Genomic DNA, 144,179 nt, shown 5'->3' with positions numbered 1-144,179 from the left:
GTGCACCCTGTTATATTTTGGGGTACTTCGTTGCACCTTTTTTTTTTCTTTTAAAATCTGTAAAACACACAGATCTACAAGAAAGAAAACCTTTCATGTCCTCCATGCAAATGAAGTTCAGAAAGCTTGCTCTTTCATCTCAGAGCTCAAAACAGATTTCTCAAAACTAACCATTCCCTTCAAGGCTCAACCATTTTATTCTTCCTTTGGCCACATAAGAAAATCCCAGATATCACCAACCCTTCATAATACCAAGATGGCAAGAAGATTTAAGGAATGGAAAAACTGCACTGAGGTTTTGAATTTATATCAGAACAATGCATTGACCAAAAGATCTCCCATTTCATTTTCTGTAGTGTGATGCATTCTTTCACTTTTGGAAAAACAAACAAACAAACAAAAATGCAAAAACCCCTTTGATATAAACTAGTTCCAGTCATCATTTATTCAAGCCAAGGAACAGAATTATATCAACTCCTTCCTAAATATAAAACACATCTTTTAAAATATATGTAGACTTATATATAACCAGTTAACAGCTTTGAATTCTCTTTCGGGAGTCTTTGGGGAGTTTTTGTTTCATAGAACAGGAAGCTGATGCCATCTTCAAAGGGAAGCTGGTTTTGCCCTTTACACAAGCAAATGCTATTTAGATAAGCTAATTATAAAGTCTGACCTTTGTACTTTTACTTTTCTGTAGTATTCACTATGCAATGCTATCTGTACATAAAAGTGGAGCAGAAGACACAGGCAACGTTATAAACACCCTTGCTAATGTATAACTAGTTAGGAACACTAAGATAGGCTGGAAATTTTATTGGAGTTAAACAGAGCTAAGGGAAAGGGCGCTTTTTTGCTATCTTGCACTATCAGTCTAATTCCTTACTGAACTTGAAAAGCATTACCATACATTTATTGCAAAACTGGAAATAAAAATACCAGTAGTTCTGGTACAACAGACTGACCAACATGGCCATCAATAATGCACAACCCTTACAGGGTCCACAGGGCTTTGGGTGAGCAGAGGGCTTGACTGAACCACTTGCAGAGGAAGACTGTATGTGTACACTATGCACCCGTAATTATAGTTTGAGGTTAAGGATGACTTGCCTTCTCATGTTCCCATCCTAACAAGTCTGTAATATATACAACAGCTGACATGCCCCTTAGCAAAATAAAGCTAACTCAGTGGCAAAAGCAGGACAGAACATTACAACATGGCTTACTGTATTTCAGTACTAGCTACATTTTTAAAAATTGTATAATTTATTACGGAGAAAAGAAAATGAAACACAGTATTGAAAAACCACAGAGAAAACAAAAAAACTCACCACTAAATTCTTTCTTATAAGAAATGAAGAATTTGATCAAAACCTGGAAGGTGATACTATCCTTAAAGCTTTTCTACCTGCCCCGTCTCCCTCCTGCTGACTGATAGTGCTTCCAGCAGCGCATTAACATAACATGGAGTTAATCAATGCTGCCTCAGAAGGAAAATGCCACCTAATGAATCCCTGGTGGCACTTGCCTTTACACCAAGTGCTTTTGCTGCAGGTGTACCAGCCTGGAACAGATCAAGAGTACCTGTTTAAGTTATGAAGTTCGACATACCCTAAGCTGTGCAGCATTAGGGACAATGAATTCAGATGCAGTAATGATCCGTGTGCTCTCCTTCTTTGAACACCCTTTGATGCCAAGTTAGACTCTAAGATTAGTGGGATGTAAATGGCACTGCAAATAGTTCCACTTCTCAATATGTTTCTACAGGAATCAAATAAACTTGAGCGGCTATTTTTATATGAACTCAGATGATTATTAAATGCTTATAAAACTGCAGTTAACATACATCTGTCTCCTTGTGTAGGATTATGGTATGGACATTCACATAGCTGAAGGAGTTATTTGTGAACCAATATTCCTGCCTTACTTTATGGAGCAAGATTCACAAGTATATCTTAGTCAAAGCACAACAGATTTGTAGAAGAAATCAGTTTCAATTACAGCAGGAAAAACAAACAAACAGACAAACAAACAAAAAACCAAAAAACCACTACCAACCAAAAAACCCCCAAAACCAAAACAGACAACAAACCTTGCAAAATCCCTATGGAACTTCACATATTTTCCTTCCAACCTCCCCCCCAATTTTAATGTCAATGCCTTTCTAAACATTTAAGCCTTCCTGAAATCAAGGGACTTAAATTGATCGTTATGTCTCTTGCTGGAACAATAGCTATGAACAACTAATATAACATATGGTTACTTACGTGTAATGCTAGGCACACCTGAATGATGGAGAAAGTTGTGCTATACATCAATGGCACATGACTTGTATCTTCAATTATGCTGACCAAATTCTCTGCTAATGCAAAGTGATCTAGCTGTAGTGAAGTCTACAGAAAATGTATGTCACTAATTCGAAGGGTTTTTTTAAAAAAATAAAATTTATAAGTCAATGTAGCAGGATCTTGTTGTAGGTTGCAATTTCTAAGTGATACCTGAATCTCCCTGGTATTTCACTGTATCATGAACAACAAACTGCGTAGCTCCCTTACCCCATACAGAGCGGGTTGTGTTAAAAGGAAAAAACCTTCAGAAAGGGTCCATTAAACGGCTTTTTTTCAAAAGTGGAAAACACTAACTTCCACAAATTTATTTCTCTCTCTGCCTAGAGATAGAAGCACTGTAAAGAGAGGGTAGGCTGCCTGCTCGGGACCTGAGCCATCCTGGGAAAGCAATGCACACAACCGGTCAGGATGCAAAGCAACAAAGGTACTTTATCCTCGTTTTTGGGCACATTCATCAGCCAATAAGTAAATGGCCTTTTCAAAACAGCCTTTTTAATTTTCAAAATATCTCTCGAATTCACCTTGTACTCTTGATATTTTAGAACTATGCTTACTTGCTAAGAGCACAGAGTATACAAAGAGGGAAAATGAAAGAAAGTCTATACATTTTCAAAATAAAAATGATTAAGTCATTTCCAGCCACAAACAATAAACATGACTGCCTGTCATTTTTAAGACTTAATCTGTCTGATGACCTCTTTAGAGAGATGACAGTCTATAATAAATGAAGATCTGCATCTTAACCTTTTAGGTTTTTATTTAAAAGGATTAGTTTATGGCTTTGAAAGCTTAAAACATAATCTTTTAAAATAAAAATGTTAAGGTCAGAAGCAGCTGTTTTTCACAATATTGAACTACAAGATCAGCACTACTTCACTAAAACTTTGCAGGAACAGAGTGGTAAGGCATATTTTAGCATTTTTTTAACAAGAAATTCTCTCCTGTTTTCACTGACACTCAAACGTAGCATCTCTAGTGAATTAGGAGGCAGAACATCAACTCTATAACAGTATACTTATAATACATGATAATAACACTAGCTTGTGTTATTGCTTATCTTAAGCAGTTTAAGGAACAAATCCATTATTAAACAAGTTTTACTGTGATAATTATGTTTCCTCAACATAAATAAGTTCTGCTTAAAATTCAAGGTCATATTTCAATTCCCTATTTGGGAGGCTTCAGAAACCTATTTTAAAGGTCATAGAGACAATCACACTGTTTGTAGGTTCTTAGTATTTTGTTCCTTTTAGCCTTTCTCATTTTCTATTCCTTCTGTAGGAGGCTACATACTGATTTGTTTCTTTTACCTTATTGTGGAGCTTTCCCTCTTCCCTTCTGGGATCTCTCTCAATAGAGAAATCAGCATGTTTTAGAAATTTTTGCTGAAGTTTCTTCTAGTCTCATTTTCTATTTAACATAACAAGGCAACTTTTGGCAGAAAACAAGTAACTGAGCCCCCAGTTTAAGAAGTAGTACTGCAATAGTTCATGAATCAATTACATCTATTGCTATAAATTCAATATATTTTTATGCTTGAGACAGGACTTTCCCCCTGAAGTAAATGCTACTATGGTCTGAATGAAACTGGAAAAACAATTTTCACAAAAGATATCTGAAAATAGTCCATGAATAGACAAGAAAACCTTATGAAGAAGTTCTAGGCACCTTACATTCTCTTTGCCACACTGGGTGGTAAAAAATAAAAAAAAAGAGAGAGTGAAAATCTTTCCATAAAGATAGATGACATCAGGAGGAAAACTGATATTAGGTATATGCCATAGAGAGATTTTCTTAAATCAGAAGAGCTTAATGATATCAATAGCAAAAAGAATGCCACAATGCATTACAGGAAGGAAATGGTAGAACCATTTGAAGAAAATGTAGATTTTTTTTCTATCTCACATGGGTAAAACAAAACAAAACAAAACAAAACAAAGTTTATTAAAAAGTTACCATGGGAAGTTACTAGCGAAAAGTTAAGGTCAAGAAATTTCACATCCCTGGACCTGAGTATCTTGGCATTCAGCCAGAATTTCAGACAACAAAAAGGAGGCTACTGTTTTGTTAATATTTTAATGGTAAACAGGGTGATCCAAATAACTGGAAAACTTGGCAGCCTGGTATAAACCACAGACAAATCCAACACAGGAGGAATACAGATATAAGAAATTAACAAATAATTAAAGAGTGATGTTATAATTAATGCCAATCAGCATGAATAAGTGGAGTACAGGGTCTAAGAAAGGAAAATGTGATCGTTTTTGATGAGATTTTTGTTTACGGAAAATTGATACAATGCATCTAGACTTCAAGGCATTTAACTTGCCACTTCATGTCTTTAATAGCACAATAGATTATTGGAACTGTTTCACGAGTTAAGTAGATCAAAAGCAGGCAACATACAAGTTTCATACATAATTAGAAAGAGGAACTTTCTTAATCTAGCCATGTTTCTAGAGAGGTTGCTTCATGGATTTGTTCTATCCCTTCTTTAAACATTTTTGCACATAACTTGAAAGGAGGAGATGTCTAAGCCAAAACACTTCTCAAATGATATAAAGACTGAGACAGACGAATCAAGGATGTTATAGTGTAATTACAGTGTACGCTGATAAACCTCCTTACAAAGCCCTTTAAGCTCTGAAACCAGATAATTGCTCAACTTAAAAGAGGGGTTTATTCAACAGGACTTGCACCACATGTGAGTGGCTAGGAGACAATGTGTCAGAGTTTCCCTCCTCTGTCTCTGGGGGAACTGAAAAGATGGGACATCTTCTTGTAGTTCAAGGAACTCAAGAGTGGTTAGCTTGTGTACCTATTAGTAGTTTTTATTACATTAATGGATTTATTCAGACCTCTTCTAGGTTGCACTGATTTTCCTGAACCAAAAATCATATATATTAAAAGATATATTGTACTAGATCTGGCTGGTCTGAAGCTATTACGTTAACTTTATTCATAGCAGCCTGTGTGGTGCTGTGCTTTACATTTGTGGCTAGACCAGTATTCTTCTCATGGGCTGCAGTCCTTCAGGAAACACCTGCTCCACCATGGTCCTCTCCAGGGGCTGCAGGGGAATCCCTGCTTTGGTGCCTGGAGCACCTCCTCCTTCTCTAACCTTGGTGTTGCAGGGCTGTTCCTCACACTTTTCCCCTCACCTCCAGGCAATGTTTTGCCCTTCCTTGCACAGACTGTTCCCGAGGTACCACCATGGTGGCTGCGGGGCTCAGCCGTGCCCTGCGGTGGGTGGGTTGGAGCCGCTAGAACCAGCTGTGTCCGGCACGGGGCAGCCGCGGCCCCTCCTCACACAGAGGCCCCTGCAGCCCCCTACTGCCACGGGCAACCAATACATACATAAAAATCTTATATAGTCAAAATTTGTAACAGCATGAACAGTGTGAGCCAGCAAAACAAGAAAAAAATGTTATCCTATTTCACAGTAATAAGTAAGAACATCGTTTAGGCCATACGCATTCCAGTAGCTGACACAAGCATATGCACCACTGAGATCAAGTCTGGGCCCTATGAATTCACAAGAACCTAAAAATCAGGAAACTACAGCTAGAGCTGTTTCCTTTGAAACATTTCCCCTCAGTTGCATTTGATTCCAGCTAAATTTTTAATTTGAAGACACCGAACATTTTATACCCTCTTTGCTTTCTCTGTATCAGTTACAATTAAAAAAAAAAAAAAAAAATTCCTTTCAGTTCTCCAAGCTAAAGAGTCCTTGTGTATTTGATCATGTTTCAAGTGTAAGTCACAATTTCTGTATCTTCGGTCACCCTTCCTGCCTTGTCTGAATTATTATTATTTTTTTTACCCTACTGTACCTTTTTTCTTTTTTCAAAGTTTCTACACAGAAATAGAAGTTGATTTTAATAGACGTGACTGAGAAAATTACAAAAACAATTTGCTAGAAATCGAAACTAAAAAAGAGACTTGAATTCATTCTCATATATTGACATCAACTAAACAACCATAATGGCTGTTTACTATGGAAATTTTAAAAAATGGAATGTAGGTTTCTTTTAAATATGCACATTACTTCGAAAGTTCTCAGTAGACATGAATCAGACATGCACGGAACACCTCCGGTATTTCTTACATGGGTGGCCACAGGAAAACCTCGAAAGTTTTTGAAAGGTAATTTAGAGGGGGGAAAAAAAAAAAGAATTTATTATGAAGGAAATGGGGAGGGAAGAGAAGAGAGTTATTCAAGATTCAGATTTGTGAGAGGTTGGACACTGCCAGAATGGAGAGCAGCTCTGCAGAAAAGGACACTGGGGTCTTTGTAGGTAGGAAGCTGAGCTTGCAGCCTCCCTGACAGCAAAGGCAACCAGCTGCATCCAGGACTGTAAGAACAGGAGCACAACCGGTAGACTGAGTGAATGAATTATCTCCCCCACACTTGTGGTCTTTAGACCATGTCTAGACACAGCATTCTAGTATAAGACAGACATCAAACTGAAGGAAGATCAGGGGAGGGCCACCAGGACAGTTGGTGCTGGGGGATTTGCTCTGTGATGGGAGGCTGAGTGACATGGGCTTGTTCAGTCAGGGAAGAGGTGGCTACAGGGGGCCTTACAGCAGCCCCCTAATGCCTGTGGGGTGGTTATTGGGGAGATTGAGCCATGCTCTTACTGTGGTGCACAGTGGGAACATCAGACACAAGGGGCAGATGCTGAAACAAGAGAGGTTCAAACTAGATAAGGAGAATTTTTTTCCCCCATAAGGACAGGTAGGCAGTGGCACAAGTTGCCCGGAGAAGCTGTGTAATCTCAGTCCTTGGAGGTTTAAGACTCAGAGAGAAAAATCCTGAACCACCCTGTCTGACCCTGTAGCTGTCTCTGTTATGAGCAAGCATTTGGTCTAAAAACTTCCCACGGTCCCTTCCAATCTAAGTTGTCCTATAATTCAATGCATACATGGTAAGCAATTTAGAAACAAGCCCCTGATGCTCTATTTATCAGTTTTCTGTAAAAAGTGAAAATCCAATCAGAAAGAATGTTCATTTACATTTAGCCACTGATGAAAATGATCAAGTTAGCAAGGAGAATATTTTGCTTGCATAACCTAGAAGGCTTAAAATTGTCATAGTTCAGTGATAACCAAGAAATGTTTTTTTAGTTCTACAGGAACAGATGAATATTGAGAACAGTCTGTTTCGAAAGCAGAACAACAAAACAGCCCTTCCCCAACATTCCCCATGAAGTGAATTTTAAAGAAAAGGGTGAATAACAGATGATCAGAAAGTGTTCTTCACATACTTTTCATTTTGACATATATGCATATTTAATATAATACAGAAACCTGACTGTGATGCTTGATTTTTAAAATGTCATTGAAAGTGACATGAGGCTTATTTTGTCCTCTTTTCCACAGAGAAATTCTTGATATGATGAAAAGATTCACACTGAACAAATGCGGACCATGCCCCAGAGAGCTCTGCAAACTCTGTAGCAGCTGCAGTGGGAGGTAGGCACTCAAAGGTAGGTACCCCATGTAAGCAAGCAGAGTGGAAAACAACACATGCTCAGTAACTCAGTAGCAGAAATAGTAAAGAAATACTAACAAAAATCACAATTCCATTTTCCCGCAAGTTTCAGTGGAGCATCTGAGATGAACATTAGTGTAGTGGGCTAGCAGACTATATGATTCCAACCCCCTTGATGTTACTGATACAACCTATAACGAACACAATATTCATGCTGTGCTGCTACTGGAGTATGACAGTGACTAGCTGAAGGGCTACACAGTACATAAGGGATATGTCACTGCTATTTATGTCCAAATACAACTTACAAGTATCACTGGGATGGCAATAGTGTAACATGTTGATGTAACACAGACTCCTCTAGAATTGAGAGGCTTGAACATTGTTATCCTAGGTTTTTCTTTTTTTAGTAGCATTTTTTCCTGTTCTTTCTAAGGCCCACCCTTGTTCTTCTGAGAACTTTGAAGTTTTTCCCTTCCACTTCTATTCAAATTAAATTCAGTGCCAATATATTCCTAAATTGTTCCAGTAAGCCATTTAAAAAGGACAACTTTGATGGAATCTTTCTCTACTTTGGCGCTCCGTTACCATCTTTTCTTCCCTCTTTACCTTCATAGATGCCAAATGAGATTGGCTTGGGGAAACTAAAATCAGGATAAAGGATGATTATTTTCTTTTAAAGTTGTAAAGAGGACAAGATAAGTTACTAAGTCAGTATTTATCACCAAGAAAAAGAGTCAGTTTATCAACAGTCCAAATAAGCCATACTCTAGAATATAACAATGGAATACATGGAGCACTCAGAAAAGTAAGCCTGGAATCCTGGTGCTGGGCAGGAATGAAAAACAAAACTTAAAATGATGAATGTCTAGACAATAATTTAGACAGCAACAAGTAAGAGCTGCTAAGCAGAATTATGTCCCAAGTGGCTCAAAGACCCAACAGGAGACCTTGTTATAAAGTTCATTGTCACACAACTCCAATCTGGTGTATTTCTAGTTTTTGTATGTCTAAGAAGTACTGAATAGAAGAAATACCTTGTTAAAAAAGTTTCCTCTATTTTCAGATCAATGGCAGAAACTTCTGAACATGTGTAATTCTCAAAATTCCCATTTTCAACCAGAATATGTTCTCAAATCATAATAAAAGGAACAAGGAAAAATGAAAAAAGGACTAGTCTCTGCTAGAAACAATAACATTTTAAAAAATTAGTTTTGAATTACTCTAGTTATAGAGTTTCTTGTAACAATTTAAGCATGGAACAAAAGATTTTTGTTAACATCTTCACCACTTGTAATAAGAAACAGAAAACAGATGACTGAGAAGTCAGCAATGGTCTGATTCCTCCTTTAAACTTGGTTTCCTTATAACTTAAAATCAGATTGTTTTTATCACTTTAATTTTTATCACTAATTCAAGTGGAAGCAGAAGTTCAAACATCAGTTTTGAAAGTCTTGTTTATAGTTGAAGAAAACTTAGGATACAAAGTTTAGTAGAAAAGTTTCCAATGTAAGGAGATTTCAGTAGTAACAGAATAATGTTTCACTAGTAATGACCAAAAGTCTGTCAGATCTTTGGACACCTAATACCTTACTTTTTATTGTTTTGTTTTGGTTCTTTTAAGCCTAAAAGTAGAAGTTACTCATCAAGAAGCCATATCAAGGAGAACATTTCAGTCACAATTGAAATTAATTATGCAGCACTGCTGGTAGAACAAGGCTCCATTTAAAGTAATTATCAACCCAACTAGAAACCAAAGAGAATCAGTATCAGGACTTCATTTGCATCAGTTAAAGTTTGTAAAGCTGCCCAGATCCTATTATGTTTTAGTTTATAAAGCAACATTTCTGCCCATTTGTACAATATTTATATATTAGAAGAAAAAAACAAACCAAAACAAACACACCACACCTACAGAATCTAAATGTAAAGGTCATAATTTGTGATTACTCCTCACCTCCTACAGTGCCCAGTATAAAATGCACTAGGAGATGTATCGAGACCTATGAGGTTCCTGTATCACCTCAACCTCTGAAAGATTCACTGACCTAATTTAGTCAGTCAAGGTGATTATTACAATCCTTCTGTGTCCTACTGAAGCAACTACTGCAATGCAAGGATTTTGACAACCCTGCAGATGCAGAAGTCTTAAACAGCAATACTCATTTCTGCCAAGCTAACCTTTCTTCCGATGAATCATCTTCAAACTTTTTCCTACTCTGGAATTTTGCTACCTGTAATGACCTGTTTAATCATTATAGTAGCTGGCAGTTTTTAATGTCTTGACAAAATATTACTTTCATGCACAAATCACCAGCCAAATTCAACCAGAATACTTACTCACCTTGAAGAACTGCCAGGTATTGCCTAAACTCACCTTATTACTTGCATTTTTTTCTATCTGTAATAAAGTTCTCCTTGTCAGAGAAAGAGCAGGGCACTCAGGTAATGAATGTGCCTTTAATTGATAAGATTAGTTGTTACAATACTGCACAATCTGCTTTCAAAGTACCTCCTTCCAGTATTTAATATAGAAAGAATCATGAGCTAAAAGATAGTGCCTCTCCTATGTTAACAGAGATAATTGTTAACTGCATTTTGGTTGTGTGCCTCAGTTTTTTCAGTTATGCTAAAAGATGTGAAGGGATATTTGCTGCTGTGCATTTGATTCCTCAGTAATGCTTTTTTAATTATGATTTCTTCCAGAAATATGTACCAGACATTCTCTCTCCAAAATCCTGTTTTAATCTGGATCATTTCTCAGTAAAAATTAAAGTGTTTTTGTAATGCTACCATCAGAATAAGCAATTTTGGTTTCATATTTTCTATCTCTGTATATCTAGCAGCAAGCTAACGTAAATATAAAAAAATAGGCCTAAAAGGTATGGCTACAACTAAAGTTTAGCTAGCCCTTCCCATCCTAGTTTTAAGCTGTTTATAATTTTGCCAATACTTGAAAATAGAAATCTGGTTTAGTGGATGCATTATAATTTCTTTTACTGGAGAAGTTCTGAGAGTAACAATAGAAAACAAAGTTGCATGTATTTTGGAGGTCAAATATGCAAATCCGTTGCTTCCTATATCCCTCAGAATTTTCAATTTAGCATAGTAACCAATTTGGAAAAAAAGAACTTTACTTCTTTCCCAAGCACAACAAAAATAAGTCAATGGGAATTTGCACATGTTAAAGAGGGCTTCTTCATGCTTCTACACAGATTAACTCAACTTTAAGACCTTTAAATAGTAAGTAAAACATATAGCAGCAATCTTCAGAAGATGTTAAAGTTTTGACTCTTTGATTCTTTTCATATAATATTCATCTAGATACACAGTACTAGGAAATTCTAATTTTAAAGTGAAATATGCAAAGTGCTGTTTTCTATAAAATTTAAAAAAAAAAAATGGCTTAGTCAAAACTGACAATGCTCCAGTGCAGTTTAAGCATTGTTGGCACCAAATGAAGTTGCATTTGGAGTTATTTACAGCTCATTATTTGTTTATATTGGGTAACCTGTGTATTTTGACATGTATTACACTTCGACATCCTCAAATGAAATAGCTCCACTGACAGTATCTATTCCAGGCACTATGAGAATCTCAAAAGGGAAGTGAAAAAGCAACTATAACATTCTGTGGAGAGGAGGTATGTTAGAACTTCAGTATCTTTGGCAGATACTTCAAAGGATACTGCATATTTCTGCAGAGTAATACAGAGCTGGTTTTCTCATACTGTAGGAATACAGAAATAATTTATTCTGAAAGTTTGATGCATTTTTAATTTAACCCAAGAAACCAGAGATAGAAGATCCTGACATTTCTATTTTAGTATTTAAAAAAAAATCTCATTCATACTTAAAATCATATTCACCAACTGACACAATAATTTGGCATTGTTTTAAAAAACATGTCTTCTTCCTTTTCTTGAATCTGCTGCCTGTATTCTTCACAGATTCTTTTTAGTCTAATACAATATGTTTATTTCCTCTTCAGGAACAAATGTATTGCTAAACACAATATAAAAATTACACCGAGTCACAACAGGCTGTACAAATATGTGACATTTACATTCACATAAAGCTCTTTCAAAACTGGGATGGGGTGTTTGGGGATTTTTTGGTTTGGTTTGGTTTGGTTTTTTTTAAGAAACAGAGGTATCTGGTTTCCACAGGTAAAAAACTGTACTTGTACTAATTGTGAGAATGATCCTTAAGTTCACAAAGAAATGAAAAGCTGCAATTTCACATGGACAACAAAGTTTCAATATTGTACTGAATGATTCTTTTAACAGTATCTCTCAAGAAGAATGGGACATGTTGCATTACTCTTTACCCCACTTATTATTTTCCACAGTTAGTAAGCAACCAATCAATACTAAAATTCAGTGCTATATATAGTACCAAAGACTGACAGAATAATGTCTTAAACTAAAATGCTCACACAAAAAACAGCCTTAGAATTGTATTAAGAAGAGAGTTATAGCAAACCCTTGTTTGTAAAGTAAAATTCAAGGTCATATTCTACTTCTTCTGATAATTATCTAGAATATTCAAAATGACTGTGCTCGTTTTCCTTGTCATCACACTGATGTTAAGATCCTATATTGTGGAACATATAAAACAAATGCCATTCTGTTGAACATGTTCATAAAGTGAAACCTATATAAACTGTATGAAACTGTAATAATTAGAATATCAGAATAAAATTACTAGAATTCAGTTTGAAATACAAGTTCCTTTACTGCTATTGCAATCTCTGTGCACTGGGATAGACACCATTTCCTTAAAGCTAATATTCCTAACTATCGTTTTTCAGATAATAGGAAATACAAGAAAGGGTTTAAATTTCAGTATGAATTTGACTAATATGGGAATTTGTTCCTTACATACTGTTATTGTTCAGAAATATGTTCAGCATCAGGCATTGATGATACAGGATCCTGCTAACTCAACAGTATGGCCCCAGGAGTGGGAAGCCAAACAACACAATACCAGTGGTAGCACAAACTTTCTCCTTTTGCCCACCAAAGGACTGTCCTGTTGTGAGAAAGTGAACAAGTGACAAACAGTTAAAAAATAACCCAAACTTCTCAAAATCCTATGCTACGCAAAGATAAAGCACATTTTAAAGTGACTGGCAGTTATTACATACTGCAGTGGATAATCACCTTGTAACCTTTAGCCATCCTTTAAGAGTGTGTGTTCTGCTCAGCTTTAAATACTGCACTTCCTTTTTTGCCTGTCTTTGTATAAGTTTAATTTTCCCCTTTAATATTTGTCTTGTTTTGATGTCTGCCGCTCAATGGCTCCAGAGCCCTATTTATTCTGCTAGTAAGATACAAGACCAGTATAAGGCTCAGTTCCTTCCAGCCAATTTTATTTTGGCAAAATTCAGAGAAGCAGCCCTTTCAATGACTGAGGATTATCAGAGAGGAGTATAGGTGCTGCAGTTTCTCTAAATATTGATCTATGGCTCCATTGTTTTAAACTGATTTAATACAGATGCTTTTAACTTCATGGTTGTGATGCTTTGACTTACTCAGTTTGCTTTTTGAGCAACCTAGAAATGGTTTTGTAACACTTTCTAGATATGAAAAATTAAATAAATATTATTGATTCAAACAGATATTTGAATAGCCAACAAAAAAAAAATCCATTCCTGTCTAAACCAGAACAGTTGGCACTCTCTTACAGAACAAATAAGCACTGAACAGAATACAGGAGTGAATTGAGTCCCTTAACTTTCCAGGCATAATAGTTATCTGTTGAATATTTATTTGCATGCATTGACATTTTCTACAATATATACAAGAAAAAAAGTTGTTCGTAAGACAGAGAGAGACAGAAAGGGTCAAATCACATACATGTTTCCTGTTTTTTCTTGGAAAAATATTTTGAACCAGTGTTGAGGAATTTTTTTTAGGTTTTTTTTCCTCAGTTCATCAACTCAGTCAAGATAATAAATTATTTACACAGCCTTAGGAAGATATCCTGATTCAATTGCACCAATAATATATGACATATCAACATTAAAAGCTTTAAATTAAAATAATCCTTTAAACCAAAACTTATTTACTGTTGAGGAATAGTATAGGTGAGCACACCTGTGTTCTACAGCTTCTCAGTACTCACCATAGAGTCATACCGAATTATCTAGAAAGATTAAAAATGGGAGACTGCTCTTAAGAGTGTAAGGTTAAACATGGAAATATGTATTAAAAGCATGATCTTTTAGAATTTGGAAATAGGTCCCAGCTACTCTTGTTTATGTCAATTAACAATTTAGATGATCATACCTATGAGAGTCTAACAAGGTGGATTTGATATTTCTGGAAGAACTACATCTAGCCATATCAAATCAGAAAATAAGAACATGGAAAACACACAACAGATGAATTCACTTTGAAGCTAAATTGCACTTTCAGAGATGTCACTTTATAGATACATAGCAAGATGCTGAAACATTGTGGAAAAGGTGCTATGCTTTTAAGTCTTAGTTTTTCTATGTATTTTCAGTACCTAAGCTAAGTCATATTTGAGAACAGTTACTGGGAATCAGCAAGATGCTGCTTTTAGTGAGTTATTTCAGGTTCTTAAGGATGTAGCAGTAGATATTGAGAGCTAGGAAATTTTCTTGATCTAAATGAATGTATGTCTAGATGTACTGGTAGACAGTATGTCTAGATGTACTGATAGACAGAAGATACTTTTTTTACTAGCAAGTTTGTGGAGTGAAACAGTTGATGATAACACTCACAGTAAACAAGTTTTAGGGAGTCTTATTTCAAACTACCTCTTACCTGGTCCCATTGCCTGAGCATGTGTCAGTAGTCAGAGCTGCATTAGGTGCATACCTGGAGCTCATCATCTGCTGCACATCAGAAGAAGTGACAACAAGGGAGTGATTTGCTTTAAAAGCACATGGCTGATGTGTACAAACAGGCACACTAGAGACAGATGTGGTTAAAGTGACTTACAAGGACTGACTTCCTAGACCCAGGAGGCCTCAACTGAAATTGGTAGTTGCAGATTCAAGATAAAAGTAAATAGAAGAGGTACCTCATGTCAAAGTGCACTTAAGCTCTAGAACTCCTCACTGCAGATACCATGAGTCCTACAAATTTGTATGCATTCAAGGAGACACTGGACTAGTTCCTGAGAAATCCACTCTATTTATAAGTACAGAGAAGCATCCAGATCAAGTAGTACTCCGTAAGCTGGGAACAGCAGGGCTGGAGAGACAGAGCAGATCAATCTTTGGCTGGACCCAGTAAAACCACTCATATTCTGTGTTCCCATTTTCATCATAGATCGTTTCCAGTGAACCAGGAAGTATCAGGCTAAAAATACAGCTAAAACCCTTAAAAAACAAACAAACAAACAAACAAAAACCCCAACACCCACTGCTATACATATAATGAAAATTATTTGTGCAGCCAATATGAACAAATACTTTCAGACACGAACATGCTTAACAGGTGCTTCTGAATCCAAATGCATGGACTACAATAGAAAGTATCAGAAGTTGATGAGTCTCTTGTGGTTTTTCCACAAAAAACAGGCCACTTTCTTTGGTGGAAAGAAGTAGATGTCTATGTTTGCTTTAACAAGAAGGAACACTAATCCTAATTAATTTATTGCTCTGGCAAACCTATTTGACTTTCTCTCATTAATTTAATATGACTGCCCAAGAGATCTGCACAGCAAAAGAACAGGTAACTAATCTCAGTGTCTGGCAGATAAGGTAGTTCAGAAGTGAAACAGTTATACATGTGGACCTTCAGAGCTACAAGAAAGACAACATTTTTAATGAGGCCAACTGATACATATGGAAAAAACAGGTGAGCTTTCCAATGTGGGAGCTCTTTTTTGGGTAAAAAAGAAACTCATTACTTGAAGAAAGTCTTATATGCTGAGAAATATTTCTGAGAAATATACTGAGAAAATTTTTTTTGCTAGTCATACATATTAGTCTTTTCACTAATACAGGGTTTTGTTTTTTCTCCAAGATATATGTGGTAGACTAACAGTGGCACTTCTGAAAACTCTCTTCCTCTACAGTTATAATTGGGTAAATGCAGGTAATTTTTAACTAAACTTGTCAATATTTGATAAATAAAAATCAGTTATGTTAGTTATGTTTAGAAGTTGGGTATGGAGGCTAGATTGAGAATTCTGCAGAATATTTTTTTTAACTGAACAACAATGCCCAAGTACTGGAAATAATAAAAACAGTGACACTGAGTACAGACAGACTCATTGCAAACTTTGAAGACAGACTTCACCACTCTGACTTACCAAATTCGGTGCTGGAAGTCACTAGTACTATAAGTCACTGCAAGTTCTAGTAAAGTTTTAAAGCAACACCAGCTATCTAAAATTTCACTCAGTCTACAATTTTTTCTCCCATATTGCAATTAGCGTGAAAATAATAAGCATTTTTTCTTGGTACTTGCTGGTTAAGCCATCGAGAAAAGTCATTTACAATACTTAGAAAAGTAAACTTACTCTCAGTAACCTACTCTCAGAAAGTTTGCAGGCAACACCAAGTTGCGTGGGAGTGTTGATCTACTGGAGGGTAGGAAGACCATACAGAGGGATCTGAACTGGCTGAATCGATGGGCTGAGGCCAATTGTATAAAGTTCAACAAGGCCAAGTGGTGGATCCTGCACAACAACCCCATGCAGCACTACAGGCTTGGGGAAGAGTGGCTGGAAAGCTGCCCGCTGGAAAAGAACCTGGGGGTGTTGGTCAATAGCCAGCTGAACATGAGCCAGCAGTGTACCCAGGTGGCCAAAAACACCAAGAGCATCCTAGCTTGTATCAGAAATAGTGTGGCCAGCAGGACCAGGGAAGTGATTGTCCTCCTGTAGTCAGCACTGGTGAAGCCTCACCTTGAATCCTATGTTCAGTTTTAGGCCCCTCACCACAAGAAAGACATTGAGGTGCTGGAGAGAGTTCAGAGAAGGGCAATGAAGCTGGTGAGGGGTCTGGAGCACAAGTCTGATGAGGAGCGGCTGAGGGAACTGGGGCTGTTTAGCCTGATGAAAAGGAGGCTGAGGGGAGACCTTATTGCTGTCTATAACTACCGGAAATGAGGTTGTAGCATGGAGGGTGTTGGTCTCCTCTCCCAAGCAGAAAGTGATAGGACAAGAGAAAATGGCCTCAAGTTGCACCAGGGCAGGTTGAGATTGAGTATTAGGAAAAACTTCTTCACAGAAAGTGTTGTCAGGCATTGGAAGAGGCTGCCCAGGGAAGTGGTGGAGTTGCCATCCCTGGAGGTGTTTAAAAGATTCATAGATGAGGTTCTTAGGGACATGGTTTAGTGCCAGTGTTAGGTTAACAGTTGGGAAAAAAAGGGAAAACTACTGAATGGTTTTATTCCAACAAGTTTAGCTTGGAAAGGAGGCCTAAATCATGTAATTATTCAGGGTTTAAAAATCAGTATATCAGCAGCTTCCTCTTTAATCTAGGCAAAGTGGAAATTCTGTAGATCTATTCACACAACCAGTCCCCAAATATTCACTGGTACTATTTATGCAGCTAGGGTTTTGACCATGTGGGTATTAAGCAGCACAATATCATTCAGTGGAGACAGTAAAACATTTACTAAGAAACATCTCAAAGACATTCGTAACAAGAAGCACTTGACTTGTTTACCTCAAAGGTAAAAACTACCAACATTAAAGAGGGAAGGAACAAGGATCAGTCATAAGAGACACTGAAAGAGGAATGTATTATCATGGAGACCAAAAATATGACAGCTAAGCCTTTGCTTTACACTACAGTGTTACCCACTTTTGCTACAATAAGCTTAGAAATATTAATAGTAATGATCCTTTTAAATGAAATACACATGTGACAATCTCTGCTTGTGTATCTATAAAAATAATATATAAGAATATAAACTGCTTCTCTCAAACATGATTAATGATTTCATCCATACACAGGGTTCATTCTCTGTAGTCCACTAAATTTCCCTACTATCACCTTTTTTTGGCCATTTGTTCTATATGTCTTCCAGGAGATAGTTAGCAAGCTACAGCTGTCAGTTTAGTGATACTGTGACCAGTTAGTTCTGCTTTGAAGCTTTTTTCTAGATTAGAGCTTTTTTGGGGGCACGTAATTTGGAGGACAAAATAATGGCAGAGATTGAATCACACCTCATATTGCTTGTGACATTCTTCATGGGACATATTTTTTATTAGAACAAATTGATATTTCTTTGAATTTTAATATCAGTATACGTGAAGACCTACTGCACATCCCATTTAGGTGTTTCCATAGACCCCTTCTGACATAAGTGTTCCTACAACTAACTGAAAGTGAAAAACTCTGTAATTTCTGCCTGAATAATTGCTGGTGCAAAAAGAAGTCCTGTTTGAGTGCAGATGTTAAATAAAGCTCTAAATTACTGATATTAGATGGCCAAGAAGAAAGATTGTGTTTATGAGTATGATCAAAATTCAACTCAAGTCTTTCCTTTGAACTCTTGATTTTACTTTAAGGTACTTGAAGCAAGGTTGGATCTGACTAATTCAAGCATATCTTATTTTATATAGAAAAATCTATGTATGATCTCTATTCCTTGATAAACACATAACGGTAAGCTTTTTTTTATGCCTTTTTCATAAAGCTTAATTTTACTTGTATTTATACAGAGAAACATAGAAGAGTAAAAGTCAGATTTTTAAAATATGTGGAATTTAGCAGTAGAAATCTGCTGGAAATTCCTGATTTTTTAAAAATTTGAATTTGGAATGAAAACTCCCCCAAAACTTCAAAGGTCTCAGAAGAGGAACACGGGTCTGATTATGGGGCCATGTATCCAAGAAGACCTTGTGTCCAGAGCTGGAAATGCACGAAGTTCAGCCTATGCTCTTACATTTTGAAGTACTTTCTAAATCTCTACCATGAGTGTATATGGAAAAATAAAATATTAAATCCGAATCAAAGTGTCTTTATTACACATGCTATGATACACAGGTCTTTGCCTTGCACTTCCCTTTCTGTGTCCTTCTAGGTCTTCAGTAAGATATGTAACGTTGGGATGCCTGCGCGCTATCTGTATGGGAATATACTGGAAGAATGGCGAGTTAAATGTAAACACGCTCAAGTGACTTGCAGCTGGGGTGTAGAAAAAACACATACATCACACTAATTGTTTTACTGACCTTGTGTGCTTGACAAGTAGAACCTCTGTGTTACATAGCATAGGCCTGTGAGAAAATTCAAAGCACCTTACCTGAGATTCCTGCTGTGTTGTGAAAAAGCGGAAGGCTGCACCTGCTTGAAGCCTTGAAATACAGGCGAATACAGCAGGCCCAGTGGTTTCCTACCAGGGCTGAATTCTGCAGTGCCTGCGTCTCCATTTGTGTCACCTCTGCCCAGGAGCTTAGGTGCTGTTTCGGAGATCCCCTGGTAGCGAGGTAACTAAAATAAATTTGCTCTTTGCAATTGCATTCGTGGCCTCTGGCTCTTCTTGCAACCTGTCTGCATTGGCTCACACGCTATTAGAAAGCTGTCATTTACTGTACATTTTCTAGCTTTTCAAAGATTATCTGGGAGCTTGTAAACGGCAGGAAGCAAGGTTAATAACGCCATGAAAGCAATGCATACAGGACATGAGCAGCTGTGCTTTCCACAGAACTGAAAATCTCACTGTGGAAGTCTTTAAAACACATCTTGACATAGGGAAAAAGGTATATTCATTTTGTTAGGGGACATCATTGTATCTATACGTGTATGTGTGTATATACATATACAGCCTTGTAGGAAAAGCAATAGAACGCTTCTTACTTCTGATAAACTGTTCCCAACTAGTCATCAAGGAAAAAAAACTCATCCAAGCAACAGACACACCCCCAAACTCAAACCCCGGGGAATAAAAAAAAATCTTTTACTGAACTAATCACAAAGGAAACTGAGATGCACATATAGTTCACACAACAGTTGAAGCGGTAGGAAGGAAGCTTTAATGACTGGAATCACAGAGATTGAATCCAGAAATTGTGAATGAGCACTTGCAATTATGTGCTTGATATTTCCTCCAATTTCTCTCAAAATAAAAAGCAAAAAGATAACCAAAGCATTAATCTTAAGGCAGCAAGGTGCTTATTAAGATTACAGGATTACCACGTACTCTTTAGCTCTCAATGATGATTCAATCAGAGGAGCACAGTCTTCTCCTGTATTTCCATCTTCTAAAATCACTGCATCTAGCTCTTCTCCCTGTCTCTGCCCTACAGGATACCCCCCATCAAATCTACATCAAGCTCTTCTCTTTTAGTCATTTTGTAGTCTAGTTCAGCATGGTGGCTTACTTCCATTTCTTTTCACAAAATTTCATAGCCTCCTTCTTGCCATCATATTAAACTAATTCTTTCCATCTGTTACATGCTAACTGCTTGACTTCTGCTTCTCTTGTTCAAATTTGGTATCTTTGGTCCTTTTATTATCATTCATCCAATGCTTTATTACCTTATTTTAGCTTCCTTACATATAGCTTTATTTCAACTACTTAACTGGTAACATCTCCCTCCTGCCAATAAATCTCAGTTTTCTCAATTTCAGACTGACTTTTAACTATTCTGGCAAGTTCCATTTTCTCCTTTCAAAGCAGACATGCAAAAATATGAAGACACAGGGGCAAAAAGATAAATTAGGATGGATAAAAATAAATAGCAGTTAGAAATACTCCCCATTTTCTTCAGCAAGCCCAAAAAAGTCTTGTTAGGACATTTAAAACTTTTTTTTTTTCCACTTCATCTTGTGGTGCAAATTTGTGCTGATTCAGAACCCCTGGCAAGTGGATGAGACCCAAGGAGAACAGCAGTCCCAAGGGAATGGATGAAGACCACCACTGTTGAACAGGAGCCTCATGTGAGTGCTCTATATTTGCAGGCAGCAAACACTTTAGCCATTACAGAGTCTGCAATGCTCCTCAGCATACGAAATCTGCTGTTTTTCTTCAAGGAGTTCCTTTCCACAGTACATTTTTGTTGGCCAGGGAACCCCATAGCAGTTCACAGATTTATGTTCTCCTTTACCTTTGAGCTCTATTGCTACTTGCTCAAAACCAGAAACCCTTATACAAGCCATCAGGTTACATTCACCCACATGCCTACTGAGAAGAAAATAACATTTTTTCCTCTTATATTTGTTTGCTGTATAAGGACTTAATGATCATTCAGGTACTCACCATCTGTGTCCCATGCTCAGCATCTATGAGTCAGCCTTTGCCAATAATGCATCCACAGCTACATAGGAACAGCAAATTAGGACTTCAGGTGCTATCAGAGTCAGCACAGCTTTCAAGAAGACAGCCAAAGCTATGACACTTTACAAAGTATTTTTAAAGTTAAGTGATCTTAGAAACAAAATTATTCTCTGGTAAAAGGTATGGAAGAGGGGACAGAAGTTTCTTCCATGGCAGCTAGACAAACTTTTTTTTCCCTTAGAGAATGTTTGGTTAAAGGTTGATGCTGGAAACAACCAAATATCCACCAGTTTCTGAGGAACCCAACCAAACAAGCCATTATCACAGTCACTGTAAGAAAAGAACACTTATGTAATTTGTCTGCCAGCCTCAAGCACAGCACAGAGTTACCACATTGCCCTCCTGCAAATACAAAAAAATACCAATGACAAGTGTTCTTTTTTTTTTTACTTGAAAACACCGTTTAAGATGATGTAAAGAGCATATACCACATCACTACACATTCTTATTAAATATAATTAGTCCCAGACTAGTGCAAGTGTGTGTGCATACTCTCACATGCACATGTGCACTCTGTTTCCTATGTCTGCAACCTTGAAGAAATATTCTTAGATTTAGTTTTCCCTAGACAATATTCTACAACTTTTCCAGGCTCTGGATAGCTGATCCCATTAAAACTTCAGTACAATCACTGAAACCTAGTGTTGCTCTCAATATTCTTCCCAAATTTGCCAAATAATGAAAGCCATAGTAGTTATCCAAGGGATTATTCAGAACCTCAATTATGTAATTCAGTAGTATAACTTCATTTATTCAAAAAGTTTCCTTTAATTTTAATAGCTACATTATAAAACAAAAAGACTAGTTTTAAATGTTTTAGAATTTGATTTATTAGCGTACTACTTAAAATGAATTATCTCTCCTTTATCCTAAAGGAAAGCATTGGACCAAAATACAGGGGAAAAAAATTATTTTTGTTACCATCTCCCCATAAATCACTTTAAGCATAATTCAACTGCCTTACCATAGAAAAAACAAACAAAGAAGCAAAAGTTTAAAATAGCTTCATAATTATTTCTTACCTAATTCTTTCAAGAAGGATCACACAATTAAAAAAGAAGAAAACAAATACCAAGTTAATGTATAAAAAAGTGAACAAGACCTCTAACATTAACTAGTTTTAGTTATCTTTCAGAATTCTTGCATTTTTCATTTCCAAATTACTTTGGAATAATAAATTAGACATTTGGAAGCTGAATGAAGGTAAATATCTTTTAGTTCTTCAGTTAGCTTAGTCTACCTCCTTTACCTACTTAGATTTCAGCTACTCTTTCAGTGGGAAGAGTAAGTATATTTTTATGGAGGTTTGAAAGGAGTTTTTTTTAGTTTGTGGAACTTTGAAGGAAAGGGGTATGTATTGATGATGAAGGAGATGAGGAAGAATCTGTTAACTGGGAAGCTTGTTAGGGCACATCTCTGAGTAGACTTTAGCCCAATACATTTAGCAGCTCTTCAGATTTCAATTGAAAGCTGTTTGCCCAGCATGGTGCAAGGTAAGATTTGATCTAAGAAAAACTGCAAGCCCAGCAAGGCTTCCTGACTACTGAGACAGGTGATTATGGTGTGTAACCAATAGGTGAAAAAAAACACACACACACAAAAATCGATTGATATTCGCGCTACAATTTGCAAACAGGCTGTTCATAGGGCTCCTGAGTTTGCTTGTTTAAAGACAGAAATGATCCAGATCAGAAAAGTGTCACAGAAAAAAGTGTTTAAGATCACTATTTGCTTTCAGACCTTCTTCAGTTCTGTTTTGTAATAATTAGTTAAATATGTACAATGAAATAGGTCCTAATCTTCAGGTCCGTGCTTTGAAAAAGATGCCACCATTCAGCTTGCTCTGTGGATCAACTCAACAACCATTTATTAAGCAAAAGAAATGCAGTCTTTCCAGTTCATTTACCTTTTTATGATACACTTGCAATGAAGAAAACACACAGGAAAAAAATGTAGAAAAATAAGTTACTCTCAGCAGCCTTTCAACATAATTTAGGTTCTAGAAGGAGGAAAGGCAGTGCCATACAACTGAATCTTTGTAACACACCAATTGTTTCCACACAGAACAGAATTACCTACATAAGTCAATTTTTAAAGAATATTATATATCAGATTAGGCACATTAACGTAAAAGGCACTAGAGGTCAGTTTATATCTATATTCTTCTACCAAACCTGCTGAAGTCCTGAACTATCTCTCAACCATTTCAAAATAACAACCCAGAACAAGGAAGATCTGCCTATTTTGGCTGTAATATTCGTTTATCACAATGCCCTTTTTACTTAGAAAATTTCTTCACAAATATGTTGAAAATACCAGAAAAAACCCATTTACTAACATTAGTGGTGATACTCTAGATATTATTATATAAAATTCTATGCTAGAAGTACTTGATACTGTGTGAGTCTAGCAAATAGCAAAGGCTATTCTGAGGGGAAAAATAAAAAAAGGCATGTTTTAAACTCCTTAACTCTCCTTCCACTAGGGAAGAAAATGCAAGCATATCAATTAGGTGCATCATTATTTCCATTCATTCCCTTTCAAAAATGAATGCAGTTTTATCAGACTTTACTCTACAACTTTTGAAAAATAATTGACTAACATTTTTTTGGGGGTTTAACCATGATATTCAAGCAATGCTTTGTCTCACCTAAAAGTCATCATTACTTTGCAAAATCTTCATCTTCAGTATAATTATAGAAACTTTGAGTGGCTTAAAAGACACTACTCATAAACTATTGCTCAAGAGTTATATTCGTTATTGAGATTGTACTGCAATTTTTGCAGTTTCATCATTCAAAGATGAACATTAATATTTTTACATAAAATCTGAGCAACTCTTTTAATAGCATCCTAAGTGTGCCTTGGATGGCACATTTAGGTTCACAGTGCTAGCTATACCAGATGTAAAAACACGATTTTATTTTCAATCTCTCTTACTAAGGTGACCTGTCAAAAAGCAATAGTTTCTTAAAAAAAATAGACATACAAAAACTGAGCTCACTCACTGCTCCCATATTCTGCATTTCTGGTCTTCTGCTTTGAAAGACTACAATCTTCCAAGAGACATGCTTCCCTCCCTAGTCACCAGGAGTGGAGGTATGTTGACATAGGAACATGATCAGATATATAATTGAGGTTGCTCATGATCCAGCATGCACAAACAATTTGTCCTAAATCAGTTTGACAAAAATCATGCCTCAAAATTCATCTCCCTGAGAAAACCTTTTAGTCTGAAGCATATCCAACTAGTTGTAATATGATTATTCTGCTCCGTGTTTATCTTTAGGTCTCCAGCTGGAAGACCAGACCTGTAGTTGCCACAACCAACATCAGGCTGCAGACAGCTGATTAAGCATCCTCTGTGCTTGCTGGCAGATGAGGAAAAGCAAATTGTGCTTTTATAATTGGATGAATTAAACAATACCTCTTATTTAGACTAATCTAAGTTCTCAGAGACCAGAATTGCCCTGAAACTGTATGTAAAGGTAAAAAACATTTTAAGTTTAAATTAAATCTAAATTTTATCCCTGTTGTTAGGGATTAATAGTTTATGATGGTTCCTGACTGTCGTGGTTTAACCTGAGCAAGCAATTCAAAACCATGATAGATGCTCACTCACTCCCAGCCCCCATGGCCCCAAACAGGGGAATCAAAAGGGAAGGGAGCAATCTGTGGATTGAGATAAACACAGTTTAACTAAATAATGAAATAATACTAATAAACTACTACCAATTACCATACATATAAAATGAAAAATAGAATATAAAATAAAAGAGACTCAATGCATTTCCTCATGACCTCCACTCGCACCAAGCAGCTAGTTCCAGGAGCAGCATTCTGGTCCTGAACAGCCAGTCCCAGAGAGAGAAGAGAGAAAGGCCCAGAGACCGTGCTACAAAATGGCAAGACAGCAAAAGGCCAAACTAAAAGAACTCCCAAACAAAACTCCACCGAAACAGAGCAGAAACCAGAATGGGTCTCTGTCTCCCTAGCTGGAAACCTGACTCTCCTTAAATATGAAGCATGACGCTAGTGGCATACAATATTCTTATTGATCATTCTGCATATCAGTCAAAGTCTCTGCCATCCATGGGCCCCATCCTAGCTGCTGGTCCAACTCAAAGACACTAGAAAGTTACTTAAAAAAAAAACCAAAAAGACAACGTATTAACTCTATCATGGGGTATTATCTTCTTGTTTTCAAACTAAATCTAAACAGCAACCATACTAGCTACCAAAAAGCAAGGTTTTTAACTGCATGAAGAAAATTAAATTGCTTTCAGTGAAATAAGCACACTAACCTATGTTACTGGACAAACATTTCCTGTCAGGTTCTCTGGGGAGAGAGAAGTTGTCCTTATCCAAGAGATCATCTTCATGACAATCTAACAGAGACAGGATGTAGCAGATTAAAGAAACACCATTCGATTTTGTGAAAGTTGTCAATAACTTGGCTTCCAACCTCTACTTAATAAAGCAAAAAAAAAAATATTGCAGTTATGAGAATTGGGTTACTTCTGTGGTAGTTTTATTTCTTGTTAAAGCCTGGAAGCTGTTTAGTTTTGAATACTGTTAAAGAGCCTTTAGAAATAAGGGAATATCTGTGTGGCACAATGTATTGGGGTGCAGAAAGGGCTGTACCACTTGATTATTCAGTAGCAACATATCTGCCTTAGCATGGTACCTTGCCAGGAGCAGTTGTGCAGCTTTATTTGCATAGCCTAAGTTTCTGTGTACTGCTGACCGCAGTGCACTAAGACCTGTAAGTAGGCGAGCATAAAAATGAACCATAATATTCAATTAGACAGAATACTTCTTTGCACCACAGGAATTGAGGTTCCCCCAGGAAGCCACCCTAAGACAGAATAAGAAAAGAGTCAGATTCTGCAGAGCAGTGCATCATAAAGAGTACAGTACTTGAATATCAAATTATTGCTGAAATAAGATGTTTTCCTTGCATTTCCTCAGAGGTAAGATTGAACTGGCAAGCCAACTAGCAGAACTCAGATCTCATAGGCAGCTTCTGTTGAGCAGAAACACCATGATTCCACTGATAAATATAACAGTAACCACTTTCAGACAATAGGAAGAGGACCAAGAAAACTGGCTGCAAACTTACCTATTCAGGCTACCTCACCCTTTGAGTGCTGTAATACTTAGTTATTAAAAACTATTTGTTGGTGCCTACATTTTACATTCAACAAGAAGTTTCATAAGTTAAGCAAATAGATGTAAGTAGAGAGTGTACGTTTATTTTATCATCTCAACTAGATTCAGCAATCTGCCACCAGTTGTTTTGTGTGTGTGTGTGTGTGCATGCATCCAGGTAGACCACTGAAACTGAGTCATTTTATTACAAGACTACACAAGCTTAGTTTGTTACACAACTGCAGTGAGAAACACAAAACATTTCAAAACAGATTATGATCAGCTGAAATAAGAAAGAGATCTACATATATTAGAGGCTGAAAAAAAAAAAGAGGAAACTGCAGGACAAAATAGTAGAATTCTTTTTACTATTTTTTAGCTCATTTTTCTTTAACTTGCTGCTTGATTAAAATTGCTAGGCAATATATTTTATTGTAGAATATTCCCTCATGAAAACAGCCTGATAAAAATGTGGTGCCAGCTATATGCATTGACCTTCTTCCTACAAATTTTTCCTCCCCCAGAAAATTCGACTTTTTGCAAAAGCCAATGCAATCAGAAATTGACATCTGTGCTTCCAACCCATAGTCCTAGCATGATTAGAAAAATTTAATTGAAAATTGTTTATTATAGCAGAGCAATTAATAGTAAAGGCTGTTCTCCATCTAGTTCATTTTATAGTGAAGATGAACATAGAAGAACTAAGTCACTCAACTGTTCTTATTTTGTGTACATCACAAAAAACATACAGTGGAACTATTTTCACCTCCCTATGACTGGAAGCAAGGATGAAAGATGAGAGAAATGTCCTGTTAAACTTCTATGAAATCAATTTCAACTCCCTGTAAAACAGGAGTACCAGTGCTTTTGTCTGTGTTCTAGAAGTATATAAGGAAAGTGTTGCAAGCTACCTTTACTTCTGTGTGGTTTTTGTTTGGTTTGTTTGTTTGTTTTCTGCTGGCTTCCAACTCTAAAGTTTTATTCGTTCTTCACTTCTGGAATTTAACCTCAGAGCTCCTTAGAAGAAAAAATTTGCATCTCCCTTTTAGGTCTCATGTTTCTGTCTCAACTGGGAGACCCAACAGATGTAGAATTTTACTTTTTAATGCATTCTCTAATGACTCATTTTTAAAGTGACTGAAACAGTATCTCTAATTATAGCTGCAATATGTTCCTCAGTGAATTTCACATCCTGTCTAAGCATCACATTATGTTCTTCCAATAATTATAGCCTTTCTTCCATCTTTTTTGCTTTTATTTCAAGCCAGTCAAAACTTAAATTAGTCTTTAACTTCATTACATAAAGTTTCTCCCCCATAGTGGATGGTCTTTGGATGTTCAAAAGTAGTTGCTTTTTAAGACCACCTTATAAACATTTCAACACATTGATTCTTTCCCTGGTGGATACATCATGAATTTCAGTCTGAACTTCCAAAACTGAAGTATAAGCTTGATTCTGGAGCCTGTCCTCACAAGTTATTATTAATAGTAGATAACTTTTCACACTGCATTCATTTGCTTGATCCCTCATACACACATAATCTGTGTTATCCTGTTGGAGCAACAGTTGGAAGGGCAACTCCAGCTATTTATTCAGAGGTAGCACATCATATGGATGCATGACAGACTTTTAGGTCAGAAAATCCCTCAAGGTTTGGTGTTTTCTGCCCCCCACCGCGCTCTCCAACAGATGTGTAACAAATCCCATTGACTTTGTCCACATATAACAGCCACTGTCTTCTTGGATGTGCTCAGAATTGTAGAGCCTGTCATGATGCTAATATGTGCCAGTGGCCTTGCACATTTTTAGATGATTCTGTGTCCTAGGTTTATTGGTTCTTGCAGATCCAATAGAGTCACTAGTCTCCAGAGGGATTCTTGGGAGCCTCTCACATATTATCTCTCAGCACCTAAAACTTTCTTCTCTTTGGCCTTCTGTTTCCTGGCCGAAGTTTCTCTTTTCAAATAAATAGGTACCAATAAAAGATATTGACATGAACTGGCACAGGGGGATTTTACCACATTTTCTTCTCAAAGCTATTAGGTTTGATTTTAAATTAGCTTGCACAGAAAGAGTACAAATATTAAAGTGGGCATAGTTTGGGGATGATACATTGATTATCTCCAAAGCATTCTATTCTTTCTACCATACTTCAAAAAACCAGAATTTTTTCTTTGATTTTTCACAGTTTCTCATTTCCTCTTTATTCTTTAAGTAGGGGAGTTGAATGGATACAGAAAGCCCTAATTATTGCATTGTGGTTAGGAACTGAGAGATATTCCAGCAAAGAAAACAGTCAAGAGAAGCATCTTCAACATTGGACAAGATGACCTCTGAAGGTCCCTTCCAACCCAAACTATTTATGATTTTATGATCTTCCTTGATTGCACTTAGGCATTCACTGAAGCAGAAAAATAAATTGCAGGAGAATAAAACAATTTTCCACCTTCTTCAGAGAAAGGCAGAAACGCATCTTAACTGCAGTATGGCCAGATTAGTTTTAAGTTGTTCTATAACAATCAGAGTTTTCATGAGCTGCACTTGTTGGTCACTAGGATGTTACATGTGTCTTTGTCCCTAGAACAAAATATCAGAAGCAAGTTTCTTGAAGGATGTCATGCTGATTTCGTGCAGCCATAATGCATCCTCTTGCTAAGCATCCTTTAATAAGAGCTAGTTAAACTTTCACATTTATTGGACAGCTTTTATTCTTGAGTTGTAAAGTCACAATGAAAAAATAAGAGTGGCATCAACTAAGAGAGCGAACAGTTTAAATGAGCTTATCCAGTTCATCAGAAGAAAATTTACAGTGCTCATAAAGATGGCATAAAAATGTTTCAGTCTTGCCGTCAATGCCAACATAAAAATATTTTCATTGACAAGAGAAGCATGCAGCAACTAGGTCTCGTAACCACTGCCATCCCCCATTAGCAACACTAAGGGTGGTGGAAGGGATAAGGTTTCTGAGAAGCGCAGTTAGTACGATAAAATAAAGCTTCAGTTGCAGAATTTAGGGCATTTTGAACATACAAAGTGAATCGCAGATCCCCAAATTGTAGTAATCAAACATGCCCTGTAGAGAACCCATCCTGGCACAGCCATACTTATTATAAGGCCTACGTTGCCATCTCTGTGTTATGATGTTCTGTACCAAGGCAATGTACTTAGAATTAGCTCATGAATCTCTTCCCATGAATCTGATATTTTTCATTTTATTTTGAAGTCAGGGTAAAGGGTGGCTTTCTGAATGACAAGGATTCAGGCCTTGTATCTCAGTCCTATACAGTACATTTTGGCTCAGAATTTCTATTAGGAAAATACTCAGTTGTGAAGAAAATACCTATTTGCAATAAATATTAAGAGGCATTTTAGAAAAGGTCATAAATATTCTAATTTTTATTGTGTGTAGAATTCAAAGATTTTTTTTTCAGGTTATAGATGGGATTTAAATGTTAGCACTCCATAGTTGTGCATAGACAGTTCAGCTTTTGTGCATTTTCTCTCAGAATCCATATAATTGGTCACACTATTTGTTTATATTATTAAAGGAGACTGGATGGCTTGGGTAATAGCAATAAATACAAACTGTTGCATTATCAGATGATAGTAAGAAAATAAATCAATGGAAATTGAGATACACTATCATCTGTGAGAAATGGTTTTGACTTAAATACACATAAGACATTTGCGGCTGTTTAAGTTCCAGACTGGCAGAATGGAAAAGATTTTAACAGCCAGGAGACCCACCACACTTTCAAGTCTTTGCAATCCATAATGCTGGAAGGGCAAGCTGAAAACCTGCATCAGATACAGGGCTACCATTTCTCAATAGGTCTTTGCGATCCAAAGTAGATGAATGTGTCTATACTGCCAGTTCCTGCAGAGCTTGTGATTAGCACAGTGCACAGGGCTAAAGCACCAGTGTGAACATATTTCACGCACATCTATTTTTAAAATATAAAATACCTTTTTAGAAAACGCTACACTTCTTTATAGTCATCCTAAGCATGTACATAATGAAAGATGTATTACTGACAATTTTAAAAATGGCTTTTAAAAAAACTTTTGCTATTCATAAAACCAATTAGGTTTCTTCATTGCTCTGTGTTTCTGTTGTTTTTTCATTAATAGAACGGGTCAGATTCGAAATAGGGCACAAAATACTGTGTTGTTCACTGGAACAGAGATTTGCATCAGATAAATAACTTGAGTAAGCTTGAAAATAGAAGTGTAGAAGCCAAATAGAAATGATCTTTGAATGGCTATAAGTTATTATTTGTCTCCACGAGATGAGTGACATGGAGGAAACAGGACTTCCAATAGGGAAGTCAGGAGGGAAAGAAGTGGCTTCACAGAAATGAAGAGATGTGATTGCAATCTGTTGCAGCTACTGCAAAGGAATAATAAATGAGCTTTAAAACCATATAAACAAGACTTTTTTAGTACAGTAATAAAAGCATTGGAATTAGAGTAATAATCCTGTTTAAGTCATTCCATTTGGATTAGGTACTCCTAAACTAGTCATCTAATGCTTCGATTCCAATCCCAATCCACCATTTCCTAAAAAACTATTACACAAATAGCTGAAGCAAATCAACTAGGCAGAATTGCCTGGAAAAAATAAAGTCTTTTAGAGTAGGCCATTCTACACAAAAAGACATACGACTTATATCAGGTCATATATATCATTCTTTGCCATTATTAGGCACTAAATAGGAGTCTATTGTAAGAAGTATTTTCTTTTATATTTAATCAGGTTTTTTAAAATTCATAACCCCCAAATTCCTACCAGGTCCATGCAACAGTCTGGCATCTCCTTTGTTATGCTTCCTTCTCGCGGTAGGTTGACCTTGGCTGGATGCCAGGTGCCCACCAAGCCACTCTATTACTCTCCTCCTCAGCTGGACAGAGGAGAGAAAATACAGTGACAGGCTCATGGGTTAAGATACTGACAGGGACATCACTCAGCAATTATTGTCACAGGCAAAATAGACTCATTTTGGGGAAATTAATTTAGTTTATTGCCAATCAAAAAGAGAGTAAGGTAAAGAGAAATAAAACCAAACCTTAAAACACCTTCCCCCCACCTCCCTTCTTCCTGAGTTCAACTTCACTCTTGAATTCTCTACCTCTTCCTCCAAGCACTGCAGGGGAACAGGGAATGGGGGTCACAGTCAGTTCAGCACACGTTGTCTCTGCCATTCCTTCCTGCTCAGTCCTTCCCATAGGCTGCAGTTCTGCACAAACTGCTCCAGCATGGGTCCCTTCCATGGTGGCCATGAGTCCTGCCAGCAAACCTTCTTCAGTGTGGGCTCCTCTCTCCATGGGGCCACAGGTCCTGCCAGGAGCCTGTTCCAGCATGGCCTCTCCATGGGCTCACAGCCTCCTTCAGGCATCCACCTGCTCCACTGTGGACCTCCATGGGCTGCAGGGGACAGCCAGACTCACTATGGTCTTCACCACAGGCTGCAGGGGCACCTCTGCTCTGGTGCCTGGAGCACCTCTTGTCCTCTTTCTTCACTGACCTTGGTGTCTGCAGGGCTGTTTCTCTCACATATCCTCACTCCTCTCTCCACTGTTGTTCTTCCATAGTTCCCCCCTCCACCTCCCTCCACCTCCTTAAACCAGTTATCCCAGAAGTGCTACCACCATTGCTGAGGGACTCAGACTTGGTCAGAGGCAGGTCCATCTTGGAGGTGGCTGGTATTTCCTCTATCGGATATGGGGGAAGTTTCTCTTCTAGCAGCCTTTCACAGAAGCCCCTGTAGCCCCCTGTAGCCCCCTCACTACTAAATCTTGGGATGGAATCCCAATATACTTCTTTAAGTCTTTCAGAAACAGCCATGCAAAGCACTAAGCACTTAATATACATGAATTTGGGGCAAAATGAAAGCATCTGTTAAATGTCTAGCAACTTTTAACATACCATGGCCATAAAAATTCCATCAGGAAAAAGACCTTGGATGCTACTTGATACTCCAAAAATATCAGTAATTAAATCTATGAAATAAAAAGAGCCAGACATCAGTAATACTGCCATGAGATACTGGGAAGGAGAATAAGTAAGAAGCAGCAAATAAGGCAGAAAATGTAAATAAGTTTTCATTACTACTCATTTTTAGGATTATCTCCAAAGACTCAAAATTATAATTTATAACTGCATATCACATCTCGTTCTCTTTGCAGGGATCTTGTTGCTATTATGAGTGGGGTTTTTTGCATGTATATGCACACACATGTATGTTTCCATGCATGAGCTACCAGGGGATGCATAAGAGGGCAGAATAGATACTGTAGCAGCAAAAACTAGTGTAAGTCAAAATAAAAATCAGATTCATTTCAAGCTCTTAGGTGATTTCCTTTCTTTTTTTTTTTTTGCAAATGCCTACAAGAAACATACTAAAATGTGATATACATAATGAAAAGGCAGAAGCACTTTCAAGTTGATTATGATAGACGAAATACCCAATACAAAGATGTAGTTTTGCCTTTCAAATACCCACTGTGGAGCATGATTGTAAGTTAAAAAAAACCCAAAACTTTATTTCATATACACACCCTAGTAGACTTTGGACATACTCAGTGCATAAGAGATTTTTGGAGAAAGCTGACATTTTCAATGGTTAAGTGATTTGAATACAAGCGAAATCTTATTGTATGGGGTCAAACTGAAGAAAGAGGGTGGAAGACAAAAAAGATAAAAAAAAAAAAATCCACGTGTCAAAATGATGCAACAGCAGGATCTCAGAAGGGAAATTGCAGTACTTAAGTCTCTTCATACTAGCCAATTTGACAGAATTGCAGAAGACATACAGATGTTATCAAGCAATGATTGTGCCGTTAAACAAAGACTGGAAAATATTGTGAATGAGTCAGAAGGAGCTCAGATTGAGATGGCAATGTTCAAAGAGGAAAACGAGACACTTAAAACATGAACAGAAGATAAACAGGGCAGAAAATGGAATAACCTATCAAAATGATTGTTCAATAATGGCAATTACACTTTCAGTGAGATGAGACCATGCCACTAAATTAGGATCAGAGCAGCAGCTAATATATTCAAAACTGTGTGCTGCCCGAGTAGCTGAGTTATTTGATACATTTTTCTGCAATGGCAATTAGAGTTATAGTAGCTTACATCACAATTAAAAAAACTTGAGATCTTAATCTTATACACGACCAGGTCACAAACCTTAAATTTCCATACGTAGAACACTCACATCCTAGATGCCATAAGGCTGGACCTTCAGGTGGTTTGAGAGAAATATAATGCCATGTAAGTTAATGAAAGTATACCGGTTCACAGCCAATTGACTACTGCGCAAACAAAGACAAAGCTTAAAACTAAAAGGAGTAAAGAACGGTGCACTCCCCTGCTACCGTGTCAAACAAACCGCTATACCAGTGTGCTAAATCGAAGACTACTGCCTCTTCTGGCCCACCTGTAAATTTGACCTTGTGCTCAACTACCGTTTTGAGACAGACTACTCAAAATACAGACATTTCAACATATAAGGCACAAAACTAGACTGTTTTGTGCATCAGGCCTTTCCTTCTTTTAGGTTTTTTGTCCAAGAGTAATAGCTTCTGTCATTTTACTTAGAGCTATAGTGTGTCACTGTTTATTTAGTTCATTCCCATTCTGCTAACTCAGAAACATGTTTAGGTGGTGTTTGATCAGATATGGTTCATAGATTTGAAAAGAAAAAAAAATACAGAGAGGCAAAAATACCATTAATACATCTAGAAGCATGATGTCTCTAAAACCACTGGAAATGAATGAAAATTTACACAATAACAGCAAAATTCAGCGCTACAGCTTTCAAATCTGAAAGCCAAATACAACAGTTAATTTAATAAGACTATTTTATTGTAACAGAATTCCTTGTTACAACAGCTTTAGTCAGAAAATTTGTGGCAGTTTTTCATCTGGAAAATACATTAACTTTAGGAAAAATAATTAAAATAACCAATCCTTCTTATATGAACATGTTGATTTTAAGAGAGATGCCATCCAGAAAGGACCTACGGCACCAGAGAGGAATTTTCATGGAAATCAGCAGTGTATGTATTCATGGTTGAAACAAATGGTCTAATGGCTTTCATAACTGCTTTCATAACTAGAAACACCACCCACCAGAAATCACACTCCACACACCTTCCAACCACCCAAGCAAATTCTCTGAATATTTTTGGTAGTTATTTCTCTCTCCTGCAGCAAATTATTATTATTTAGTCAATCTTTGTCTCACTCCCTGTTCCTGCCCCAAGCTACACTTCTGAAAGTGAAAAAAAAATCACTAATTATGATTTGTACTGATCAGGAATTGGAAAATAGCTATATTTAAATCACATTTCTCATAATTTCATGTCTCATTTTAATTTAGTTATAACTTCAGGTCTTCTGAAATACTTACACATAGTTGCACCTGAACCACAAGAACATCCACCTGGCTCTGTCTTTGATTGGAAGTACAACGGCAGGTCAGTTTCTGTCCTGCTCAGTGACTAAGATACATGAATGAACCAATACTATTTTTAGCTATTTATATTGGTAGATGAGTTATGGAAACAGTACACTGTACAGTACTATCCGACAATGATTAGAAACTGCTATTGAAAAGCTTTAGGTAAACACTGAAAATTGCAAGTTCAATAAAGTGTATGCTGATGTCCTATTTAAACTTGTTCCCCTCATGTCTCTACTTTTAGACCTCAAACATCAAAAAACTATCCACTTAATTCGATGTTTAAAAATACTGACTTACATGAGGTCAGCTTTCTAAATAGTTTTTTTGCCTTATGTCACATGCTTTGAAAAACAATACAAAAAATCCTAAAATAAACACTAAGCTGTTAAAAGTCAAAGGACAATGCTCTAAGAATATTGTGGAGAAACTAATCTTCATCTTTAATATATTTTAATGTCTTCTAACTTGGCTGTATAAAACCCAAAGTAACAATACTGTCATTCACAGAAATAGTGATCTTAGAACATCTCCTGTATTTATTTTTTTTTTACTTAAAGTTTGTTCAAATGTCATTTAAGTAACTCCTTCATAAAGGTGACCATCTTAAACTAGCAACTTCAAGCCAGAAGGAAAAAAAATATTTGAGCAATCGTGGGCCTTCATTCTTCCCACAGATTTCTCCTTTAATTATTTTGAATGATCTGTGTACCAAAAATGAGAAATGACACTTACTGGCATTCACTGACAATTTCCTTTCATTTAGGAAAGAAAAAAAAGACTTATTTGCAGAAAATGGAAGTGCAACCAACACTTGCTCTTTTGTAACGCCCGTTGCAGGAATATTTACAAAAAGGTCAGTGCCAGAACAGTTGCTTCTAATTAGAATAAATATTTGTGACACTGAAAATTGATTCTGAAGACCTTGACTCTTTTCCCAGCCCCAGGCAGCAAGTTGGGCAGGGTATATATATCACTTTGTTTAGAAGTTTACACTACAGCTGTGCCTTTAAAAATGAGTGTGTGTGTATATGCACAAGGTGTTTTCAGATGTCATACAGTACCCATGAAATCCAGATACATGCATTTGAACCTTGATAACTTGAGGTTTTAACTTTGACAGGTTAAAATACCTTGGTATCTGCTTCAGTTCCCAATTCCATTTTATACCTGTCTGCTTTGTAAAGAGATACTTAAGTACCTGGAATAACATTGAAGGAGGAGATCACATACAGAGGTCTTATAACCAACTGCTAACAGTGAACATCATTTTCTCATGCCACAAAAATCTTAGTTATTTGACTGTCACGGAGGTACCCCAAAAGTCAATTTTAGGTGGACAACAAGTTCCAAAACAGTCTTTATTCTAGCGGGAAAAGTGTAGCAAATAAACCCATGAGAAACAGGGTTTATACAATTATTTAGCACTCTAACAACATAAAATACAGGTTCGGATATCAGTTGAGGAGATTATTAGGATACAACAACATAAGAATAATGAGGATCTACAACATACACACACTCACTCACAGGAAACAAAACCAGAGGTCTCTCACTCCAGGGTACTCACAAGAAATAATCACTCGCCTGGTTTAGGCGAGGACTCACACTTGCCTGGGTTAGGCAAGGACTCACTCAGGGACATATCCAGTAAATAACTACTCACCACTGGAGGCGATGAGGCGCTCTCAATCCCAAGAAGTCTCCTTAGCCGGCGTCCCAGTCTAAGGGGAGGGCTCCAGTTCATAGACCCGCTGCTCCGAGAAGACCACTCAAAGGGGATCTTCAGCAGGGACCCTGTTTTATAGTTTGGTCAGATCTGGCTGTGGGCATTACAACATAGTCCAGAAGCTTCTCGGCTTCTCTGGGCACCTCCTTTATTGAGGACTTTGTCAATTGACTGAGGGTTCCACCCCTCCTGGCCTCTCAGCTTGGTGGAGGTGAAGTCACCCTGCCCCAGGGTAGGGGAGGATGTGACTGTCAGCACCTTGGTCCCACCCTAGATGTGTACCTTGGGACAGGCACAACGGGGCACAAAAGGTGCTAAGGAGCCATCAACTGCCCTATTGAAGACTCTGGATCTCAGGGGGATGTGAAACCGCCTCACTGACAGACACTGGAGCTTGCCATGGAAACCATTGCAGATAGTAACTTTAGTTTTGGCAGTCTGCAGCCATGAGAGACTGCACTGTTGTTTCTAAAGAAGAACAAATGACTGGATTAGGATGGATAACACTAACCAGCATCCCTAAGAAATTTCATTCTATGTGCTGTTAATCAGATTTCTGTTGATTTTGTTTCTCCTCCATTTGTCTGTATCCACATATAAATCCTCATCCCAGTGTCTAGTCAAATGCTACAACTAGACACCTCTCCTAAGAAGTTGAGGGGTTTTAGACTTACATTTATGACAAATCACATAGAACTAACTAATAACATTTATTTTGATTTTAGGTATCCCATGTCATAGGTCTGGTAGGATATGCAACACTTTATCTTGTTATGCCACTGTTTAGGCCCAGGAAGGAGAGAATAATTTCATCTCTAACTCTTGTTGCATTAAAGTGTTTTTGCAAATTTGTTTACTATTTATTAAACTCTACAATGAGAAAAAGAAATAATTTTCCCATTTAGCAAACGAAGGATGCAGAGTGTAATCTTTGCTCCCACTGTTGAACACACAACTATACACCTGTCTGATGGAAATCAGTAACTGTTCTTTAAGACTAAAGGTTAACCTGGCTGACAAAGGTCCACGTGGCATTTTAATATTTTGAAATGTGGTAACAATAGCAGTGCTGGTGAAATAAAATACAGTTTGTTGGGGGTATTTTTTTTTGTTTGTTTGGATGTTTTTTTATACAGTTCCTCTTTAAATCATCCTGTTTAAAACAGTTTCTCCTCTTTTTGAGACTAAACAAGGAATGTCAGTGTAGCTCATCTTCCCTGTAGATGGATAACTTTCAGAGTACATACTAGCCCCATCTAGCAGAATTTTTTCTCCCTGACTGCACTTGAATAGACTAAAGTAGGGCAAGTTCAATGTTATCCTCATCAGGTTCAAAAGAACCCCACCAAAAACCCAGAACAAAAATTCCCCTACACAGTAACTACATTTCCAAACTATGTTTTATAGCTCTGGTGAAGAATATATATGGTAAGACTAAATTTGATTAAATACCTCTACTTTCTCTCTTGCAATATCACATTGGGATCTACATCTGCAAGGAGAAATCATCCCAAAATTCCATTTTTGATGAAAATACCTGACCTCCAATAACCTACACCATTTTACAATTTTTGGCCAAAACTAGAGAGCAGCAGTCATAATCTCACCCTGCTCATGTTGTTAACCACTACCTCTTTCTCATACCCCTGTGATATTTTTCTAAGTGTTTGCCACTGTGATAGTTCTGCTAAAGCATTAGTTACTTTCATTGTAGAAAATCCCTAGAGCAATGTCACATTACACTACTATTAACCTGATATGAGATTATCGGTGTCAAACCTCTTTCCAATTCCTTGTTCTTAGCAGGTTGGTTTCTTTCCTTTTCATATCATACGGCACAAGCAACTTCTCTGCCTTTTGGGAAAGGTGTTACTTATGAAGCTGGCAGATGAAAAAAATGAAGTTATAGTTGACTCCAAACACTGCTGACACCTTCATCTCTCTCTGAACAAAAAAACGTATCAGTAAGTATACTAGTCCTTGGAATAGAGAGATTCAAGTACTAATTTTACAGTTCTATTCTCATTTGGTTTTAACTTCAATCTAGAAATTGTACACTCATTTGACTAAAACTTACACTAGATGAGAACACTTGAGCTATGTTAGCAACCTTATCCCAGATAAGAAACATCCTTTAACTACCATGTTGTCTAGACAGATAAAACAGTAATCACTAACACACTTGAGCAGTGTTAGCACAATGATGTTTCCTACAGTTCCTCTGCTTGACCAAAGCATTTAATAGGAAAATCTTTATGGTGACAGACTTTTTTTTTAATTAACAAAAAACCTATAAATAAATTGAATTAAATTTTGCTTATAAGGAAATAATATGAAGGTTACAGTTTAACACAGAGCTGAAGTTATGAAATTACAAACTTATGTACCCTACAGCTCCTTCAACTGACCAAATACTTAGAGAGGCTATGAGAATTAGGCATCTAAGGGACATGTGAAGGACATGCACACAGTCGTGTGGAAGTCCTTGCAGTGGTTCATAGTTCTGCCGCCTTCAGTTCATTCACCGAAAGTCAATTGCCTCAACTTGGATCCATAGCTGACCTCAACAAGGTCTTAAGTGTCAGAAAAGTAGTAATCATTGTCTCTATTTTCATCTCCACATTTTCACCTTTTCTTTCACACTTCTCCTCTAAAACAACTGCTTGTTCCCTATCCTCCCATAACACTGTAACAAATTTAGCTATTTTAAGAGATCTCTCACAGTTGTAAAAGTTATCATCCTTTCATTTCCTCCTGGAGTCTACCATGGCTTTTCCCATTTCATATACCGACTTTATGAGCTCCTTCTTTATAGCAAAATTTGCTGACTAGTGAATGAGATGCTCCTGGATAATAGATCCAGTATCCCAAAGTGTTTTCAATCCATGAATGAACAAAGAGTTTTGCCTGTTGAATGGTTGTTGCTATGAAATACACTTGTTGACCTGTAATTCCACATTCAGAAATTGCAGTTTGGGCAATTTAATATGTTCTTTGTTACATTTTGACATTAAAACCCGTTTAAAACTATTGTCTTCATTTAGACTGAGCAACTTTCATAATCTCCTGATCAAGAATTTGAGATGCTGTTGCACCTAATGCTGACTTCACTGTGGATAAAATGATCTTGCATACATTACATACTATGTGCTAGAAAACAAGTGGGAGACTGCATAATTTTCGTAGTACGTCTACTAAAATGAAGGAGTTCATCAGAACTTTCCATATACCAATACCACTTCTGATTTTGCAGATAAACTGCTGCAAAGACAGTGAGACCAGGGTCTGAAGTTGCAGAAGCATCATACTGAAACAATAAGGTGTATTCTGAGCTCACCACAGAGAAAGGTACATACATAGATCTCCATGTACCCCAGTGCTTACTAAATGGGAAAAGACAAAAATCAATAGCAAGAGAAATTGAATTTTCAGGTTTCAAAGTGCTGCAAGTAATGCAGAAGAAAAAAAATATTGAAAGTAAAGCAACCAGCAGTGTCCTTCCCACACAGAACTTACTTTTGTTTAGCATTTGCATTGGTGATTTATATTGATGTGGTTATGGCTCAGAGTAATGGACTAATCTTGAATACTGATGAAAACTATGAACTAATAACAAGAGCTAGATGTATTATCATAATCTCCCTGTCTGCAAGAAACCTAGTAGATAATTATGAATATTTGAGTGGGATAAGTATTTTAACAAGTAGTAATGACCTCATAATTCAGTGTTGGAGAAAAGCTATTATTTTAAAAAGTGTTTTTCCTTGCAACCTGTTCATGTTACTTTCGGAGAACAACAGGGAAACTCTTATGAAGCTACTAACATCTAAATTCTGATATATTGCATTTGCAACCATAACTTTGTCACTTGTAATGAATGGAAACATTATTGAGACCTTATATTTCAGATTTCTGTTTTTCTTCTACAGGTTGTTCAGTACTTTTACTGTCAGTATCTCATGAGCAGTTACATTTTTTTGATGAAAGACCATTTAGAAAGTATTTCATAGAAGTATTTAAATGGCATCCAGAAACTTCACAAAGAAGTGAAGCAATTCATTACCCTAAGACAGATGTAACTTCCATTTCATGTTGACCTAGAAGATGTGCTTTGTTTTTAGTACTGGCTTATTTGATTTTCCATTAGCTTTATATGCTGGAACATATAGTTCTCTCAAAAAAGCAGGCATTAAAGTATTATTTTTGCTAGTATAATGCTATGAACACTAGGGAATGTTGGTGGAAAAGTGTTAGGGTAGTCCAGTGCAAACATTCTTGGATTATCCCTTACAGTACTGGCTTTCAACATGTTCCTTTTTTTTTTTTTTTAATTTGTTTGCCACTTAAGAGTGAAGGATCTTTGAGTAAGGGCGGAGATATTTTTTACTCTATTAGGAGGACAGGTAAACAGCTACAAGCTGCCTCATCCCTCCATGTTTGATGGAAAGATTTCTTTCACAAACCTTGTTTTCTGTTCCAGCATTAATGCTTGCACCTTAAGTTCAAAATGAACAAAACTGATGGCTAGGCTATGAATCAACTCCTCTGTTCCAATTTATATAAAAAAAGAAAACTCGAGTTTTGAGGGTTAGTTCCTATTTCTTAAAATATGCATCTATAACCTAATGGTATCTTCCCACTGTACCTATGTTTCTCACATTGTTTTAACCCTCACCCCCCAAAAGCACATCCTCAAGTATTTAACCTTCTTTCCCATGCATTCATTCTTCTATTGATCCTCTGAAAATCAAGAAAAAAAAAATCTTAAAAGGAAGAGCAATATCTTGCTACAATATTATTTAAAAACCAGAATCAATAGTCCTTTACTAAAAAAATTCCATGCCATCCTCAGATTTTCTGTGGAGTCTTTGCTCAGACAAAGCTCCTTTTGACTAAAGGAACAGTTATGGACCGCAGCACTGACTCCCCACAGATGTGATTCCACCATTGTTGGAATAACGAAAGCTCAGCTCTCTTCTTACACTCTCCTTACCTGTGACTTCCTAAAGCCGTAAGCCCCAGGCTGCAAGGGTGTGGAATGCCAAAAGCAGATAAGTGCTCCTACGCAGCATGTGTTCACAGGAAAGGTACCCAGTTATACAAACATACTATTTTTAGCTGACAGTTGGTTTCCTCAGTGTAGTGCAAGTAAACTGGGAATACACTTGAAATTGTCAAAATAAGGCTCTCCCTATTTGTACTGTTCTATGTTTCGGAAAAGAATAATAGTATTTAAAACCAGAAATAGTGAGACTAATGAGATCCATATGTGGCTATACTGGCAGTTCTATTGACATACACAGTTGTGTAGGAATGGAAAAAATTTGTGTTGTTCTCAGGCAGTATTGTAGCAGCACATTCAGGGGGAAATTATGAGAGTCTAATCTATCAGTTTAACTGTACTAAGAGAATTACTGTGAGCATAGTTCAGGATCAAATTAAAATACCGCAAGCAAATTAAAAGAGCCCTTATTTAAATATGAGGTTTGAAGATTTGTTGATAGCTAAGAGGAAAGTTTCTCTGGCTAGAAATACAGTTTGGTTTTCCTTCCAGTTTTAGCCCAATCAAAGAGATCACACCTTCTTTAAAGAGTCATGGGAAACAAGCTTAAAGATAAAGAGTGCCTGTCGAAAAAAGTCTAATAGCACTTCAGCTGAAAGCTGGTTCTTTTGTCTTAATAATAATTTGCCTAAAACATCATGGACATGGCTAGAGTTACATCAGGAAATATACTTTAGATGGAAGGATATGTTACTGGTGAAATGATGGTCTTATAATAACATAAAGTAACAGAGATTATCACCGTTATGTTGATCAGATGCTTCAATAACAAGACCATCTCTGTTAATAGGCTGATGAACTCAAACATCAGAATGAGATTCACCAAGAGAGGAATATTTACCAAGTGTACAGAAAAACTGCTTAAGTAGTCTTACGACCTTTTCCTTTTAGCAATGTTACTATGATGCAGCACTTGCAAGCTGAATTTTTTGCATTTAAACCAATACTCCAATATGTACTTAAAACCTTATGGCAGACAATGTCCTAGCATGAACACAAAAGTCATTAAGACAAGCGCATTCATACTTAATGCCGCATGACTGCCATAATACCACTAAACCACATTATATAATAGTTTCATGTACTCAAGATGTGTTAAGTAGAAAATGCTATAGGATAGCAGCTCTTCAGATTCATTCCAGGCTTGTCTTTACATAGAAATATTTCAAATATTAATAAAAATTTTTTAAAAATCCATCACATGAACAAAATACTTTCAAAGCCCAATCAAGTTAAACACAAAACGCCAAAGAGCTTTCTACAGAGGGTTAGATGATTTAAAAGATAAACAAGACCAAAAATGTTTCTATTTTTGATAAAGTCTCAAACTTTACAAAGCAGCGAAATAAGCTGTATGACATAACCAAGGAGTCCTTACTGCTTTGAGACTAATGCTAGCTCTACTACAAACTTTCTGTTCTTCAAGTATTTGTATACTACAGATACTGCAATATCACTTCTCCCAGTCAGATTTTTCAGGTCAATAAGTAATAGGAGTAATCTTCTGAGATTTTCTCTTCCTCTGGCTGCAAAATACAGCTTCACCCCCACACCCCCAGTGTTTCAATTCAGAGTAAGAAAGCTCAATCCCACATTTTCCTTGGTAGGTGTATGAGCAAACTGTGAAGGAAAATGTCTCAAAATGTCTCAAACCTTTCTGGTTTGCAGTCATACTTACATATTATAGAAAATTAGTACAATATACAAATAAAATATGTAGAGAGTCCATTTACTCTCTGTGGGGAATTTCGAATATGTCTTCTTACCTTTGCAAGAAAATAATATAAAACTAAGAAGTCCTTAGTAATGGATATTTTTTGTCACTCACAGTAACAAATAGATTTGGGCTGTCATCATCCACTGTAGTGACAAATAGATTTGTGAAAATCTTTGAAACAGTAGAAGTGCCTGAGAGCAATGCAGAAATTTTCAGAGTCAAGAAAAATCCATATGCCTGCCTCTGTTAAAGGTAGCTTATTTTACAATTTTAAAAAAATTAGTCTGTAGTTGAGTCCTTCGCTCAGAATTATAGTTGGATAATTTTAAGATACTCCCAACTTTGCCTTGACTTCATTTTTCCAGAAGAGGTTTCTGACATCTTGTTTTGTTGCAAATACATCAAATACGTGCATCCATCTCCAGAACTTTTTAGGGCAGCTCCCTCCCTTTGGCATACATTACAGAATAAAAACTTTCGGAATAGAAACAGAAGCAAATTGAAATTTTAGTTAGAACAATGAAGTGTCTACAGAGCATCACAATTAACACCTGTAAGGAAAAGTTTTTCCATGAAAATGGAGATGTAGGTCTTCTTGGGAAAAAGAAAAAAAAATATATACACACTATTCAGAAAAATATTTCTTGTTTATGAACTGCCAGCAACAGCTCCTCAGAAAAGTTTCAGAAACATCACTACTCCAGGACAAAATTGTTCTTTCAGAGACAATAAATTTTAGTTATGTCTACCTCAAAGACAAACTGAGCATCTTTTGCTTCCCAAATAAAATTCCATTTCAAGAAAAAGTATTAGAATCTAACTACTTCATATCTAACAGTAATTCAATGTTAAGTCTCTTGTAAATATCTTTATTGTCAATAAGCAATTAAAAAAGACAATAACTTATCTGATACTTTCCAGTGTGATTTTCTAATAGACGAGAAGTGTTCAGTTTTTCAAAAATACAGGACTGCTTAGTTATTCATGAAGTGTTTTAAATAATGGATAATTATTTTTCTTTAAAGTACAAAGTTGCAGAAATATGTGGTTTGCTTTGAACAACCTCTATGGGTCACCCCCAGGCATAGCCGAAGAATATAGAAGCAGAATTGAACATACATGCAAGCTTGCCTAGACCTGGAAGTTGCAGCAGCTATTCTACCTTTATTTGTTCTTGCGATTTTAAATTTTTATGCCTTTTACTAGTTTTATTCCAAATCACAACAGCTTGTCTTAGCACTCTTTTTAGCCAGGAAAGATTGTTTCTAGACCTCGTTTAAAAGTCTGCTCAACTGTGCAATGAAATTGCAGTATCCTACAGTATAGTAAAATAGATGGGTTTGACAAGAAGGGAATAACTCAAGACTATCCTGGAGATACTAAAAGGGAAGTCTGATAATATTCTGAAGTCTAAAGGAAAAAAAAAGGTACATTGGCATTGGGTTTCTTTGTTTAATTGTTAATTCACATTAGACTTGCTGGCTTTTCACCCCAATTTAGAACCTCATTATCTCTAGGATGCAATTTTGCCTCTGCCTGAAGAACTGTAGCATGCCCATGCCAGGCAGGACATGGAATTGAGAATAAGCCTTACCACAGAGGCATCCTGAAATAATTAGAGAAAACTTCTCCATTCCTCCCCAATGCCAAGGGCAGTATCTGTGCTTGCCAGCACAGCAGACTCCATAAAAGAAAAAGCTAAGAGTGTCACAAGCAGGTAACGCTGAAACAGGAGAAGCTGGTTTACTTTCCAGCCTCCCCGTATGTAACTCAGTCGGTAGCAGAGGCTGCTGAATAGGAGAAGAAATACTGAGAAGAGTCTCAGTCAGTTATGAGCCAACCATCATTATCTAGTATCAGTAGGCTCAATACATAAGTGACTATATGCCTCAGCTTCATTGTTAATTACTTGGCTTTCATTAGATATTAAATTTTCATCAGATGTCAAACTTGTCACGAAAAGGTAAGAGCAAACTGAATTGTAGGAGGACTTCATAAATGCAATACAGTGTCTTCAGGACTTTTTCTTATGTTGATGTTAACCTATTCAGTGGCATTCATCAATTCATTTGGTTTTTTTGTCAACACAGTAGGTTCCTCTGCCATTTTTTTCTACTAAAGTTCAGTAACACTTGGTGATACAACTATTCACTTTTAATCTCCAGTTTTTGAAAATTAGAACAGACACATTCAAGAGGTGGGAAACTCCATGTACCTTTTTTTTTTTTTTTTATGTGGCTGCTGCTGCAGGAGTGGTGTTACTGTAGAGAATATGTATATCTATGTGGTTATTCTGGTTAGCTGTTTACAGTTGGTGTAGTTTAAACATTTGGACTTCAAAAATGTTCTCCTTTACCCACATTTAAAATATATTACTTCTAAAGTTATTTAAATTTGAAGTGCAATAGAGAGGTGTTTCTATTTCTTTTTCCTCCTTTCCCTGACTAGTCCCTAAGCAAAATATATTACCACATTGTATTTATTAAAAGTTTACTGAAACATAAAACCTTGACTAATTTTTAAATTTAATTAGAGAAAACACAGCAGAAAATTGGTTACTACAATGCAATTTAGAACCAGTCTACCAAGACCCCTCCAAAAGATAGAGGGTTTTTGTCTCAATACAACTACTTAACTAAACATTGACTAAAAACCAAACAAACAAAACCAATAAAAAGATTCCACACAAACAAAACCACACCCGATTCTCATAATGGCTACATGCACAGGCTTGGGAAAAATGTTTATGTGACATATCCAGTTCACCCATCTGGGAAAAAAACCCTTGCAATGACCACAAAGACAGAAATAGTGAATATCTTTTCAAATATTAACTTAAAGCCAAATATCTCACATTTGTCAGTTTTATCAAGTTTTGAATTCTTCCTGGCTTCACATGCAAATCCTTCTTTGAGTATGCCATTACTCTGACCTAATTGTGATGGTCCCACTGCTCTGTAGACACATTTTTTTTCCCTTGCATTGCTGATGACTACGAGTACTTCCTTGTATATTATTTTTATTTATGGTTATCAAGGAAGCATCAAGGACTCATCTACATTTCTGACATCATCCCAGACATGCTTCTGCTAGAATTACAGTTAGCTTTATTGTGTAAAACCTCCATGGGATGATGCCATCAGGATAATTTTTCCAAGAATACTGTAAAACAGACTAATGAAAAACACTAAACAAGCTCTACTTTAACAGTGCCTCTTATGACATTATGTTTAGTGGGGCTTGTTTGTTTAAGCCAGTTAAAGGGCTTTGAGGGATCCTTACAGAGCTCATAAGCACCGAATTCATGCTTTAACCTGTCCTCTCTGCTCATAGCATTCCAAAATATTTCACCACTGTCAAACTCTACACAAAACGTTAATGGATGTTGTGTACCTAGACTTCAATAAAGCCTTTGACACCATATCCCATGGCATTCTTCTGGAGAAGCTGGCAGCTCATGGCCTGTATGGGTGTACTCTTCGATGGGTAAAGAACTGGCTGGAGAGTCGGGCCCAAAGAGTCGTGGTGAACGGAGCCAAATCCAATTGGTGGCCAGTCACGACTGGTGTTCCCCAGAGCTCAGTATTGGGGCCAGTTCTGTTTAATTTCTTTATCAATAATCTGGATAAGGGGATTGAGTGCACCCTTAGTAAGTTTGCAGGTGACACCAAATTGGGTGGGAGTGTTGATTTGCAGGAGGGTAGGAAGGCCGTACAGAGGGATTTGGATGACTGGATTGTTGGGCTGAGGCCAACTGTAGGAGTTTTAATAAGGCCAAGTGTCAGGTCCTGCACTTGGGTCACAACAACCCCAGGCAGCACTACAGGCTAAGGGAAGAGAGGCTGGAAAGCTGCCTGGCAGAGAGGGATCTGGGGGTGTTGATTGACAGCCAGATGAATATGAGCCAGCAGTGTGCCCAGGTGGCCAAAAAGGCCAACAGCATCCTGGCTTGTATCAGGAATAGTGTGGCCAGCAGGATTAGGGAAGTGAATGTGCCACTGTACTCGGTGCTGGTGAGGTCCCACCTTGAATACTGTGTTCAGTTTTGGGCCCCTCATCATAAGAAGGACATTGAGGTACTAGAGAGAGTGCAGAGGAGGGTGATGAAGCTGGTGAGGGGTCTGGAGCACAAGTCTGATGAGGAGCGGCTGAGGGAACTGGGGCTGTTTAGCCTGAAGAAAAGAAGGCTGAGGAGAGACCTTACTGCTGTCTACAACTACCTTAAAGAAGGTTGTAGCATGGAGGGTGTTGGTCTCTTCTCCCAAGTAGCAACTGATAAGAGAAAATGGCCTTAATTTGCACCAGGGAAGGTTGAGATTGAATATTAGGAAAAACTTCTTCACAGAAAGGGTTGTCAGGCATTGGAACAGGCTGCCCAGGGAAGTGGTGGAGTTTAACCTCCCTGGAGATGTTTAAAAGGTATTTAGATGAGGTTCTTAGGGACATGGTTTAGTGCCAGAGTAAGGTTATGGTTGGACTCTATGATCCTGAGGGTCTCTTTCAACCGATTTTGGTCATGATCACAAGCATATAAGCTGGAATTGGGACAGAAAGTGAACACTGGAGCCCATATCTGAACCTATACATAGATCTTACATCTAATTTAAAGCTGAATTTTCAACCCATATCATTCACTACAAAACACAGTGTTAGTAAAGGCTGCGTTTTGAAATGGAGGGATACATCTATGATTTTACCTTTTAACGGATTAAGATAGATAGAATCTGTCTGCTCCTTGAAGAAAAGAATCTACTATAACCAACAGACAAATGAAACCCTTTTTTTTTTAAATTTAGAATAAGTGCATAGAAATAAGAAAGAGTATGTTGTTAACACACAACACACAAAGATGGCAAAGATTTTCCTGTAAGATCTGCTGCAGTTCAAAAATAGTTAAAGAGTTACATGCTACTTTTATTTTTCTTAACACAATGAGACTGAGGAGAAGTCTAGATAACAAATTACTATTTTAAACTTATAAGGAAAGAGCTTCTTAAGATGCTTTAAATGTTTTATTTATTAGAAATGGAAAAACCTGAAGACTTCCAGTTATGTAAACACTAAAAAACTGTATTTGAAATAATATGCCTTGCAAGTTCCATGAAGGTTTTCCTTGTTTGTTGTTTTCTTTTTTTTTAAAAAAAGCAAAAACACAGGCTGTAAAATTAACTACCTAATATAGCAGTGTGCTTTCTTTTTGAGCAGTTTACCAGTATAATTTATTAAAGCGATCACTACAGGGTTTTTTTGTAATAATACACACAAAAATTTTAGAACAGTGGGATTATTTTTTTTAACTTTAAAAAAATGAGTTGTCCTTTCTTCCTTACAGAGAGATGAGGGATCTTCTGTGCTAACCTAATGGTAGATCTCATCACATTGCCCTACCTCATAATCAATTATTTTAGATTAAGTTACACCAGAGCTACTGAAAGTACAATGAGTTCAACAGAAATTCTCAGTTACACTACACATATATTAAGCCCCAAGTCTGTTAAAAAAAAGCAAGTCTTCTGTTGGCCACATCAAGGCCAGAGCTGTCCTCAACGTGAATGAGAAATAAGCAGTACCTTCCAACATCTGGCTTGGCCTCCTGGCTTTCTTCTCCCATAGATTTTCATGTTAGAATATGAATCTGATTTACCCAATGGGTCATTAATAATACCCGTCTATTACATGAAGGACCTTCAGGTACCGGGCAGCTTGCAGCTGATTACAGAAGTGGTAACATGCTGTGACCATTTCTTCCTTCCAAAGACTAAAGGCACATATATTAATAGTTGTACACTTTCTTTGGACCATACTTTATGGCATTCACTCTTACTAGCTATCCATCATACTATGATACGTTTTGAACCCACAAATCATCCAGTGTACAGAGCAGAAGTCTGAGTTCCCTGAGAAAGCCTTTTCTAAGGAACTTTATTTGTCTCATTTCTTGCAGCAAGACCATTACCTTTAAGCTGACTAGGTCTTCTAATGATACATATATGTAGGCAATAACAGGAGTGTAAAATTAACTATGAACATTGTATGTCATGCACCTGATATGGAATAAGAAAAACACAATTTCATGGCGATGTTTTCACTGACACCCCATCTGAAATCTACAACATGTACCTGCAATATAAGGTAGCAACCAGTAGTCACCCAGGTTTTCACATGGTCCAAATTATGCTGGCCCAAACCATGAGGAGACAAATTTAACAACATATCCAGACTGACTGTTCAGTGGTATAAAAGTTCAGTTCCTTTCTACACACAGTTTCATGCAGTTCAGTTGATCCAGAAGTATGGAAAAAGCTTAGGCTTATTCAGGCCTCTTTCATGGAAAGGGGAACTTGGGACAAAGTCATACTTCAGTGTCACAGCCTTTTCCTGATGTAAAATCCTCTCTCAAAGCTCACTGTAACTTCAACTAGCCTTCTAACTTGTGCATGTTCAATGCAGTTGATTAGCAGAAGCTATTTTGGTTTAATGTAGAAGCACTCCCAAAAAGTAGCATTTACTATTGGCACACAAAGAAGTTATTTTTGGCAATAACAAAGAGGACCAATATTTGACATATAATTTACATAAAGCTGATAAGCCAAAGTATAAACAGTTGGCTGCCTTTACTTAATAATTCTGAATTTATGATTATGCAAGAACACCTTCATTTCTTATAGTGGGCTTTATTTCTCACTTTTATTTCATGTAGTCTAAGTTTACATCACTGTAGTTGTGCTGTTTTCATGCAAACACTATAGTCAGATCCAAGATAAATTGTTGAGAATTTAATACAAATGCATGCTTAGCAACTATATGCTCTAAAGGCACATACAAGCACCAAATCAACCATTACTTTAGATGCATACAATTACAACTATACCTTACAACACTTTCAAACTCTCTACATAATCCCTATTCAATTCCCTTTACTTTTTATATTTTCAACAGCACACATAAAAGACAGAATTGCTGTCTGGTGGACAGTAAAGTTAGTCCCAAGACTTCTGTTGACTTGAAAAAGAGGTAGATATTGAATCCCACTTAGTTCAAGTGACATCAACTCCCACTCTCCAGCCTGGGAACAGACCATCACTACAAGGGCCCTTTTCCTTATAACAAGAGCCTTCACTTGGGATGTTTCATTGACCTAAAAGGCGTAAATGAAGAGCAAAAATAGATCAATATTTTTGTAGTTCCATTCTATTCCTCTCAGGACTAGATTCAGGGCTTCCCGACACAGTCCAAATTAAACAAGGTCGTTTGAATTAGCTTTGCTTTAATTTGCCCTCAATTGTAAAACTCTTCAAGATGTCTGCAGGAGTGGCGTTACATAAATGTTAATGACTGATTGAGAAGATGCCATGGTCTAGGACAAAGCACACAGTCAGGTTGGAGATGTACATATACAGTTCTAATTTTACCTAGAGCGCAGGTTCATATCTGACAGAAACAGTCACAAATCTACAAATTGAAAGGGAACCCTGAAAGTTACCACCAGTTATAGATCCCTTCCAATAAGCTATAAAGACTTTAGAGGATCAGACAAAAGGGACTTAAAACATCTATGATAGTAATAAATGTAAATTAGCTACTTATCTGCTTTATAAGAAAAACAGGTGAGTCAGCAGACACATATTTAATTTGGCCTGCTTTTCTCCCCCCTCAAGAATACTCTTTCAGCTAAAGATATATCATTTACATTTGAATTTTGCCTCTTCTGAAAGCTTACATTTTATTTCATAAAGAAAATCCAAAATAATAGAAAGTTGAAGTGCCTAGAAACTTAAAATATAAAGCTTATACACAAGCTATTAACAAAGCTCTTAACACTAGATCATAGGTATGTTATATGTATTACATAAGAGACATTCTGAGTTGTCTAAGACGATAGAATAACCCCAAGAGATATACCACACAGAACACTCATGTTTATTTTCTTCAAATTAAACATGTCTAAATTTGGAATTTTATAAACAACAATCCTATGGGGACAAGAAAACTAAAGATTGCGTACTAGGTTTTATTAGTATGTCATATATTACCCTTTTTTCTATGATCTTTGGATCAGGAGACTGTTAGACTACTTGGTGAACTCATACACAACCCTTTTTTCACCATACAGAAATATAATTTTTAAACAGATATTAGATGCTAATAGACTGCAAGTAGCTGCAATACACAAGAAAAATGACAAGCTGAAATTCTTTGGTGGGTTGTTGATGACTGCAGTTGAGCACTGTCTTTTCTCAAACACTTTATTTTCACCATTAGCAATATTGTGTTAAATCTAACCCATAGTGAAGTTAGACGGTTGAACCAACATTGATTCAAACCCCAAGTATCTGCTGTTAAGCACTATATTAGAGCATATCCCATCCTTCTTTTGCTAGAACAGTAGAACAGCAAAACCCTTGCAGTTTGGACAAGCCCTTCAGGGGAGGGGAATCCCATATCAAAATAGTCAAGTTACTTATTTTATTAGTTAGTGTTCCGTATGGCCACAGATACTGAAAGGTTTCCTTGCTTAGAAATGGCACAATCCCTTGCATGCTCATTCTTTTCAAATAAGAACTCCATTTTAACATGAAAGCAAAACCAAAAAGCCCTATTTAGGTATAGCGCCACTGTATTATACATGTTTTCTGTGTTTCACAAAACACTGTCACATGACCAATATAATTTCCTAGCATTCCAGGAAAGAAATTGGACAAGTCTTTTTCTCTTTTAAAGCATAAATCCTTTTTAATAATTTCATTTAGTACACTTTATGGGGAAAAAAAAATACATATCATTGACTTCAACACAGCATTTTTTTTAGAGTAGTTTGATAGAATGAGAGAACTCTTTGAAAAAATACTCATGAATTGAGTAGCTCTTTCATAAAATTTATGTAGGTTTTAACTAATTGACAGAATGAGGAACTGGTAAAGAATTTTTTTAAGATTTAACAGAGAGTGACAAAAAAAAAATGAAATAATTTGGGACTTATCATGGTAATGCTGTGTCTCTCAGCTAGGAAGCAGAGACAATGTCCACAATTTCAATGGGTTGCCTGATGGGATGTTTTTCATTAGCCGTTGTTTGTTGCACTACCCGGTGGCTACATTCTGGATTTCGTTTAAAGTCCTTAAAGTTCCTGTGACTGAAAAGGCAGGAAATAAATTATAGCCTAGATCAGGTAATATAGATGAACTGCACATTCAGTGATATTCAAGGCAAATTTATTTGAGACCAAGAAAGCCATGAGTGGACATGTGTAACACAAATGGTACCACCATAGGAGTACAAAGAGAGCAGCTGTCTGCTGTAGAGACAAATTATTTTTATTTCATAGATTTGGCTAGGTTGCAATTACTCAGTTACTCTGAGTGAAGAAAAAAAACCTTACTACTGTTTCATCTTTGCCACTCTCATGTCTCAAGCTTCACAACTTTTAAGTTTACACCTCACATCCAAGTTGTCAATGATATATTTTAAAATGAGTAGCTTGAAATGTTTGGCTACCTGGGGCCAAAAACCCAGCAGGTCAGCAACAGACACTGTTAGGGGACTTTTGCTGGAATTAAAACAAAACAATCAGGAGGAAAATGTCGTGGGTACCATGAAAACTTATTAGTTCTAACACACATATCCCTGCAGATCACAACGACCTCAATCTGCCTAAAAAATGGCTTCCTCGGCCTAGCCAATCTTTCTATTAAATAGGTCGGCCTTCCCTGGAGCCAAGATCTGCCGCCTTCTGCATGGATTATTTTAAGAGCACAGGCAGTATTTTGTGCTCTGACAATTTTCAAATAAAAATCAGTCCTACAAAGGCTGAGATTGTTTATTTTTCCTTAGGGCATTCAGTTGTTCTGATTAGGGACAGAGCAGAAGAAAAGTTGGATATTAAAACAGCAGAGCTGTTGTGAACCAGAAGTGCTATTTTTAGTTTAATTAACAGAAGAGGAAGACACATAAATGAAAATAAATCATACAGCACTTAAGATATGCAGACAAAGATACACTGTGTGACCTACCAGGAAAGATCACTGCGATAAAGACACAGAGATAGCAAGAAAAACATCCTGCACAGCTCCAGAGTAGAAAAATGGGGGAAAAAATAGTCTATTACAATTTATGACACTGCTATCCAACTTATTAACTGTGCAGCTATATTCGAAAGACACATTTTAAGATACTTCAAGCTTGTAAGTTACTGACAAAACTAAAGATACTCTGCTCACATCCCACAAAACTCTCAGTCTTCCATAATTACAGAAACACCAAAATGAGTGAATGCATGAAACAAAATGCATTCACATCCACCACATTTCACACTTACCTTTTTCCTTGGAGCTTCTTGGCAGTAGAAAGAAGAAGACCTCAGACTACTCACACATTCCAGACTGTTAGGCATCAACAAAAAAGTTTTATTTGCTCCTTGTCCTGTGTACAAACTAGCAAGTTCATACCACAGCACCCAAAGGTCACAGTTAAAACTTTGGGCAGTCACTGCAACTAATAAATGGAAACCCTAAATTTCTTCCTCAAACTTGGATCACTTCATAGCTGAGATTACACAATCTTCACCTTAAAAACCTTGTTTCCTCCACAAAAAAAACCCCTCCAGTTCCTTTTTATAACCTCTCTGGGGTCGACAACAGCACCTGCTTTTATGACTCAGTGATAATTACCTTGCATCTGCACGCAGGATTCAAGCACTTGAAACCAAAATGTCTCAAGAGAGGAGTCCAGTGTCCCCCAGGGCAGGGTCTTCAAGTCTGCCTTGTTACAAACAGCTAATGCATATTATCAAGTTTCCTATTAGATCCTAATCTTTTAGGCTAGATTAGGTAAATGTCAGAATGTTATTCTTGAGTTTATGAATTATTCAGAATATCTTACAGTAAAGCTATTATTGGCACAACTGTGACCTGAAAGTAGTTCAATTTTTTTGAAAGACTGTAAGTGAATTTACCCCATCTGGATGAATATTTCTGTGATTTTCATAAATATAATCATTCACATTTCATGAAAATGTTAAATAATACAGACCTTAAAAAGCCTGTTTTGTGCCGGGCGTGTACATAAAACTGTATATGAATTACCAAACACTCTGATTTTTAGAACTAAATAACCAACACTCATCCAAAAAGACATGAAGAACCAGAAGTAATATTTTATCTCAGCCAGATTCTAATTCTGGTTCTCTGTCTTTGCTTTTACCCTTTCAATTTTGGTTAAGATATTTATTTGCATATTTTTTTGTGATCCTTTTGTTGGTTTCTGGGAAATTATGAACATACAGATCTCCATTTTATAGACATATTTGTGCAAGGCTTCAATATGTATACAGGAACCGATTGAATGCTTTCAAATACTTCACCTTTGCTAATCCTCAGCATTGTCTGTAACTGCCGTGACTAATCCCAGCTAGTCACTTGGGATTATTTCTGCTTCCTAACAAAGTGAATCATGAGCATTCAAAGAATATTCTCAACTCATTGGATATTAATATTAGCAAAATTGTTTTGCACCATGATTGACCCAGGCTCACAAACTCAGAGAAACTTCCTGTTGTTTGGCTTTAGAAACCAAGGTTTGGATCCTATTAACAGCTGTGCTTCAAAGCATTATTTAGGGTGGAAGAAGAGAAGGGGTGGAGTGGAAAATAACACAGAAAGAACAGTGGCTGCACCTTTTATGAGCCCACTCCAGAGGACCCCAAGACAATCCAACATAGCAGAAACTAAACACCTTTTCAATATTATGACAGAAAAGTTAAGGTATGGAAGAAGGAGGAGGGGTGGAGAAGTTTTAGACACAGATGAACAAAAAGTGATTCTTAGCACACAGATAAAGAAGGCCCTATTTGCAGAACAAAAATGGTAAAACGAGACTGCAACTCAGTAACAAACTGCTTAAGAAGACCAACTTTAAATTACAGCTATTAGCAAAGGAACAATAGCTAGAACATTTCCAGCTAGCTGTATGTAATGGTAAAGAACTATAAAATGAACTGGCAGCTGTCACCTTTGCTGTTGTCTAGTACTACCTGATAGTCCACCACAAAATGAAGCGCTGTAGGATTTTTGTGGTTTAAATAGACTTTCTTTTCCATTTTTAGTTGCAACTAACTGACTGAAACACTAAACCAATCTATCAGGCTAAGCAACAAAATAAAGATTAATAGACCAGCCTGTACCTCTTCTCTTTTGCATTAGCCGTTTCTCCTAACATTTCAGAAATATTTATTTCTGGAAGGTTAAATCAATTCTAGTTATCCTTAGAAATAAAGGAATTCTCATCCATACCATAGAACTTCACATTATAATTTAACATTCCTAAAAACCAACCAACCAACCAACCAAAACAAAAAAACCCTAGCAAATAAACTAGCAAATGAAACCCCCACAAATGACCAGCAACCCTACAAAAATAATTTGAAGCTACAGCTATAACAACAAAAACTGCTGCAGATGTTGCATATTCTGTTTAGGTCAGCTTACACCTGTAATTCCAGAGGCACTACTACTACTACTACTACTGGAACGCTTTCAGGATCAGGAAAACAGTTTTATTGCCAAATTCTGCTGTTTCACACAGAGAGGTGATTAAGAAGGTCTACATTTTTAGTTAAGGATTGTTCTGAAACTGGTTCCAGTAACAAGACTTTTTATATAAGTATATGAATTTCTGTAGATTAGATAAAGTTGAGAAAAATAGTTTCTCACAAAAAAGCAGAAAATTGCTATTAGTAAATAAAGACTAATAGCTTGAAAATTTTGAAGAGAAACCCTGAAAGCTTCAATTTGGTCCAAAGTACTTGCTATTATTTAGGCAGGAAACAAGGGGAGGGAAAAATACACAGTGACTGCTATGAGTCATCTTTACTGTGGCTCAGAGACTATGCCATGCATCTGGCAAGCAAGGAAGAAAGGAATTTTATAAGGGTGGCAGAAAGATACAAAGCAATATGAAGCCAATAGACAGGTCATTTAATAAATTCATGTTGTTAAATAATTGAAAACCACTTTGAACCTAGGAGTCCCCTTGCATTTACTGCTAATACGCCGCAGTTTCACTGCAGAGGAGGAGCTGAGGGACAGCTGCATACACTACAGTAATGCCTTGATCCCTGATGCATTACCAAGGCACTTGTGTTTTTTGAGTATAGACAATTCATATATACATCTAATAATGGTGCCAGACAGATGTGGCTAGTTCCACAGTCCTTACTGAACCACACCAGGGAGGAGAACCCCTCTTGAGTTCCACACTAGCAAAGCAAACAGCAAGGAGAGTGGGAGGTGAAATTGTCACCCTCATACATATCTTCAACAGAAAATGAGGGTAGTGGAAGTGAGACAAAATAAGGCCCAGGTGACAACCTGTCTCCATCATTAGATGGTGCCAGATGCTTTGAAGGAAGGAAACAAAATTCTTAAAAAGATAAATATATTTGGAATAACCTGCACAACCAAGAAGCTCCCAAGGATTGTTCCACATTCCAGAAAAAGGTTCAGTTCTGTGTCTGCAGTTGGGAATAACAGGTACCTAGTAATTTTTTCAATACACAGCCATGTATCTGAAAGAGGATAGGACTGACCTACGAGACTTTTTTCTACGAGAAATCTAACAGAAAGATATTGCTATATTTCTTTAATGAGACTGATTAATTTTACACCTGTTACACCCCAGGTTTAATATTACTTGGCTTAGTTATTACAGTGACAGTGAACAACACTTGGTCAGAGCAGCTTTTAATATGTGGCAGCAAATGTATACAGTAAACCAAGCACTCCAGCTTGATAAAAGAACGAAACAAAACATGCTGAACAGCTGGACACCTATGGTCTTTTTAGACAAATAAAGAAGAAAAGGAAATTTAGGAACGAACCAGAAATATTTAGCGTTGGAAGAGGGCAAATGAACAAACCCACTCAGTATGAACCTGCTGAAAATTCTATATTTAAGTTCAGCCTAAACCTTCTCAAAAGTCTAGATGAGTTTTGGTAAATGAAGATTATTCTCCTAATACTTAGTCATAGGTGGTTTCCTGAGCAATGTTAACCCTGTCTCTCCCAGAACACATCTCACAGCAAAATTGACTTGGCTACAAAAGGAACCTGTCTCTGTCTCAGCCTGTACCTGACTTTGCTTACCTGACTCGACTGTTGGCTAACTCACACACTGCCAAAATTTAGAGCGAACAACATGACATTCTTGAGCTGCTTTTCCATTCATTTCTTACTTGTTCTGATTATAAGTGTCTTCAGTTGTGAAAGGACATGAAAGGAGATTGGAAGATGTCTGAGACAAGATTTTAAAACCATCTGACAAAATAATATATGCTGTAAAAGGCTGAGGTCTCTTCATTTAGATAAAAAATATCAGCCACGGTAGGAACAGCAACTGCAAGCAACAGCAGAAAGACAGACAGACTGTTGACCATCAAGCATTTGAGGCAAGTCTATACATCTAGAGACTGATATTATCTGTTTTTTGAAGAAGACTGACATAGAAAGCATGCATCCTATTATTATGCAAACATCAAAACCAGCAGACACAACTATTTTCAATGCAAAATGATTTATCCACACAATTACCATGGACAAGATCCGTCTCATTATCCTGCTTCCTCCCCAAAACTGAACTGCACAAGTAATGCATGCTTTCAAATGCACTGAGGAATTCAGATGAAATTAAAAATGCCTAGGGCCTTACCACCTAGCCTGTAAAGGCAGCTTGTGCTCCTTATGACCGAGTGACAGAGAGCTCTCCTGCTGCCTCCGGAAGCAGAGGAAGAACCTTCCCCCTGAGGTGGTGCTGATGGATGCGGCTGGGAGGCTGAGCCCTGCCTTCCAGCTGCACCACCTCTGGTCACTGGCCAGGCCCATGGCTGCAGTTTTAGACGGGGACAATCAGATTTCCTATTAGTGCTCAGCTGCTGGAGTCAGATACAAGGTGAAGATATGGTTTTGTCTGAGACTGTGCGTGGTGCCCACAGAGCAGCTGCGGAGCAGGAGATGGTTGCTGTTAGAAGTGGCAAAAGATCTTTTAACCTCTCTCTACCACCTGGAGAGTTTTATAGAATAAAGAAACAACACAAACTTTACGTGGGCGGCTTTTCAGTGTTACAAGTATTAAAAGGCACCTATGTTTGCCTCAGGGTTTCCACAGTGTTTGTTTATTGCCTGGACTTGGCAAAATACTCCAGTGAACCATCCCATCAAAATATCTCAGCTAAAAGTGCTGTAAATTAATCTCTTAGCTAAGCATTTCACTAAATTCAAGTTTAATGTAACTCTAAGTATTGCAAGTTGTCACAGAGGCACCCCAAAATAAGTTTAGGTGGACAACAAGGTCCAAAACAAACTTTATTCTGGCCAGAAAAGTACTACAAGTAAACCGATTAGAAATGGGGTTTATACAATTAGTTACCACTCCAATAACATAAGATACAGGTTTGGATATTAGGTTAGGAGATTATTTGGGGTGCAGCGACGTAAGAGAATCCACAGCGTGCATACACGCACTCACAAAAAAACAAACCAGAGCCCTCTCTGCCCCGTTTTGCCCATAATAGATAAACACTTGCTTGTTCCAGCAAGGCCTTTACACTTGCCTGTCCCAGGCAAGGAATTTACACTTGCTTGTCTCAGGCAAGGAAGTTACAGTCGCCTGCCTCAGCGAGGACATTTACACTTGCTTGTCTTGGAGAAGACTTACTAAAGTATATATTCAGTAATTTATCACTCACCCACACGCAGAGGTGAGGCGCTCCCCATCCCGGGAGGCTACCTTAGACGGCTTCTCCGTCTAAGGGGAGGGACTCCGGCAGCACGGCAGACCCGCAGCTCCGAGGAGACCACACAAAGGGGGTCACCGGCGGGAACCCCATTAATAGTCTGCTCAGATCTGGCTGTGGGCATTCCAGAAGCTTCTCGGCTTCTCTACACCCCGCCCCCTCAAGTGTGGGCCTTCGAGAAGCTTCTCGGCTTCTCTGGGCTGTGGGCGCTCTGGGCCCCTCCTCTGCTGACGACCCTGCCCAGCGACTCTGGGTCTCACAAAGAGCCGTTAACTGCCCATTGGAGGCGCCAGTTCTGAGAGGGGGATGGGCAGCTACCAGTGCCACTGCCGCACCCGTTCTCAGGGCGTGTGAGGGGGGAAAGCGCAACTGCCACACAAGTGATTAAAAAACACAGAGCAAGATCGAAACCCAAATATATATGATGATCCATAGAGAGTTTGGTTTCATGAAAATGTAAATGTTCAAATGCACAGAGAAGATGATTAAAAACAGAAAAGACAGCTTGATCGTAAGTATGTATAGTAACTACACAGCAGTGACTGACAATAGTGCATCTATTTTACAGAACATTTAAATCAGCAAAAGCTGATACAATATTTAAATGAGTCTTTATCATAAAACATATCTTGAAAGTTCTGTGGAAGAATAATATCAGCTAGGGTATACTTTAAAGATTGTAATTGGACTTTATCCCAGAAAAGGCTAAATAAATTGAAATATGTTTTATATCATTATGCATATTCTTTTGTGATAAAAATAGCTTTATATTTCGTAGCAGTTCAAAAAACTGTACACCAAGGGATTAATAATAAAAGAAAAAAAGCAATCAAAATAAGAAAGCAGGGAGATTTCTAGTATCCTTCTGTGAAAGATAATAAATTACTCTGTGAATAATTTCCAAGACTTGAATAAGCTGTGTGCATCTCCCAGGTGACTCTTGGAAAAAATTGAAGAATTATCTTAAACAGTTGTAGAAAGCATATAAGAAATTTTTTTAAAATCTCAAAAATAAAAATGTGCAAACTACAATATTTACTGAACGTTGTTTTATCAGATAGCCCTGTAAGAGAATCCTAAAGTAGCAGAATATCAAAAGTCTATAGTTCATTAAATTTCTTCAGTAAACTGAAGATCCTCCCCAACATGTACACTCCTTCACAATACAGTCTTCAACAAGAAAAATGTCTTGACAGGTTTTCAAGGATTTTGAACAGGACAAGACTCAATACCTGTAAAAGAGATGTGATCCACCTTACCCCATTGCAAAATCACTTACAAAAAAGGACTACTTTGACTACTGAACTACTTTCATTGCAGCAAACTTTTTATTCATACATTGAACATACACAAGCAAACGAAGAACTTCATTTGAGAAGTGTTAAAATCATGTTAACTATGAGTTTTTTAACTTGAGCATTTATAACTCAAAAGGAAGATTAGAGATATATTTCTAGAAGTTTTATAAACATTTAGAAGTGTTTCGTAAAGCCCTTGGAAGTGTGTTTTATAAGCAGACACACAGACACATACTAAGCATCTTCCACATGTTCTCTGCATGTTGTCTCTGGTGGAGCGAGGTAGGAGTTTTTTTCCTGTGTTATTTTTCATTAAAGAGCTATTTCAGCACAGGAAGCAGTCTTCTCAAAGGCCACTGGAGCAGGGTTTGTGTCTTCAATCTGAACTGGAAGTCACTTCTAAAACTGTTCCTGAGCACATGATCAGTTCAAGCAGAAGGCAGGCTGCTATAAATTGTACTAGGATGAGACCAGAGCTGACATTTAAGGACTTGTAACATTTATTAGGTGTGGAGGTTGGCTTTTTTAATGTGGTTCAAAGGATCTGAATCACCTGCAGGCAGGAGAGGGCAGGAAGGTGCACAGGTCCATGCAACAGTTGTGGGGAAAGGTATGAAGAGTAGTGCCAGAGAGGCTAGCAGAACTACCAGTTTTTGAGTTGTGGTAGATTTTGATTCCAGCACTTTTCCTCTTCTTGTTGTGTTGACAGTCTACAAAACTTGCCGTTTGTCTTTGCACATAGATGGTGTTAAGAATGTAAAATCAAGTGTACACATCATAAGTGCTTCTAAAACTATGGGTATAGCTGCGTAACTACTTTTCCATGTACCTTTCCTTTCTTTTATTTTCTCTGCTTGCCTTCTTTTCCTCAAAACCTAAACACAACAAAACAAAGCATTAATATAAATAGCACACAAAAATGCACTTGAGTGCATCATTGCTCACACTGCCTCATATTTTCTCACCTCAACAGGCAATATGATAGTTATAGATATCTAGATGGTAGCTTGTACCGTCTCCTCTTTTTGTCCCCCTCCAATACATCTGCACTCATACGCAAAGGAATGGCATAGCTGCTGAATATTTGCTTTTCCACTGCATGTCACTATAAATAAAAAGTTGTGCTAAATAAATTGCTGAGTGCTATTCCCACAAGGACACATTTTTTACAGTTATCATGATCTTGAACCTTTCCATGCTGGCATGATAGTGCAACAAAGTGTTTCTCATGGGAAAGCCACAACTTTCTCTTTTTTAAAATGTCCATTTTTACAGGACATGCTGTATGCTATTAGGTTACTCAAGGGGTTAATAAACCTCAGAACCACTTGTCTTGTCTACAGTGAAGTGGCATAATGACTTCACTGTTGAGTTTTTTTCTGTAAAGGGGGACATTAGAAAACACACAGGAGAGAAATGAATGCATACCCTAAGCCCCTAACCAGCACTTTGAATGCCTTTATAGTGTACCTGAGAGCATATTAGGAAAATAAAGAAGAAGAATCTTCAATTTACTGACTCAAAATGATTTTCCCTTTTCTCTATTGACTCTAAGACTAAATCTTGAGAACTTTAAATTATATTTTACATGCAAGGCTTAAAAACTAATTTACCGTATTCCTATCAGCCAACAGATAAAGTCTGTAGCACAGTGGTAGATAACAGTTTCCAAGGGCAATACCTATGCCCAAAGCTTTGCAAACATATAACATGGAGGATACAATAGAGGAGGTGATATACATCAGGCTAGTTGTCCCTGGACCCTTTCCTTTCAGCTTCAGGCCAGCTATGTATCTGATGAATCTGAAATCCTGTCATCCCCTTGCGAGTGTCATATGCAGCCTCTTTTTTGTGCCAGTGCTGCAGTTATCTCAGTTCAGGGCCTCTGAAAGAATCACAGAGGAGACAGATAACTATATTTAAGCCTTAGGAATTGCCATCTTTGCAAGGGGTAGCCTCACTTTCCCATCAGAGATAAAAGAGACATGGCAACCTGTTCTGAGGAAAGCAAAATGGCAAGGACCAGATGGTAAAAGCTGGAATAGCGCAAAAAATCTACAGAGATGTCTTATAAAAGCATAGAAGTATTGAGAACATCGATAAATCCCTAAAGCTGACAACTTTAGTTCAGTGGAGCCATGCCAGCCTACTCCAACAGAGCATCAGGCCTGCGCTCTTTGCAAACAGAAATAAACATTCTATTAAATCAAACCTTCTCCTTGCTGTGCTGTTACATCTAAAATGTTTTCTCAGTAAGCGACACTCTGCTAATGCTGAACACAGAGTTTTAGAGGTACACCACCTAGATACTTTTTGCCTGAGAGGCGAATTTTCTCTCCCCAGTCTTTTGTCACTCTAAGCACCTGCTGCAGCAAGCACATAACGCTCTGTATTTTTCTACTTCCTCATGTACCATTTTTGTTACCTCCACCACAAGTGTACGCCTCAACTGTCTTCACAACAGTAAATAATCAAAGGGCTTGTGTTTTTGTTTTGTTTTGTTTTTCTTTAAGAACATTAACATTAATGCTATTAAAATTAAATTAATTCCCATTTCTACCTTTTGAATATCAGCATGCCAGCAAATGACTGAGCTTATGCGTTTCAGCTTTCAGGGTGGCCATCTTTCTGAAGTCTATTTTCTAGCCCATATACAATGTGTCATGCTTTGATCCTCTGTGAAAAGCATGACAGTATAACAAGGTGTCTCTCTACATCTCAGCTGTAATTGCACAGAATTATTTTTAATCACGAAATCTTCACTAACCGTCAGGCTGAGTCAGGGCAGGATGTTGTACCGGGTGGCAGGGATCATCTGTTTCTCTCTGACTGCTTGATATTAACACAGGATACAGTCTCGTATTACTAGATGTGCTGCATTGGCAGACAGATAATAAAGCTTGCTATAGACTCTGGAATTCCCTTTGGGTTTCAAGTAACAAGCTTGCCAAAAGTAGTTCACCTTATTTTTTAATATTTTATAGCTACATAAAAAGTGCCAGATGCTGTTAGAAACTGGACTTACAGCTAACCACTCAATCAGCAAAAAGAAAAGGAAATGGAAATGGCTTTTATTTAGCAGCTGCCAATATAAAGGAAAACCCCCAAACAAAACAGCTACGCAGATGATATAATTTTGGTATAGAGCCACTGTTAAAGTGGCATCCTCAGAACATTTTCCATTCAATTTGAGATGGCAGGTATTGTGTTTTACACACACAGACTTATTTTCTAGCCAAGACAGCTTTTTCCTTGTGTTAGTGGAATAGATGCTTGACCACCTGTTCTCAAAATTGAAATGTTTCATTAAAGAAACATGCTCATTATCTATCATGCAGAAGATACTCCCTATTAGATGCAAACTTGGAAGAGGAAGAGAGTGTAAAGAGAGACAGTGAAACAATTAACAACAAAGTCAAGAGAGTAAATGTAATAATTTTGGGCTTTGTAAAACATTTGATATGGTGCCACAGAAAAAAATATTTGAAAAAAAAATAGCTCAGATAAAAACATCATCACAGGAACGGAAATATGGCTAAGTTGTCCTAAAATGATACATGGCAACCTATTGGTTCATCTGGAGGAGAGATGTTTTGGGGTATTACAGGCTTTGGTTGTTGCTTTCATGCATTGATAGAAATTATATATACTAAATAATTTTATCTCCTCAGAAAGATGGCATCACAACATCAACATTAGTGGGAAAATATGATGAGGGTGACTCTAAACATATGGTTGAAAGAAAGAAAAAACTGAATTTCAAAACATGAATGAGAGGATTAAACGAATGGTAATCTTAAATGCAGGTTTTTAGATGGTGGCATAGAGAGAATAATTTCACTAGGGCTGGTAAAATAGTTATGGTATAACTATAGAATAGGCATACTGGCAGTCAGATGTGGCCAAAAAATGAGTATGTTACTTTTCATTCACATTTTTAGCACCTTGGTTCCAAACTAAAAAAAAGCTGAGTCACTAATTTCTGAACAAGGTTTAATGTACCAAAGCCCAAAATAATGCAGCAGTGAGGGGAAAGTGGGAAGCCAGCTGCAGGAGCTTAGGCATCATAAACCTCATAGAAAAGAATTATTATGACTAGTTGAAACTATTATGAAAAATAAAACCAGGGAAACACCCAAGGAAAAGCAGAATTTAAAGCACTAGTAATGGGACATACTTCCTTTCCAAAAAAAAAAAAAAAAAAAAAATCGAAGCTTTTCACTAAGAACTTCATATTCAGGGTGAACAGAAATGTACAGTGAAACCACAAAAGCCAGTGGATTTATTATAGTTATGCTGGGACTTGATCCAACAGGTAAGGAATATTGCAATATTGTTTTGGTAGCTACAGTTCAACTAGGGAGAACCAGGGAGAAACTCACAAAGCATTTAAGAATCCACAGAAAATATAAAGAACAAACTGCAATAACTTCTGTAGTTTATTTCAAATCCCCAAAGAGCATATAACTGTTGAATACCAATCTAAAATATTTTTACAGTATCAGATATCTGAAATGGAGAAGTCTTTTCAAAAATATTAAAGACTATCCAGATGAACAGAAATTTACTTTGACTGAGTCATAAAGTCTGCATCAAACAGTGACCTGCTCCCCCATATATTGAAGATGGGTTCTGGAAGTGTTCTTAGTTTTACTGACTGTCTTTCAGTGAGGCAAGTAGTATTTGAAATACATAATAAAATGCAATCATAGCCTTAACCATATCTAGTTAAAGCCTCAGCAATCACTTTCCCTGGTAGAGTGGCTCAAATCTAATGATGTCCAAATTGATTAAATACCAGTATATAAAATATATATTTTTATATATGTATAAAGAACATATACTACAGTATATCCTGTGGCAAGGCCAGAGCAGAAATACTAAACCTGTGCTTTAAAAAAATCACAAGCACATGCGGCTTCTTCTAGCAAGCATGTATATTTTAGGTTGTAATCACTGCCTTAAGTCAACACAACTAAATCAAAACTAAGATCAGAGTGAGGCAAAAAATCAAGACTGTAATCCTTGAATATCCAGCTATAAAGTTATTTGCCAATTTATTAATATTGACAAAAACAGCTGGAAATTATTCCTGCTTTCTAATCATTACAATCAGCAGGAAGAATGGGCTCGTTTCATTCAATGCCTATGACGATCCACCTTCCAAAAAAATTCTTAAAGAAGTCATCTGTCTGTACATGAGATATATATATGCAGCTACAGACCAGACCTCATTTTCTAGCCTTATGAGATACAATCTGGTTTAATGGATGGTTAACATCCAGCAAAGTTCATAAATCTTGCAAGTTCACAAGGACAGGTGAAGACTGTATGGTAGTCGCCAGAAACTGTATACTCAGAGTGGACTTGAGTGAGACATAAAAGCTTTTAGAAGGAGTTGTCTTTCAAAGAAATAATGACTTTCATGAAATTCCCATCTTTTATTATCATTTGAGCAACTGTCTAGGGACATCAGGAGCCTAAACCTGAGTTAAGCCACTTCATCTTCTTTGGACATCTTATTGTACTGCCAAACATGTCACTGTCAACAGAAGTGCAAAGACAAAATGCAGATCTCAAAAGGATTTTAAAAAATTACTGAAGAAGGAAAACTGATTTTTTTTTTTCAGCTATTACTTCCTTTCCTGTTCATTCCCACTTGGCAGCTGGACCCATTTGTTCCTTCTCATGTACACACTCTAGTGCCTGCAGTGAGATGTTCACATGAATATCTGAGACCTTAATTTTGAACAAATTTTGTTTATTTCATTTCAGTAAAGGAACAAAGGAGCTTTCTATAATATTTCCTGTCAAAAAGATAACCCAGTAGAAATCTAACATCAGTATGCTAGGGTAACTTTGCAGTGATATTATTTAAGAAAAGAGATCAAAAGCTAATAACCTCGCTAGCTTGGCAAGTGCTTCCAAATGATTGCCTTCTAGACAATTTATCCAGAGAACTGCTGATACATTGTCCTGGTGGAGAAGAAACCAGCAGTTGATCTTTGCAGCAAAGAAAGCCTTTTAAGCTCCTACTAGCAATCTTGTATAGAAGAAATGATTAAGGAAAAGCCACCTCCAGGCATGAAAAAAAATCCTCACAATAAACCAGATGGAATAAAATTAGAATCTGTTATCAAGTCTGAAAAGCTCAATGCTAATGCTGTAATTGCAGCAGAGAGGACTGCCATAGAAAGAATTAATATAGCTTCTTTGAATTAAAAAATGGTCAAGGAGAACACCATTTGGAAATTGAAGTGTTTAAGAAAATTAGTTCCTCCATAAGAGGAAACAAACTCTAGCATTTTGCTTGATCTAATATGCAACTCATGTACTGTATATCAGTATTAAACTATAAAAAATGAAGTGAGTCCAGAGAATACTGAAAGTGTCTCCACCACTGCGTTAACTTCTGCCTTGCAGCAGTTTCAGGACTAAATCCTACCTTTTGAACTACACATCTCAAAGGCAGATCCTGTACTAGGGCATGATCCTTGCCAGAGTATAAAGTGTTAAATAAAGGTTTGCACTCACATTACACAGACAGAGTGGGATGTGGTAGTCAATTTTGCATGGACATTTGCAAAAAGCGTTGTGAATATGATGACTAATGGTTCTTCCTGCATGTGCCTGGCCAGGAGCTGCACTCAGGACCCTTCTAATGCAGAGCTTTACTCACTTACTTTTGGGTTTGTCAGTGATATCACCCTGCAGGGCTTAATGTAACCATTCTCAGGACCCAGAGTTTCAGTCTGTGCACAGTGAATGTGCTCCACTCAAAAAAGCAATACAGTTGAAAAGGGAAATCTCCTCTGGATGTCTCACTAAAGCCAGACATTTTCAAGTGTTTCATTGCAGTGTTTCATGAGCAAAATACCTTAAATTGACCTAGAACTGTTTTGAGATCTTGTGAGCTTGAGCTACCTTTCTACGAATTTTATCCAAGTTCAAATTGTAATGCAACCTGCAACTAGGTCATTTTTCAGATAACCACATTGTGCATAAGGTTTTCTTTGCTGTTGATTTGGTTTGGTTTTCATTTGTTTGTTTTATTTTTTGTTGGTTTTTGGTGGTGCTGGCTTTCTTTGCTTGTTTGTTTTGCCAGGATATCTTGTAGGGTTTGGTGCATTTTTTTTTAACTGTATTGATTATTCAGACTGGAAAATGGCAATGTGAGAGAAAGATATTTTGGCTGGAATTATTCCAATTTGTACTCTGCTTCCGTCAATGGAATTTAACAGGGCATGACCTGGCCCTATGGTTCTACTCCAACAAAATAGAAATTTTACATCTTATTTAAAAAGAAAAGATCAGTTGTTTTGTGGTAGTTTTTGAGGCTGAGAAAACATATTTTGCAAAGATCAATAAACTATGAAACATCTCTATAGAGAAAGGTGTTTTTCTCTTCAACTTGACGCAAGTATAGTCACTATCCATCTATATTCCACTGAGGCTATTTATTTTTTCATGCATCTATCTAGCTTGAGAGTTATTTCTTTGTTTCAAAGTTAGTAGAAGAGAGAAAATTCAGTGGTGCAACTCATGGCTGAAGTTACAGATCTAAAAAAAAAAAACCCAAAATAAAATCACACATGCTACTTGCAGGATGGAGGTGACCTGACTCTCATGCCTACAGATATCTGCTTAATCATTTGGAACATCCCATGGAAAAGATCAATTTTCAATTGACAGGAACATTCACTGTTGCAAACCTCCCTGCTGGGATACAAAACTGAGGTCATTTATTAAAAGGAATATAATGAATGGCAGGGCTGATCCCTTTATTTTTATGGATACATACAAAAAAAACTCTATCAAATCAAAGACTGCAAATTAACAGTATGTTAAAGCAGGCTGGTTTGTGTCTGTGGTTACTGACAAGTCTCCAGATGCTCAAAATCAATAGATGTTTTGCATATTTTAATTATTCTTCTGGGTTTAGAACTTAATTATTTATATGAACTTCAGGTAATTTTGGCAGATATAGTTTACCTTGAAGCTGTGAGTTTTATTGTTGTTTTGTCAGCTAAAACAAGGTGCCAGCATGCTGATGTAGACTCACGCTTTTATTTCCAGTGGCTCATCTGAGTGCTGGAAGCTGATACCACACAGATTCCAGTGTGTCTCTCACACCACAAAATTAAGTTTAATTTGCTGGCAAATAGGGGAAATCTGTTAAGCAGAGAACATTATTTTATCATCCTGCAGTCATTTTCAGGAACAATACTCCCAGTCTTGTGGACACTGACAGGGCCTATAAAGAAAAGTTAGACAAAACACGAAATGTCAGACAGATTAAACAAGACAGGGAAAAACAAACAAACAAACATACAAAACCAAATGCATCAACTGCACTTGAATTCAGGGAAAGATTAGATTGTGAGGATGACAATAGAAAGAGAGGGATCTGCTGTTAAATGAAGTGTTTAATTAATGGGTGCCATATTGATCTGTAAAATTACAGGCCTCTCCTTGTAACTCAGTCCCTGGAAATGGATCATTCCTCAGGCTACTGCTGGTGAGTTTGTCCTCCCACGACCACCCCACACCACCAGCTGCTGAGACTTCCTGCTCTCTTTGCGTCTAAATTAAGCCAGCACATAGCAAGCAAGTCTCTGTGCAAAGCCTCACCATGACTTGTGGACCAGCACCTTTGCCACTTTGCTCTGCGCTACCTCCCCTGGCCCTGGGTTACATGTCCTGCTTAAGAAACCCTGGTTTTGCCATCTTCTACACTTCCTCTGGTACCAAAACCATGAGTTTCACCCTGCTACAGTTCTACCTCCTCCAAATATTTTATTGTCAAATGAGTGAAATATTAATTAGCTCTGTAATGAGCTAACAAATACTTGTCATTTTTTTGTCTGATTCTGAACTTAGTCATATGGGAGCATACATGAAATACAAGTTAACAAGAAGCAGAAAATGTACGCCTTACAAAACTGTATACACAACAGTAAATCCAAATACAACAAATATAATGGGCTGATTTGTTTAACAACCACAACTAGTCATACGCAGCATCAATCTTAAAAATTATTTTCATAATTATATTGGAAATAAGGATTTAGAATTGAGATAAAAGATGCTAGAGGAAATAAATCAGATCAAAGATGGTAAGAAAGAAAAGCATGTATAAAAGTCAGAGCAAATCAGGGATAAAATTAATTTCCATGTATCTGTGCAATTCCCAATAAATCCTTTAAAATGATTGATGGGGATGGACATTCTATCAACACCTAAAGTACTTAAAATTTGTAACAAATCATTCAATCCAGAATGTGAGCAGTACTTGTGTGAGATCTGCATATCTGTTTTCTTCCTGTTCTCCTTCATTTCTCTAGAAATGTAGGTACTTTAAGTCCTATTTATGCATTTTTGCACACTATGAACATTCATTTTACAGTCTATGATATTAGTTCTGCCTGATTCCTGCTGTGGCCAGCACTCTTCTTCAGCTTAAACTTGACATTAGATTCTGTCTAGGCAGATTAGTGTTTTGGAGCACTTTTTGTCAGGAATTTTTGCTGTTAATAAATTATACAGCCTTTTGTATGACCTGATTTTTCTAGATTTTTTAAAAATCATTCTCTTTACTCTAGGATTTGCTGTCATCATCTTGCTGATAATGGACTAAATTCAGATGCACTTTATCTTTTTTATTTTTTTTTTCCTTGAACTCGCAGGAGTTCAAGCAGAAAGATTATGCCTTCACCTCTCCTATTTTCTTGCATAGAGTCAGTAATCAACCTCACTTGTAGTTTGCAAAATCATGACTTTAACCTTGAGTCCTTAGAGTTCAAGGTGCAGAAGAAGAAACAAGTTTCCCGACTGCTGAATCTGTTGTCTGTCCTGTGATGCAGCTTACAAGCACTCCCAGCCAGTCACCTCCATGTCACACATTCATCCCCGAGCCCCGGCACTGGCCCCTGAGCATGCTGAAACCACATGGGAGCAGCAAAAAGCGGGGCGGGTGGCAGGACATGACACTTCATGTGCAAATCTGGCTCAGCTCTCCAAGTACCTGTTCAACCATGGGCTGTCCTGCCGGTCACGAATGGCACACGAAGCCTCCTGTGCCCTGCCAGGGGCTGCTTGCAGCTGTTCAGAGCACAGCCAGTCACCCACAGCTATGGCACTGTGTCAGGAGCTGTATCCACATCATCCAGTGCGTAGGACATGAACAACCCAGCCTGCAGTTACAGGTTGCTGAAGCTTCCAGCTGTTCTGCCTCACAACATTTCCTGAATGAAGAAAACTTTGACAACTCTTATTTAAGAAGCAGGACCATTCAGGTTGCTACTGGGAAGAGGGAGTGTCAGCAGTCTGCCTGAATAGGACACAGAGAGCCCTTTTCTTCTTCCCTCTCAGCTTCCACCCTCATCTCTATAACAATTTTCGCTCATGTTAAAACAGAGATCCATTTCAAGTTCAAAGTCCATTTCAAAGGTCCCCTTACTTTCACTACCTGTTCAGAGCCCTCTGACAATGAATCTCACAGGGCTGGAGACAGAGCTGGATAAGCTTCCAAAGAGCTACAGATGATGTGCTAACAGCCTCAAAGTTGGTGGTTTGGGATGTGTGCACCGGATTTGCAAATGCACTGAGACATCTGAAGATGCAGCTAAGCATGCCACAGGATTTACACAAATGCCTAACCATGCACTGGCTAGATGCTACTGTCTTTAAAAATTGGTTAAATGTCTTGCCTGGTCATGTGCTTTTGTTAATCCTGCTCTGTGCTTTTCTGTCTTTTTGGGTAGTTAATTTTTTTTAATTTTATTTATTTTTTTTTATTCTGGTCCCAGGTTATTATGTTGCAAAACTGTGCTTTCATATATATATCAAAAATTCATTTACATTAAGTATATAGAGTGTTAGAGAGCAGGGACATTTGTGTGTTTCTTGGTTTTAGTGATGATCGCTAACTAATAGCTTTAGCATTCCTATAGCTGTACCATCTGATGACTGCAAAAAACCCTCAAAATATTAATTAACTGAGTCACACAATGCACCTGTGAACAAGATTTTTATCATTCATTGGCAGATGGGGAAACAAAGACACAGAAAGCTTGAATGCCTTATTGAAGAGCCCAGAGGAGGCCTGTTGCAGAGCTGGAAACCAAACAATTAGAACCCAGATATACCAACATTTGGTGCTGCACATTATTACTCTGCATTACATTTCAGGTCTTCCTTTCAAATCTCAGACCATGCTCCCTCAGTAATTTGAAGCTCTTCTAGTACTACTGGGAGTTGGACTAAATGACCTTTGAAGGTCCCTTCCAACCCAAATTATTCTATGATTTTATGATATTACTACTCCTTCTTTAAAACTCTTCCATTATGTTCTTTCTGTGGACAATACCCTGTCTGTCACTCAGCCATGAGTAATGCCTTTGACCCTCTGGATTCTCGTGTTCTGCAGATAGAAGGCCTGCAGATAGTTCTTTACCGAGTGTCTAAGATACAGCTTTCCTATCTTGCCTTCGCAGATAAATTTCTCGTCTAAAGTTTCATCATATATCAATAGCTGCAACCCTTTCTTTTTGGCCTTGACAAATGCAATCTCACACAATCAATATTCCTCCAGAAAACATTGCTAAAGGGATCATTTCCGTAAGCCCTTTGCTTTGTCTTTGTCATCTCTTCACTGGTTCCCTTTCATTTTATTTTACAAACATAAGCTCTTGTCTTCATTTTTTAAGACCCTTACAGCCTGCTCCTCCATTATCTATGTCGGTCATTCCGTATAAAAAGGTTAAGTCCTACCACTGATGAGGCCCTATAAAAATGGCAGGATAGCAAAAAGACTGAGAGAAAAAAGATCAAGCTGTTCCTTTGAACAGAAGACTTTCACTCTGGATTACAAATGTAGACTCTTAAATAACTGGAACAACAACTGGTATCATCAATAAATAAAGGAATAAATTGGTATGAAGATTTCTGACAAACGTTTAACAAGCCAACTGTTGGCTAGTAACATTGACCTCCAAATGTAACTGATATGTGATTTTAAAAGTCCTACAGGTGAAGCAGATTTCAAAGCCACAAAACCTTCTTGCTTGCAGGCTTGAAATGTCTATGTAGTTAATCATCTACTGTGAAGGAAAAGTAACAATTTATCATCAATGAAAGGGAGAATAGGAAGAAAAAAACTTCTCTGTGTCTTTACAACAAATCATAAATATATGTGGTGAGACATATTTCTATCGAAAAGAAATGCTGCTCTACTGAATTCAGGAGAATTTTGGTACCTAACCTGATTTGAAGCTCTGGAGATTCAAATCAGAGACATCTAGAAATTGCAAAAAATCAACATGTTTTGAAAGGCGAGTGAGACCACACTAAAGATGATCATCAAAAACAAGCCAATAAACAATTTCACTTTATATCTTCTTGTGATATGACTGGGGCAAATAAGTCAAGACACATGAATTAAATGATTCCTTAAAAATAACACTAGAATAGAAATGTTTAGATGACTGTCATAGTGTCTTTCAGGTATATTTGGTAGTATACATCTACATCACGATAGCAGAGAAAAGAAAATAAAAATCACCATGACACACATTAATATAGGAGGAAGTGTCTATGAAACAAATTTCAGGCCATGAAATAATTCTGTTAAGCAGTAACTTCATGAGAAAATACAGTTAGAATTATTTAAAGTTTTTAGAAATGTCTTTTATACAAACATTTAATCCAAAGTACTTAGATTTCAAACTGTTCTACTTGTTGAAACAGGAGAAAATGCTTTGGGTTACACTTTTCAGTTGAATTTAGATCATTTAATGCAATTCAAAAGGCTGTCCCAGAGAGCAGTTACAAGAGGCTGTGCAGAAAGGTCTTTCCAAGGCTGGAGATTCACTGCACAAGCCAAATAAAAAATAAGGTACCCAAGATAACACTCTTCCCTCCCTTCCTCATGCTAGTGAGATTCACTGGCTTCAATATACTTGTCAATTTAGGATGTTGTGAACCTTGTGGTGGTGTGACGAAAAGTGACATTTCAGATGAGCTAAGAATAGAGAATGGGTACAGTCATGAAAAAGTGTCCACATCAAAGATGACAACCATCAGCAGAGAAATTTTAACATCCTTGTTGTAGGTTCTAGTAAAGATAAAATAAGGCACAAAATGATAGTAGAATTTAACTGGCAAACAAATGAGTTAATGAGCCATCACTTTACTCAAGGCGAAAAGGAATATTAGGCAGAAATTATATTTTTAGAAGTTGAACTTGGGAAAATTTATTTTTAAAAAGCTGCATTCAGTCAACAGTTTTCCATACATGATAATATACAGGTAAGATTCTTCTTCCCATACATAATTGGAAAGGATATGAAAAAGGTACAATCTCCCAGCATGATCAATGTAAAGATGAATGATTTGCAATCAAGCATCAGTTGCACAATATCTACAACTCTCATAAGATTGCCCAGTAGTATCTCTAGTAGATAGCAGCCTGCTTGCACTTCTCAAATGTATTTGTGATCAGGTAGAAGACAGTGAGGCAGCCTTGTTGAAGGCTGTTGAAACAGCAAGTTTCTGCTATGGGGCAACATCCACAGGTAGTTGTTATTTTAATGCTATTGTGTTTTGTTTTGTTTTCTCTATATTCTTAAAATGGTATTTATACCAGGAATTCTGTCTCGATTCATCAGGTATTCCTATCAGATTTATAATGCTAGATAATGGACTGTATATAAGGCAGACCTCTTGTTTATTTTTCATCCTGACCTTCTTCTCTGCAAATTGTTCTTTCAAAGTGTAGTAAATCAATATCTGTGTTTACATTAACTGCAATTCAAAAGTCATTTAAACAGTCATTAAAATGGCAGGGCATCTCTCTTCTTTCCTTTCCTCCCACTTTCCCTAAGAAGGGCCAAGCAAAATAAGGATGCTAATCTGTAATTCACCGAGAAAATATGTCCTACTTGGTGGGAAAATTTGGGCAAGGGACTGAGTCTTTTTAATTTTAATCCTTTTTAGAAAAGAAGCCTTGAAGTTGTGGAAGTAGAAGTGGCCAGCAAAGGAAGAAAGCCATAGTATTGGAGCACGTGGCAGCAGCAGCACCTGTGAAGAGCAGAGATAAAAGAGGGAGAAATTAGCCACAAGCAGGAAAAACAGACCTAAGAAGTTTTGGATTGGACTATAGAACCAAGGTGTGCAAGGTGATTAGTCTGGAAGAAGTTAAGTATGAAGCATGGAAGGAAGCGGGGATTGTAGAGCAAGAATATGAGTTGATGAGATGACAGCAGAGTAGATGGGAGGAGCCTGAACAAGCTGGAAAGAGGCAGCAAATGAGGATGTGGTCATCTCTGGGGAGAAGGACAAAACAACCTTAAAGGTAGGGAAGAGCGGAGACTATGGATTAGATTCAGAAGAGCTGAAGGGTCTTGGCTATTAGGAGTTGGTATGAAGGAGATGTAACGTGGTTCAAAACTGGAAGAACTAGAGTATTAGATTCGCCTTTTGCTAAGACACTTCAAACTGCTGTGGTTGGAGAAACACAGAAACATGCACAAAATTCTTTCAGGAATAGAGATTATATAAGCAGTCATGATATATTAATAAAAGGGTAAATACAAATGCCAGTAAACACTTGATAATAGGTACAATGCTTAATTGAAGGCAATGCAATACAAGGGAAGAGTGATGGACAGAGATAATCCATGGAATGATATCTTAATGCTGGCATTTTACCATCTCCTCAGACAGCAGAATCTAATTGAAGAAGTTAAATAAAAATGAGTTGCAATAATCGAAGTCCTAAAAGCATGTGACATCAAGCAGTGCTAAAAAAATTAATATCCTACCAGTATTTCTTATTTGGCAATTTAAGGGGTGAACACTATTATTAACAAGGGCTTTTGTCATAAAACTAGGTATATTAAGACCCTTGGCATATTTGGTCTTATTGGATCAGATTGCTGCAAAAAAGATAGCCTTGAAGCTGGGGCAGATTTTAAGAAATTCAAGGCAATTTTTAACATTTTTGTATTAAAAGACATTAATTATTAAAAACTTCTGTGACATCCAGATTTGCACTTTTACTGAAACATCAAGCTAAATGTTATGAACATTTAACAACAATAATTCACAATTTTAAAGCCTTAGTGTTTGATGCCAAAAAATCATGAAACTATCACAGATAACAGCTCTTGAACCAAGTACCTTATGCAGCCTAATACTTATTTTGAGCAGGAACAAATTACTTGGTTTTTAAACATCCTGCCACTAGTAGAACAAAAAAAGATGAAAAGCAAAAAACATGTCATGCCGGTTACCTTTCTGAGATGTGTTGAAAAGACCTTGTGATCTGAAATCTCACACGCTAATGATGGGTGTAATAGAAAAGAAAGCTAAAAGCAATCTATGACAGACCCCTTGGTGGACCTCCCTCATGTGGAAGGTGACTAATGGGACTGAAGTCAAAGAGGCATTTCCTATCCTACTGTGCTCATTGTAAGATGACTGCTGCAGACTTACCTCTGGCACTGTTCCAGCCTGACCCTCATATAAAAATAGAGTATTTTAATAATGTCACGGCAAGTCTTCCAGATCCTTTTAAGAACAGCATCTCTTTTCATGAGGTGACACTTTCTGAAGAACATCATCAAGCAGGCTCAGCTGTGAAACATTGTGTTCATTAATAGGTTCCACCTTGAGTTCTGTAGAATACGAATCACTGACCTGTTCACAGGCAGGAAATTTTCTTTAAGTAAGATGGACAATTATTTTGCTTCGTCAAATAAAAAGGCTCTACCTACATTGAAGAATCTAGAATAATCAAACATTCCTTCCCAGTAGTTTGCAAGGAGATCTTGTATTGTTAAAATTAAATACATGGAGATAGAGCTGTATAATTTGTGGGCAGAAGCCAAAGAAAACTAAACTATAATTTATGCTACTTCAGGATTGGAAGTGGAAAGAGTTTTTTAGGTAAAACAGACTGAGTCAGAGTTCCTTCCTACAGAAATTGAAGAAAATTAGTTCATCCTCTGGGAATAACAAAATATAAATGTATTAAAGAATGTGTTTAAGCATAAAATATTAAGCATTATCATTTGGCTTAGGAAATGTCTAAAAAAAACTTTATGAAAAAGATATCAGGAAAAATTTTGACATTATAATACCACATGAGATATATACTGCAAAACAGGATAAGTCTCAAAATTCCCTAGCAGCTACTACACTATCTCTGGAGAAGAGTTTGGGTAAAATAGTGAAGGGATAGGCTGAACACCTTCAACACCAAGGAAATGCTTGTTACCTATTTTTAATATTTTGATTAGAGTTGATCGAAAGAGAAAAAGTCTTTCAAGACTTTAAAATTTATTTTAATTTCATATTGAAACAAATATTTTTAAACAGAATTGGGACAATTTTCTATTTTTAAACACAGAGATATTTCTTGGTTTTTTGGTAACCAGGTGATTACTCAATATGTGAGAAATCTCTATTAACCAGTCACCAGACCTTTAATACAGGCTCATCTGTTTCTTGAAACAGTAATTACAAACCACAACCACTGCTGGTTGCTGCAAACATTCTCTGCTTCGGGGGTACTTATTAATTACATATTATATAATACACATTAATTTATGCAGTTAACTGCTATAATTTAGTCTTGCAGTTCGTAGCTCTTCCACTTCTTTACCCTAAAATGGAGTATATGTCATTATATTAATATGTGTTTCAGCAGTTAAGGGAATTGCTTACAAAAATGTAGTTGAAAATAAAGATGTCTAAAGAAAAGAGTTTACATGTTAGTTTTTCCTCTTCATTTTTCATGCATCTTATACTAGTCACCCTGTACTAGTGGATACACTTGAAAACCAACTGATTTTCTACAAGTTGTGTCCTTTTTCTGTTTGTATATAATTTAGTGGGAATGTGATTTTTTTTTTTTCTATACAAGCGTCAGTAATTCAGTGGAACTCAGAGCCTTAGGAGCAGAAAATTATCAATAAGGTACTTTAAAACTATTTGTAGGGAGAGGAAAGTTCTAGCTACAGTGCACAGTCTTAGACAACAAATTACTAAATTATGCTAAGACTGAATGAAGTTTGAGGTGAGAGTCTGCATTACCCGATTCTGCAGCCAAAGCAGAAACGAACAATGACCTACATGCAACACACACAATACGTTTTGGTTCCTTTACAGAGAAAATGAATTGGCCAATTTAAGTATAGTTAATTGAGACTTGATGTCTAATTAATTTCAAGTGGTACTATACAGGAAGCAGTAATCTCCTGGCTACTGCCTGTATATCAAGAGTTGTTGTATTTGAAGAGATGAAATAAAGAGGACTACAGAAAGGAAAATATTGTTTAATGTACACTATGTAATCAAGAAGGGAAAGGTTAATCAATAAATCAGTACTTCAGGGACTGATCTTCTAAATTGGTGAAGATCCTTAGATATCCTTTGGTCTAATGTCAGTTGAGTGTATGCTGTATCTCAAGAGAAATGCTCACAGCTGATAGGAACAAGTCAATATCTGTAAAAATCATTTGTCAAATTTTTGCAAAGAGTAGCACATCTGATTCTCATTCAGTATGGTACTATTTAGTTGTGAACAAATGTTCCTTTTAAAACATGAATTTGAACTATTTTTAAAGTTTCTTCAGAAATTTTAGATGGTCTAACTTTTATAAGGATGCAGTCCTGCAGTAAAATCGTTGTCGAGTCCGCTGCTTCTGTTCACACTCTATCCTCCTAGGGTTTACAATACTGAAAAATTATTAGTTACTCAGGACATGTCTAATTAAAGCACATCAAATCCATGGAGATCTATGCTTTAGCTTCATTATGTAGAATCTCTCACTGTGTATGCAAACACTATTAAAACCAAGACTTTTGTTTCTGTTTCTTAGAAACAACTTTAAACATGCAGTAAAATCTCAGAGTTCTATGTCTATGATGGAGGGGAATGAGGATGTTGTGCTTCCCATTTTCAGTGCCCATATAACCACATTTACAGAAATAAAATGGCTTTACAGCACAACAGAGAAATGGAAGATCATATACCCAAACACAGTGTGAGCCTAACTTATAGATATTAAAAAAAAAAGTTAAGCTGTAGTAGTAATTCCTTCTTCTGTGATGTCTGTGTTCCCATAATATGCTGTTCCTGTGAGAAAAATTTTGCTGAAGTTTTCAGATGGACAGAGTCAGATGAAAGGAACTGTCCTTAACAAAGATTACACAGTTCATCGGAAATTAAAAACAGTTCTTCAGTGAGCCCCTGGATTCCCCTATGCTTGAAGTTTACTTCCTTTCCTCTCTCACTCCCAGGAGACCTCTGAAGATTTACTAATTAAACCTGAATTTTCAGATTATTGTTTTAGTTCCAAATGTATTTTCTGTAAATGAAGTGGATCAAGGAATACAGTTTACCTATTTCTGTTGCATCTTCACGAAGATAAAAATGACCTTTATTCTGATTAGGTAAGTAATCTCCCAGCCCTACACAGAAACCATATTATATTGAAACTATAGAAACATTCTCATTTTCATTGGTTTACTGTGGTGAGGACCTTCCTTGTTCTGTCCTCTTGGTGTTCCTTGAGATGTTTCCATTATCCCTTTGAACCTCTAGGTCTGGAGAACAGACTGTCAGGGATCTATGCAAATATAGAACAGCACAAACTGTTTCAGCAGCTTCCTACTTTTTCTCCCACCCCCACAAAAATTTAAGTTAAAATAAAATAACTCAATAGGATTTCTCTCCAGCAGAGTATGGGCTCTGTTTCCTTCCTAGTTTTATATCAAACTTACAGGTCCTACAGGGAAGAAGGTAAACAGAGAATGCAAACAGATGCAGTGGCTGCACTAGTCTAACATTGCAAAGATGTGAACCAAACCTCTGCAGCAGCAAAGACAGTTAGAATTTTCCAACTTGTTACCCTAGTGATCAAGTAATAACATACTGCAGCTTGGTCCTCTGACTGGCAGTTGAGAAAACAAGCTTCCCAGCTGCATGAGATGCTACTAAGGAGCTCTGCTACAGCACGATACAGAGAGACTTCAGCCCTCTGGATGTCTTTGAATGCCGTTTCAGATGAAAGAGAGACTTTGCTTTTGAAAGATTCTGTTGGGGTTTTTTTGGGGTTTTTTGGTTTTTTTTTAATAAGTGTACAGCTCTATCAAGTAAATTTGGCACACTTTGGAATGGAGGGTATTAACAAGATAGCTCCCCTAAGGGAAACACTATTTTCACACGGAAACAGCAGGTATATCTCATAACCTATTCCCTATATATTTAAATATATAGGGCTTTTTTTATAGCACCACAAGAGTAGTAGAGCAAGTTATCACTGTCTTGCAAGTCGAATTATGTCACATCTAAAAATATTTTGAAACAAATGAAACAATAGCAAAAAAAAATTCCGTTTGAAAAAAGCTAGGGAATAATTTTATGCAGGTATGAAGTTTGTATAATATTTGAGAACAACTCAATTTCCACACGTTTACCTGAGTTCTGCTTTTTTTTTTAACTTGTTCTTTGTCTTTGAGTAGTTCACAACAAGTGTTACACCTTTGACCTTGCCTGGCTACCTACAGCTTTTCTCTTCCCTGACGGGGTGAACATAGTTGCTGCACATGATACTGGAACCTACTGGACATCCTAGGCCTTACTGCCAGGATTCAGGAAAGAGAGGATAAGAGAAAATTTATATTTCTTATGTTTCTTCTCTGCACCAAGATATTTACAAAGAAGATAAGTACAGAACATGCAGACATGATGCCAGTGGGCGGAGGGTGGGTGGAGAAGGGGCAGTTAGGACTTTATTGAACAGCTCTGCTGCCTGTGGCTTAAATAGCTTCAATTTCAGAAAGTTCTGGGTTGGTTGGTTTGTTTGTTTTTCCCGAATTAAGCTGTATTCCACATTACGACAGGAAAAACTTTAAAGTGTGAGAACAGAAAAGGGAACCTGAAATTCCAGTCAGCTAGAGTAAATGATGGGTTTCTCTTTGTGTGGCTACTCATAACAATATTTGGATGCAAGAAAAGGAATGGATGCTTGGAAGAATAAGTATTTGCCTATATAGTAGGTCACAACGTCAACAGCAAAGCTGAGAGGCATGTCTTGGCATTGAGCCAATCACCTGAAATCTCTATAACTTGATATAATGCTGGGAAAACAGATTTTACTACCAATGATTTTTCACTATCCTCACCATTGTAGTTGGTTTGGTCCTATACACAAGACAATAAAATAATCAATGCAGTCACTTCACAGAAAGTTGGACTCCGGTTCCTGTGAGATAGTAGTACTGAGCCATTCCACTCAAAGAAGACCATGCCTTGACAATGTTCAGGTACCACGTATTCCCTAGCCAATAAATTCACCAAGCTCTTATCTTTGTTATCATTTTAGCACAGTGATCATGAACAACTACTGATCTGAACACAGCTTTTGCACTAATTTAAGCCAATCTGCTGAACCACAAATTGTAGAAAATTCATGACATCCCCTCATCCAGGAAATCAGAGAAATTAGCTGAGTATACCTCATGACAGCTTTTTATTCAATATCAACCAGTAGCACTCAATGGAAATTCACATCAACTGGAATCCAGACAATCTTTATTTCCTAAAAATCAGAACAAATTTCTCACCTTTTATTTTTCTCAGCTTATGGTTAAGCCCTTCTTTATCTCTAGTTGTTCTCATCCTTCAGTTATTGGAGAATTAAGAAGATAGCTGACAGTGGGAACAGCCTTGGGAGCAGTAAAAGGAGAAACGTACGTACTTGATGAGGAAAACAGCTAAAATTATAGGCTTGGCTTGGTTTGCCTGTTTCTGCCATCTGCTAGAAAACAGAACAACTCTGTCAATACTCCTCTTTTGCCTCTCTCCAGAGCATAATGTGCATGTACAAGGATAGCTGGGCAAAAAAAAAGAGATATCTGGGAACAAGAAATTTGTCTACAAGTACTCAGAAGCTTATAGTGAGATGAGATAGATGCAGATCATTACCTTTTGAATGAAAGATGCTAGAATTGAAATGCCAATAATATTCAGTTTTAAGAGTTAGAGGCTTGTCACTGACCATACAAAAACAGTACAGAGCTGCTTGATCTCAGTTTGATCAATGACAGATATGGATAAATACTTCAAATAATTGGTTTTGAACATGAAAAATAGCCAGCATCATCAACATTTTCAAATAGTAGAAGTTAGGCAACTACAGAAACTATTCCGTTTACTTATCCATATCACCTTGAGGATCAGGAGAGCAAATTATTATTTTTTCTTAAAATGAGGTATCGAGTACTTTAAAACTGTTCAAGAGATAAAGTGAAAAAAGTTGCTTAGCTGCCTTCGAGAAAGGAACACCGTGTTTTCCCCCAAAAGTGATATGAAGACTCTATTGTGTAAGATTCAGAGGAGGGCTTCATTAAATACCTTGCCATTTTCTATATTATGAGAAGCTGCAGAGTGTTAAGGACAAATAGTGTCTTGTCTCTGCATAGTTCAGTTATGCCTTACAGTGCCTATCATTAGATATTTAGATAGTTTTACTGAACATCCAAAAGTTTGAGAGAAATCAAGCAAGCTGTTCTCTTGGCCTTCCTAACATTAGAAATAAATCTCAGCTCTGCATTCATTTTAAATGTTCCTGTTTATCTGTTCTGTTACTTCCATGCTCAATGCAAAAGTTTCATTTTTAAGTGCATTCGTTACACTCCTCATCATGCTGTGATCTCAATTTGATTTCTTCTGACAAATTGCTACATGCCTTGGTGTCTTAAAACAAGAGCACGCTGTCCTAGTGGCCAGTATCCTGCTTTAGTCTTTCTATCTACATTTTCTTCCAAGACGACCTTTAACTTATATTAAAGCTTCATAGGAAAGATCTTAGTAGTTAAGGATCAAATCTTAGGAACTAAATCAAAATTTTAAGAAACCAGGAGAAATCATGTGCCTAAGCTGATTTGCACAGGGGGTGCCTGAGGGTATATAAAAAGGTATGGATCAAGTTTACTGATATTTTTGCCTTATTCATCTGATACTTTTGAAATGGTTCTTGAAGTGAATGTGCTACCTCATGGATAAAAAATGCACAGACTTTGCAAAATTAAGTGCAACAAATATACAATTAATTATGAGAAAATAGATCTGGAAATCTAAATCTAATCTGGAAATATCTAAAATTAATCTGAAGCTTCAGAAATTGTTACTTTAATACTTGGAAAGTAACAGATTTATTAGTAGTTGCCTAGTAACCCTACCATATTAGAATCTAGGGACTATTATGTCATGCTTCAGCTTTACAAGTTTTAATGCATCTAATAAGATAGCCCATTAATATATCACTGTGGATAAGGTATACACTGTGAAATTCTGCCATGGCAGTACATTCCTCTGCAAAAGTGTGCCATATTCTTTACTACGTATGTAATTGATTTAAAGTGATTAGATCCTTTCAAATATGCTGTATATACCCACTAGGAAACTATTTCTCTAGTATTTCCTGACTTCTAACTCTGGTTGTTATGAATGCATCTTCAAAATCTGATTACTATTAATGCTTATGATTGTGCTATTCCATCTTAAAAGCTTGAGAAGACAGGCAAAAAGCTGATAAAGAGTTAAAAATTGAAGATGTTGGTGCGAGGGATTGACAACGAACAGAGCAAAGATTTCACATCTACCATGAAATTACTACAGAATTTACAGTTTATAAATGTTCTACCTTATACTGGGAGAAATTATTTTGTACTTGAGGTTTTTCCTGTGGTTTTACAGAAGGTGAAAAGCAATTGTTAGTGAAATACATGAAGCTGCTCTAGCAGTGAATGAGAAAATCATTTTCATCATAGAGTCTATACACTGGGGAAAACACAGAAAAGCACTTCAAAAACAGTGCATTGATTTATTTCCTTTTTAGATATGGATGCAAAGGAAATATAAGATACCACTATTATAACATGCTATTCAAAACTTTATCAGTCTAATACATTCCCATTTAGTTTATGAACAACATGGAAGGCAAGAAATGGTTCCATCTAATTTTAATTTCCTTTTAAATATAGATTGAAGGTGTATTAAATATTTTAACTTCATATTTATATTAATTTCTGATGAAGACATAGTATCTCAAACCCTGAACTTCCCTTCTGTATGTACAAAAAGAGAAATAGCCATACAACATCAAAAAGTGAATCAATTTATAATTCAAGTTCAATAAGATCAAGTTTATGATAATGGCACACTTAAAAAATCTGGTAAGCAAGTTCTTTTACAGAACCTCAAGAGTTTACGCTTTTCTCTGCATAGACTGGTGCAACCAGTTGTGCATTTATTTTGCTGCACTCCAAGCAAGCTAGATGTGAGCTACATGCTATGGATTTGTACTGCAAGACTCGAAGACATTTTTCCAGTGACTCTCAATGTAACCAACAATATACTTTTTACCTTGGCATATTAAAAAAATATGCATTTACCTCTATGAAGCAAGACTGTAATTGACAACTTCATCCCACTACTTGTTTACTACATTAGGAGAAGAGAGGCACAGTATTTTAGACACCCAGTTGAACATCACACTGATCCTGACAGATCAGAAATGCCTGAGTCCATTGCCTGGCAGACATGACACAAAAGAAAAAGCTTATGACAGACTGGACAGCAATAGGTAATCCACAGATACTATGGAGAGAGCAGGACAGTCTGGAGGTGAAGAGGAGGAAAACATTTTTCCACAGCTTTTGACGATGTGTCTAATACAAATATAGTTTAGATTTACTGCTTTCTGTGATTGTCAAATAACTGTTATGTTAAATGCATGCTGAAGTGTTTAGCTGCTTGAGACCCTAGAATGATTCGTCCTGCTTTGTGCTACAGAAAAAGGAAGGCACCAGAGAGCCAGATCCAGTCCATAACTGACACTGATAGTAATCATTGATTGAGCAGGAAAAAGAAGTATCAGCAAGAACATAAAGAAAAGCCTCACTTGAGAACATGCTTCATTTTTGAGGAGTTCACTGTCTTTTGATCAAAAAGGCATTGGCAATGCAATCTGCTGTTTACACAGGAAAAAAAGGATTAGCAAATGAAAGGTGTATATGTACCCAGAAACATCTGTGCTAAGAAGCCATTTGAAACTAACCATGCAATAATGTTAGAAAGAAACATCTGCTTGAGCCTAGCAGAGTCTTAGTAATACAAAAAGAGATAATACTAGAAAACAGATGTAAGATTTTCATACTTCGCTATGGTGTGTTTCTACATTTTGCTAGACTTCTACTGACCTTTCTCATTAAAATAAATAAATAAATAAACAATTTACATATAAATATTTTGAAAGAACCTGAGAGCAGTGATTAACTTTTCTTATGCTAATATACTTGGAGCCATTAGTACAGCAACATATTATAACAAAGCTAAACAAAAAATTAACATATTGTACTAGAAGTATTTTATATATTTTTAAATGGTGTGATGCTTTATTAAAAGGTAGCTATTCACTAGTTAGGAAATAATAAAAATAGTGTTTTCCTCCTTTAATAGTCAAAATAATTTAATCAATAGTAAATGCTCAGTACGTTCTGATAATTATTTTTAAACTGCATTCACTTCCCACAGTAGTTTTAAACTACAAGCCTATTAAAAACAAAAATACAAGTTAATATGCAAATAAAGAATAACACTTAGAAAATAGTATCATGGCTGGTTAATGAAAAATCAGCATTAAGTATAATTAGTTGGAGGTAATAATAGATTAAAATATAGTATTAAAAAAATAATTAAAAACCACATCAGATGAATACGTTTTAACCTGAGCTGTGATGCAGGAATCTTGACTTTTAAAGCTGACACATGAACATGTGCACTTAACTTCAGATAGCACAATTCCTCCACATAGCACCACATAGCACCTTTGTCTATGCTGGGTCTCATTTGGACACTCTTATTCCAGTTTGTTATAAAGAGAACTAAAGCTTCTGTCACTGGCCAAATTCAGATAAGCCATTTGAAGGCAACACATCTAATTGAAAGCTATATCACATACCTGGAGAAATCTAGACTCTTCTCAACTAATTTTCAAGCCAGGACCATTGAAAGCCAAACTGGGGACTGTTCGGTTCCCCACCATCAGAGGAAGGAGGGAAAGAGTCACTCTCACCACTCCACATTTCTGCGAAATGCTCAGCACAGCACTAGGGAAGGAGAGTAAAATGACTGTCCCTTCTGAGAGAAGTGGCAGATATGCAGGGGAACATACTGACCTTATTTAAGTCCTCCCCATATTCTTCCTAAAGGCTAAAACGTATGGGAAACTGCCCTTCTAGCACAAGAAATCCTTATCTGTGGGGTCTACAACAGGAAATAAACTTCTAGGTCCTGCTCAGCGTTCAGTTTGTATGTAAGCTGAGAAGATGTTGTATTGTACCAGCAAAGTGCAGGTGGTTTCTGGAGAAACTGCTTAGGTAAGATCACTTAATGGACAAGGAATAACTACTTGAAGGTGAGCTGCTTCAAGCTGGAGACTATATTGGTGGAGAGATGATGGTGTTCAAACAGTGGACAGACAGTGGATGATTTTGTGTCAAGTTGCGAACAAATTTCACTTTGCAAAAATTCTGAAGTCACAGAATCACAGAATCACAGAATCACAGAATGTTAGGGATTGGAAAGGACCTCGAAAGATCATATAGTCCAATCCCCCTGCCAGAGCAGGAACACTTAGGTGAGGTTACACAGGAAGGTGTCCAGGCGGGTTTTGAATATCTCCAGAGAAGGAGAATCCACAACCCCCCTGGGCAGCCTGTTCCAGTGTTCTGTCACCCTCACTGAGAAGAAGTTTCTTCTCAAATTTAAGTGGAACCTCTTGTGTTCCAGCTTGAACCCATTACCCCTTGTCTTACTGTTGGTTGTCACCGAGAAGAGCCTGGCTCCATCCTCGTGACACCCACCCTTTATATATTTATAAACATTAATAAGGTCTCCCCCCAGTCTCCTCTTTTCCAAGCTACAGAGACCCAGCTCCCTCAGCCTTTCCTGAAAAGGGAGATGCTCCACTCCCTTAATCATCTTTGTGGCCCTGCGCTGGACTCTCTCCAGCAGTTCCCTGTCCTTCTTGAACTGAGGGGCCCAGAACTGGACACAATATTCCAGATGAGGTCTCACCAGGGCAGAGTAGAGGGGAAGGAGAACCTCTCTCGACCTACTAACCACCCCCCTTCTAATACACCCCAGGATGCCATTGGCCTTCTTGGCCACAAGGGCACAGTGCTGGCTCATGGTCATCCTGCTGTCCACCAGGACCCCCAGGTTCCTTTCCCCTACACTGCTCTCTAATAGGTCATTCCCCAACCTATACTGGAACCTGGGGTTGTTCCTGCCCAGATGCAAGACTCTACATTTTCCCTTGTTATATTTCATTAAATTTTTCCCCGCCCAACTCTCCAGCCTGTCCAGATCTCGCTGGATGGCAGCACAGCCTTCTGGCATGTCAGCCACTCCTCCCAGTTTGGTGTCATCAGCAAACTTGCTGATAGTACACCCAATTCCCTCATCCAAGTCGTTGATGAATATATTGAATAATACTGGTCCCAGAACTGACCCTTGAGGCACTCCACTAGATACAGGCCTCCAACCAGACTCCGCCCCATTGACCACGACTCTCTGGCTTCTTTCCTTCAGCCAGTTTGCGGTCCACCTCACTACCCGATTGTCCAGTCCACACTTCCTCAGTTTAGCCATGAGGATGCTGTGGGAGACGGTGTCAAATGCTTTACTGAAGTCAAGGTAGACCACATCCACCGCTCTGCCATCATCAATGCACCTTGTTATCTCTTCATAAAAGGCTATGAGGTTGGTCAAGCACGACTTCCCCTTGGTGAAGCCATGCTGACTGCCTCTGATGACCCTCTTATCCTTGATATGTCTTCAGATGGCACCAAGGATAAGGTGTTCCATCACTTTCCCAGGGGTGGAGGTGAGGCTGACTGGTCTATAGTTGCCCGGGTCCTCCTTCTTGCCCTTTTTGAAGACTGGAGTGACATTTGCTTTCCTCCAGTCCTCAGGCACCTCTCCCATTTCCCAAGACTTGGCAAAGATGATGGAGAGTGGTCCAGCAATGACTTCAGCCAGCTCCCTCAGCACCCACGGGTGCATCCCATCTGGACTCATGGATTTATGGATGTCCAGATTGCTTAACTGGTCCCTAACCCAGTCCTCATCAACTGAGGCAAACTCCTCCATTGTCCTGCCTTCTTCTGGGGCCTCAGGGGTATGGGGCTCCTCAGGACAGCCTCCGGCAGAGTAGACAGAGGCAAAGAAGGCATTCAGTAATTCTGCCTTCTCTGTATCTTCTGTCACCAGGGCACCCACCCCATTCATCTGTGGGCCTACATTGCCTCTGGTGTTAGTTTTATCTGCCATGTATTTGAAGAAGCTCTTTCTGTTGTCCTTGACCTCTCTCACCAGGTTTAACTCTAAGGAGGCCTTAGCTTTCTTAGTTGCCTCCCTACATTCTTTAACAACAGCCTTATATTCTTCCCAAGCGGCCAGCCCCTCCTTCCATGATTTGTAAACTCTCCTCTTCCACTTGAGTTTGCCCAGCAGTTCCCTGTTTAACCACGCAAGAACTCTTTCTCCTTTATAATTTGACTACTCTAAACATGTCACACTTTTCTCATTGTCTGCTATGAATGAATATATAGAAGCCTAAGTTCTCCATTCTTCTATTTATTATGCTAATAATAGCCTGATCTCAGCATATATAAACACTGAGTTAAAGGTTTTATTTTATCTTATAGTTACTCACAACCATTCATTTCGTGGAACATAAAACATCCCCATCAGGCACAAAGTGCAGGTTCTTAGTCTTTCTTGAGATAAACATAATGCAAGGATGAAACAAGGAACCGAGTTGTGAACAGCAAGCCCTCTTAAAAAATCCCTAGAAAGAGAAATAACGAACTATGTTTACAAGGTCTCTTTGCTGAAAGATGCTTGGATATCATTGCTCCCATAGCTAGCAGCACCTATGACCAACAGGACTCCATCAGTCTCGCAGGTGTAGATTTGGCAGTCACATAAACCCAGAGAATGAGTAATAGTATCTGGCCCAGAGGGGTGATATCATTCTTCCAAAGTTGCCCAGATTCAGTGGAAGAAGAAATGCTTAGATGAAATAACAGAGAATTTAAACTAAGACAGGTTTCCCAATTTTTAGGGAGGACAGTAAAAGAAAAGCATCTCTGAGTTACAACCTCAAGTTTTACACTTTTGATCAAGTAATTTTATATCTTCAGAACTTCAGAACTTTGACTGATTATTTTATTACACTTTGTTGCATTCAGGCATTGAGAGGATGTCTATTATTTCTTAGCACATAACAATGTGGGATTTTTTTCCGAACAATGCACAAATAAAAGTATTGTTGTAAAATGCCTCAGGAAACTTAACTGATAGTCTGCCTGGAATACTAAAACCCACTACACCAAAATTGCATAAATATTGTTCTTAGCACTCCTTGAATTCACCTGAAGTATAATTATTGATTCAGCATTCAAAAGTATCTTAAACCACTATCTATGTTATACATGTGCTTGCACTCATCAAAATATTTTTTTCTCACTTGAAAGAAATGTGAATAGTAATAGATTAGTAAAATTTTTAACTAGCAGTTTACATTAGTTGCAAGACATTTGAACTAAATGTTTTCAAGCTTGATTGTTTATAATTAGACACATTAAAAACAAAAACCAGCCAACCAAACAGAAAAATGCACACACAAAAAAAGCCCTACACCTTAATATCTGGAGATCACCTATAATGTGAGAAGACTGACAGGAACAGAAGCCTACAGCACCTTAAAGACTATAAACAGAATCTACTTATTGTGGGAACTAATCTTCTGGGAAATACTGTTCATTAAAGAACACTGATGAACAGCCAAAACAAAGATGCATGCATGGATGGTTGAGAACTCTTTTTTTAGAGATGTGACCAACACAAGCACTGACACATCTGGGAAGGAAATACATTCATACTTCCCACAGAAAGACACTCCATACATCACCACGATCTTCTTGTCTATTTTAACATAAACTTCAAGAAATTCTGTGCCTTGAGATCAGTTGCCTGAAAAGTAAACACAGGCTAGCCAAAGACATGCTTTTCAGCCTGCAAATCAGCAGGCACAGTGGCTTGCATATACATTAGTGAAAAAGTGCTCCCTTCTTTACAAAAGTAACCTCAAAATCTGAAGAAGTAACCTTCAAGTGGTACAGCAAAACCACCTGTTCTTATCTTGCATCTTTAAAGCCATATTGTTTTGCCACAAAAAAATCTTTTGTGAAATCTTTTTTTATGTGTGTGTGTGTGTGTGAGCAACATTTTGTGCTAGTAAAAGCATCGACATTATTCCTCTTTTCTTCCATTCTCACAAAGAAGTACCAAGTTCTTCAATATACAGTTTTAAACCCTGAATTCCATGCAGCAAGAAAATCACAGCTCAATGCAAGGTCACTGTGTCTAATCATCCCTAACCAAGAAAGAAAATTTGTTCTTTTCTTTTGGTTTTCATAGGTCAGAGCTAGTTAATCATGGTAACTCAAGCACATAACAATTTTGCAGGTATGTTAGGGGCAAAAACAAAAGAATGAAGTATTCATATTTTTAGGGTCTTTGTGGATTTTCTTTATCCTTGCCAAAAATTAATCAAGCACCTTGATCTGTTTTTCAAGTCTGTCAATAACATTACTACTCTTAATGCAAAATGCCTCTCTTGTTTTTCTGCTGTCTAGCAAAATGCATAAATGCATTTGTCTTGGGTTTCCTTCAGTACCACAGCAAACAGTACCTTCCCAGAGAATAAACTCTCTCACTCAGTAAACTTTGTTTACATCATTTTCACTGCTGCTCTTAGCCTCACCTCTTTACAGCCCCTGTGGGTTATTTGGGTCACCCTACTTGACAGGCCTGGTAGATGGAACTGTGTCAGCCCACACTGAGACTGGCTCAAACTCAAAGTCTGCGTGCCTGACTCCAGGTAAAGCAAGAAGTCTGGTCAGCTGGCACCGGAAAGGGAATAAAAGGAGTGGACTGGAGGGCAGAGTGGAATCACAGATAATTTCCAGAGCAGATGAAAAACCTGAGCAAACTACTCATATGGCACACTTGGGAAGGGTGGTAAAGAAAAACCCAAACCACAGACCAGAGTTCACATAAACAAATGGATTAAGGCCTGCCACTAAATGAAATAAGAAAGTTTTAAATTAAAAACTCTTTCTATTAGTCACCAACGGTAAAGTGGGACAAGAGAAAAAAAGATGTACTTGAGAAAGGGGTAATTCCCTTCAGATGACCGCAGCCATGCAGCCTTGAAGTACTGCAGCAAGGCTGGGCACCACCATTTGCAGCATCGTGGGGTGACACCCTCAACCTTCCCCCATCAAACATTGCATAGGCTGTATCTTTAAGGAAAATGAAGTAAATAGTACAGAAAACAGTCAGATTTACTGTTGCAGTGTAATTCAAACACCTCAAGAAATTGCCCTCTGACTTCTCTGGGGTACCAGCTCCCTGTCTGAAATTGAATAAAGAAGTGAATGAATTAATTAATGAGTGAATAGATGAATATTTATAATTTGGGGTGGGGGAATACAGTAAAATAGCTTAAACCACTTTCCAGAGAAGCTTAAAATCACCAGTTCTCTCATTGACTGAAGTGGACCAGGAGTCGTCAATTAAAGCAACAACATCCAAGGGTGGTAACCAAATCCAAGAATTCGTAAAGTCTTAAACCTCTCAGATGTCACCACAAGAGTTTTTGTGATTATGTCTGAAGTGCTACCTTGCAAATGTCTTGAGTTTTCAAAACTTTCTTCTCTTTAGGATCCTGTACTCCAATTGGTGTCAAACACATTAATAACAATGCTTTGTTTTTACTTGAATCTCCATGCTTTTAATAAATTAATCCTCTTAATATCCCTGTTGGGTACATAGGCAAAACCCTTTCTTGTCTGTAAAACTGAGATAAGAAGTGCCTTTCCTAAGGACATGCAGTTAGAACTGGGCAAAACAGGGTTAAAATTCAGTAAACAGTGGCTCTCATTTGTGCTCCAACAACTAGACAATACTGTTTATATTGTGCCAACTACTAACATGAAATACAAACACAAGATAGAAAAAAACCCTAAGACAGATAAACTTTTCTTCTTTAATGTTCTCACTAATAGTAGAGATTAAACACCTTAAAAAGTATGTATTTTCCTGTCTATTCCTTGCATTGTGTGGAAAACTATTTTGAAGAAAAAAAACCCAGGATTTTGAATAAAATCAAACACTTTTTTTAAAATTATGCCAAGGCATACAGTAGAAATGTAAACCAAAATATGCAAAAACGTAATGAAACTAATTATTAATGTTTTTTCCTTATATGTCTGCTGTGATTCCTAATAAGAACATTCAATATGCTTCACTTTTATAAATCATCATTACAAGACATGTAATAGTGTTCATTTTAACTGTATTTAAAAATATTTTTTTCAAAATAATTTATTCTACAGAGTAAGTATTGCTTACCTGTAACGTACATATTGATACAATCTCTCTCCAGTTCTTATAACCTGAGACAGGGAGCCAGTACCTCCTACCATTTGATACAATGCATGACTATTTTTTGTTAAAGCCATTTGATTTTTGAGCATTCCGAAATCTCTTAAAATGTCGAATGGGTCAAATGTTATTCTTATGATAATCATAGTGAAATTACATATGTGAGTTAGGTTTACAAGATGGCCTTCTAAGCCTTCAAATAGTGATGACAGGACAGAATTTATTATTCCTATCTCAGCCTGTCAAATCTGTAATAAAAGAAATAAGAGAAGACATACTAAAGCTTTTATGAATAAAAAAGTGTCTTATCAAACACTCATTGATATGATTTCCATTCTCATATAATCGCTAAAGACATGTAAAAAACCCTAGAAAATACCCAGTGTAGCTTTTTCATACCATATTATAGCATGCTGTAAGATTCCTCATTTGTACAAGCTTGCAGTCAAAGTGAACAGCTTTCACCTGCTGCACTATTTGCAGACTCCTTTCCACAAAAAGTTTTGTTTTCAATATAGCAGAAACACATAACACTGTATAACCACAGTCTTTCTACATAAATATTATCTGTAACTAGCCAGACATTGCAACTTTTCCAGATGTAATTTCAGGATAAGACCCCATTTTTGGATAGAGAGCAAGAAATCACTCTTCAACCAGATTACTTGAACAAAATAAATAAATCTCATTTATTTAAAGATATATGCCCCGAGATTTGGACTACTAAAGAACTTTTGACAGGTAGAGCAGACATCAAGACCCTAGAGGATGCTCATATTTCTACTAAGTATTTTCTGGGTAGTAAAGGCAAAATCATGAGCTATGACTAAGCACAAGCAGACCAAGTCCTTGGGCATGCACAGCAAGCAAGATGATTCTAGGACATGCCAGAAATACTGAACGCATGCTGCACAGGCCAGTTATGGATGCAGACACATGTGAATACTGTTTTCAGACTCCTTGTTTTTGTTTCTGACTGCAGGATGCCAAGCAGCTCATTCAGAGCCACTTTTCCAACCTGACTGCCAAGTACCTGAGAGCTGCAGCAGGTGGCCAAGGTAAACTTTTCCTGTCTAGAGAAAAACTTTCTGTGAATAAAAAAAGAACATGCATGGGGAAATCCAAACATATGGTAGCCCTAATAACTGTTCATGATTGTAAATCATTATGGTGCTTATCACATTGCTCTCACTTCCATAAAAGCGTGTGTCTATGTATAGCGCTTAATTCCTGTATGGTACATGCACTGAACATAAATAACTTACATAGCTGCTGAAGTTACTTCACTTGTTAAATAGGCAGTCTAACAGCATGTTCAGTGTTTTCTCTAAGTGATCGAGCAGTAATTTCCACAGATTAAATCACATTTGTTTATAATGGCTTTACATTGAATGTTTCTTCAATAATTTTTAAATATTAAATAACTCTCTTTTTCTACCTAATTTCCTAAATGTCAGTTAGTTCTCTACAAATATATTTGAAATATTGTTTTAATATCTTTATTAAGCTCATTATTGTTTTCTCAGTTTTCCACTTTATTTTTTAGAATTACCTTGGCATATACTATTGTTGTAAAATGCAATAACATCTAGTATAAAACCTTGGAAACAACCTTATTTTTATGCATCTCAGAGAAATCACATTTGTACGTCCAGCAGAAATATGCAAAAAATCTCGATATGGTCTCGCAACAGCTACCAAGATGTACCACCACACTACTTCTTAGGAAGAGTTGCAAAAGGGAGAGAGAATCCACAAATGGAATAAAAAGATGGTAGTTTTCCAAGGTCCTTTATGGATCAATGTTAAATTATTGAATTGATATGGCTGCAAAATAACCTGTTCAGTCCACTCCTCATTTAGGACCAAAAGTAAAAGAAGATACCTTACCCTTAGGAGTTTCCTGGACCCAGAAAAGAAACTGAGATCAGATATACTGTTTTGGACAGAGCTATTTCTTTGTTATGCTGAGGCTTGCTTTTTAAAAAGATCCATCCATAATTCTAATAGACGGAGTGTGAAAATTTCTGTAAACAAATCATTGTATCGTAACATTCAGAATTGAAATGTCAAATTTTTGGTGTCTGAATCTTGGTGTGAAAACCTGCTTCCCAGCCAGGTGTCAGAAGCAAGTTCACAGGTACCAAAACTAAGGCCATTGCTGCTGGAAGAGCCTGAGCTCTACTGATCCGTTTTTGAAGCAAGTGACCCACGCAAACACGCTAATTAACTGGGCTATGGAGTCGATAACAGACTTTCCCCCTTTCTGGTCTGGATATCTTGAATTATTTTCTGCAAAATTATGAACGTATTGAGAATATCTTTCCCCAAAAAACGTTGTGATTAGACATAATTAGGCTACCCCATTCAGATAAAGGTGGGAAAGGAAAGGAAAATCAGATGGCAGATCAAATCCACAAATCTATTCTGAGAATTAGAGGTTTGAGAAATGAGCTGACAGGAACCTCATGAACTGCAACAAGTAAAACTGCAAAGTCCTACACCTGAGGAGGAACCACCTCATGCACCAGTATATCCTGGAGGCTGACCAGATGGAAAGCAGTTTGGCAGAAAATGTCCTGGTGGACATCAAGTTGGACGTGAGCCAGCAATGTGCAGCAGTGAAGGCTAATGGTATCCTGGGCTGCATTAGAAGAAGCAGGGGGGAGGGAGGGGATCCTTCCCCTCTATTCATCACTGGGAAAGCCACACCTTGAGTGCTGGGTCCAGTTCTGAGCTCCTCAACACAAGAGAGAGATGGACATACTGGAAAGTCCAGTGAAGTGCCACTAAGACCACTGGACCATCTCTCCTATGAGGAAAGGCTGAGAGAGCTAGAACTGCTCATCCTGGAGAAGAGAAGGTGCACAGGGGATCTCATGAATGTATATAAATACCTGAAGGGAGGGTGCAAAGAAGCAGAATCCAGGCTTTGTTCTGTAGTGTCCAGAGACAGGACATGAGGCATTGGGCATGTTCAGACATCTGTCTGAAAGTAAGAAAGATCTTCATTTCTTTATTTACCCCCTTAACTTTTTGCTGGAGGATGAGGTGGGGTTGAACCCTCTAAAAGAAATATAAGAATTCATTGTGGCCTGAATCTTCGGCAAGTGTCCCAACTATGAAAAATAACATATAAAGGGATGGAGTTTTTCAGTGTGTCTTGCTAAGTGGAAGGGGATCTGCTTAACTTCAATCCCAGTCTGCTGGATGCATGGTTGACTTATTCTGAATGCTGCTGCCAGATTAAGTGCTAAGAGAAGAGATGAAGTTGAACACATGCTTTAAGGACTTGGGTCTAGTGATAAAAGGTGGTGTGGCCTTGGGCCCTGCGATGATCTTTTTTCTCACCATACTCTGAAATATTTCTAGGAGCAAGCAATACTAATAAATACTAAAGTAAATTTCCTAGGAACACTGCAGAGACACTCTTCATTCTTTGAAGGAAAAAACCTCTGTAAGTGCTGATTCTCAGTCTTATTCCACCTTGAGAAACATGAATGCATTGCAGAATAAGGGACCAATTTTTACTGCTTTTGTGTTTCTTCAGTTAATGTGGACAAATGCCCTACCACAGTATAAAACAGCAAAAGTAAGAAGCTCATTTGTGGGTTCAGGTTTTCTTTTGAGAGGTTTGGTTTGGTAGGATTTTTTTTTAATTATTTGTCTTGGTCAACTTCTGAGTGCAAAGGTAGAAAGTTCTCTGAAACTGTTTAAAAGAAGTACTTGCTTCTTCAAGCACTTAGCTGTGAAATCACTTAATATCTGAGAAAGATGTGCTTGTAATATAATGCAGCAAATCAAAAAGCAAGTGCAGATGTAATGGAAATTAGAAGAGCAGATTAATTTCACAATTTCATAGAGTTAGTTTCCAGCAGACAAGTTAAAAAACTCTTATTCTAAATTATTGGTATCAGCTGAAAAAGAAACACATGAAAATAGAGGATGGTTACATTGCTATATATAATATCTTGTAAATATAAAGGTGTCCACTTCATAAATCTACAACAGCATGCAGATTCCATCTGTACGCAATGTTAGCAAAGAAATTAAATTTCACCCTTTCTAATTAAAGGGTATTTTAGTAAGGGTCATATAAAAGTAGGAAAGAAAAGACAAACAGCACTGCAGACAAAATTTAGGAATGTAATATGAGGTCTCATTTTACTGCCTTTTCCCCACTGTTTTTCTTAATTAAAAGCTATTTTATATGGGGGGAAAAAAAAAGCCAGAAAACCCAACAAAAAACAAGCAACGCTCTGGAGGTGGGGAAGAAGATTTTAAATAGTCTCTCTGAGCATTATAAAAAATACTGGGTAAAGTTTGAAAGCTCATACGGAAAATATATCATGAACAGACATTGAAGCTTGCAGTAAGAAAGAAAAAGAAATATCTTTCTTTCCATTTATATTCCACAGAATGTGACTCCACACAAATGCAAAAATGCAAGTAACCTCAGGCACCTACAAACAATATTGGACTTACAGAAAGGACCTATTTGTCAGTATTCTATATAAAAATACATACTTCTTCAATAATATTTTGCTAAGTACTTTCCCATGAAGTGCTAACATTAGAAATTTCCTTGGAATAGTCTGTACATCCTAACATTTCATCAGTGAAAATTTACTTTTGATCAAACAGCTATTCTTTAATGCAGACCTGACATATCCCAGCCAAGGAAGCCTTAGAAGGTCACAGATTCTGTCTCCATAGGAGGCCAAGCTGTTTAGCTGAAAGTATGACCTACTGTGGAAACCAATGACCTAGTAAAAAAAATAAACAGTACTGTGCTGTAAAGTGGTGGAGCCAGCTGAGAAATAGAGAGCTCCATAATGAACTGCCTTCCTCCTACAGAGATCAAATCATGTTAAGTGATGCTATTAAAATAAATCACTTTTTAAAAGTCTTTACCTGAGAAATTAACAACTTAAATTAGTAAAGCATAAAAATATCTATTTTATTTTTTCAACATGTATGAACACAATTATTTGTTCTTTACAGTAGACTGAAGTTGAAACGCTCAGATCAACACCCACTCAGGAAAATATTTAAAATATGTATATGAGACAAAGGAGTTTAAGAATGAGTTTTAATATTTTTCCACATAAATAAAAAACTCTGAGAGTTATGCACTGATTTCAATGTCCTCTGAATCATGACCTCAACTTGATAATTTCATTTTTTCTTAATATTGTCCAATAGCACTCAGTTTAAAAAGCTGAAGATAAAATACCAATGGAAAACATACACTTCATTGTATCATTCTGTTGGATAAAAAGTTATAGAAAGTTCTCATTAGAAGTGAAAAAAAACCCCTCAAAGCAATAATTTAACACTATTTTAAAAGGTCATATTTTACATATGATTTCACAAATTTCTGTACACAGGTTTATCAAATAAATTGGACACATAAAACAAGAGTATTTACTTATCTACATTTAGGGTCTGTTTATCATTATGGTAATTGGAGGCTACTATTTTGCATATAATAAAAATACATGAGGTTAGTCTGCAGACTAAATCCTTACAGCACCTTCACTATCAGTGGGACTATGACCATTAGAACTAAGAGCTCCTTTAAATAGGTAAACCATTTAGTACCTTCTTTAAATTTCTGAAAGATGGACAACATTTTTGGCATAATTTAAAAAAAAATTTGAAATTTGGTCATCATTCTCCAAAAGAAACCAGAAAGCTATAGGAAATAAAAGTAATTAAGTGACACTGACTGTATTTCAGCACTGTTATTTTCTTTCATCGAAGCAAGTTCATCTGGTTGTGGGTTTAAAAACAGGGACAAAAATAACACATCAACAAGGTACAGTAGTGATCAGTCATCAAGAACTGAGAATACTCCTGCAACCGTTACATTCATATTTAATTAGTGAGAAAGGTAGAAATACCAGTCAACATAGCAGCTGCCACACCATCACATGCTGCAGGGAGCAGTGATGAGCTGCTGTGATAGAGTCAGACATGATAGATTAAAGGAAAGGCCCTGGAATGGCATTCAACCAATAGAGCCCAATATAATTTAATCAAATTATTTTCAGAAGAATGAAACTTCTGCTATAAATAGAGATCAGAACTCCCTTTAAAAATAGAGTTCCAGAGTTGAAGTTGAGATGTTTTCCAGGAAAAAATCACAAATACACTCTTTATTCAGTAACTGATCCTTCATGTCTTGATAGCCTGGCAATAAAATTCAATAGAACAGCACCAGCTAAGCTATGATAGTGTTGCAAAATACAACAAAAAAAAGTATTTGGAAAGATTCCTATAAGGCTGGAAATAAAGTACAAAGTAAACATTTCCTGCTACAAAGAAAATTCTGCATTTGGGTTTCATATTGATATTGGCTTCTAGGAAAATATGTATATGAGTTAAAAGAGCGGATGTCCCAAAGCTCAGCAAGAGGAGGAAGTTTTTGTCAAACAGCTTTTTAACACATTCTAATAAACCTATTCACAGATCATGTTTCACAATCATTTCTAACCACAGATACCTATAAAAAAGTAGGCAGGCAGTGTTCTACCAAGCGAACCATCTGAGAGAAAAGGTGTTCCGATTATTTTATTTTGTTTGATTTCAAATCAATGCCATGAATCTGGAGTTCAAACTGTTCGTGACACCCTGTGTCTTCCAAGAAGAGAAACTACTGTATTTTGTTACTGTTACTGATGTTGTAAGAGAAATTTTCATAATGGTTTTTGTCTGTGTGTTGGCAGTTGCACTTTCCTCCCCCCCACGCCCTGAGAACGGGTGCGGCAGTGGCACTGGTGGCTGCCCATCCCCTCTCAGAACTGGGGCCTCCAATGGGCAGTTAACGGCTCTTTGTGAGACCCAGAGTCGCTGGGCAGGGTCGTCAGCAGAGGAGGGGCCCAGAGCGCCCACAGCCCAGAGAAGCCGAGAAGCTTCTCGAAGGCCCACACTCGAGGGGGCGGGGTGTAGAGAAGCCGAGAAGCTTCTGGAATGCCCACAGCCAGATCTGAGCAGACTATAAATGGGGTTCCCGCCGGTGACCCCCTTTGTGTGGTCTCCTCAGAGCTGCGGGTCTGCCGTGCTGCCGGAGTCCCTCCCCTTAGACAGAGAAGCCGTGTAAGGTAACCTCCCAGGATTGCGAGCGCCTCACCTCCGCGTGTGGGTGAGTGATAAATTACTGGATATATGCTTTAATAAGTCCTTGCCTGGTAGGCAAGTGTACCTTCCTCGTCTGGGGCAGACGAGTGTAAAGTCCTGGCCGCAGTAGGCCAGTGTTTATCTATTATGGGTAAAACGGGGCAGAGAGGGCTCTGGTTTGTTTTCATGTGAGTGCATATATGCACGCTGTGGATCCTCGTTCTTATTTCGCTGCACCCCAAATAATTTCCTAACCTAATATCCGAACCTTTATCTTATGTTATCGGAGTGCTAGTCCGCCTAAACTTATATTTGAGACGCCTCCATGACAGTCTGAAACATGTACTTTCTGCCCAGTCATTTGATTTATAGCTACACAATCTAATCTTACTCTGACTAGAGCTAATGTCAATTTCCCGGCCAAAATCAAGAGTTATACTCATGTGTGAGAGTAAGACCTACTAATGAATTAAACCTTACAGCAACGCAGCAAGACAACTAACTATTGTTATCACCAGACTTGTCAGATCTAACCCTTCAGAAAAATCAACTCAGTCAGGTTTGCTGCCTGCTCATTTGAGACATTTTAACTTCTGCATGGTTGCTTTTAGTGTGCACCTGGTCATCCTTGCATATTCATATGCACCCTGCATAGGGTTGTCCTTCGGAGGGACAGGAGTTGGACTCAATAATCCTTTTGGGGTGCCTTCCAACTCAGGACATTCTGTGATTCAATAGCCAGCTACACATGGCATGTGGGAATTTGAAGTAGTACTTACATGTTCTCATGATGAAAAGAGACCCATTAGAAGTCACAGTACCCAGCTACAAATTTACATGGCAGGCTACAAATACTTTTGATCATGTAAATCAGTTGTCTGCCAAAAAAATGAGCTATACACAGGCATGAAGCAACATGATCCAAGCTGAGTTCAGCATCTCTGTTTAATGGCTGTGATGCATAATAAACATAGATGACTTTCCAGAGGATACAAAGAATGAAATCCACAATCACTGACTCTCAATCTTTGGCCTAAATGTAGCACTCTCTCTCCTAATTTATACAAAATCTACAATAAAAGGGAAAATAAACTGCCATACAGTATAGAAAATACTCAAATGTTCATTGGCTCATTGCTAGCTGAGGAATAGATTATTTAATGACAAATTTACTGTACTTCTCTGTTACAGGAAAACTACTTGTTAGGCCATGTATCACAAGCTTAGAAAGGCAACTAGGAAAAATCAAGAAATCAATTTCTAGTCCCTGTGGTGATATATTCTACATGTGAATTGTGTTATGCCGGGGGAGCACAGATTTTATCCTTAAATAGAAAATTCCTGTCTTCTCTTAGGTTTTTGAAATGTCTTTTTAGTTCAGTCTTTTTTTTTTTTCTGATAATATGCCTTACTATGAGAATATCATGCTCCCATTTGTATTACCAAATATGAAATCCATTTCTAACACAGGAAATTATTATTAGTTCTTACAGAAGCAGATAAAAGTCCAAAAAGTTTCAAGGGATGGAAAATCTCCCTTTTCCTTCAACGACTCATTCAAATATTAAAAAGTAGCAAGGCCTGTAAACTATAAACTTTTTATTATAACTAAAGAAAAATCCAAGTATATTATTTTAAGTGTTCAATAACTTGAGATACTACAGTTCTACCTTAGACTTTTGGAAACCAATGAAAGAATTAATTAGGATTAAATGAGAGACATCTGCTATCACCCTCTCTACAAATGTCATACAATATAAAGAAAGAGGAAGCAAGAAGACAAACTTGTGCTGTTTTCTTTCTGTGTCCAAGTGTCGTATACTATTGATTTACTTCTTCGAGGACTAGCAGGAAAACAAACCAAGTCAACCCAAGTATGAAGAAGGAAAGTCTATTTTTACATATATATTTGTATATAGCTTAGGAGTTTTGTGGGTATAGACCAATGTGCTACCTAAATATTAAGTAGCTGTGGTGACAACATGTTTGAAGATGACAGATGACATTCACAGCTGCCATAAAAGAGAAGGACTTTTGCCAGAGCTGTCAGAGTAGCTTGGAGCTGATAGCTCGAAGGAAGTCAGTCTGCCCTCACCACCCTGGTGTAAGAGATATTGGGGGAAATGTTTGACAAGCCCACACTTAGCCACATGGGAAGCACAAACAGCTGTCATAACTTAGAGAATACACAGCATCTATAATTTATCCCACAGATTAAGCAATTTTGAGTAAAAGGAACTATAGTCAGCCCATCAAATTTCTAACAGTCAGGTTGGTCTTAGATTTAAAAAAAACCCAAGCAAACCACCACCACCACCAGAAGCAAAATCCCCTCAATATTTATTCTCATTTGAGCAGTTAGACCTAAGTCGTCTCTTTTCCCTAAACAAAAATAAGTAACACAGATAATAAAGAACAGAGTACTTTAAGATCTGAGATTTTCGGACTGAGATGTCATCATTGCAAGATGAACAAGGAAGATGCAGGTTACAGATAAACTCACAGATCCAGTCTTCCTGCTTCCAGTTTCTGAAGCTGAGAAACTGGCAAAATATCTGAGGAAAACATCCTCTGTTTTTTCCAACTGGCACAAACAGTTTGGGAAGATGGAGATCTGAAGAAAATCAATAGATTCAATTTCAACAAGTTGACAAAATTAAAAACTTGCGATGTCATCTTATTAAAAACCAACAAAAAACCTAAACAAAAACAAAGGAAAAAAGAAAAAGAAAAGTTTATTAATCTTTACAGCTTTCAAAGGTGTTTATATTTTTAGGTTTGTGCTCATAGTATGCTACTACTACCATTTTTTTTTTTGTGGATTTCTGTGTAGTTTTGAACTTTGAAAAGTATTGTTTAATGAAAGCTGATATTCCTGTATTCTCTTTTAACTTAAGGATCTACCAGAAAAAAAACAACAACAAAAAACCCCACCACCACCAAAAACCTCATTTATCATGAGACTAGGAAAAAAATTATCATAAGCTCTTTTAATAAATAAAATCATATATAATATATATTTAGGACATAACATAAACTATATTATTCATCTTGTCTAAAACCGCCTTACGTGTCTGAGGTCTTGAAGCTCTTTCCAGTCTGCTACCAAAAATGTAAACGTCTGTGTAACCTGTAACATTGATATGGCTAATTAGCTGCAATCTTTCTGCAGACTAGATAGAAATAATGATAACAATAAGGTCAAGGAGAGTGGCTGAAGAATCAGTATAAATTATGTTGACTCCACATAGGCTTGGCCGTTAGAGACTTTGAGGCTGATATACTACACAATAAATATGCCGGTGTCACTGAGAAAGAACAAGATTTCTGTCACTTTGACTCTTTCCCATTCCCAGAATATTAGACTTCCAACTTGCAGAAAAGCTGTAAGGCTTATCATCTCCTACTAGGGCTGTAAAATCAATGTGAAAAGAGTTCAGCAGATATTTAAATAGAAGTCATCTATGTTTATGTAAGTTCCCTGGTTTTAAATCTATAGGACAAGTGACTAGATTTGGTCCAGTAAAGTTCTTGGACACACATTAATGAACAAATTAAAGGGAAAACAGTTATAGTGTGTGGCTGTTCCAAATCACAACAATTATTCAGAAAATGTAGATTTTTTCTCATGGTTAGAGATGCCAAATATCACTATACATCCCACTTACACCCTCTTCTGTGCTTCATAGCCCCATTTGTAACATGGAGATTATACAGTTACTTAAATCCCAAAGGAATTCCTGTCTTAGTTTACTATATGTCTGAGGATCATCAAGAAGAAGATATGGTGACTCGGGAGTATTACAATAAAAAGGAAAGAAAAGAAATGCAAAATACTCCCTACAAAGGTAAGTAATAATGAAGTTCTGATGTGTGAAATAATCACAGCACATCCTAACCTCTGCCCTACTTAATACATTAGAAATACTTCATGATTTAAGAGTTAAGAACCTATTGAGATAAATGGTTGATTGAGATTAAAACCACATTTGAATGTTTTTCTGTAATCCCCAGCCTCATATGGTACTTATTACATATAGTCGAGTTGACAGTCTTTTCAGAGGTACTTTATCCTGAGCACTGTTATCAGTTACATTCATCACAAAGAGACTTATGCCTGCTCAGCTAGGAACACCAGTTTAGTTTATACTGGTGTTGTGGTTTAACTCCAGCCAGCAACTAAGCCCCACACAGCCACTCAGTCATTACCCACTTGTGGGATGGGGCAGAGTAAAAGTGAGAAAACCTATGGGTAAAGACAGTTTAATAAGTAAAGCAAAAGCTGTGTACACAAAAAAAAGCAAAACAAGGAATTAATTCACCACTTCCCACCGGCAGGCGGGTGTTCAGCCATCTCCAGGAAAGCAGGGCTCCATCAGGCATAACAGTTACTTGGGAAAATGAATGCCATCACTCTGAACGTCCTCCCCTTCCTTCTTCTTCCCACAAAGTATATACTGAGCATGATGTCCAGTGGTATGGAATATCCCTTTGGCCAGCTTCGGTCAACTGTCCCAGCTGTGCCCCTTATCAGCTTCTTGTGTACCTGGCATGTCAAAAGAAGCTGAAAAGTCCTTGGCTGCTCAGCAACAACTAAAACATCAGTGTACTATCAACATTATTCTCATTCTAGATCCAAAACACAGCACTGTACCAGCTACTAGGAAGAAAATTAAATCTATCCCAGCCAAAATGAGGACAACTGGATAATAACAAACTGTAAGCATAGTTTCCAAATAGACTTTGTAAGCATTATTGATGGGAACTAGAAAAAGGTATTATCACTAGCTGTGCTGCAGACTCAAGTGAAAGGGCAGGAATTAAGACATTCAACAGAAATTGGAATTTTTCATGGCATCATCAGTAAAGTACAGGCTAAAACAGTACAGAATTACAGAATAGTTTTGGTTGGAAAAGGCATTTAAGATCGTTGAGTCCAACCATTAACCTAGCACTGTCAAGTCCACCTCTAAACTATGTCCCTGAGATAGGCAGGAGGCTGTGAAGGTCTACAACAAAACCACAAAAATGTGATATCAGTTTGATTTCTTAAAGTTGAATGAGCCTCATGGCTGAGAAACAACCTCTATACCTTTTTGAATTTTTCATACACAAGAAACCGCTGCTGGAGCCATTTCTAATCGTCATGTTCCAGAGTTTCAAGCAACCTAATAAAAAAAAAAAACAGAAAACAAAACTATAAACATTGTAATTACACTTAGAAATTCTCATCTTAGAAAGTTACACAGTCTTTCATTATTCTGAAATGGCAATTATTGTTAAAGAGTGTCTAGAGATAAATTTTATGATTATTTGTTGAAAGTAAGAAGTTGAAATTATTGAAAGAATTAAACTGATTTTTTTTTCCTGAAAAATACTGTAATAGGTGGGGGTTTTTTGTTTCATTTGGTTTTGGTTTGGTTTGGTTTTTCTGGCTTTGATGTGGGTTTTTTAAAGCTTTTTTATTATTTTTGCTTCTTATTGTTCATTAGGTTAAAACTGAGATCTTACAAGGTTTGTTATTTAAAGTGTTTTTTCATTCTGTTTTAACAGGAGAGCATTCACAATACAGAAAGTAACCACTAACCTCATGATTATAAGAACTTAATGGGATACTCAGGTTGAAGTCATTGCTGTGAGTCACTAAAACCACTAAAAATGTGTTTCTTCCTCTGCTGTGGCAAACAGACTCAGCTGCTGGCTGTATTGTTATGCAATCCCTCCATATGCAACTAGGACAGTTTGGGTTTTGGTTTTTTTTTTGACATAGAAATAACCAAATATTCCCCAAAACAATACGATGAATCTAGGGCCTGATAGATCTTCAATAAATGCCTCAACCTCTAGTCAAATTCATGCTGGGTCTGATAACCATTCTGAAAATATCTTTCACATGAGGTTTTTTTTCCCCAAAAAGTTTCATTTACTGTAAAAAAAAAAAAACTCTTCAAAATGAAAAAAAACCACCTCAGGTCAGTCCTCAACATTACTGAATAAGGGGAAAGAAGTATATGCAAATCAGTAAATAGAATAATCATCTCATAAACAATATACTAAAGAATCATATCATTTCCTTAATTATAGTTTCATGGTTACCTATTGCTTTTTACACAGCACTAAATGCAACATCCTCCAATTTAATTATTTACAAATATCTACAAAGCCAATTATCTTTTGATCATTAACCTGGCTTATCTGCATGCTTATTTGATTTCAGAGACAGTTATCTACATTATAACCGTCAAACACTTGAGAATGGTATGACATAACGGTCTTCAGATTTTTGCAATGTTATGATTATTTCCTGCTGACGTATATGATACGTGTAGCACTTTATGCTGTGATACACTAAGAATACCCAGCTAGAAGCTTTGCATACAATGCTGATTTTGAAGTCAAAGAAGTCATAAAGATGTTTAAAATTACATTAAGTCCTAAAAATATTTAAAAATGTAGATATATTTAGCATTCATATTTTTTAACCACTGAACTGGGACACATTCAAGGCCTTTGTGTGTGTGAGAGGATGGAAGCAAGATCATTCTTATGAATAGTAGGATTTAACATTATTTTCCTCTCTAACATCCTTAAAACCTCATACTTAGAAAATAAGAAAACATGATGAAAACAAGAAAAGCAGTTTCACTGAGTTCTACAATTTAGAAGATATTTAGGGTCAGGTTGTCACTGGACATGTGAGATAACATATCTTCAACTGAGCAGTGAGACCTGAGTAGGTACTACAGAAACTTTTTTCATATCTAATACGTAAGAAATTAAAGTTGTGTGGTTTCTTGGTGGTGGTGGTTGTTTTGGTTTTTATTTATTTGCTTGTTTGGGGAGTTTTGGTTGGTTGGTTTGTTTGTTTGTTTCTTGCAAGATTTCTGATACAAATATACCTAAACACACATCTTACATGAACCCCGTATTTTGTTTGCAGTCTTGATGAAAAGACTCTATGCAACTGAGTAGGACAAAGCATTGTGTATTAATTTAAAATGACTATTTTAAAATATCTTTCTTAAGCTCAGGCTATCACAAATGTTGCATCTGAAATGACTCTTTGAAAACAAAAAAATATTGAATAACCAGGGCATGGAAGAACATTAGTGGAATGCTCTTTTGCAAAAGAGTGGCTGATAGCTATCACCTGCAGCCAAAAAAAAAAAAAAAAGCCTTGATTTCTGCTCTTTCTGGAAATATCTTGTGAGAGTCTTAAGTAACTTGCCCTCTGACCAGTGAATATGAAGCCAAGCAAAACAAACTGCATGGCAAATGATCCCTCACAGACAATCTCCTGCCACATCTTTTCATACACCACTGATATTTACCTTGACTATACAGACTATATGAAAAATTTCAAACTCAGATCTCTATTAACATTGACTCAAAATTAAAGAGTGATCAATGGCACTAAACAGTGACATAATGGAAACAATTCATAAAATCCAGAAATATATGAGCGGGTCACCACTTTTCACATACCTAATTTATATGATGATGACTAGGGTTTGTAGGCCATAAGCAAAATAAAAGGTCAGTGCTATCTCCTTTTATACAGTCGTCTTTGTGCACAAACAATTTTACGGATGGAAGATTTTTTTTGAGCACACCTACAGTATGTTCTCCAAGCTACAAAAGGAGCACTTATCTGAACAAGTCTTTTTAAATAGCGCAAATATCTCACACTAGTGGTGGTATTTTTCAGAAGAGTTTCTTAAAGCATACTCTGAATTTTGTATTAAACTGTTCCATGTGTTCACCTTCTATGTGCGACTCATTTTAAAACTCTAGTTTTCTTAGCACCTTCTCCTCTGTTATGATCCTCTTAGAAAATGAGGAATCTGCACTTGCTAAAGTTCTGAATTTTATGAAGCTTAAGGCATTCTTACAGAGTGATTCATCATATCTTTCTCTTTTGTCCTCTCTAGCAGCAATGGCAATACAAGACCATCAGGTCCAATAGAATAATTATATCACGACCTTACAGCCTTCTGCATGTATCTAACTACAAAGACTCTTCTGAAACAGCTCTTAACTTGAAAATACTATTTTTAATAAAGTCTATTTTCAAAAAGTTTTATTGAATATTAAGTTTCTTTTAAAAAGTGTGGGTTTTGCATTTGCATTTCTTTTCAATGGATTCCACAAACCTTTTGAAGTATTAGTCTCAGATAAACTTTTAGGTTTTTTGTTTATATTTTCTCTAGATTCTTTACATACATTCATAAATATATTAATAGTATTAGCATTTAAGAACGCTCTATATCAAACCATAATTAAAGGCTAAATAATATTCTATTACTAATTGTCAGTGTTTGATTGCAGGGTGACAATAAACCATGGCAAATGCTTTGCTAACCCCCTTCCCTTTCCCCCCCTGCCTCAGACTCCACTTCCCCACTAAGGAAAGGCAATAGGAGGGCAAAGAGAGGCAGAGAGAGAGGACTTGCAAGTTGGAAAAAGTTAAAAATGTTTTACTAATGCTACTAATAAAATAGAGAAAATAATACAAAATATACAAAACCAATCTTGAAATTCCTGGCAGCTCAGCAGTGCTCAAGCAGCTGCAGAGCAGGCACTCGGAAGTCCTGGGTTGGACTCTGCAGCAAACCAGAACTGGATTCAGTCTGTCACTAGGCTTCAGATCACAGGGGCGGCAGACAGGGTCCTCCCCAGATGCTGGCCATAGTCGAAGAGAATGAGACCCTCATGATCTACTGCCTTTATATGATGTATGGCGTGGATGGGATGGAATACTTAGTTGGTCGGTTTTAGTCACCTGTTCAGTTCGTTCCTCCTTGCAAATATGCGATGTGCATTCTTATCAGCAACCTTGCATTCCATTGCTATGTCTACCAAAGCATATATCCAACTTCAGAAAAGTGCAGTTACTAAGAAGAACTTAGCTGAAAGGAAAATTCAGTAAAAGATAAACTGATCTAGGACACTAGTGATGTATCACAATAACCAATAAAATTAATTAATGATTGCACTTTATTTTTAGAAATCCTTAGGAATGGATTTTCCTTCTATAGATGGATTTGTTTTAGTTCAAATTGTCTTTTTTGGTGTGGCAAAAGTTTGAGTTTCGTATGGTTAGAACATAAAAATAATCAGAAGAGATAAACAGTACTCTGTCCCAACTCAAATTTCTTGAATTTTTTTTTTTCATATTTTTTAGGTTTTTGAAACCATAATACAACACATTTTGGAAAATGCTATTTTACAATTCAGAAATAAGTTAAACGGTGAAATATTCCTGCAACATAGGAATTGCATGTTTCAGCAGTATCTTTGACTTCTCTGGTGGAATTGTGGAGCACCCAGTGGGAGCTAAATGTGGCTAAATGCTGATAGAATTTTCAATGATTCATTCTACTCTATCCCCCTCCTACCGTTGTTAAATAGTGTGACAAATGAGAAGCCCAGACCTTACACTGAAGCAATAATGATGGCTACATGTAGATGAAAATTTATTATCATGAGCTTCATTTTCCCTTAAACAGACGTCTTTAATGGATTTTTCTTTCTGGGCTACCCACTGTCAACTAATTTGTAGTTTTAACAGTATAAATAATCAACTACTTTATTAATATTAACGAGACATTTCAATATTTGTAATATGTAGCAAGATAACTAAGGGTAAGTGAAATGATGAGTAGCTCAGTGTCTAAATGCTATATCTAAGTAACTTAGAAAATACATTATAAATGAGTATGGAGAGGTGTTAAATCTCAAAGAAATCCCAAGTGTAGGGTAGGATGGACTTTTGGCTATGCTATAGAGTATCCTGCCTGCTTTCTGGACATGCTCAGGGATACCCCAGAATTCAGTGAAAAGTTTATTTCAATTGTACTTTTACCACATGTCACGGAGGCACCCCAAAAGTCAATTTTAGGCAGACAACAAATTCCGAAACAGTCTTTGTTCTAGATGGAAAAGCGTAGCAAATAAACCCACGAGAAACAGGGTTTATACAATTATTTAGCACTCCGACAACATAAAATGCAGGTTCAGATATCAGTTCAGGAGGTTATTAGGGTACGACAACATAAGAATAATGAGGATCCACAATGTGCACACACTCACTCACAAGAAACAAAACCAGAGGCCTCCCACTCAAGGATACCCACAAGGAATAATCACTCGCCTGGGTTAGATGAGGACTCACACTCACCTGGGTTAGGCAAGGACTCACTCAAGGATATATTAAGTAGAGAAAAATAACCACTCACCACAGGAGGAGGTGAGGTGCTCTCAATCCTGGGAAGTCTCCTTAGACAGCCTCCCAGTGTAAGGGGAGGGCTCCAGTTCACAGACCCCCTGCTCCGAGAAGACCACTCAAAGGGGGTCTTCGGCTGGGACCCCATTTTATAGCCTTGTCAGATCTGGCTGTGGGCATTACAACATGGTCCAGAAGCTTCTCTGGGCACCTCCTTTGTTGAAGACCCCGTCAATCGATTGAGGGTCCCACCCCTCCTGTGCCCCAGCTGATGAAGTCAGCACCTTCCTAGGTGTGTACATGGGGACAGGCACGGAGGGGCACAAAAGATGCTAAAGAGCCATCAACTGCCCTATTGAAGGCTCCTGATCTCAGGGGGATGTGCAACTGCCACACACCACCCATACATCATTTTAATTCAATATTAATACCTTGGCATGCAGGAGTTTGTAACATTTTACAGCTGTTATATCTATAAATGTCATTAGTCTGGAACTACATTTTCTCATTGAGGTATGCTTATGCTTAAATGAGAACTGAGAGTCCAAGTAGATCAAAACCCAGTGCTAACTTCCTTTGTACAAAAACAAACAAGCAATCAACTGCATTTGTACGTAATCACCCCAATGTGACTTACATTAAGTAAAGAAACTGATTTTTCAAGTTTCATCAGAAAAGTCCAGCTTTCCAGGATCACCTGACAACACTGAACAACTCTTACAGGACATGATAAATATTTTCACTTGGCTAAATATAAAATATGTATTTTGATTGTTCATGTGGAATTTATACTCATTTATATTTTTACCAATTTCTTATCTGAGTGAATCACTAAAATATGCAAGAATTCTTATTTGTGTCCAAATATGTCAGAGAAACCCTCATTAAATAAGATAAAAATAAACTACACATTAAAATTACATTTAGAAATATTGAAATTATTTTAATGTAACTAAGTAACCATTTAGAGAGCTGTATAGCTAACACTTTTGTTCAAATAAGAAGGGCAATGAAGCTGGTGAGGGGTCTGGAGCACAAGTCTGATGAGGAGTGGCTGAGGGAACTGGGGCTGTTTAGCCTAGAGAAAAGAAGGCTGAGCAGGGACCTTATTGCTGTCTGCAACCACCTGAAAGGAGGTTGTAGCATGAGCGATGTTGGTTTCTTCTCCCAAGTTCGTGTTCTGTCTTGAGCAGTCTGAAATACAAAGTTCTCATTCACGGATGTTACAGGTGCAGATGAGTAGGAGTGAAGAATGTATATTTCTCAAGGCCTGGAGGACATGGAATAATTGTTCATCTTTACAGTCTCATAGTGACACTGTTGTTTCATTTCCATAAATGCCATTTGCCACGTTTGCTTTCTATTTGCCAGTAACTGCATCAACATATAAATAACTACATTGTCACTTTGTCATCCTTTTTTTCTTTCTTTTTTTTGTTTATTTTCTTCTCAAAGAATATGCACCCAATGTGATTCCTGTGTTTCACTGTGAAAATACTCACGCTCCTTTACTTGCCATGTGAAGTTCAGTCTCTTTCATCCAGAAGTCTCTGCTCGTTCTGACCACAGCCCAAAGTCCACATGTTGCATCTACGAGTCAACCACTTGAATGTGACTTAAAGTCCAGGAGCCTGGCCCCAGCTCTCCTACCTCCGAAGGCTGTCATTCAGCTGCCTGAGTCCACAGTGTCTCCTTCTCCTTTTACCTCCCCAGAGAACACGTCAGCTTCCTGTTTGAGGAGTTACGACAAATGAAGCAGCTGTTCTTAGTGCTGTGTCCTCCTCCTTTTTACACTATGAAGAAGGTGAATAACTAGATGCAGCATAAGTTAGGCAGCCCTCCTTCCCAGCTGCTTGAAAATGTATTTATTGGGACATATATTCAATGGTCATGTTAAAATTTGTTCTTAAACTTGCAAAGAAAGTGTTTGTTTCTTCCCTGAACTTCTTACGTTGTCTTGAGGACCCCATCCTTGAGTCAGAGCTACCATCAGGGAAACCACTGTTTCCATTTCTTTATTTAATCTGTAGTAATGTTACCTATCTAATGCATGAAGAAAGTTGATTTTTTTTTTTGCAAGCCATAGGCATTTTCTCAATAAAGATAAACACAAAGCAAATATTTTCATAGCTTCTTGTTTGTTTTTCTTTGTTATTTTTGAGGAGCATGTAAACATCCCTTTTTCGGATAAATCAATTGATTATTCTTCTGCAAAGAAATGGATAGCATTCTCTTAGGTTTTGTACAATCAGTTCCCTTGTTCAATACCTAGCACTACACAGAGCTGGATCTTTTTATATTTTCAGAAAGATTTTCAAATTGTGGAAAAAGAACAATAATTTTGTTCAGTTTTGCACAAAGTCTATCATTACATGAACAAAATGAGAAATACATTGTGCAACAAATGGAATTGAATTACGTCTTCAGAGAGTATCTGCAGATACACAGCCAAATCAGTGTGCCTAAGCCCACTATTTTACTAACACAACTTCTGATCTTTTAACACAGTTTAGCAAAATGTTGCAAGCTGAGACATTCATATACCACTTAAATGACTCTAACTTGTAGCATGTTTCTGAACCTCCTGCTTTTACTCAGATCTGGGAGGACAAGTGGGTACTGACGAAAGCTCCTTTGCTCAAACCATATTAGGGTGATGCTGAACTTGAGCTACCATTTCAGTCAGTATGAACTGTGCCTACAGAGATGCTGAACCAAATCTTCCTCACACCCTTGCAGTCAAACACTAGGTAAGAGGCGTTACTCTGCTGTGCAAGCATGCTTCTTGTCTCACTGAATTTTTTCCTGTTGTTTCCTTTTTGTCCTTCAGCTGTTTTTTCCAAGGCATTCATCACCAAACCCACTCGTACGTTTCTACTTTGTACAATCATTTCTTTCCTTGCTACTGTTGTATACAAAGAACTAATTATGTGCCAATTTCTGCTATTGTAATGTAGGAAACAGAGCCATTGTCAATATCTTGGTGACAGTACTAAGCTGATTTTGGGGACGCTTCCAGTAATTATTATCTCACAATGTTGTCAACTGTATAAAAAAATGAACCTGAGAGAAACTAGATAGCTCAGAAATGACAAAGGGTTACAGAACTAGGTATATCTAATTAACTGGTTTAAATCGAGCAAAACATAGGACTGATTGAAGCTAACAACCATGTCAGGACTATCATAATGGCCTCCAGGAAAAGTTAGTTATCTCAACTTGATTTCTAGTGGACATAGGTGTAAATCATAGAAACAATAATCAGTGTTACTATTTCGCAGATTTCTTCCTCCATTGAATGCACCAGGGCCAGTCTATGCTCCTGAGGGCAAGTGAGGCTCACAGTCCAACTCTTGTGCTCACGCACTCAGCAGCCTTCATCCCTAAAAACAGCTGCCTTGTCCCAGCAGAGGCTGGGAGCTGTTATCACCACACGTTGGGTGCTGGCACTGGCCAAAGCAGTGCTTGGTGGCTCTGCTAGCAGCCAACCCCTGTAGGCTGTCACGTATTGGTGCGCAGTCCTGTACTCTTTAGCTGGCTAGGTCAAACATCTCCATGGAGATCAATGATGAACGAGGTTCTGGCACACCTTGTGCAGCTAGTGGGAGTGATCAGTCAATAAAACCTCTTCCCTCTACTCAAAGCTGTCTGCCCGCATCCAGCTACCTCTCTTCACTGATACTCGTCCCATGTACATGTACTCCTGACCAACTTCCATGAGTTATTTCAGTCTGTTTTGGGCAGTGGATAGGTCATCTTTTGGAAGGCTGTAAGAAACTTGTTTGTCAGACTGCTTCTATTTTCTGCTTGCCCTACAACAGCTTAGAGGGTGCTAGCAGGAGGTGGAAAAGTATATGCATGATGCCTAATGTGGAAGGTGTTTCTACAAATAACAATTGTTTAGCATTTTTCAGTCACAGGCTCACAGAAAACCTACTGCCCCAGCGTCACTCCACATGAAAAATCACGCTGGACCTGAAAAGAAGAGCAAGTTGCCCACAGTAGGTGCTGGTACAAGTGGAGTGGTAATCACTGAGAAACAGCGTTACAGCAGGGCAACACACTGGACTGGGGTAAAATATCCTGTAACAATTCTGGGTAAATCCTTTTTCCTGGTAGTTAAAACACAAATGACCAAAATTTGCCTCTAGGACTACAGTTTCTGAAGAAGAGAAACATTTATTGATCTTTGCTAGAGATTAAATTAAGAAAGGAGCAAGCACTTGATAATTGCAATGCTGGATAATACCCTGATGAATTATGTTAATAAAAATCTATCCTTTGCCTCTTGTTTTCTTTTACTGGCCAGTCACAAAATGGACTTTAGCAGTACTGGTATAACGAAGCATGAATTTTTGCACTACAGCTGTCTTCCTTGTAGCCTATCTTAGAGGAACAGAGGTCTTCAGTTTTCAAACTATCATTTCAGCTTCTTTCACGAACAGCAGAACAAATAGAATTGCTTTTAACAATGCTGATTTGTATTGTGAAATGAGGCATTTGTTACTTCCAGTAAACCAAACTGAATCAATCATTCTGCAACTTTTTCTATAACACTTTTATTTTGGGCAAAGAGAGGGATATTCAAATCTCATGTTAGAAAACACAGCTATGTACTGTAAACCTGAACTTGTTAAAGGGAAAAGTTGAAGGTCAGCTCTCAGTAATTGTTCAGGGAAAGATTAGTGTCACGTTAAAAAGTCTAGTTTGCTGTTTTCCTGTAAATGTTGATTGCAGCTTGAGGCATCATTTTGAATGAACTGTCTTGTCTTTGGTACAGAAGATAATTATTCCAGTCCCACCCAAAGAACTGAGCTTTAGCCAGCAGGAACAGCTGAGCTACAAATGAAACAAATGTCATGTTGAAAGTGAAGATATTGTACCATGTTTCCAGTAAGATCTTATTCAGTTTTCTGCCATATTAAAATGTTATAGAGGGTGTTGTGTGCTAATGACCTACAAGCAGTGTGTGAGCAGGGTAATACTAGACACTATTGGCTAGTTAACAGTATAAACAAGACTTTTACAGAAGCCTCATTCAAAGAGGACAAATTCAATGTACTACATTGTGTACCTGTAATCAATATCCCCCCTGTCTACAGAACTTGTCATGCCTGCAGATTATCTAGATAATGACTTTATAAGAAAATTCATGGTCAAGAGCAAAAAGTGATTTTCAGTAAAAATACAATAATAAACAAAAATACCAAACTGAATCACTATGCAACTTGCTTCTTGTGGAAAACTTTGTCCTAGTCTGATGCAGTGTAGTTTTAGAGGTGAGTCTGTGCAGAAAGAAGATGAAATCAGTATGTCAAGCTCTAAAGGATGCTTAGACTAATCGAATTTTTTAAATAAGTGATGATTTGGGGATTTTGTTTTTTAGCTAACTCATTATCAAGATAACAACGTTTATTAAGGAATAATTTACAATGGAATCATTGTGAAGTTTAATTTAGAAATTCATCAAAAGCCAAGCCTGAACATGAAAACTAGATTCACACGTCCAACACTTAGCATTTGCAGAGATAACTTCATTTCTTTTCCAGTAAAGTATGCAAGGAGTCTTTTCAAATTTCTAATAAAGTATCCGACCCAGTAATCAACGTATCCTCAAAATTTGTCTGTTGTAGACAGTTGACTGTAGACAACTGCCATATGCTTATGTCATACAAATTCAAAGAGGTTTTGTAAACTCCTAACACACTAAAGATACTGGAAGATAAGCACATCTTTTCCATTGAGCTGGGCCTGTCAGTTCCTCAGGTCTACATTTGCTGGTAGACAACAATGAAGTATACTGTTGCACAATCAGCATGGTGAAAGTGAATGTTAAATACTTAGGAAGGTCATTTGGTATGCTCAGGGAAGCCGCAAGAGCAATAACTGCAAGATATACAAAAGACCAGCTGCACCTTAGATTTGGCAAATATCATGTTAGAATTAGAATTTTTTAGGCAAATGACTACTTTACGGAGGCCCTGATAAGGAAATAAAAGAATAAATTTCTAACCAGGTCCTGACTATTAGTAAGGTGTGGCTCACAGCTGAAGAGCTGCTCTGCATAAAAGTAAATCAAGTAGACAAAAAGGTGCCTGGGTTGGACATCTGTATAGGAACAAACAGAATTACAAAGTCTACTGCTGTTTCGTACTACAAGTTATGAAATGAAGAATTACAAAGAATAACTAAGTTGTTAAAAATATTGAAGGGCAGTCAAAAGAGTGAATTCTTGCAGTAGGCTCAAAACTATTTAAAAACACTAGATTAGAGGCCCAGGTCATATGCATTTCACTTCTAAAATATTTTTTTAAAGTTGAGAAAAAGATGGATAGATATCAAGGTACAATAACATCTTAAAGCAAGAAGTCAGGTTTCAAATAGCAAAGATGTCTGCAAATGAGGAAGACAGAAGGGACGATGATCTTTATGACATTTTAGCTGGCCAAACATGAGCTTGAAGAACAACTTTCAAGAGACCTAAAGCCAGACAATACGTTTTCAAATATTTTCAAATTTTCAAACATATAAAATGTAACAAGTCTGTCAAAAAGACCACAGAAAAAGTAGAATGTTCAAGTGTAGCAGGAGTGTGCAGAATAAATAAGGCCAAAGAGATTTTTTCTTTTAATCTATGCATTTACCATGGAGATATATTTAAGTGCCTATTCTGAACAATCTTTTTTTGCAAGGAAAATGTCAGTGATCTATCTCAAGCTAAAATACTGGCAGAAGGAGTTATAGAATAAGATGACAAAATAATGACTTTTTCATTAACAAATGATTCTCACCATAAAGTTCAAAGGTAAACTAAGGGTGAAATAGCTGATCTGTTATTCACAATAAGCAACAGAATTAGTGAACATTTGAATAAAATACCTTGGGAAAGTTCAATACTCCTCTTGTTAATAAAAATATTACCTTCCAAATTATAGTGGTCTTCTGAAGATATGAAAAAGTATAGTGATAAATCAGATTTGCCTGTGATTTATATGGAATGCCAAAAGATGTGTCATTAGATCACAAAATGAACACTCTTAACAAACCTAGGCATAGGACAATGGTGAAGGTCCTCACATGGTTGGAAAACGAAAACATGAAGCAAAACACCAATGTTCACAGAGCCAGAGATGTAAAATGGGGAGTCATGAGCAACTGCAATGGTGTCTCAACATATTCATAAATGATGAGGCTCTGGCCAATCAGGAACATCGTTGTACTGATCAAAAGATATCAAAACAAATACATGGGAATAACTAAGAAAAAAAAAAGAAATCAGAAATTGTCATTATCACTATATAGAAAATGATGCTGTATCTTTTTGTTAAATACTATAACTTACAGCGTTCCCACATCAAAAAGAGCGCAGTAAAAATTGTGACATTTTAGAGGAGAATGATAGTTATTATCAATGTAAGAAACGTTTTCTGCACACAAAACAGACTAGGGCACTTCAGCCTGGAAAAGACTTGGCAGGGTGAGGGGGACATGGCACAAATGCATACGGTCATGAGCACAGCATGTTCTCTACCCATAAAGAGCTACAGTGCATAAAAATTGGTATATATTTAAAGGAAAAGTCCTAGTCCTTTGAAAGTTATAAAATGCAAAGCATTACTTCTGTCTAGAAAAGCCACTGACCAAAGGCCATGGCATGTTGGGACAGTTGTCCAGGTAATGTCATTACATTTTTGTCATGTTCTGGACATCCACTGCTTGCCTTTGTCAGCCATAAGACTTTGTCAGAAATGGTCTGAACTGATTTAGTCTCTCTCATATTCCTCATGTACCACTGAGACAATTCACTACTGCCAGAATGAATGCAATCTTGTTACTGTACTCTCCATGAGCTTTTTTTTATTCGTATACTTAATGTATTTAGAAAAATGACAGCACTAATATGGTACTGGTATATTTGACTAAATACATAAGAAATGGCTGGAACAACATTTCATGTCAGTTTGCACAAAGAGCACTATGTATTTAACAAAAATCTCTTTCTGTAGATTTTTCTTTCTAATCATGCAGGTATTGCCCAATCACTTCAAAAGGGCTGATAGCATCAGACAGGTTTCCAGCTGTGCCTTATCTGAAACCAGAAATAATGTATAAGCTTGCTCATGGAGTAATGAGCAAGCAATTAACAGAATCAAGATACTTTCCAAGAAGAACCCCCTCTCTCCCTGTATAAAGCTTCCCACATGTCAATGGTGCACTTAGAAATACTTGTAGATGTTTTCATCTACACTCCAGTCTCTCCAGAGCTGTCTTTAGTGTGCTTCATGTTATGTCACTGTTTTACCGTTGAACAGACAAGCATCATTTTACCTAATAGCTAGACAGGATCAAGCAGGCAGATCTGCATGCCCTTTACCTAGCCTGTAGGTGGTCTGGGGTTTTTCGAGCCTAGGAAGTCCATTCAGAGTCCTAAATGAAACTTGATTAGCCCAGTCAGCTGGACTAAATACTCCACCATACCTCAGGTTCGAAGATGCCTGAGGAATGAGCTATTGGTTCAGAATTGCTACCTCTGTGCTGGGGTGTGGAGCACCTAGGAGCACAGCTCCTAACTTTGGTTCCTTCAAAACAAACTTAGATGGTGTACACCAAAATTATGGAACTCAAACAAATTCACAGTAAATAGGAATACTCAGGTGATCCACTCCTTGACCACATGATGCTATGAGCAAAAGCTCTAATGCAGATGCTTACATATATGTGAATGCTTTTGCAGAGGCAGGCTACATATAAGTATTATTACTGCTTGGAAAGGGTATCTGAATGCACTAGCTGTAAGGGAAAATGGAAAAGTTTTAACAGAAGGTACTCAAGATACTCTTCAATGTATCAGATCGAAAAAATCCTTCTTTCTAACTATTTTTTTTCTTTTTCTTCTTTTTTTTTCTTTAAAAATTATTCAGTAATTTTCATGCAGTATTACTAAAAATAACTGAAACAATTAATTTAAAAGTAATTATTTTAAGTATTATACAAATATATAAGATAGATGACAAATAAGGAACAAAGTGTACAGCCTTGGGAACTTAGCTGTCAGTAATCCAGAAGTTAACTCTACCATCTCTGATTTCTCCTCTTCTTCTCAAACAGCTATACATGCCGGAAGAAAGAAATGGACCAAAAAAGATATTTAAAACTCTAGTACTTTCTTAGAAACTTCAACTTTAAACTTCCTTTTCAGTACTAAATACTGGAAGGGTAAGGAACAAAATATCTAATTTAGCTAGGAGATTTTATCATTTACCTTGCGGTAACTGTTGATTCTTGTTGTTTCCATGTGATTTAGTAAATGTGGTGGAGGTCACACAGAAGGAAAAAACAAAACAAAACAAAACAAAACAACAACAACAAAAAACCAGGATCACTGTATGAAATAATTCTCAAAACATCACTTTTTTCTATTATTTTCTCTTAGCTTGCTTTCTATTCCTGCCGTATATTTTGCTTTCACAACATTTTGGTTGATTTGACCCTTTTGATACTATACCACATTGTAATAAAGAGAGATGCATTTCTTGGCAAGGGAATGACAAAACTGTGGCAGCTTCATATACCAGTTGTTAAAACATAGTTGATGAAACATTCTGTTTGTTATTTGGTAGCTTAGCTACTTCATCAAGCATTCTGCTTATTTCCCCTCATTACTGGAATTATGCCTTTCAGCTACGAAGACCAAAAACGTTAATATATGATTTAGGCAACAAGAATATTAAAAATGTGTGTGAATGAAATACTGACTAGGCTAAAAAGAAGATGGGAAATAAGACTTTTAATGTTGAACATTCCCATTCCCCTGGATCATCATACAGATCTTACATATGGTTTTAAGAGTACATGTTCAAAACAAAGCACTAGGCCCACTATTCTATATTAGTAGAAGCTGTACATGGTCTTTCCATCTGGAAAATAATTTTTAAAAGTCTGAATTTTTCAGTCTTTTGAATGTAACAAAGAATAAAACTTTCTTTGAGAATGCTCTTGATCTTCAGTTTGCATTACACACTAGTTTAACAATTAAAATTTCTTGGCTGACTTTCTGACAGGAGGCACCCCCAAATAAAAAACAAAAACCACAAACAAACAAACAAACAAAATCAAAAAACACAACGCAGTCCCTACCCCAAAGCCATTAATATTTACATTTCAAAGCATCTGGGAGTATCGTTCTATGATGAACTCCAAGAAGACCATATGTCTGAACATATAGGTACAGCACTTGCAAATTATTAATGTATGACTTGAATTGCAAGAACAGGAAAATTTAAGTCATATTTCAAATGACTCAAAACAGCTCCTTCATCCCAAGCAATCTAGTAAAAGAGTGGTTGAGTTTCAATTTAAAAAGTCAAAGCATTTATTTAAAACTGTGAAAGGGATAGTTTTACCTTTTCTGATTATTTGAATTTTTTTTCCTAAAAGATAAATAGTAAATCAAGTGATTTCTGCCTCAATGACATTTGCATTTTATGTTAGCTGTCCCTACTCAGGAAAATAAACCACTCTCAAAAGAGTAAGCAATGACTTAAAAGAAATTCTTAAGCATTCAGATTTTCAATGCTTTGATTAGTAAAATGATTCCGAATTAGCCATCACTGCTCTTGCTAAAGGTAATGGTAAACAAAACTCCTACAATACTTAATGAGACAAAATTAGGTCAATGCTGAGAGCTTCTACTCCCATGAAGCAAAAAAGCAAGAGACTACGTATATTTTTTGTCATAAACCCAAAGTAGATAAAAAGAACCTGATACATTTTCCTGGTATGTTGAGGCATAGAAAAACAAGCCAGTTGGGACCACCTTTTTTACAAGCAGCATGGAATGATCATGGAATGACAGCGCTCCAAGGATCTAAGGAAAGCACAGATCCTCCAATCCTTTCAGATTTTGATGAAAGAAAAAGATATGTCTGGCAAAGTGAAAAAATATATGGGACATAGAGATTTTAAGGTTTTTTTTTCTCTTAATCCTTGTGTGTAGTTATGATTAATATATAGATGGAGAATATAGTGCTAAAACATGATGAATGAAGATAAGCTTTAATTTGGGTTAGGAAATAAAGATTGTCTGTCAAGTATACAATGGATTTAACAACTTATTAGATTGTTGTTGCACCCAGAAGGCTGTTCTTGACCTAAATAGCAGTATCCAACAAATAGATGCAGGACTATGTATACATACATGTGTGTGCATGTGTTAATGTGTAAATTATTTCCTTTTTCCTTCTAAATAATAATAGTATGTTCCCCATTGTCTCTAGCTACTGTTATCTCTGAATTTCTCACAGACCCCATGGTAGAAATGTGCCTGGAAAGTAGACTCAGAAAACAGAAATTTTGAAGTTTAATATCTGTTTTGGAAACAGCACAAAGAAAGCTGTGATAAAAGTGGACAGACAGATAGCAAATGGTGTTTCACTGGCAGAGAGGAAACTGTGGAGGAGGAAATAGAGAGAGGACAAGACAGATAGGCAGAGAGTATGATGGCTGTGGAAGACCTTAAAAATAAGAAAAAGCAATCTGAATTTGAATTGCTATGAAATTGGGAGCCAGAGGATGGATTCAAGGAATGCAAATGATAACACTGAAGAGGAAGTAAAAGTAAATGAGATTAGTACTGAATCACTGTGGGCGATAAAGAAAAAAAATAATAAAAGGAAAGGATGGAAAGGACCAAGGAAGTTTTGGTACTGTGCTATTTGTGATTGACGGGTAAGGATGGTGCTATCCCCATCACTGTGAGAAAAAATAAGAGAAGTTGGAAGGGTAAAGAAGAAAATTAAATTCTGTATGGATAGATAAATTTCAGGAAAAGAGATGCCATGAAGCCTACGGGGGGGAAAAAGTCTGAAACGATTAGGATAAATTGGTTCTGGAAGTATAATTTTCAGATTACTACATAGCTTGCAAATGTATCCAGGAATCAGATTTATTGTTCTGTAGATAGATAGATTGCTCAAATAAGTCTTCCCGTATTGTCGTATCTTCCTTGATTTGCTGGGGAATAGTAACAAGTCTAAAATTTACCCCAGGAAAAATATCCTTTTTTCAAAGTGCACCTGGATATCCTAAGAAACAAAGCTTACAGAGGCATGCTGCCTACATTCCCTCTTAAAAACTTTTCAAAAAAATCATCTAATTCCAACCATGTTTGATATGTCTAGTTGCATCAGTAACATTAAACCCAAGATAATCAGCTGCTAAGTAGAAAAAAAGAGATCAAATTTACATCTCCAAAGAATGAACAACTATTTGAATTCTCATTTATCAGCTGGTCAACCAAACAGCGTACTTATTATTTTCAATAAATAAGCTCAGTAGTAGCTTGAAAGCAGTCACCGAGTACACTTTTTTATCCATCCAGGAATTTGGAGCATGAGAAGGTCAAGGTACTGTGGAAGAGCACAGGGAGCAGAGTCAGGAAGCATAAGTAATAACTATTAGGAGAAAAAGGAGAAGAAAAAAAGAAAAACTACAAGACATAAACCCTTAGAAACACAGCATCATGAATTCCAACATTCACAAAACAACTTCTTCCATTAGAAGATTCTCTCTTTGAGGTATGTATAAAAGAGAAAACAAGGAAAAAATATCTGCTACATTCTTTATGAGCCATTTTTCATTTTCCAGTTCTGACTACTTAGATCAACTACAGACACACCAGAGAGAGTTTATCTCACTCTATAGCCAGCACATTAGTATTGTGTACTTCTACTACTTCAAGTTTCATGGAATTATAGAGTGATTTGGAAGAGACCTTAAAGATCTTCTAGTTCCAAACCCCCTGCCATTGGCAGGCACACCTTTCACTAGACCAGGTTGGTCAAAGCCCCATCCAACCTGGCCTTTGAACACTTCCAGGAATGGGCCATCCACAACTTCCCAGCGCAACCCGTTCCGGTGCCTCACCACTCTCATGGTGAAGAATTTCTTTCTTATTTCTAATCTAAATCTTCCCTCTTTCAGTTTAAAGCCATTACCCCTTGTCCTATCACTGCATGCCCTTGTAAAAGGTCCCTCTCCAGCTTTCTTGTAGGTCCCCTTTAGGTAGCGGATGGCTGCTATAAAGTCTCCCCAGAGCCTTCTCTTCTCCAGGCTGAACAACCCCAACTCTCTCAGCCTGTCTTTATAGGAGAGGTGTTCCAGCACTCTGATCATCTTTGTGGCCCTCCACTGGACTTGCTCCAACATGTCCATGTCTTTCTTATGCTGGGGGCCCCAGAGCTGGGCACAGTACCCCAGGTGAGGTCTCATGCAAGCAGAGCAACGGGGGAGAATCACCACCTTCAACCTGCTGGTCATGCCCTTTGTCCTGAATGTTTAATGTACTATGTGAGACAGGATTCCTGTCTAGATATTTCATGCAGGTGTATCCTATAAATTCTGGTTCCCTCATGCTTAGTCTGAGGGCCTGTGAAGAAGGCAGATCCAGTCCCACCATCCTCATTACACATACACTACCTTGTTGCTCTTTTGTCACCTATTAAAGTAACCTGATATCAGTTAAGTATAAATTAAGATCAATCTTAGAAGCTAAGAAAGGTCTTACTCTATAACCTGGGGTGGTACTGCCAAAATACCCAAATGTACTTACGCAGCTTTCCTGTAAAAGACTTCTGTATCATTCAGTAACCTATCTGACTAGTTAAAACAAATTTTGACATATATTACTTTAAAATGTACAGAGGCCAAAACATCTTCATGTTCCTGTTCCAGGAAAAGAAACAGTAAAATCCACATAACTCTACCTAATCTAAGATTTTTTAAAAATTATTTATAAAATAGTGTTTACAAACAATTGAATTTTAATTTACTTGCAACATTCTTTGATCTTACATAGTAACAATGTGAACACTAAATATCTATATTATCATACATCTAAACGCATAATCCTCAACATGCACAGAATTCAGTTACTGGAAGCAAAATCCACTGAAAAGAATTAACAATCCAAAGTTTAGGAAATGACTGAACATATAATTAATGACATTCTCGTGATCCAGGTCTGGTATTTGGAGAAAGGAAAAAATTCTGTAGTATGTGATGAAGTTTAAGATATTTACAGATCAATAAATAATGAGCGCACTTCTGCTCCAGCTAAGCAGATACTTGTTTCCAGTTAGAAACAAAGACTAGTGCTGTGGAATGAACTTTGTTCCAGTCCAACAGCTGCACATTTACACTAAAACAAGCACTCTGCATCCTCACTGATTTTATCGAGACTTGGCAAAGTAAGCTTTGATTTCTATTTAGACTTTAATGAAGTTAATTAGACATTGTCATGTGTGCATTACCGTGGCAGGAAAGCACAAAGACATTCCATCTTGTTCTCAAAATCCTCTCTCACACCATGCACCAATACAGCACTCAACCTGCTATTTTAGAGATCTTCCTCAGTAGTTGGGAAAGTATTTGTAGGTGAAAGAAGGATAAGGAAGATAAGGCTGGAACTCTTAGTTCTCGTGTGTTACACATTTTTGGAGGTCTTATGGAGGGATAATATTAACATTTACATTACTGCAGGGTTCAGGAATTAGATGTCTTCAAAGGTTTTGTGACCTCTCTTGGAGATCCCAACTGTCATGGGAAATTTCTATGCTTATGTGTCCTGCATCAGTCTTGAAAACATAATTTATTTCCTACTCTAGGTAAAAGAGCTGGATTAACTTTTGGTTTTTTTCCTCCCCCATCTTTTAGGAATTTACTTGTTCAATATTTATATTACTCCTGTTTTACCCTATCAACTGGGCTCTGCTGTGCTGTAGAACAAATCTGTTTCCTCAGCATTTCACAATTTATAATGTTGGTGTTCATTTCTTAAAGTAAAACCCAGTGGCTGAAGCCTGCAGTTTCCATCCTAATCTAACTCAAACTCTGCAGTCATTCTTAAATCCACCTATTTCTGAAAAATATTCCCTGTCATGAAGCCACAGCTGTGAAAAAATAATCCTGTATAGCTAGATCATGCTATACACAAACCTGAAGATTGGGATTTTGGAAAGATTTTAGTAGCTGCTAAATCATAGACAACACAAAACAGTTTCCACACATTACATCTTTTTGTGTCTGACTTTTATGAGATGATAACGTGATGAAGTCCAGTGATATGGTTTCATAATTTCTTGCTGACACCTAGATTTACAAGGAAATGAGCTAAGTAAGATTTAGTTAGTGTTAGTTATAGCTGATAGCAGTGATAATGTACTTGCTAACAATTCTGGGCAAGATATGGTACCTTCCCATAAAAAGTGGTGCCTTAGTATATATTTAAAATTATTTAGAACTACCACCAAACTAGCACTTAGTGCTCCTTTCCCTTCTCTGCCACACTGTTCTCTTCCTCCATATGATATACCTGTCTCCTCCCTCTGGTGCCTTCCTGTGCTAACAAGAACACTGAGTAAACAAAGGTAAAGATTTTGATGCCTGATACCCAAATTCAGAGGCTCAGGGTCTGATGCAGTCAAGTCCTTGCTCCAGGAGAATGTCTCACATCTGACAGAGCTTCATTTTGCCCAGATGGTATTCAGGATGGCAAAAGAAGAACTTTCCTTAGTCATAAAACAGTTTAAGTATTCTTAAATATTTGTTGTCAAGCTGTTGTTAAATATTTCATTATTGCAGTAAAGCTGAAATGATGATATGGAAGTTTTAATGGATTCCTCATTTAGCACAATCTGGCCAGCAATTTACATTTATTTAAACCTTTGATACATCACATACAAATGGCCATTAACATTCTTACCCAAAGTGCAGAATTTTGCCACTAACAAAATCAATATTTTCTCTCTGTTTTCAGACTGAGTTACAGTAATTTATTCTAGTGTTATGGAGATGGAGGGCTCTTTGAGTACTATAACCAGGCTAATGTATACAGTGTTATACAAATTCGCTGAATTAGTCTCCAGATATCTGGCATTTCAATTTCAAGATTCCACTTACAGTACATAAGGCATTACAGTTTGGACCCTTCTCACATTGTTGGTACTTTGGATTTGTATCCTCCTCCTCATCTGCTGCATAAATTTAATGCAAGATTTCTCTGTTATGATCAACAGTCTAAACAGAGTCTTTTGGGTTAAAGAGTCTACAATATGTTTTTCACTCTGATAAGAGAATTTAACTGCAAGGATTTCTTTGACACTATAGAATGAGGCCAAGGATAGAATTTGTCCTTTTGTCTAAGAACTTTTAAAAGCTGGAACTATTTGTGATTTTAAACAAAGAGCAAAAGCATTAACCAAGATCTTACCCATTTTATTTTTGTAAGGAACTTGGACTTTGAGTCTTGAGTGTCTGAAACTACAAAAGCTCCATGGAAATTAAACTACTGTGAAAAAACATGAGAGCGCCTTTTCTTTTCCCCTTTCCCTCAAAAAGTTATATAATGATTAAAACAGCTTTCTAAACATTTATCACCTTAAACTTGGCTTAAAAGAGGAACATAAGTAGTAGACTCCAAGGGTCAATTTCCACATTCGTTTATATCAGTCCACCCCGGATTAAGTCAGTGATTGTTCATAACCCACAGGAACCTAAAAAGATGTTAGGCTCATACAAGGAGGTTCAAAGAATGGATAGAATACATAAAGGATGGAGAACAGGATTTAGGAAATGATAAAAGAATTAATGTATTACAGAAATAAACCAATCAAATATACTGATTGCTGATATCCTTGTAATAGGTTGTGACCAGGCGACTGATGTAAGCTTGAAGTTTATTTTCAGTTTGCTTCTCTCCTACATGTACCATTTTGTAGATATACTAAATAAGGAAAAAAAATCCCTTCACAAGCAAAATCACATCTTACAGTAAAAGTTTCACATATGTATAGTGGTACTCACAGCACAGAAAAAGAAAACTCAGAGACACATAAGGCTTTTTCTTACAGAAGAAATATAGAGGCAAAGAATTACTGATTTGGTGAAGGTGGATATAGCACTAAGAAGAGCAAATTCCAGTAATAAAACAGTCACTGTTTTCTAAACTAAAACAGTAATAATCGAAATGGACATATCCATTGAGTGAGTAAAACTCTGTACTGGGAGATACAATTGCAAATGCTGTTGTCATGCAATAACTTTCCCCACCCTTTTGCATTCTTTTATAAAATCAAGAAATGCTCATAAGCTCCTACCTATTCCTTTTTAAATAACTCCATTTATATAATAATAAAATAAAAGCATAGGCTTAAATCTATCAGGAAATATAAATAATTAAGACTTTCTACATTGCATGACTGGGTCTTTTTGGGAAAGGAATGGGAAATGGGGACATTATGATATTTGTTTGTCACGAAGTTTTTCATAGATTTCTGCCCACTGCATTAATTCTGCTCCCAAAAGGCCTTCTGTTACTTTTTAATTGTAGTTACGGACATGGCTATGCTGACACTTTTTGTGGCCATTAACATTGAAAGCTTCCAAATTTACTTTGTCTATACATTTTCACATATTATGAAGACAAGATAACACACGAACTTCATGTTTGGCCATTCCATAAAGATGAGGGCTTAGATCTCAGATAGAAGCCTTGCTTTAGTCTTAGTTGATTACAATTCTATTGCTGCCTATGGGTTTTTGTAAAGAATTCCTTTCTGCCACACTTTTAAAAGTGCATGAACTCCTGTTCTCAGTAAAATGGCAGTGGGCAAATGAAAAGTTCCCACAGAATAGCACCTACACATTTTTTTAACATTCATGTTAAACACATTGTAATGAAAACCATATCCATACCCCAAAAAGCAGCTTCAGGGGTAGACAAACACCCAATGATACCTATTGCCGTAGCCATTAACAGTCAAGGGGGATGACTGTGAAAAGAAAAAGTAATTGTAGCAAGGACTAATCTCTACACTAGGTGTAGAAAAGACATAAAGGGTAAAATTCATTTTTTTAAGAATCACTGTAAAGTCCCTTTTGTTTTTTACCTGGTGCTCCCAATAACAACTAAGCACAGTGCTGGCCTGTTCTGGATGAACTCCACTCTGTGAAACTGGGCCCTCACAAGGAACTCATTTGTTTCTAAGAAATGGACATATCTTTTCATATAAAACACAAGCATTTTGAAATTAGTAGCCAAATATATTTGTAAATACTTTTAGTAGTTAATTCATTTGAAAAAAATGCCAGTGATAACCTATTTTAAGTCACTCATTTCAAAAGTAACCAAAATCACAGAAGCAAACGCTTCTTTTTTTTTATCTCATCCTTTCCTTTTTGTGTTTGCTCAGGTAGTGACAGATACACATAGGGATGATTTCTAATTAAATTAAATTCAGCAACAAAAGGTGTGTAAAATGCATTTACTCCAAAACAATAAACAAGTACATGATTAATTGCTTGCAATATGCCTGCCTCTGATGTGTGAAAATAAAGATGATGCAGCAGCTGAGTACCTTTGAATAAACTCAGCATCTACTTGGTAGAAAAGCACATTATTTACTGCAGACTTATGTTCCATGAAAGAATTTCCAAGATCTCTGGTGGAAATTCACCATAACAGAAAAAAATTTTATCCAGTTAATTCTTCCTCCTCTACCACCATGACTTAGAGCAATACCCAGAGAAAAAAACAACCCCCCAAATGCCTATAAATCAAACTATGTAGAGAAAAAGCTAGAAGATATAACTACATCTTTTTAGACACCCTGATAACAGAGAAATATAATCAGCATTTACACATTGTTTATCTTTTATCATAATTTGTCATGATTTCCTATGTATCCAGAAATTATACTAATACAAACTGTAAAGAAATAAAATATAGAAGAGCCCTTTAGTAGTGGCATCTAATCTCATTCATAGTCATTGTTTTTTGAATCCCTAAGCACTATGCTATACTACACTGTAGTACAGTAACACTTATTAAATGCAACAAAACAGTGAATATACAACTATATACACAATGAAAACAAAGAGAAAGAGATGTGGTAATAACAAAGACTATTCCTTCTGTGTACAGAATTCTATTACTCTGCCTGTAGTTTCAAATGCGTAAGAGAGTTCACCCTACCTACTGTTTTTCAGTATCTATAATATATCTGGAGGAATCTTGGATTGCTGCTGGTTTCCTTTGTTTCACTGGAGAAGCAGTTCCACTTCAGTAGTAAGTAATGATAAAACAGATTATCTGAAGGCTTGTTTAGGGTTATTTCTTTACAGTACCCATCTAAAATGCATTGCTGTCAAAGCAATAGTTTATGCTGGATTTCAGCAGGGATGCAAGTCAAAATCTATACTAGATGAGTTTGAGGAAATAATTTTTTTCCCAAAAAAATCTTATATCTAGAATGCCAGAAAGTTAAGATTTTGAGTTGTGAGGAACTGAATGTGAAGAAATGTAACAGTTCAATTCACTATAAATTGAATAAACAAGGTTTTGTACGAGTGCTAAAATATTTACACCCACATCTCCACACACATATGCACTCTCTTGCTACATCTCACACTCAGAGACATTTTTAAATGAATGTAGAGAATAAAGAAGAGGAAATCAAGTCCCTAACTTTTAATTTTTTTTTTCCAGTAGCTGAAGGCTATTAACAGTTTAATAGCAAAAAGATAAATCTGTGAATGTTCATATAATAGGATGGCACCTTCAAACCTGCCTAATGCCACATGATTCAGGAACTACCTGTATTTGTAGTTTTTTATTGTGATTTCACAAATTCAGGGAAAAACACATTTATATAAATAGACCTAATATTTAAAAATCCCACACATTTTACTAGATATGGAAATACTTAAGAGATAAAGACTAACAAAAGTAGCAGTCCTTTTATTCCTAAGGAGAATATGAGAAGCTCAGTCAAATGCAGGGGATAAATAATACTATGACTACAAGCAACTGGTGTTGCTAATATCTGCTTAGCTCCTTGGAGATTGGTTGCATTCATTTCCTATCAGATGACCACTCGAGTTTCACAGCCTGCTCTACAGCTCTTTTTACAATAGGGAGCATTCTGCCCAAGCCCTGGCAAGTTGTCATTGATTGTTTCAAATGTTCTGTATTCAGCTATTCACAGAATGATTCCTGGCTTTTCAAACTGTAAGCTAGCCTAGTGTGTCAAATATGCTTCTGAAGATAAAGGCATTTGTAAATGTAAAGGCATCTGTGAACGTGAAAGGTGCTTAACTATGTATGCAGCCTTTACAAAGCACAGGCAGCAAGCGTGAGACTCTTCCCGGTGAGAGAGAAAATAATTCAGCATCATATTTGCTCTTTCTGAATGCAGATTTCAAAATAAAGATTTAGTAGACTCACACAAAATGAAGTTAGGAATTTTAACAACACATCAGCTCTGGCCTACCACTACTTCTCTATTTTCTGCACCACAGAAATGTCAACTCTGTGTTTCCCAAGGAGCTATGATCCCTTTACAGTGTGTGAAGCACATAAATACAGGGGCCGGGAGGCCTCAGTGGGCAAACCTACTGGCATCAAAACAATAAACACTCTGGCATATATTTACAGACACAAAACCTTGGCATGCATTTGCATACATTTACTCAGAAAAAAGTAAAAGAACCGAAGGTCTGAGTGAAGACAAAAGGCAGTGAGACCCTAGCATTTCAATACCTAACTACTCCCTAAACCTTCCCTCAAACCATGATTCTGTTATCTTCCCACTTCTTCCTCACATTTCTCAATCTCCTTCTGACAACTCTGTTTCTTTTAGAAATGAAGAAAGAAAATGGAAGATTTTCAGCTCTTTTTGGGCTTGGAAATTCAGGGTTGAGATAAGCAATTTAAGATTGTCATCTTGTCCCAATCCTTACAAGCAAAAAACAGCCTGGCTATAGATGAATTCTGCTTTACCCAAACAAAATGAACACAGCCTGGCTACTTGTTGTTTGCTTGGTTTGGGGTTTTGGGGTGGTGGTTGTAGGGTTGTGATGGACTGTAAAATGAGCATCATTAGGTTACTCATCTCTTCACTTCAGACAACCGTGTCTGTAAGAACTGCTGTGATAATTTCCCTGAATAAAAACTCACACAGTGGGCTCCTTTTAGGACTCGGATTGTGTTGGTTTCTAAAGATCCACAGAAGGTTTGTCCCACTGGTACTGAGGCTCAGCTGTTGGTACCAGAGGGTGGTCTGACGTCTTCCCACTCCTCAGCACCATTAGAGGTTCACTCGTGGGACAGTGTACTACGCATGGCTTGCTTAAATGAGACTCTTAGCTTTGTAGCTTGATTCTGTATAAAACCTAAGATATTCTGCATCTTCATCTTTTCTGAGCCATGCATAGACTAGAGAAAGGTCATATTTCATCTGTTATTCTCTAATCAACTTCTGAACAGACTCAGTGTTCAGACTTGCCAGCCCTCCTGATATGGGAAACATGATTCCTTCTCTTGGTAATTTGCCACCCTGCCACTCTGAGCAAGTGATGTACCAGATATCCAGATTCTCAGGCTGCTGGGCATCAAGAGAGGTACCTCTGTCTTGAAATGCATGGACTTGCTCACATTTATACCCAGGGAGTTCAAGACATGACTCACTGAACAAATCACTTTTAGATCTGCATATGCCACACAGAAAAAATTCTGCGTGACTGAAAGAAGGAAGAAAACTAAGGATATGGAGAAATGAGAATGTACGTATTCCTGCATGGATTTGAAAAATGGAAGGAATTTACCTTTTAAGAATTTTCTCTTTAATTTTTTTTCTCTAAAAATAGTTAAAAACTTTTCTTCTTTAATTTGTCTAAAGCAAATTAATCTCTTTTCAATGATCATGAAACAGTGTACATGCAAAGTTTTAATGAAAACTAAATTAAATAATTTTTCTGATATTTCTAAATTTTATTTTTAACATGTGTATGATGATAACTTTATTACACGAGAAGCTGAAACAGATTAGTTCGATTGTGATACTCCATCCACCAAGATGCCTTCCAAATATCTGCCATGTAAAACTGAGTTATGTAAAACTTCTGCAAAAGAGATGGGACTGATGACAGCCATACTAATTTGGGTAGTATATCTCTTACATCTGTTCCTTTCTCTCTCTCTTCTAAATTGGGCACAGCTGTAGGGATCTGCACTGACTCCCTTTTGAAAAATCTCCCAAAACTTCATTAAAGTCTGTTCTTCTGACAGTATCTATTGGACCTAAACAGGTCTGGACACATGAAAGAGCAAAATATCTGCAAACATCAAGCAAACAAGTGGGGGAAGAATTCCTTTCTTGTGTTGCTAAATATATGCAATAACAGCACTCCTCCTATTACTTTTGTTTTCTGAAAATCTTGTTCTCAGGCCAGTTGGTTTTAAGTACAAAAGTAGCTGAAGGACATTTTGTCAACTGGAGAGAGAAAAAAAAAACCAATCCACAACAACGCCCTCCCCGCCCCCCAAAAAAACCACGACCACCACCACCAAAACAAAAACAACAAAACAAAGCAACAACAACAACAACAACAAAACCCCCACAAAACAAAAAATACTCACAAAACCAACAAGCTGGGCAGCTATATGACTCAATATTTCAATCACTCCAAGACCTATTTCAGAAATACCTACAGAATAACGAATCTTGGAAGGTCAAAGCTTTTTCACTTATGAGGAGCCAGAGAGGTCTCTGCACAGAAATGATTGCAGACCTGAGGTCCAGCTTTACCATCCCTCCGAACAGCTGGGTTTCTGGCACACCATCTTCCTCGTGGCAGCCAGATTCTCCTGTCACTTACTACAACGCACATCAGAATGGCAGGTGCTGCTTTCTCCCCATTATTTGAAGGAGGTTACAGATTGCCCTACACCAAGAGCTGGCAACCAGTCAAAGGTGGGTGGTGTGCCAGCTTGTGTATTTCTTTCCCAAATCAGAGTTTCAGCATACTGGCAGAGATATAAAATATTCAGACTCTCAAAGAGGGAACTTGCTACCTATTGGTTGATTTTTAACCCAATGTGAGCTCAGATACATTCCTTTTCTGAAGGGGCATAATTAAACCATAGTAATGATTTAGTAACCTTTCTCTTGTGTCAAGCAATGGCTCCTGATTCTCAAAAGCTTGGGAGCAAATGCCTATGTTTAAAGTGATGTAGCCATACTTTTGCACTCCCTGTGCCATATTCCAATTCAATTATTGAGGTCAGACCTACAACATCAGTTCCCCACTCCTCTCCACCCTTCAATGCACAGCAGTCTACATGAAAAAATAACACTTCTGTTAGCCTCTTTGGAGATATAACAGTCCAAGAAGTCCCTGTTCTTGAAAATATGGGACTTTCATATATCTGGATGTCAATTTGCATGTAGCCAGGATCAGTCACAAGGTAGGAGGCACTGCAGTTTTTAATTGTCTCTCTCAAGAAAACATAACTTCCTGCTGCTTGTGCAAACTTTGCCATATACCTTCCAAAATCTGTTCACACCTGCAGCACCCTTGCTCTCAGCTGTTTGTCCCCATTCTATCTACGTTCAGCAGTCTAAAAGTTTGGCATTTAATGTCGGTATTCATTTACACTCCCACAGTGGGGACAGTCAGGCAGCTACACAGGGAAACTTTTTCTGTTTTTTTTAGTCACCCACCACAGGAGAGAATGGAAAACACATTTCTTCATAAAGAGAGCCTAGAATAAATGCCTAAAATAGAAAAGCTCAATCTAAGTTAATGTATTTAGATTTTTTTTTTCCCAAAATGTTTAACTTAAAAAAATTGGTTCATCTTACTTTAAGATTAATGAAGGTAAAATGAGTGTGCACCGTGGGAGGCCTCCTCGTGAAGAAGGAGCACAAATATGCCCAAAGCAGCTCTAAGTTTAAATAAAACATAGTGTTTGCATGTTAGCTATTTTTCTCAGAAACTTGTGAAGTTGTGTGGTGTACTGTAATTCAGAAAATTCCACAGTGATCTTTCACAGTTTTATGAGTCTCCCTGAATCTTATAAGTGATGTGTGAAACAGCAGATCATCTGGAGATTAGAAAAATGAGTACTAACAGGGAAGGTATCAAAAATCAAGCAATTCATATTTTAAGCTTGGTGGTGCCTCTTGTGGAAAAAAAAAAAAAAAAGATTTGTGGTGGTGAGTATGGTGGGTGGACATATAAAGTGTATATAAGTATGTACACTCATAACATGTGTCCATGTACCCAAAATAGAATTCTCACAAAGCAGAACAAGTCGTAGAATTTCTGCATACTCCAAGAAAAGACAGAAACCTTATTAAATGGGAAATCATTAACCTGAAAGATCAAGAAAGAGCACAAGCACAAAACACTCCATAGAGAGAATTTGAGGCAACTAATAGTCAATGTGTGCAAATGATGTGGCACAATGGATTTTGCCTACGGTAAGGAGCTTTGTTATACCCACACCTACTTTCTAACTTCGCTAGAAAAATCATTTCATTTCAGCAGTATGCAACTGGGTTATGCAAAGAACACAATTACTTGCTGAGCCAAATGGGTAATGCCAATGAGACTCCAGTTTATTTTGACATACCACCCAATTACACCATTGAAGAAATAGGCACCAAATTTGTCATCATAAAAAACTTTGGGGAATGAAAAAAATGCACATTACAGTCATGTTGGCAGTGTTAGCAGATGGTATGAAATTGCCACCATATGTGATTCTGAAGCGTAAAACAATGCTGAAGGAACAGCTGCCTACTGGAATAATTGTTAGGTGTCAAAACCAGGATGGATGTCTAAAGACTTAATGAAGGATTGGCTGAATGTTGTTTGGAATAGGAGACCAGGTGTGCTATTATCAAAAAGGAGGAATGTTTGTCCTAGATGCATTCAAAGGGCACCTACCACTAGCAAAAAATATTATCAGAGAAGTTAATACTGTTCTCTGGTCATAGCCAAAGGAGGGCATTCACAGCTGCAGGTGGCGTGATATATTAGTGAACGAGCCCCTTGAAGACCATTTGAAGTCTGTATATTCTGGCTATAGAGAAGTGATCATGCTATAAATCCTACAGAAAAAATAATGGAGCCAGGCACAACAATGGATTTAGACAGCATGCTACCAGATAAATCCAGGAGTTGCAGTTCAAAGCTTTAATAAACTCTGTATTTCATATTCCATGGGTGGAACCAAAGACAATTTGTTCTAGTTCAAAGAAGTTGAGAACAGGGAAGATAGTGAAAAAGACCAAGAAATTGTATACGAGCAGGAGAGGGACAGTGATAGAAATGAAGAAGGATGAGCTATGTAATAAAAGTTTTTTGTTTGTAACCTTCTATTATGGGTGGGAGGGAGAGGTCATCTCATACTCAGAGTCATCATCTTTCCTGATTAATACAGTAGATGACTCCAATGTTCCATCTCCCCAACTGCAACTGCACAAGGAGGAGGTCAGAGCTGCCTTGCAGAACCACGGTGTATCATGAACTAGGACCAGCAACATGTCTGGGAAATGTAATTGGACAATAGTGCATATTCTCTACTGGTTTGAATTTTCCCTGAACTAGTGAAATTCATTTGAAAAGAACTGCATTACCTCTGTCTTACAGATTTAAGACAATAGCATAGATCACTCAAGAGGCAATTAACCTACAGCTCATATAACATCTCACATTTTCACAACATAGCCTCATCTCTTTTTCTTGTTCCTAAAAACAACAAAAACCAAACCAATTCCAGTCATACAAAGTACTCAGGGAAAGATACAAATTCCATCACAAAATATTTTTATGCATTTGTCATGTGTCCTCTGGGATTTTGGCGTATCAATCTTGTCCATTTTTTTTTCTCCCCGGATGTAGGATTGCACTAGTGACTAGATAACTTTGCAATGTCTTGGGTTTAAAATTAATAAGCAGATGCAGCGTAAGAATATAATTTAGTGCTACTTCTGTATAAATATATCTAGGTAGGTGGTTATAAATGCACAAGAGACCTTACAAAACTTCAAAGCCTACTCACACTACTGAGTTGCTTTTTCCTACTGCAAGATTCAGAGGCATATCAGGTTAAACATTCTGTTATGATAGTAGTCATTTCTGCATTAAAAAGCTTCAGCATGAAGAAGAGCTGCGTAACAAGAATATAATCAAGTCTGTACAAAGAGATCCACTGCTCCCTGCCATGCATAATGTAGTCTACATTTTGTTAATGACAGTTTCTCCTAGAAGCATCCAAATTTAAACACAATTGCATCAGAAATTTTGAGACCTGAGAAGACTGACACGGTTCTTGCCCATTTCTGTTGAAGTAGCACTGGGAGCTGTTTTCTTACTTATACTTACTTATACTTACTTATACTGCTTATAAAACATGTTCTTAGGAGTGTGGTTTAAAAGACTCTGGAGCTGGAAAAGTTTGAAATAGATCAGCTGAATATTTGTGCCTTTCCTGCTTCCTAGTACCTATACTAATTTGGACTAAATCTTTCTTGAACTTTTGTATTTCATCCTCAGCCACATCCTCCATCCTCCTTCAGCAGCACTGAGACTTCTCTTGGTAATGACAGGAGCAGAGTCAGTGCCCAGACAGCCATCTGAGTAGAGGAATATGAAGTTACCTTAAACTCACCTTTATTCAGACATGCTTTTAGTGTAGTTCTTGTTCCTTGACATCACATCCCAAACTCAATCTGCATTATTTTAAAAGTAGTTTTTATATTTAAAATTAAGTGGAACAATCTTTTAGTCTGTGCTGAATAATTTTAGCTTTAGCAAAATCTTGAAAAATATAAGGTTGTTATACTGAAATTAATTTAAATCTATCCTCAATATGGCTGATATTTGTCACTTTTTATGATATATGTCTGTGAAGAAATGGTATCTTGGCTTCTTAAATATTACAAAGTCAAGATGTTTAAATTTACAGTTCCCACAGAAGCTTTAATTCTATTCCCCTATGTGTATACTTTTTAACAAGACCTTTCGCTACATGATCACATGCAGTACTTACGAGGAAAACAGACTGCTAGCTACTGTATATGTTAGATTTATTGAGAGTGGGCTGGGAATAAGTTTTGCTTAAAAGGTGGTATGTACCAGTTGTTTAAACAGGGAAAGAAACACTCAATTTCTTGCTTCCTGAGAAATGATCTCCTATTTAGGATCAATTTTCTATTAAAATAAACAATTCTACTGAAATCAAACTTCAGACAAGACAAACAAGTTCTTGGCTTGCCTTCTATATCTGTGGAATATATGGAGGATATAAAATTACCTCTTCAAAACAAGAGGTGCTTCAGCACACTAGCAAGTTAAAAAGCAGGGCTACCCAGCATCTGAAGGTTCCTTCCACATATATTAGCCCTAGCCCTAACTCTGTAGCTTTCTTGGCCAAAAAGAGCTAAATACTCTGTTCATTATAAAATGAAATTAAATTTACCTCTGACAGAATTGATATGAAAGATACCAAATAGAAAGCATTTTTGAGAGCAATGTGAGATCACCATGAGAGTGATGCATGTGTCTCACAAAAGAATGGAAGTAGTAACTACTCACAGCAAGTTATGAAAAGTATTTCTAACTGATTTCTTCATGCTTTTACGTGCAGCTACTATTCAAGGGTCAAAGTTTCACTTTTCTTGAATAGAAATACTTTCAAGTGAGAAAAACATTCACTCCTCCAAGATGTATTCACCACTAGACCTCCACCTCCCTAATAGTGGTTTATGCAAAATGAAATGTAGGTCTCAGTCTGGTTTCCAGTCTACATAAAATCCATTACAACTAACCCTCACTGTCCCAGTTAAATAGCCAAGAAGTGAATTAGCATAGAGACAAAGGATGGCTTTGAATATTAAGTTAATAACAGATTTCTTGCAGAATAAGTATATGGTAGATCAGAATAACAGAGGCTTCAGCTCTGTATCACAGAGACCCGTGCAGCTTAAGGAGATTCTTAACAGACTTCACAATGAATGAAGACTTATCCTCAGAGAAAATAAAATAGTCAACATCTCAGTGTTCTTTCAGAAAGAAATCATCGATGCCAATTAAAAACATGAATCAGAAGATACACGTCTTTGTTGTTTCAAAACTAAACATCAAAATATTTCATCTGAGAATGATGAAACAAAATGTTCTACTTCCTAGGGAAAAAAAAAAAAAGAAAAAGAAAAATTATTTCAGCTTGGACAGATTCAGGACAAATTACATTCCTTAACCTATCTTTAGCAATTATTTATCTCCAAATCCTGTTTAATTTTAGCCATAAGCATCACAGACACTGTTAGTCACTCCGCCTTGGTTGGTGAAGAGTATCAAAAAGAAAATTTGAAGACACATGAGTTTGCTCAGACACAGTTTATTCTAAACCACATGTCAGCCACAAAGCCAGGGCAAAATGGTGCAAATGGAGGCTCCCATTCTGCCACTACAGGAGGCTAAACCTGTAGGTTTCACAATTTCCCCCATAACCCAGATGGTCCCTGAACATACCAGTCCGGTCTCTGAGCTCCTGCTCTGGTGCAGGAGCAAGATTCATGTGTTGTGAAATAGAAATTGTGGCCGTGTGGAGATGAAGCCTGTCTTAGAGAGAACAGTGTTGCAGACCAGATTTCCAGGAGTAGTTATGTGTGGAAGCAAAGCGGTGAAAATAAATGCTTTATGATCCCAAGCTGTGGTTGTGCGGTAGACAAGAGGTTTTGTGTGGTAGAATAGATAAAAAGACTGTATTTGTGGAGATACTGGAGCAGCATTGGGAAGGCAGCAGACGCCAACTGAGGTAAGTGGCTGTAGCCTGTGGGGATGAGGTGCGCAGCAGTTCAAGGTTACATGAGCAAGAGGTTCTGCTTGGGGAAGGGAGAGGAAGGGACTGAAGCATACCACCTCCTGTGTGTGACAGGCCTGGCACAGACCAGGAGACTGCTATCAACAGCAGCAGCCGTGCCAACTAAGTTTGGAAAGCCTTGTTGAAATGGGACAGTGGCTTGAGTTAGCTTGAGTTTTATGCAGGGCTCTGAGCTCTGGAAGTCAGTTCTGTATTTGCTGCAACACAGCTTGGACTTTATGACCTTGAGATCGAGCTGTAAGGCTCCTAGAAATATCAGAAGTAGAGAAATATATTACTCCTCAGTATTGCAGATGTTGTTTCTCTGTCAATTGTCACTGAGCTATTGCCTCAGAAAAGAACACTGAAGTGTCAGCACTGTCTGCAAGCCTCAGTGAAAACATCAGTCATTCTAATTAAAGAGCATCCAGAAATTGTTTTCCCTTATATACTGTTCACCATCAAAGAATACACTGGGAAAAGACCACAGCCTGTTGTTGCGATGATGCTGTTAGAAAACTGAAACCTGGCAGATATTGACATCTTTCCCTTTTTGTAGAAGTTATTGTTCCAAATTTATCCGAATATTAAATATTTATCCATACAGCTAAAGAAGAAACAAGAATCTCTGGACAGTATCAACAAGACAACATGGAACTAAGGGCCCAGTTAAAGGAAAGCTACTCTTAAAGAGAAGATCCTGCTGAGAATTTCTCTCAGAGGACATATTGCCAAGACATCCATAGTAGAAAGAGCCAGTATTCAGGATACAGCTAAAATCTTACCACTCTATGTCTTGCTCTCCATCCCCAGATTTTTAATACCTGGTGACAGTGACACTTGGGTTTTGTCTCTTCCTCACTTACACTACTGGAGCAAATGCATGCTCAGTGTTTCCCACAATCTGCTGTGCATGTGGTATCTAATGAAAGCACAATGAATACCTGGGGATGACAGCATTGAAATAACTTTTATAAGAAAAGGAAAATCACCAACTCTAGCAACAAGATATAATAGTAACAATGACCATAAATGACTAACAGTCCAAGTGAAAAGAACGGGATTTTGGGGAAAGCCCACAAATAATATTATCCCATTTGACTAAAATCTCCTAGTGTCAGAATAAAAGGTAATACTGTTGTTGTTATAGCAAATGTAAATCCAACTCAAAACCTAAATGGCTCTCAGACACCAAAATCAGTGGCACTTACAAATGGGATAATTGTATGCTGTTAGCTTTCCTTGATCCACTTGTTTGAAGAATGATTTCTCTAAAATGTTCACACCAGCCATCTACCTTCCCTTCTTTCTCTGCATTTTTCCTTGACTAGATAAATTATATGATGTAGAACACACACACACACACACAAAGGCATGAAAGAAGGCAAAAGGCCTTGTTATCCAGAAGCACACAAGCAAATTACCAGTGACAGGTTTAAGCCTGGCAGAGTAAGTCATTGCTTACATCCACCCATAAATCATTTGTTACTTTATTCGGAGTGAAGAGGAAGGATGATGAAGAGAGAGATAAACAGGTGAAAAGACAAAGTAATATTTTAAGTTTTCCTAACCTCTTAGTTTACATTTCAGCCTTAGTTAGCAGCATTACTTCTGGATCATAAAATCAAATAGTTTTGATATTCATTTCAAACAATTTTGCCTGCTTACACAGAATTTCAATGAGGATTATATAAGTACCTCTGTATGTCAGTTATTTTCATAGCTAATCATTTTTATGTTAATTCTGTTTAACAATTCAGGTTCACGAATTAATTGTAGCCCTCTATTAGAGAATAAAACAGCAATGTCTGTAAGAGCTAATGATGCCCAATGATTTCCTCATTATCCTTTTTTCTTAAATCATACAGAATCCAGGACTAAATTCTCCCAGTAGGACTCCACCAATATTTTCCTGGTTGTATTTGCTTTTCCTTTTGTTTTCTAGATATTTTCAGGTAGGCAATGGTATTCATCCTACCTTTTAAGCTAAAAACAGAGCAAAAGGTAAAAAATAACTTCTTCAGTATCTGTTCTTTGAATTACTTGAAGCTCCATAGGCTTTTGCTCCTCAAACCTTGATTTTATACATAAAAAGCCTCCCTTGGGCTTCTCTTTACCATTTAAATAATCTAAAATGTCAGGCTTCAGAGAAGAGAAACCAAGCAGGACTACTTCTGCAACTTACCACCACTACCCAGTAAAGAGGGAGAGTGACTTTGAATGTCATCACCACACTTTATAGGATGATCATGCTTTCCAGTTACATTCCCTGCTTCTATTAATATTGGAGTTAACCCTGCTGGATCATACTGTGTTGTTTCCATTGATTACAATGGAATTTGGATCCAGCTGACTGAGAAAAAGAAATAATGGGCTTAGGCCAGCATGATGAATTAGTATGTTTTAGAATATTCTATGAAGAAAAAAAAAAAATCCCCGAATACAGCACTGTAACTTTTGCAACCCCACAGAATAGGGAAACAGAGGAACCAAAGGAAGAGATTGAAAGCAAGAATGAAGGAGGAAGAGTAACAGTGTGAGAGAGAAGATAAAGAAGGGAACAGAAGAATTTAAACTGCAGTGTTTGGAAGTGACATGACAGGAAGGTGAATTTGTCTTATTTTTTCGAACAGTTGCCAACTGATGCACTTGGTGGGACAGTGGGGTCATTTCTTATTAAAACATAAAAAGGAAAGTTATAATTCAAAAGCAAATTGTAATAACACCACTTCCTGAACTTATGTAGTCAATGAAGATGATGTTGACAAAGAACTAAATAATTAAAAACCAGCCAAATTTTCTTAACATATATATATGTATATATGTATTGGCAAAGGTTAAACCAAGTTTAACCCAAGGGAATTGTGTCTATGAAATACATTTTTTTTGTAATACTAAACTGTCAGCAATATTTAGAAAACAGTAAGGTTAACCAGAGATGCAAAATGAAGATTAAAATAATTTTGACCTTCCTACTTGAGAAAATACAGTATTTTAGAGCTGTATTTTGCAGCTTTGCACTTTCACCAGAATCTTATAACCCATGCAACAGTGAGCTTCTCCTGTGTTTAATATGTATCAGAAATTCAGCAAAGTTAAGAAACTATAACAAGTATTAAGTGAAATTACCTTGTCATACAAAACAGTAGATACAACTGTTGTGTCTCAAAATGGCTACAGAACTTGAAATAGTCACAGTTTTCTCTTTCTGTAAATCTAATGCGACTGAGTCTGCTCCTATCTTACTGATAATAGTTAAATGAGGACTTTGCCATCTGGATGAGGAAGGGAAAGGATACTAATTTAAAAAAAGTATAACAATACTACTACTAAAATACTCTACTTCTGTTGAGGACATTGTGGCATCTATAATGAGATGCAAAAAGTCATGAGATCTCCCATTAATGAGATAAGTTGGCCCCCAACTGGATCCACTTGGGAATTTGGGGAATTTCTAGTGCTTGGCAACAGGACTGGAAGAAAATAAGTTTTCCATTGCAGTGCAAGTGGGTCACCTGCCTTGTAACCTTGATCACCCTATTGTTGATTTGTATGCCTAATGGCCATCTTTCTCCAACATCAGGTCTGAAAGAACATTGCAAGCTTCCACTTAATTAGATAGAGCATGAAGACTGGGTTGACTTGTTGCCAAAGTAGCTCCTTTTGAAGGTTATCACCTGAATTTCTAAGGCTTTGACCTATAACCACTATTTGTCTTTACTGCTCACAAAAGATGCTTTTGCACTTGCAAAATAATTCCTCTAAACCACTGCTATCCAGTCCTACATGTCATACAGGAGTACAGAGTCCAGAAATGATCTTGTGGTGTCCAAACTTGACAGATATCTGCTGAATATTACATCAGATCTGTCTACTCAAACTATTGTCAGGTTACAGGTAGGTCTATTTTTAATGTTTCTTCTTTTCATGTAAGGTTATCTTTTTGGTGACATAACGAAACCGATGTTCTTTTTCAAAATTAATTTCATACAACACAACACTATGAGGTAGCCTAGCCACAAATATAAACTGATCTGCCTATATATATAGGCAATACACATAAAAACATTCAAGTTCGGTGTATTGACCAGTGTTCTGGCTGTTCTAGGCCAGGAGACAGATAGGATTTCAAACACTCTCCTTACTTCAGCATTGCTTCTTGACTGGTGTGATCAAGAGTGTGATGGCTATTGTGACTCTCAGCCAAAGGGACCTAACTTTCCTTTTCTACTGTTTATGCATATGAGCTGCCTAGTCTGACTTGGTAAATGTATAGGTCTGGGTCCTTGCATTGCTATGTTTAGTCTAACAATGCCCAAGTTTCTTGTTAATCTGGTTGTAAACAATTTCTTTCCCAACACATAAATTAGAATACATTTAGAAGCCGTCTGCCTTGAATAGTGATTTAGCCAAGTAGAAGAAAATATCACTCTGTAATTGAGTTGGTGAGGTGCATGAAGGTCCCTCTACATGGGCAGAGAACAATGGAACTGGATCCAAAAGAAGTAGAGTGAAGACTTGTGTTCATATACAGCGCTACCAATGCATCAGAAATTAAATACTAGAAATCCTTGTAATCATTTGTAAAAGGACTCTCTGCAGTAGTAAGTATATTTCCCAAAAATGTTACCTGCTAACGTGGCATTTCAAGCACACTAGTCTGAAGTGCCGGATCTTGAACCAAACCCAGTACATCTAGGCCCCCACTGTACCCCCAGGTGTCTAATGGTGACAAGCATGTAACAGTATTTCCCCAGAATAATTCTTCAGCCTCTAGTGATCCATGAGCCTGATACTTAAAGACCAGTTGGTCAAATTGCTTTACCAACCAAATTAGCAAAACCTACAGTTAAGAGTAGTTCTAGCAAAGAGAGAAAGAGATATCAGTAAAGAGTCTTGCTTCCTACTAATGTTTTGAAGAGGTACCTTGGCGTCACTGTGGATACTTCTCTGACACCAACACCTCGACATTCACCTGTTGTCAGGCAGGATGTTAGGAATTACTAGGAACAGACAAAAACAGTAGATGAAACTGTAATATTTTATAAACGCAGTGTGCACTCACAATTTTGAGTACCGTACACTAGTCCTGTGAGCCCATCTCCAAAATAATACGGTAAAATAAAATAAATAGATAATTAAACAGGTATATATCTGAAAATATTTTCAGAGGTGCTTAATGGCTTCTTAATAATGACCATAAATATAAGCTCTTAAAGGAGACAACAGATAGAAATAGGGCAGAGTTAAAATAAAGACAATTTGCATACCAAAGAATGATCACTCTATTCTTCTACAGTTTCTTATATTCATGTGTAACTTACCTTCATTCCTAAGCATCCAGGGTTGGTAACTGTCAGGAAGAAGATATAATGTTAGGTGAGTTTTATGTATAAATTAAATATGGGGAAAAATAAGAAAAAAGAAAATAAAAAGAGAGAAAAGAAAGAAAGAAAAGAGGAAAAAGAGGGAAAAAAAAGAGAAAAGAGAAAAGAGAGAAAAGAGAAAAAAGAAAAAAGAGAAAAGAGAAAAGAAAAAAGAAGAAAAAAGAAAAAGGAAAAAAGAAAAAAGAAAGAAAAAAGAAGAAAGAAGAAAGAAAAAAGAAAAAAGAGAAAAAAGAAAGAAATGGAAGTCTGTTTTGATTCGAAATAACTTATAAGGTAGTTAGAAATTTCACAGCAAATTGTGACCATCATTCTTATAAACCAGATGTGACAATGCTGATATGATTGTGGATTTTTTTTTCCTAATATTTGCTTCCTTCACATGGCAACTTTGTGAAGCAAAAAGTAATCTGAGATTTCCTGTTGAAGTCTAACCTTCCCTGTCCAATATGTAACACTTTTCAATCAGTCTGAAGCCCAGGACTGGGGACACCTTCAATCAATGAAGTAGAAAATTCCTGGAGAAATGGTCTTTTGGTCCATTTTAGCATAAAAGGTGAAATGTAGGCAAAAAAGCACTCTGTAACGTTTTGTATTTCACAGCTATTGTAGAACTTTGATCTTCTGAGTGATCTACATTGCAGGGGAATTCAATCAAAGGAAGTTTAATGGTTGGGTATATGAGTAATGGTGTTGTGGTGGAAAGGCGATTGGGTAGATGCTATTTCATATGGCATTATGAGGGGTGAAATGGTCCAGAATATTTGTCTTGATTAAAATCACAGAAGTAAAGGCATTAAACTGGAACACCT

The sequence above is a fragment of the Caloenas nicobarica genome, chromosome 1, assembly GCF_036013445.1.
Source record: "Caloenas nicobarica isolate bCalNic1 chromosome 1, bCalNic1.hap1, whole genome shotgun sequence".
Taxonomy (NCBI): Eukaryota; Metazoa; Chordata; class Aves; order Columbiformes; family Columbidae; genus Caloenas; species Caloenas nicobarica.
This window is presented reverse-complemented; position numbering follows the sequence as displayed.